This window comes from Urocitellus parryii, chromosome 6 (genome assembly GCF_045843805.1).
Source record: "Urocitellus parryii isolate mUroPar1 chromosome 6, mUroPar1.hap1, whole genome shotgun sequence".
NCBI classification, from domain to species: domain Eukaryota; kingdom Metazoa; phylum Chordata; class Mammalia; order Rodentia; family Sciuridae; genus Urocitellus; species Urocitellus parryii.
The window spans coordinates 175920557-176064159 of record NC_135536.1 but is presented as its reverse complement, the minus strand read 5'-3'; the positions used below and the strand labels follow the sequence as shown (position 1 = coordinate 176064159).

At 47.5% G+C, this 143603-nt stretch overlaps 2 protein-coding genes and 1 long non-coding RNA gene across 5 annotated transcripts; 1 reads left to right on the top strand and 2 right to left on the bottom strand.

The window, feature by feature from the left end:
* The first annotated feature begins 15865 nt into the window (after positions 1-15865).
* Positions 15866-20580, top strand: LOC144255329 (uncharacterized). Its single transcript, XR_013343721.1, has 3 exons — positions 15866-15896; positions 16396-16488; positions 20500-20580. It is a non-coding gene; the product is annotated as an uncharacterized LOC144255329 (long non-coding RNA).
* A 20579-nt stretch (positions 20581-41159) lies between these two features.
* Chmp4b (charged multivesicular body protein 4B) lies at positions 41160-82083 on the bottom strand. The gene is made up of 5 exons (XM_026383208.2): positions 81747-82083; positions 45835-46012; positions 43782-43896; positions 42660-42786; positions 41160-41417 (listed from the first exon to the last, which is right to left on the bottom strand). Exons 1-5 carry the CDS (start codon positions 81934-81936, stop codon positions 41353-41355), a joined length of 675 nt encoding a protein of 224 aa, XP_026238993.1. The 5' UTR covers positions 81937-82083; the 3' UTR covers positions 41160-41352.
* Positions 82084-98698: 16615 nt separating this feature from the next.
* On the bottom strand, positions 98699-142655 carry Znf341 (zinc finger protein 341). Of its 3 annotated transcripts, none has more exons than XM_026383222.2 (15): positions 142607-142655; positions 137738-137848; positions 135512-135708; positions 132172-132321; positions 131036-131287; positions 128121-128316; positions 126482-126572; positions 123362-123555; positions 121288-121481; positions 119536-119744; positions 107170-107266; positions 105703-105835; positions 101853-101964; positions 101514-101584; positions 98699-99877 (listed from the first exon to the last, which is right to left on the bottom strand). In XM_026383222.2, the coding sequence occupies exons 1-15, from the start codon at positions 142635-142637 to the stop codon at positions 99342-99344; spliced, it is 2574 nt and encodes an 857-aa protein (XP_026239007.2). In that variant the 5' UTR covers positions 142638-142655; the 3' UTR covers positions 98699-99341. The 3 variants fall into 3 exon arrangements, with proteins under 3 accessions (XP_026239007.2, XP_077655834.1, XP_026239008.2); XM_077799708.1 differs by having other exon boundaries at positions 128142-128316; XM_026383223.2 differs by lacking the exons at positions 137738-137848; positions 142607-142655 and having other exon boundaries at positions 131036-131282; positions 135512-135600.
* Positions 142656-143603: the final 948 nt, after the last annotated feature.

Genomic DNA, 143603 nt, shown 5'->3' with positions numbered 1-143603 from the left:
CACGCCAGACACCCTGCTCCTTGCTTCTCAAGCGTTCATTGATCCACCTCCTCTCAGGCACTATTATCATCTCCATTGTCAGGTGAGAATACCCCCGAAGGTGCCTGCAGGAGGTCCCGGTGACAACAGAGAGCTCAAATTCAAATTCAGGCTTCATCCACTACAGCCCTGGAGTCAGGAGCATTAAAATGTCAGACTCCTGGGCCACCCCAGACCTGCTGGCCCAGGGCCTCCAACGCAGTCCCCGGCATCCATGGCTAAGGTGTTCCCTGGTCTTAGAGAAGGTGGGTTGGAACTGAGGGTCCCATGGAGACGTTCAATGCTCAAGTCTGGCCTGAGAGAAGGAGAGAAGCCTGACTCTCCTGCCTGCCCTGAGCATGTTTCCTGTGGGTCTGGGGCTGAATGGCCCTGGAGGGGAAAACCCAAAGTGGGTGCCCAGATGGCTCCCACCCTCTCATACATGATCTCAAGGGAGCAGCCCCAACCTCCCAGCCCCCATCCCCAGCCCTCCAGAGAGGGTCCCTGCAGGATCCATGGGAAACAGGTGACAAATAATCCCAAGGAAAGATATTCAGTGTCTGGTAACCCAGGAAATGGGGGGTAAAGCAGCAAGAAGATGCCCTGGAAAGAGGAGAGAGAGGTGGTCAGACGCCCTCCCTGCTAATCAAACCCGGCCCTGCTGTGTTTGGTACTTGAATGTAGCTGAGAAATTTCAAGAGCTAAATTATTCCTTTATTTTTTTGTACATACTATAATGACAGTATTAGACCCATGAATATCTTAGCATTTTTTTTTTCCTTAAAGGGTGACATTATTGTCAAACTAGATACCAACAACCAGTTATCACTAATCACTTTTTTCTTTTCCTTTTCTTTCTTTCTTTTTCTTTTTCTTTTTTTAGTACCAGGGATTGAACCCAGGGACTCTTAACCACTGAGCCCTTTTTTGTATTTTATTTTGAGAGAGAGTCTCGCTAAGGTTGCTTAGGGCCTCACTAAGTTGCTGAGGCTGGCTTTGAACTTGCAGTCCTCCTGCCTCAGCCTCCCTAGTCCCTGAGACTACAGGCGTGCACCCCCATGCCCTGCCACTAATTACTTTTTAAAATCTTAGTCTAAAAAGGAATTCAAGAATGACTGCTGCATACAACAAGAGTAAATCTCATAGAGGTAGTGGATGAGGAAAAAAGCCAACACAAAAAACTAGATACCAGCGATTCCATCTTATGAGTTTCAAGAACAGACAAAACCAACGTGGGGTGGTAGAAGTCGGAATACCGGTGTCTTTGCGGGGTGTTGACTAGGAGGGAAACTCCCTGGGGGGACTGGGAATGTCCTCCTCCTGGGTGGGGACTTCATGGGTGTAGCCAATCAAGGTTTTCTGGGCTGTGCTTTTGGGATTCATGCACTTTACTGTGTACAACTCATAACCCCCAAACTGTTTGAAGGGTTGGAGTTTTAAAGCTGAACATGGGTGGCACACACTGTAGTCCCAGCTACTCTGGAGGCTGAGGCAAGAGGAAGGGTTGAGCCCAGGAGTTTGAGACCAATCTGGACAACATAGTGAGACACTATCTAAAATAATACTAATAATAATTAATAATAATAATAATAAATTTAAAAAAAATTAGATTATTAGTTCTGTGTGGCTATCCATGTCTCTCACTGAGATGCAGCACTGACCGAGTGCCTACAGCGAGTACAGTCACCTGCATGGGACAAGTGGCAGAAGCAATGGGCCACCAGGGCTTTGCTTTCTACCAGCCGGGAGCTAGAACAAGGCTTACAGTGGAGGCCAGCGGTGCTTGATCCCCTGATTACCCACTCCCAAACGCCTCCCAAACACCTCCCAAAAGACCAGGGCCAGACCCAGGAAGCCTGCTCCACTGGGCAACTGGACCAATCAGAAGGCAGCTGGGACCTGAATGCAGTCCGGATAAGCCTTAGTGAAGAGCTACCTTGGCCACAGGCACATGAGAATGGGTCAGGTCCACAGGGCAAGGTTAAGGCCAAGCCAGGAAGGAGAGTTAGGAAGGACATCAGCACAGAGATGAGAGGACCCAACTCCGTGCCAGGTGATGAGAGTTCACCCTGGGGTCAGGCCAACTGGATGGGAGATGACAGCCCAGAGAGAGACCAGAGACATCAACTCCTGCCCAAAGTTACACAGCAAGTCAGGGAATCGGTCAGACCGGGACCCCACGACATCATCTGGCTGCTCCAACCCCACCTGCCCTGATTCTTAGGAATACTGGCATCATTTTAAAAGTGGAGGAGAAAAACCATCCCACACTACCCCACAGATCTGTGCCATGTGGGGAAGCATAAACAAACAGAAAGAGTGATAATGACTTCTAAATCCAGGCGAGGTTTATGGAACGTGAACCGTTTGGGTAATCGGCTGGGGCGGTGCCATGAAGTGGTAATTAATTTGTGTTTTTCTCTTTTTTTTCCTTAAAATGCTTTACTTAATTAAGGGAGGTGCTGATTTATATCCACCCGTCCCCTGGGGATGGTTTATAAAACAGGAGAAAATCCTGACCATCCCCCTGCCACGTTTTTCATGGAATTATTTCATTACAGTCAGATACACTTTTGCAACACTGATTGTGACAGATTGCAGAGTTATGAGCTCATAAATACTGGTGGGGGGAGCCCAAGACGCACACTTAATAGGAAATGTTCTCATAATCAAAAGAATATTTCAGGCTGTGACAATGCAGGCCAAGAGAGGGAGAGGGAGCTGCTTTTTTTTTTTTTTCCAAAGAATAACGGATGCTGAAATCAACCAACACCTGGAATTTTGTCTCCTTGGAGTCAACGGGGCTCCCAGGTCTCAGCCGGCACAGGGCAGAAGTCAGGAGAATGTGGATCTTGCCCTGGCTTTGTCATAACTCCCTTTGAACTGATAATAGCTTAACTTGGTTCTTCCATTTATTCAATTACTATTTATTGAGCACCTTCTATGTGCCATCTACCGAGCCGTGAATGTAATGCTGAACCACAGAGGCTTGTTTCGTGCCTACATGGAACTTCTAGTCTAGTGAAGGAAAAATATTATAAACAAGTGAAAGAATAGCTGGTAAACATGTGCCCATTTTATGATCTAGCAATTTCCAGGCATATATTCAAAAGAAATCAATGCACATCTCTACCAAAAGATGTGCAAAAGAAAATGTTCATAACAGTATTATCCAACAGCTGAAATCAGGAATATCTCAAAGCTCCATCAACAGAAGACTGGATAGATGAATTGTGGTGTATTTCTATAATGAAATAGTACACAGCAAGAAAAAGGAACGAAGCTCCTGTAGCAGGTGACCACTTGCAAACATGGGCAAGTCTTACAGTGATAAAGAAAGAAGGTGGACAAAAGGAGCGTAGACCACATGATTCCACTAAACTAATCTATGATGGAAGGTAGAGGTAGAATAGTGACCACTCTGGGGGCAGGAAGCATGAGTGCATTGGAAACATTCCATGTCCTAATATTGGAAGTGGTTACATGTTTACAAATATGAAAGCTCATTGAACTGTATACTTAATATTATACCGAAATTACAACAAACCTTTGTTTTAAAAAAGAATACCTAAGTTAAAACAAATCCTTTTTGTATTATTTTTTTTAGTTATAGATGAACACAATAACTTTTATTTATTTGTTTGTTTGTTTGTTTTTATGTGGTCTGAGGATCAAACCTAGCACCTCACACAGGCTAGGCAAGTACTCTATCACTGAGCCACAACCCCAGCCCCAAACAAATCTTTTTATAAAAAAGTCTAAAGCCTGGCATGATGGTGTGTGTGTGTGATCCCAGCAATTCAGGAAGCTGAGGCAGGGGGATCACAAGTTCAAGGTCAGCCTCAGCAACTCAGCAAGGCCCTAAACAACTTAGGGAGACTGTCTCCAAATAAAAAATGAAAAGGGCTGAGGATGTGGCTCAGTGGTTTAGCACCCCTGGGTTCAACTCTAGTATTTATTATTTATTTATTTATTTATTTAGGTGTAGACACACAACACAGTGCCTTTATTTTTATGTGGTGCTGAGGATCAAACCTGGGTCCCGCCAGTGCTAGGTGAGCACTCTACCGCTGAGCCACAATCCCAGCTAGGATTTTTAAAATCCTATTATTTAAAAAAAAATTGTTATGGGCCAGGCTATACAGGCAATTACCAGCTTTTCCCGTGGGAAAGCCCCGCCTCTGTACCCATTAATAGTTACCTAGCATAACATACTTGGCAACGCAAAGTAGCAATTCTTTTTTTAAATATTTATTTTTTAGTTTTTTAGGTGGACACAATATCTTTATTTTACACTTATGTGGTGCTGAGGATCGAACCCAGTGCGTCCTGCATGCTAGGCGAGCGCTCTGTCACTGAGCCACAACCCCAGCCCCAAAATAGCAATTCTAATACAATGTAAAATTGTTCTTTTTGGTTTCCATTTTTCTTGGGCAATGTGCCTTGTCAGAGATTGATTGTCCAGACGTTAGTGACCATTCTCTAACTTGTACTGAACTAGGGTCATTTTGACCCCCTCCCTTCTGCTTGCTTGCTGCCATGCCAACCTGGAGAGCCCCGTGGGAAATACCAACGTACCCATTGCATTGTCTCGCTAACTGCCCAGTCCAGCTTCTGTGCCTGCTTGCTTGCAGCTGCCTCAATCCGGATGTGGGTTTTGCCTTTAAATATCAGGCTGTTCCTTGCAGAGACAGTTGTGGGTCCTGCGGGGAGCAGTCTCTAGCTGGCTAAATAAAGACTCTTCCATTTGGACAAAGCTGGGACTTGGCATGTTTTCCGAGTGACCTGCCCCACAACAGAACGAGAGAATTTTTATACTAATAAATACTAAATAAGTTCACACAGTGGGAAGAGGCAGACGTACAACCAGGCGTGGTGACGGAGAGGGACTGAGGGTGGGGGGGGAGGTGTGGCAGTCCCCCGGGAGAGGCCAGGACAGGGTCTCTGTCTGACCTGAAGGCCAGGAAGGAAGAGGCCCCTGGGAAAATCAGGATGATTGTCCCTGACAGAGGACCCAGAAAGGACAAAGCCCAAGTGGGAGCCCCTGGCGTGTGTGAGGAGCAGGGAGGAGTTCCAGGTGGGAGCGGAGGACGGGGAAGAGGCCACAGGGGGCTGGGCCAGAAAGACCCTGGAGGCTTGAAGGGTTTGTAATATGAGCCATCCGGGGGCCAATCCGAGCAGAGACCTGCCTCCATTAATGGATTTTAAACATTGAGGCTCTCTATTAGAGCAGGAAAGAAAGGAAAGAAAAAAAAAAACTAAGAATACCAAGTGCTGGTGAGGATATTGAGCAACAGGGACTTTTACACATTACTGGCGGGAATGCCAACTGGTACAGCCACTTTGGAAAGTGTTTTGGTGGTTTCTTCTGATGTTAAGCATACCCACACCAAACGACCCAGAAATCCTGCTCCGTGGTATTCACCCAAGTGAAGCCAAAGCCTGCATTAAATAAAAAACCCGGATGCAAATGCTCATATCAGCTTTACCCCCTCCATTGGGGAATAGATTGACAGTCACACAGTGGAGCACTAGTCAGCTATAAAAAAGGTTAAGCAATTGACATTTGCAACTACTTAGATGAATCTTTTTTTTTTTTTAATTTTATTTATTTTTTAGTTCTCGGCGGACACAACATCTTTGTTGGTATGTGGTGCTGAGGATCGAACCCGGGTGGCACGCATGCCAGGCGAGCACGCTACCGCTTGAGCCACATCCCCAGCCTCCTACTTAGATGAATCTTAAGTGAATTTTTTTTTTCTGGAAGAAGCCAAGGACAAAAGGTTACCTACTATGTGAGTTCATTGATGTGACTTGGGGAAAAGGCAGAACTAAGGATGTAAAAGTTCTGTGGATGCTGGAGGGTGAGGGAAGGAGAGGGGAGGGGTTGGTGACAAGGGGGTATTACAAAAGAACCTGTAGATTGACGCACTTCCTCCATGTAGACAGTTCTACATTTGAATGTGATGGTAATTTCAATTCTGCATTTCTCAAAACTCAGAACTATACACCAAAAAAGAGAACATCTTACTGCAAGTTTAAAAACAAGTTTTAAACTTAAAATAAATAAATTGGGTTGTACCTTTCTATTAAAAATAAAAACCATCTGGCCGGGTGCAGTGGCGCATGCCTGTAATCCTAGCAGCTTGGGAGGCTGAGGCAGGAGGACCACAAGTTCAAAGCCAGCCTCAGCAACTTAGCGAGGCTCTAAGCAACTCAGTGAGACCCTGTTTCTAAATAAAACACAAGAGAGTACTGGGGATGTGGCTAGTGGTTAAGCACCCTGGGTTCAATCCCCAGTAAAATAATATAAAATAAAAACATCTGAAAAGTTGAGGCCTGTGGGTTCAGGATGTCCCGGGAGCAGTCCAGGCCCTCTCAAGTAGGAACTGGGGAAAGCGTCCCCTACTCACACTCAGCCTTGTCTCTGGACACTAAATTTTGCGAGAGCCCATTGGTCCCCATCTCAGAGGGATCCATTTGGCTGTAGATCCAAAGACAAGGATCCCTGGTGGGCGGTTTATTAAGGTTGTTTCTACCAGGAACTAGTGACGGGGCCTGGGGAAGACGGGAAAAAGGAGTCACACAAGGTGCCGCTTCAGGGACAGCCCCAGCCTCAGCCTGGCAGCCAGCTGGGGAATGTCTGAGCTGTGACAGGGGACAAGGGGGGGGGAGGGGTATCCTACTCCTGGACCCCCTGGTCTGTGGCCACCTGAGGGAAATGAACCCAGACACTCTCAGGTCCCTGCAGGGCGTCAGGTGGCTCCAGGAGCCCAGGGCCATCCTCTGCTCTAGGATTCAACAGGTTCATCGACAAGCAAAAGCGTCACTTCACACATTCTGAACAGGTGAGGAGTGAGTTGCCAAGTCATGGAGAATGGAACTCAAGGTCTCAGGCGCGGTAGGCGCGTGCTCTGCCTGAGCTATACCCCTAGTCGCCAGGACAGCAGTTCAGGGCTCTGGGGGGCACGACTGGTGTTTGTCCCAAAGCCCAACTATGTCCACATCTTGGTTACTATGAAACTCACAGACACTTAGCAAACCCCTTTGTTTTCTTTCTCTCTCTCTCTCTTCCGGTATATTTTGAACCCAGGGGGTGCTTAACCACTGAGCTACATCCCCAGCCCTCATTTAATTTTTTTTTAAGTTGTTGATGGACCTTTATTTATTTATCTGTGGTGCTGAGAATCAAACCCAGTGCCTCACACATGCCAGGCAAGTGCTCTACCACTGAGCCATAGCCCCAGCTCCACTCATTTAATTTTTTAAAAAATTATTTGTCACCCTTCTTGTTCCCACACTTCCAGAGGGACAGAATATGACTGGAGTTTGTTTCATGAGTGATGAGACTGATGGGAATGTCCCAAACCATTTCATTTGTGACTGACTTATTATTTTGGGAAAAGGGGGGAAAAAAAAGACCCACTTAGATCCTCTCCTCAAAATGTCTTCAAAAGTCATTGCAGCTAAATGTAAGCAAACATTTAAATCTAGGAAAAAAAATAGCCAGGCATGGTGACTCACGCCTGTAATCCCAGCAACTCAGGAGACTGAGACAGGAGGATCGCAAATCTGAGGCCAGCCTTAGCAACTTAGCAAGACCTGTCTCAAAATATACAATAAAAAGCACTGGAAATTTAAAAAAATATTCATCAAATAGGATAAGATTCCTTAAAGTCAAAAGCACTGGAGAAAAAAAAAAGTCATGCTGAGAAAAAAAGATTGATAGATTTGACTCTCCGAAGTTCAACCACCTCTACAGAAACCACTCACAAACTGGGCATATAGGCAAGCAATGAATTGGGATGGTAGTTGGCCCCCCAAACATCCTTAATATAGATGTTTCTTGCAAATCAACAGGTAAAACGCTAAGATCACCAACAGATAGGGTATTGACAGTTTTATACAAGAAGAAATACCTATGGTTGATACATGTTGTGTTCAAATGTTCAGTATTACAAAAATTCAAGAAATCTGAAGAAATTGAGAAGTTCAGTTTTTATTTCTACACGTTAAATTAGTAAATATTTAAAAAGAAATAACAATCGATGTTGGAAGGGTATATTTAATGGTCACATATACAATTTAAGCATGATTAAAAATTTGTTTGGATTTTGGGATTTTTAAAAGTGAATTGCAGAGCTGGGGCTGGGGCTCAGCGGTAGAGCGCTTGTCTAGCACGGGCGAGGCGCTGGGTTCGACCTTCAGCACCACATAAAAATAAATAAATAAAATAAAGGTATTATGTCTAGCTACAACTAAAAAAAAAAATTTTTTTTTAAAGTGAATTGCAGGCTGCGGATGGGATGGGTTGTAGCCTGGAGGTAGAGCATCTTGCCTGGTGTGCATGAGGCTCTGAGTTCAACCCCCAGCACCGCAAAAAAAAAAAAAAAAGAAAGAAAGAAAGAAAGAAATTGCCCTAATAAGGCTTTTCTCTGCTCTCTGTCTTTGTCTCTGTCCTTCTGGAAGGCTCCTCAGTCCTGGTTGGTACCTAGGATCTCTACTGATGGTGTGTGAATGATATAAATGATCATTAGAGATTCTTCGTAAAAGATTGAAACAAGTGTTAAAACTTTATTAAAAGGACGTCACATGTGTTTTCATAGCCTGGCTATAAGCTTGACATCTTACAGTCAATGCATTTCTCAATTTGTATTTATTATCCCATAAAAGTCTTAATGACAAAAATATTGGGGAGAATGGCATCTCTAAAACGTTTACAATTCTTGGACCTTGTACACTTCAGGAATATGAGTCTAAGGAAATAATCTGAAACAGTGTGAGACTTTATAGACAAAGTTTTCTTTAGTCACTGTATTGTGATGCAATGATAAAATAACAACCTTAAAATAATCCAAATTTCATCTGGGCATGGTGGTGCATGCCTATAATCCCAAATACTCAGGAGGTTGAGGCAGGAGGATCATAAATTCAAGGCTAGCCTTAGCAATTTATCGAGGCTCTAAGCAACTTAGTGAGACCCTGTCTCAAAAGGGGGTGGGGGTGGGGTGTGGCTCAGTGGTTAAGTATGCCTGCGTTAAATCTTCAGTACTGAAACAAAAATTCCATACTCAGGAATGATCAGTAAATTGCCCAAACAATGGTGTTCAGTGTAATTATTAAAAGTAAAAATCATGCTGGGTGCAGTGGCACACACCTATGATCCCAGCAGCTCAGGAGGCTGAGGCAGGAGCATTACAAGTTCAAAGCCAGCCTTAGTAAAAGCAAGGCACTAAGCAAATAGGGAGACCTTGTCTCTGAATGAAATACAAATAATTCTGGGGATGTGACTTAGTGGGTAAGCACCTCTAGGTTAACTCTCCAGTACCAAAAATGAAAAATAAAAAAAAGGTAAAAATCATGTTTGCAAAGAGATTTTAGGGGTATGGACAAATATTCATATTCATGTAATAATGCTAAGTGAGGAAAAAAAGCAAGACATCAAATTGTGTATTTGCTATGTACTCAGTTATGGGGAAAAAAGAAAAAGAAAAACCAAATTAAAGTTAATAGTGGTTTTCCCAGGAGGTGGGGCAATGGGCAATTTTAATTTTTCTACTTTGCTATAAATTTCCCAAATTGTCCACAATGCCCACGGGTTGCTCTTCTACCTAAAAAAAAAAAGTATGTGTGTATATATATATATACACATATACATGCATATACACACACACACATACATACATATACATATATGTATGTATGTGTATATATATTATTTTTATATACTTTTTACTTTGTTCTAATTAGTTATATGTGACAATAGAATGCATTTTGACACATCATACATAAAAGGAATACAACTTTTCATCTGTCTGGTTGTACATGATGTAGAGTTACACAGGTCACATAATCATATATACCCACAGGGTAATAATGTCTAATTCATTCTACTATCATTCCTACCCCCCTACCCTCTCTCCTCCTTTTACTCCCCTCTATCTAGTCCAAAACACTTTTATTCTTCCCCTGCCCTTTATTGTGAATTAGCATCCACATATCAGAGAAAACATTCGGCCTTTGGTTCTTAAGATTGGCTTATTTTGCTAAGCATAATATTCTCCAGGTGCATCCATTTACTGGCAAATGCCATAATTTCACTCTTCTTTAAGGCTGAGTAATATTCCACTCTGTATATATACTACAGTTTCTTTATCCATTCCTCTGTCGAAAGGCACCTTCGTTTAGCTATTGTGAATTGAGCTACTATAAACTTAGATGTGGCTGCGTCACTGTAGTATGTTGATTTAAGTCCTTTGAGTATAAACCTCGGAGTGGGATAGCTGGGTCAAATGGTGGTTCCATTCCAAGTTTATATTTAAAAGGGGAGATTTTTTTTGGAGACAAGGGCGGAGCAGACACACTTGGATGACTCCAGGACAGAGGGAGGAGCCCCAGGGAGGCAGGTGAGGGCGGAACTTGAGGCAGAACTTCATCACAGACAGGCCCTGGGGAAGCTGGCCATGTCAGCAGGGAGAGAGGCCCCACCCCCAGGCACACTCGAGCAGGGACCCCGTGACCCCTTGGCACGGTGCCACCAAAGAGGAATTCAAGGCTGGAGGGAGTTAGGACGATGAGGAAGGCTCCAGTTTGCCCTGCTAGGAAAGGGTGACCCTCTGTCACCGAGCAAGCAGCAGAGAGTTTTGTTCAGAGAGGGGAACTGGATGGGGGATGGGTGTCCTTCCAGCCTGGGTGCAGAGTGACCCGTGGTGACCATTCTGGGTACCGGATGGTACTCTGGGCTTTCTCCCCGGTCTTGGCTGGTGACAGGGAGGCTCTGAGGGTGAGCCTTCCACTTCTCCTACCTTCCCTGTCCTGTGAGCGGCCCTGGGGTCCTGGGAGAGAGTCCTGCACATTCCCTTGCTCACTGGGTCCTCGGAGAACTCTGGGCGGGACTGTTGTTGACCTATTTGAAGGCAAGGAAGCTGGGAAGAGGGAAGGAAGGGTCGGCCCCTTTACAGGGTGTGCAGAGACTGCCTTTGAAGCTTCGGGGACTTTCAGAGGAGCTGAGGGGACAGGCTGGGCCACCCACACCAGCTAGACCCTGTGCTTCACCTGCTGGGTCTTTCCCACCCTCCTGTGAGACAGATTCCGTTCCTGTACTTCAACAAGTCTGCCATGGCATCGAGAGGCACCATGATTGTATTACCACCAAGGAAGAAAGGAAATGTTACTGATGAAAACTAGGACACACCAGCTCTACAAGACAGTCCATTTTCAGTGTGAAATCTATGATCCTCAAATCAGTAAACTATGGCATATTCCCATTTTGCAGATGAAATCACCAAGGCAACAAGAGTTAGTGTCCTGTTCAAAATTGCACAGTTAATAAGCAGCAGAACCAGGATTCAAATCTGCGTCTATCTGACCCCGAGCCTAGTTCTGAAGCTGCCATAGACTATTCTGCAGAATTTTGTCAGACAGGATGAGCCCTGGACGATGAATGGTGCCTCTGGGAGTTGTGCAGTGCCCAGCCTGAGCCTCTGTAGTTGGCAGTCCTGGATTTGTTCCTCTGAGCCCAGCTAAGTGGTAGGGTTAGGATGGTAAAGAGCATCGCAGGAGCAATGGGGATGTACACAGCCAAGGCGCTGGGGTAGGAACCATCATGGAGCCTGGGGCTGGAAATCAGCCTGACCTGCAGAGGATGCCAGACATCCGGCTCGTGTGCTGCTCACCCAGGTTCGCAGCTGAGCTGTTGATATTCCTGCCATGATCCAGCTGGCGTTTCCCTTCCCTTTTTTCCCAATAGCATTGCAAATTTCATCAAAAGGACACTTGTCCAACGTGTGGCCTGAGGATGCTTGGCGCCTGGAGAGGTTATTAGGAGGGCTCCTGGGGACCAGGCCTCGCTTCACACCTGAAGCAGATCCTGCAGTTGACAGAACTTGCTCCTGATCCTTTTGATCTTTCTCTCTTTTCCATCCTCAGGGCTGCCGGCCCAGCAGGCTTAAGCAGCAGGGCTTTCCGAAGGGAAGTGGTATCCCTCTGTCCCTCTGTCCCTCTGTCCCTGCCTTGACTTCCCACTGTGCAGAGGGCCTCTTTATCTGACTCCCAGGTGTTTCCAGGATGAGGTGAGTGCGGCCACATCTCTGGGCTCCACGAGCAGGGAAGAAGCCGGCAGCAGCCACACACAGGACGGCTTAGCCAGCGCTCCCACAGCGCCCGGTGAGCTAGTGAGGAGTGCTGTAAGGAACGCTGAAGACAGTGATGTATAAAAGAAAAGGTTGGTTTGGGCTCATGGTTTTGGAGGTTTAGTCCATGATCAGTTGGCCCAGTTGGTTTGGGGTCTGTGTCAAGACAGTATCATGGTGGGTACATGTGACAGCAAAACCACTGCCCTCGTGGCCAAGAAGCAAAGAGGAAGAGAGCCAGGCGCGGTGGGGCATGCCACTGGGGTGGCTCGGGTGGCTGAGGCAGGAGGATCGGGAGTTCAAAGCCAGCCTCAGCAAAAGCGAGGCACCAAGCAACTCAGGGAGACCCTGTCTCTAAATAAAATGCAAAATAGGGCTGGGGATGGGGCTCAGTGGTTGAGTGTCCCTGAGTTCAATCTCTTGAATCCCCCCCCAAAAAAAAGAGGAAGAGAAAGGGTCTCAGTCCTACTCTTCCCTTCAAGGTCACAGCCCCAGGGACCTGAAGACCTCCCAACAGGCCCCCCTCTCAAAGTTTCCACCACCTTCCAACATGGCCATGGGGTGGGACCAAGCCTTTAACACAAGGGCCTCTGGGGGACATTTTATTTTTGGAGGTGCTGGGGATGGAACCCAGGGCCTTGGGCATGCTAGGCAAGCACTCTACCAGCTGAGCTGTACCCCCAGACCCCATGTGGGACATTTCAGATCCAGACTGTAGCACTCCTTCCATGGGACGTTCACCCAGCCATGGATGGGGAGTCTGTCATCCAGGACAGGTGACAGAAACCCAGTCCACACCAGCTTCAGAAAAAATGGAAACTGACTCATGCAAACTGGAGATAAGCTGAACAACCACCACCACTCAGGCCAGGGAGGGACCCACCTGGACCTTGGTGACCATGGTCCCTTCCCTTACCTCTCGGCTGTCTCTCCGTACGCCAAACTCGTGCTCTCTCCTCTAAGATACAATCGAGGTCCCCATGTCCCCACTCCTGGCTCCGGAGAGCAGAGCTGACTCTCCATTACAGAGTCAGGGACTCCCCCTGGCCCCGCTGGATAGCTGCGGTCAGAAGTCTGGCCACTCGGCTGCGGTGGGGTGGGAAGGGGCCGATGTCCAAAACCTGAGGCTCCCGCCAGACCCAGGTTAGACCAGGAAGGACCAGGAAGGGAAGGCTGGTCCCGAACATCAGCACAGCCAGGGTGCCATACAGGTGGGCATCACCCCCGCGTTACAGTTAAAGAAACAGCAGTTGGCATCGAGCCGGATCAGGAAGGGAGGGAACAAGGCACCCTCCAATGTCTCCCTGAGCCAAGAGAAAATCTTAACAGAAGCCTCCAGTACGCTTGCCCTTCCTTACTGTGGACTGGAATTGACATAATAATTTGGATCACTCTTAATTCATCCCTGGCAGCTGATCACATGGCTGCTTGGACAATAAGGCATCTAATTCCTCATTTTCTAGGACTGTCACCTTCATCTATTGGCTGGGGTCCACGACTGGGCTCAAGTGGAGATGACTCCAGAGCGCCCCCTGGGGTTGGCTTAGGCTTCTGCTTGCACAACCGATGGATGTTTCCCAGCTCCCTGAGCGCACTCCCCAACAGCCTTCCCACCGTCTCCACTGTCTCCACCGTCTCCACCAATCACAGTCTTCTGTCCTGCTGAGCCTGAACAGAACCTCAGAATCCTTCTCAACACAGCCTCCCAGACCACCACTACCGTGGGGTCAGATTTATCACACAAGGTACAATCATTAATCTAATCCTTGGATCTAAAAGAAGAGCTCAGAGAGAGGAAAATTCCAGTTTGTTCCAATCTACTTTGAATCTATCAAAAGAAAAGACACTTTACAAAGGAACCCGTAGATAGACAGTCAAATAATTGTGACAAAGATTTCCGGATTTCCCCAAGTCCCTGAGGTTTTTCCTCCCAGCCCACAAAAATAGCTGCTACCCGTCAGATGTCCTCTGTTAAAAACTAGTTAATGATCGCCCAATAAACTTGATAGCTGCTGTCCCTAATGGGGCCAGTTGGGCCCTACAGAGCAATCTCAGTATATTCCTGTTTCCCCTGTTGGGAAGGCCATCCCTGGGGGCCCTGAGCACTGTTTGATATGCCAAGACAGTTAACAGACAGACCAGCGTTTTCATTCGCTCACACACCTGTCCTTGACTGGGCCCTGGTCGAGTGGGAAGAAACTCCCTTCAGCTTTCTAGAAAGACGGTATATTTCTCCGAATGTCTCTGTTATTATTATTGATCTCCCTGAGTTTCTTTATGGCCAGAAATAAGAAATCCAATTTGATTAGGGACAGATTTGGCCTCCAAGGCAAGACGCATCAATGCAAAGCTGAGACTCAAACAGGCATGGATCTGGTTAGAGTTGGGGGGGGCACAGGGTGGAGCAGAGCCGGCCCTCGCCCCTCAGCCACCCCTGACAGCTGTCAGCCGCCTCTGTCACTTCTCTGCTGATCCTCAGCTGAGATGGAGGGTAATAAAGAGACAGGCTCCAGGCACAGCCAAGGGTAGGGACATCCCACGTGTCCACCTCTGTCCTGTCACCTCTCTCTGGCGGTGCAGAGAGGAGACATGCTGGCTTTGGAGTTGGACCTACTTGAGTTCAAATCTTAACTCCCACGTGCTGGAGGGCTTCAGGTCAGTCATGGCCTCTGAGCCCCATTTCCTCATTTGTAAATGAGCATGATAATCCGGGTCTCTTTGGGTTCTAGTGGCAGAAACACTGCCTCAATCCCTTATCCTTCCCTCCTTCTTTTCTCTGATGGTCCTGGGGATGGAACCCAGGGTCTCTTTACCACTGAGCCACCTCCCCAGCCCCTTTTATTTTTTTATTTTGAAACAGGGTCTCCATAAGTTGCTGAGGTTGGCCTTGAACTTGCAGTCCTCTTGCCCCAGCCTCCAGAGTCGCTGGGATTCCGGGCGTGCGCCACGGCACTGGCTCAAACCCTTATCCTCTCCTCAGCCTTACCCAGGCTCTCCGGGTCCCTCCAAGGTGCCCCATCTCCTGCCCAGGGCCTTCCAGGTCTCAGCCTCCAGGACATTTCTCCTGGCTCCCTCTCCCTGGCCCTGGGTCAGGGGTCCTGGCTTTGGACCTCGTAGGGCTGTGTCCTCTTGTCACAGCCCTCATCTCTCTGCATGGCCAGGGCCTCCCTCATGAGTCTGTGAGCCCTGGGAAGGCAGAGACCTCATGTTTCTTTTGTCCCTTGTCCTCCGTGTCCACCACAGGACGAGGCCCAGCGCGGGCACTCAGTGAGTGGATCAACGCGGCCTGTGGTGATGAGCCACTGTTCTGGTGTCTGTCACTGCATGATGACCACCCCCCCATCGGCCTTCAACCACTGCTCTGCTGGGCTCACAGGTGAGAGGGTCAGCGTCCAGCAGGGCACCTCGGGACTGGCCTCTCCTGCTCCTGGAGGTCTGCAGTCTTGGCTGGGGACACTGGATGGTTTGGAACTGAGGTGTCACCTCTCCCTCCGGGTTGGCTGCTGGTTGAACCCTCAGGGTGGACTTTAAGCACTTGCAGGTGGCCCAGCTTCAGGTCGGGCCATGGCCGGGTAACTGGGAAAGGACAACAAATGCGGTCACCCTTAGTGACCAGCTGGGGCAGGGAATAAACACCCTAATACGGAGAGGGAAGGTGCAGGGTCACTGAGAAGGCCCCACCCCCAGGCCCAGGGACACTGTGTGGCTGAAGACACCACAGTCACCGTCTCAACAGCCGGAGCATCTGTAAGTGACAGGCCCAGGCCCTGTCCTGGGGTGGAGGACCCTCATGGGGCTCACCACGGGAGGACCCGGGGGAATCTGGAGACCAACTCCTGGGACAGAGCTGGTACAGAGGGACGTCAGCGGAGGAGTGCTTCCGGGGAGCCTGTCCCCTACTCTCAGACCTTCCCCTTCTCTGGGGCCTCAGAATCTCAGAAAGGGGGGTGCCACGCAGAGGGAGCAGCCCCCCATTCCCGGTGTCAGCTCCTCTCACGGGGAGAGCCAGGGCAGATGGCCAGGCAGAGGGGACGCCTGGGCCTCACCCTGGCGCCTGGGGAGTCAGAGAGTGGAGGTTCCTGGAAGCTGAAGGCCCGGGGGGACCTGCCGCTGCCCTGGGGAGGGCTGGCTGCTGGCCACCGAGGGCCCCAAGGAAAGCAGGGGGTGAGCTGTGGGAGAGAAGGAGGCGGCAGAACTGGCCTTGGGGGACAGGGGCCGCTGAAGGACACCCATCCATACCACACAGGAGGGCCACCGTTTGGGTACGGATGACACAGAAGTCTCCTGTGGCCACTCAGGGATGGACTGGGAAAGGACATTGGCCGCCAGGAAGTATGAGGTGAGAGGCCCTTTCCCTGCCCCCTCCCTCCTCTGGCCTGGCCCACCTTCCTGTCCCCACACTCCCCCTTGGGGACACACTGTTGACTCAGATGAGGTGGGGGCCGGCCTGGTCGGGACTTCCTCACACGCCAAACCCATCAGCCACCCGGGGGACAAGCTTGAGGTGTCCTGAAGGGACAGGGAAGCAGTCCAGGGAGCACAGCGATGGCAGTGGCAGGCGGAGAATCAAACCCAAAGCACTGAGCTCTGTGCCCGCAAGAGTCTCTCTCCAGCCAGCAGTGACGCGGGACCCAGCCCTGCCTTCTCTGGCTTTGACTTCTTGTCCCCATTACGGCTCTGGGTAAAGATCCAGTTTCCCCAGAGGCAAGAGCCAAGTGCCGTGAGGGTGTGATCCCCCCAAGAAAGGCCTGTTGACGTACTGACCTCCAGGAGCTCTGAGGGTCACTCAGAGGTGACTAGTTAAGATGAAGTCATAGGAGACCCGGGCGAGCCCCTGATCCAATGTGACTGTGTCCCTACGGGGAGAGACCACGTGGAAACAGGGGGAGGCCACCGATGACCAGGGCCAAGGCTGGCGTGACCTGGCTGAAGCTGAGCCACACCAAAGGGCTGAGCCACTCCAGGGCTCCCAGGGCCCCACCCACTTCACCTCGGATTTCAGGCTTTGGCCTCCGAGCTCTGTGAGAGAATAATGTCTGCTGTTTTAAGTGACCCAGTTTGTTACAGCAGCCCCAGGAAACTAATGTCGTTGAAAGCGTGTCACATTCTGCCTGAAAGAGGTGGCTGGCACATCCCCAGGTGGACAAATCGTGATCAGATTTAAATAATTAACGAGAACTGATATCTATTGCTCAGGAAGTGTGCCTACTATGTTTGGGGTCCCATCCCAAGCACAGTACGTGTATTAACCCAAGCAAGTAGGTACTGTCGCAAATCTGTCTCACAGATAAAGAAATGGAGGCACAGAGAGGTGAAGTTATTTACCCAAAGTCACACAGCTAGCAGTTATCAGGGCCAGAATTTCAACGTCGGCTGTCTGACTCCCAAGCTAAGTCTCTTAATCACACCATCTGCCTGAACATATCTGTAACCCTGTTCCCTGTGCCAGGCAGAGGCCCATTCGAGGGGCAGGGGATGTAGCTCAATGACGTAGCGCTTGCCTAGTGGACGTGAGGTCCTGGGTTCACTCCCCAGCACCACAAAAAATAAATTAATAAAGCATAAGAACTCTGATCTCCCCTCTGTCCCAACCCTCCTGGGAGGCCAACACCCAGGCAGCCTCCTGAGGCCGAGTGCGGACTCCTGGGGGGCAGCACAGACGCGGCCAGCTTGGAGCTCACCTGCGCTGAGCCTGCAAGTGTGAGCACCATCTCCCCGTGAAGCTGGCATGCTGTACTGTGGTCTGCAGGTTGAGTGACTGCCATCGGCCCCGTGTAAGACGTGGTCCCCGGTGGCCCCGTAAGGAGGGGATGTGATCTTTTAAGAAGCAGGGCCTGGGGGGAGGTCCTTAGGTCGCTGGCAAGGTGCCTTCAAAAGGGACCCTGGCTGGTTCTCTCTCTCTTTCCCTCTCCCTCTCCCTCTCCCTCTCCCTGCTCCCTGGTTTGAGGTGTCATCACTCATTCCCACACACACTCTCATCATGATAAGCCCACTCTCACCTGAAGCCCAAATCCACAGGGCTACCCCATATTTTTTTTTCTTGGTGGTACCAGGGATTGAACCCAGGGGCTCTTAACCACTGAGCCACATCCCCAGCCCGTTTTACTTTTCATTTTGAGACAGGATCTTGTTAACTTGCTTGGTTGCTGAGGCTGGCCTCAAACTTGCAATCCTCCTGCCTCAGCCTCTGGAGTCTCTGGGATTACAGGGTAGCCTGGCTGGGGCTACCCAATCTTGAACTCAAACCTCCCAAACCCTGAGCTAAATAAACCTTTTTTCTTTATAAGTTACTTGACTCAAGCATTTTACTGTAGTAATACAAAGTTAACACTAATATATGGTCAGAGGCAAAGATACAGAGCAGGGTGCATGTGAGTGTCCCCTGTCCATGTATACACACATCTGAGCATATATGGGTGCTTTCGCGCATGTACTAGTGAAAGTTCGGAGGGGTCTTCATATCAGACTCTGTTGCTGCATAGAATTAGAATTTGTCCTCTCCTTCTATTACCATTGATTATCTACTATGCACCAGGCCCTGTCCTAGGAGCTGGGGTCCACCAGTGAGCAAGACGATAGAATTACTTGCCCTAGGGCAGATGGTACACAGGAATTTCAGATGATGATAAACACAATGAGAAAATAGTTGATGTACAGTCAGCCCTGATGGCCGTAACAAAATACCTTAATTCGTCTCCTTGTAGTTCTGGAGGATGCAAGTCCAAGATCAAAGTTCTGGCAAAATTGGCCTCCACTATCCTTGGCCACCTCCTCGCGGAGCCTTTGTGCCTCCTCCCTGGTGTCCCTTCCTCTTCTTTGAGGCCCCCAATCGTGTTGGGTTAGGGCCCCACCCCTACAGGCTCATTTTCACGTCATCGCTTCTGCACAGACCTCACTTTCAAATACAGTGACGTTCTGAATAGGTTGTCAGGGACAGTGTTGGCAAGGCCTCGGAGGCCACAGGGTTTTGCTCTGTTCTCTTCCTGCTTCATCAGAGATCTCTGGGATGCTGTAAGAGGCACTGGCACATAGTGATAAACCCCCTCCCACTGCCAAGGGCTCCCAGGCCAGGCAGGCAGGTAAACAGAGGATGTAATCCATCCCCATCATTCCCGAGGCACAGGGGGTCAGGGAACCCCAGAGGCCCAAAGTGCCAGCTCTGCTGAACTTTGTTAGGTCAGGCATCTCCAGAGGGCTGCAGTATTCATGACCTGAGGATGCACTGCCCAAGATAAAGAAACAGAAGCACCTTCCAGGCAGATGGAACAGAATGGGCAAAAGCTTAGAGAAGTGAAAGGGCTGCAGGTGAGCTCAGGGAGTCTGAAGCATCCATCACCTGAGAGCTTGCTAAGGAAATTGGGTTCAAATCATGCCTTAATCCATCATCTTCTCTGTAACAAAATACTTGAGACTGGGTAATTTATAAAGAAAGGAAGTTTATTTGGCTCATTGTTTTGAAGTCTGGGAAGTACAAGGGCAGGGCATCAGTGGCTGCTCAGAATCTGTGGAAGGCTTTCATCATAACATGTGGAAGGCATCACAGGGCAAGACACAGCATGCAGGTGCTAGCTTGAGTCTCTCTTCTAAGATAAAGTAACTAATGCTATCATAGGACCCCACCCTTAGGACCAAATCTAATCTAATCTAATCTAATCTAATCTAATCAACCTCTCAAAGGCCCCACCTCCAAATGTCATTACCATATAAATTTGGGGATCGTGTTTCCAACACAAGAACTTCTGGGGACACAGGAAAACCATCATAAGCTGTACAGTGGACTATTATGCAGCCATACAAAAGAATGTTCCAAGCTAGGCATGGTGGCACACACTTGTAATCCCAGTGACTCAGGAGGCTGAGGCAGGAGGATCACAAGTTCAAAGCCAGTCTCAGCAACTTATTGAGGCACTAAACAACTTAGCAAGATATTGTCTCAAAATTTTAAAAATAAATAAATAGGGCTGGGGATGTGACTCAATGGTTAAGTGCCCCTGGCTTCAATCCCTGGTACTAAGAAAAAAAAAAAAAGTGCTAGCTCTCTACAGATCTCCAAGATACATTAAGTACAAAAAGCAACATAAAGAACCATAATAAGCTAACATACCAGTAAAACTATGAAGGGTTTGAGATTTTGCTCACATTTGCATGAACTCTGGAAGGATACGTGAGGAATGTGGGGGGACTGGGAACAGGGTAGATGAGGGCTGTGGGAATGAGACGTGTTCTCCTGTGTGCCTTTGAATTTGTATTTTGTTATGGTAGTGCTAGGGGTTGAACCTGGGCTTCTCCCATGCTAGTCGGGCACTCAACCCCAGCCCTTTTTATTTTTATATTTTTTATTTTGAGACAGGGTCTCACTAAGTTGCTGAGGCTGGCCTCAAACTTGTGATCCTCCTGCCTTAGCCTCCTGAGTCACTGGGATTAAAGGCACGCACCACCACACCCAGCTCAAGTTGAATTTTTGTAACTTCTGATTGTATAACCCATTAAAAAAATAAATAAATAAAACTAAACAGCAAGAATACAGAGGGTGAGTCCCTGGGGCAGAGTGCTGCAGAGACCAGAGTACTATGGCATACCTACTGTGGCTGTGAGATTAATGACAGCCATAAAGCCCCCTCAAGCATCTCACAGAGTGACACTGTGTCACTTAACAGCCTGCTGCAACCTGGCCTGGGGGTTCCCAGGAGACAAGGCCACCCTGCACAGATGCACCTTTGTGAACCTTCGAAGAGGCTCGCCCTGATGCGAGTGGCCAACGGCTGCCTTCTGAAAGGACCACCGAAAGGACCACCTGGCACCGCAGCGGCCGGGAGGCGGGGAGGCCGGAGGCTCCTCATCCCCCACTCTCCAGCCGCGCCATCCGCCTGCTCCTGCCGTCTTCCAAGACACCACCCAGGAAACGACCTGAGCGCCAGAGCCGTCCACAGCTCACCTTAATGGAGTCCAGACAAGGACAGCACCCCCCCCCAGGAAGCGGGTTATCGAGGACCTTCCGGACCCCAGCATGACAGCTGTCTGTCACCTGTCACGCACACAGGGAGGAGCCATGGGGAGGGAACCCAAGGTGGGGAAGAGATAGAGGTGCAGGACATGACAGCGGGGAGAATGGCTTACAGGGGACGAGACCAGAGCTGCGACGGCAGCACAGAGGCGGCAGGTGACCGTCCAGCAAGGGGCCTGGTCACAGACCCTCGAAGGCAGAGTAAATGAGGCCTCCGCTGTGGGGCGTGGGGACCGAGCTGCCAGCTGGTTCCTCCCCATCTGAAGGGACAGGGGTGTCATGCCCAGCCCCGCCCCCAGCAGTCCCCGCCCCTCGCCAGGGCCCGCGCCGGCCCCAGCTGAGCGCCCAGTGGAGGGAGGGAGGCTGCGGAGGCCGGTCGGAGCCAGAGCCGAGGAGCCGTCGGGGGCGGCCTCGCCGCTCCAGATCCCGGCCTCGCCGCTCCAGATCCCGGCCTCGCCGCCCCAGATCCCGGCCTCGCCGCCCCAGATCCCGGCCTCGCCGCCCCAGATCCCGGCCTCGCCGCTCCAGATCCCGGCCTCGCCGCTCCAGATCCCGGCCTCGCCGCCCCAGATCCCGGCCTCGCCGCCCCAGATCCCGGCCTCGCCGCCCCAGATCCCGGCCTCGCCGCTCCGCGGGCCTTGGGCAAACAGCCAGGCCCGGTCCTGAATGGGACCCCGGGTCATCCGTCACACAAGGCCACGGCACCGTGGCGAGGGCAGCCCGCTGAGGAGATCAGGCCGGTCTCCGAGGCGGAGCGGGTGAGGGCGCAGGCGGCACGTGCAGCGGCCCCGCTGGGCGGGTCACCAGGGCTGGAGCCCAGAGTCCCTCACTGCGGAGAAACGTCCCATCCAAACCCGCCTGCTCTACTCTCTTACCGAGGAAATGCAGTTTTTTTTCAGAGTGGGGGGAAAACAGCAAGTTCCTCCCGTTGCATCGGGGGTCGCCGTGGACCCTTCTGTCAAGGAGACAAGACCAAACGGTGGCGGGTATTAAAGATGGGGAGCTGCGAAGGTCCAAGACGGCAGCCTCTGGCAGCTTCATGGAGCCATTCACCGGCTGGTTGGCCACAGGGAACTTCCAGTTGGGAAGGGGTTTGTCTGTTTGTTTTTTGGTACCGGGGATTGAACCTTGCTGAGGCCAAACTTGAACTTGAACTTGAACTTATGATCCTCCTGCCTCAGCCTCCCGAGCATATATTTTTTGGTGGCGCTGGGGATTGAACCCAGGGCTGGTGGGTATGAGGCAAGCACTCTACCAACTGAGCTATGTCCCCAGTCCTGGGCTGTGGTTTTGATGACTCTCTTAAGATGGAGCTTGAAGTTCCAGGCCCCTTGACCGGCAGGAGCTGGGCCTCCTCGGCTCCCCACCTGGGGAAAAACTGGAAATGAGCTGCTTCCCCATTCTGGAATGGGGACTGGAAAACAGCCCGGGTTACCACGGCCTGCAGCCTTGAAGGAGGTCCCCTGCCCTGACCACAGAAGGAAAAAGCCATCCAAGAAAGACTGGGCAGGGGTGGGGCGGAAACTCAGCAGAGAATGTCACAAAGGTTCAGTGGATTCATTTGCCAGGGCTTCTAGTAAAAAACAAACAAACAAACAAAAAAAACCCATCTAGTGGCTTAAATAACAAAAAATATATTTTCTCACAGTCCTGGAGGTTGGAAGTCCAAGACTAAGGTGCTGGCAGTCTGGGTTCCTTCTCTGCTTGACGGGCAGATGGCGTCTTCCCTCTGTGTGTGCCCACTTCCATCCCCCACCCCTGTCCTTTTGTGCCTCTAAACCTCTTATTATTATGACACTGGTCATTCTGGGTTAGGGCCCTAACAGCTTTGTTTTAACCTAATCACTTTTTTAAGGGCCTTCCCTCCAAATGCAGGCACATTCCACAGGCCTGGGGTCAGGAATTTGGCAGGAGCACAGTTCAGCCCAAACCATCTAGACACCGCCGAAAAGAAACGCTGCCCAGAGGACCTGTCAACCCAGAGTTCAGCACACGGAGAGATACAGAAATGCAAACTGTGGAGACCATCAGGAGGCACGGGGAGGGTAACTCAGACAGTCCTCAACTTACCTACCATTTTTTGACTTTATGATGGCGTGAATACCCATTTGTCGAAACCGCATTTTGAGTTTTTAATCTCAGTCTTTCCCCTGGCTAGTGATATTTGGCCGACACTCCCAGGTGTTGATGAGCAGTGGCCACGGTCCACAGCCCCCATCAGTCATGTGATCACAGGGGACCAACCAACACTCTCGGGTGCTCTGTGCTGCTCAGCTCTGAGGTTCAGCAGGGCAGATGGATCCAATGGCTTAGGATGTTTTCAGTTTACAGTGGGTTCATTGGGATGTGACCCCAAGAAAAGTTAAGGGGCACAGGTCCCACCACGGTTAGACTGTCACATGGAGGGCCACCAGAAGATCCTGGACTGACCAACACCAAGCTCCCAGCCAATGCTCTATGACCCCTCTGGGAATACAGAGACCAGGGAGTGACGGCAGAGTCCCCTGGGAGACCCAGAGGCCCACCCTCCCCGCAGAGCACGTCTTAGGGAGATGTCTTCCGCCTGCCCTGTTCCGAAAAGAGCCAACTCAGATTCATCCCTCCGCACACCTTTGCCAGGGAAGAAGTCGGTGTGGGCCTGCTGCCTTCCTCTCTGGGCCCCAGGGGCCGTCCCACTGGACGACTTCCCTGATTGGTTCATCGGCACAGCTCCCAGCCCCTCTGTCCCCTGGGCTAGGGGTCCCCACTTGGGTCCCAAAACCCTGAGCTCAGCAATGGCTGGGGCTGTGGTGAGGGCTCCATCAGGAGGCAGTTCACGGGCTCATGGCCATTTCTGAGCCTCAGCAGAGCGGCAAGGAGTGGGGTTTGGTTCTTGCTGGGCCTGGGCCCTGCCCCTGCCCCTCCTGAACCTGGACAGGCGTTTTCAGCTGAGTAGGGCCAGCTGGCCCCCACCTGACCACGTCTCTGGGGAAGGTGCTGGCGAGGCAGGAAGGGCCTCCCTGGGGGACCCTGGAAGGAACCCTGTTAAGGGCAACTGCTCATAAAGCACTCTAAGTCTGGATTTAAATCAAGTTAGAGAGTCTTTTATTATCTGGCCAGAGACTGTTCCTCCCAGAGTCCAAGGGACCCTAGGGAAGAACAGCTGCCATCTGTGAATAGGCCAGAAGCCACATCTCATAAACCTGCCAGTTGAAAGCCAGCAGGACACAAGGGCCGAGAAGGCAGTTTGCAAAACAAAAATAACCATATCCTCTTTTATGGGGTCTACATCCTCATTCGTATGGGCATTTATACGAAAACAATTTCTTTTAAAAAACATCTTAAGAACAGTCTATATAACTAGTTTATAGAAGAGTCATAAAATGGAGTCACTATGGCTATGCTCATCTATATTTGTCTATGGCAATACTGACTTAATCTTATCGATAGCTAGTGAAGCGATGAGCCTACCCTTATCCATACCTACGGACCCAAACTTATCCCCTTACAGTGTAAATCCTGTGTCTTACAGTTAGAAGACTGTCCTACTTCTTGCTTATGCTTACTCATGGGAAACTTATGTTTCTTGCTCCCAACTTATAACTAGAGTAACTTAATGACTTATAATACTATTATCTTACTTATTAATATTTTATAATTTATAATCTAGAATCTGTAATACATACCTATACTGACTATATCTATATTGACTAAGCTTAGACCATAACAACCCAAGGCAAGCAAAGTCCCCTCTCAGTGGCATTGACCAAGGGCAAGTGGGCAGGACACTGGCCATGTCCACTGCAGGAAGGTCAAGTGTGGTGTGGCTTCAGAATAGAGGAGACAGGAGGTAGACTGCAAGGATTCCCTCTCTCCCCTCCTCCTCCTCCTCCATGTGTTAGTCGGGGTTCTTCAAAGAAACTGAATGCATCAGAGAGAGAATTTTTTAAAGGAACTGGCTCACACAATCATGGGAACTGAGCAGCCTGAAATATGGAGGGCAGGTCGTAGTCCAGGAACTCAGGCAGGATTTTATGCTGCAAACTTGAGGCAGAATTTCTTTTTCTTCTGGAAGCTTCCCTTTCTGTTTTTAAAGAGGCCCACCCACCTTACCTTTACTTAAAAGTCACCTGTCCACTTTAACCTCATCCACAGAATACCTTCGCAGCAACCTCTAGACGGGTGTTTGAGTCACCACAGCCTCCATGAGTTGACATGTAGGTCCGTCATCGCACCCTGCTCCTCTCCACTGTCCCCTCTCCTTCCATGGAAAGCCCCCACAGGTTTCCTCTCACAGGCAGGGAAGGCTGTGCCCAGTGCCCCCTGATGCCTGTCAGCCTGCTGGCTTGGGGACGCCCCCACCACCCTGTCAAGGAACCTGGAGATGGCACCCACCTCTTCAACACTAAGGTGCCCCAGCTTCACTGTTCTGGTATCTTCTCCAGCCATGCAGTACACCCGCGTCCTGGGAGGTGTACAGGGGCCCAGAGCAGACCTTGCTCCAAGTCCCTCAGCTGTTAGGTCGAGGGTCCAAGATTTCACCCAGGTCCTCATGAAGCCAAAGCCCAGGACGGGAACTTCTCAAAGCTCCATGCTACCTCTTACAAACAGCCTTTCTGGAAAAGCAAAGATCAGGAATCGATTCTGATTTGAAGCAAACCTTGGTGCCCCCAGTGTGCTCAGAAAGGTGAGGTCTGGCTGGGAGCAGGGAGGGAGCTGGTGTCTGGTCCCTGCTTCTCCTGGGTCCCCACCACTGGCCACAACTCTGACAGCACAGCTGCCCTCACGCTCTTGCCTAATTAAAAAATAAAATCAAAAAAAGAAAACGTTTTATTGTATTTCCCTAATGGTGGAAATAGTTTCAGACATAAAAAGGCATTCAGCTGGTGACTTCCCAGGCGTCAAAAATTAACAGCCACGACATTTTATTCTGAGGAATTAATGGAAAATTTTACATGGTGGTGTAAAATGCAGGGGACAAGTTGAAGGACAGGATTCTTCATCGAAGAGCTCAGCCCCTCATCTGCATCTGCTCTGAGCAGGGAGCCACAGGGCCTCAGGGCCTAGAGGGGAGGTGCGGGGGCCAGGCTCCAAAGCCTCACATTTGACCCTGCTCTGATGAGCTGGCATCCTTCCTGCAGGCCTCTCTTCCCTTGAAATAATAGCTGTGGTGAGAACTGCAGCCCAAGGGGCAGCGGGCCTAGGTTCTACTTCTGGTTCTGCCTCAGTCTCTCCATCTGTGAAATGGCCACAAGCGCTCTGGGAACCCTCTGGCCCCTGGGTTAGATACAAGGTGTCCCCCAAAAGCTCACCTGTGAGATAATGCAAGCCTCTGCAGAGGCGGAACCACTAGATTACGAGAGTCGTAACTTAATTAGGGGATTAATCCACTGATGCGGACTAACTGGGTGGTAACTCTAGGCAGGTGGGTGTGGCAGGAGGGAGTAGATCCCTGGAGGTGTGACTGTGGGGTTCATATTTTTCTCTGCTTGCTGATTGCCTGTCCTGAGCTGCTTTCCTCCACCACCTTCTGCCGTATATTCTGCCTCACTCGGGCCCAGAGCCATGGAGTCGGCAGACCATGGACTGAACCTCTGAAACCTCGAGCCAGAATAAGCTTTTCCTGCTCTAAGTTGTTTGTTTGTTTTTGGTACCAGGGGTTGAACCCAGGGGTGCTTAACCACAGAGCCCCATCCCCAGCCCTTTTTTATATTTTATTTAGAGACAGGGTCTTGCTGAGTTGCGGAGGCTGACTTTGAACGCACAATCCTCCTGCCTCAGCCTCCCAGGTTTCTGGGATTACAGGCGTGCGCTACTGTGCCTGGCTTCTAAGTTGTTCTTGTCAATCCTTTGGGTCACAGCCGAGAAAAGCCGACGGAAACACACGGTCATGGTTTTCACCTGTAAACCTGAACAAGAACCTGAGCTTCGGAGCTGAGCAGACCTGGGCTCAAATCCTAGTTCGGCCACTTATTGGACTTCTAGCCTCAGTCCAGTCCCCTTTTGGAGCCTCAGCTTCCACCTCTGTCAGGCTGACTGGAGCACCTGGACCCTGGTTCATCCCGTCTCCTAGTTTGGGGACCTCCCTGGTGAACTGAACTCCCAGGGACACAGGCTCTAGCTACTCCTAGTTCTCTCTTTCTTTTTTCTTTTCTTTTTTTCTTTTCTTTTTTTTTTCTTTGCTCTGTGTGTGTGTGTGTGTGTGTGTGTGTGTGTGGTGCTGGGGATTGAACCCTGGGCCTTGTGCATGTGAGGCAAGCATTCTGCCAACCAGGCTATCTCCCAGCCTCCTCCTGTTTCTACAAGCACTCACTGCCCGCAGGCTAGTGAGCCCTCAACTCTTACCCACCTCCACGCGTGGGTCGGGTGGATTATGTTACCCACAGCCCAGTGTGGAGGCCCCCTTTGGAACAAAGAGCAGAAGCAGCGCTCATATACTCTCTAGAGGGTAGGATGAAGGGGCAGGGAGGACAGACGACTTTTTGATTTTGTTTGGAGTGCCAGGGGTAGGACTCAGTTGTGCCCTGCCACTGAGCTACATCCCCAGCCTTTTATAATTTTTTATTTTGAGGCAGGGTCTCACTAAGTTGCTGAGGCTATCCTTGAACTTTCGATCCTCCAGTCTCAGCCTCCCGAGTCACTGGGATTAGAGGTGTGTGTGCACCACCACATCCAACTTCACAGACAGGTTTTTAAGAAATGTATAATTTGGGCTGGGGTTGAGGCTCAGTGGCAGAGCGCTTGCCTTGCACATGTGAGGCACTGGGCTCGATCCTCAGCACCACAAATAAATAAATACAAAAAAATTTTTTAAAGAAATGTATAATTTAAGTCTATTTGGGAAAGGCCATATCTAATTCAGAGATCGTGTCTCTGCTTTTTCCTTAAAATGTTTCTAAAATCCAAATTTTGAGTATATCAACATATTTATTTTAAGAGTAAATATTAATATTTGAGCTAATATTGATGATGAATTTCTCGGAGGGGCAGTAAGCCCTGCGTAACATCACACTTCTCTGGGGCTTTCTGTCCCCGCTAGAGCCCTACTGGTCCCCTGCCCAGCCTTTCTCCAGACCATAGGTGCTGTGCCTCTGGACTCTTCCTCAAAGTCCTTCCACTGAGCACCCAGCACCATCACAGGTGCTGTGTGGTCCCCACCCTGACCCCTCCCACTCATGTGAGGCAGAGTCCCAGGTGCCAACAGCCCCCCTGGGGATCCTCCCCGTGGAACCCGAGTCTGTCCCCTCCTCTTGAGGTCTGCTGCTCTCTCCCTAGCTCAGGCTGTCACTTGACACCTCCCTTCCTCAACACCCTGCCCTCACATCCCTCCCCTGGCCCCAACAATCACTGGCTCCCTAGGGCCCAGGCCAACACCCCCACTCCTCAGCACCAACGCAGTGCAGGGCCCGACCCCTGAGGGTCTCTCCAGCCTCATCACTGGAGCATTAGGTTCTAGTGACGGTCACACAGCTCCACAGCCCTTTTACAACATCCTAACACCAAGCTTTGGCTCACGCTGTGCCCTCTCTCTGACATACCTTCCTCCTCTTGCCTCCCCTACCTCATCTCCACATCCTTTGTACCTCACCTTCTAGCCGGGTTCAGCCAATTGGCAACACTGTTCAAAAGTGTGTCATGAAACTCCAGGGCAAGGGTGCAGCCCACAATCCCACTATTCAGGAGGCTGAGGCAGGAGGATCACAAGGTTGAGGCCAGCCTGAGAAACTTAGTGAGACCTTGTCTCAAAATTTAAAAAGGCTGAGAGTGGACTGAGGCTGGGGCTCAGTGGTAGAGCGCTCACCTAGCACGTGCGAGGCCCTGGGTTTGACCCTCAGCACCACATACAGATAAATAAATAAAGGTACAGTGTCCAAATGGAGGGGAAGAAGCCTCACACAGTAGAGGAACCCAGGTTGGCTCCCCGGGGAGAGGAGGTGAGCAGGCTGGCAGAGGAGGAGTGCGGAGTCTGCGAAGAAGGAAGGAACCGTTCCACAGCAGAGAGCCCAGCGTCCGCAAAGGCCTGGGGCTGCCAGGTCTAAGGAGGCTTGACTCCTCCCAGGGGCTCCTTTGCCATGAACTAGATCTGGAAGGTTCCCAACCCTCCACTGCGCTGCCTGGAGGAGGGCCTCTCTGAGGACCAGGACTTGTTTATGTGGTTGTAAAATGAAAGCCAGGCCAGGGCTGGGCAGGAAGAGCGGAAAAGGAAGCAGAGGGGGGCTGTCCTCCGGCCCCAGGGCCCTGAGCCCGCACCTCCCCTCTGCCCAGCTCCTCCAACACAGTTCCTCCCAACCACACACAGTGGGCACCTGCTGTTTGCCACCCCCTGAACCAGGTGCCAGGGATTCAGCTGCTAAAAAGAAAAAGGCCTCCTGTCGGCCAGAGATAGATAGGCCAGAGGGGCTGCCGCCAAGGTGGCAAGAACCCTGGGGCCATGAGAGCCAGAGGAGGCCCTGACCCGGCCTGGAGGTGGGGGGAGTGAGAGGGCTGGGTGGGGCGGCCTCCAGGGTAGAGGCCAGGCTGCTGCCTCAGCAGAACCCCCCCCCCAACCATGGCACAAGACCCCTCTGCCTTTCTAGGGGGCTCCATCTCTGCCAATGGTCCCTTTGAAGATTCCTTCTCTCCTGCAGGGATGGGACAATAACTGGGACAATAACAGCTTATGATCCAATAATTCTCCTTTCTCCTCCGTCCCCTGCTGGTTTCCTGCTTATGGAGAGAGGATAGGAGGAGGGGTTGGGAGGTGGCTGGGACCGCAGAACTTGCTGCTCTGCCTCGAGGGTGTGTCCAGCCTCACGCTGAATCTGCTCCTTAGAATGTGGGGTATCCCGTGCCTTTGCCTGACCCCAGTCACTATTTCTGGGGCCACAGAACACTTTAATCCGGGATCATCCTGCTACGCACACAAAGATGTTCACTGGCCCCTGATCTGCAAAAACTGGAATCAACCCTAGTGCCCAATAGTGGGAGAGGATGAGAACCCACAGGAGCAGGGACAGCATCTTTATTTCTCATGGTTACATCCCCAGTGCCTAAGGCACACAGTAGGTGCTCAGGAAACATCTGTGGAAGAAAAGAAGGGGAGAAGGAGAAAAGGAAGAGGAAAACTCTGAAGGGCTCTTCCAGAATCCCAGAGATGGCCCCTTCAGCGGAACTGAGAGGCCGAGCCTCCAGAGGCGGTTATTGTTCATTTTTAAAACTTCCATCAAATGACTCCAAAATTCAATTCCACCCTGAATGTTTTTCTTTTTCATTTTCGCCCTCCACCATCTTCTTAACACTCTCTGTTGAATTTCCTGTTTGGAGAGGCTGATTGAATTGTGGCTCTGGGGACTTGTGACAGTCACTTTAGACACTTAGAGTTCCCATCACGCTGCTGCCATCCCAGCCCCCCTGCCTTAGTGCCAGAGAAACCATCTCTTGTGAGAGCTGATTACATCTTTACAGCCCAGAACGTCACACTCTACAACAGGGGCTGTAAAATCAGAATCCTCTGGGACTTGCGTAGTCCAGTGAACATACTAAATGCTCGTTTAATGGGAAAAGCCTGATTAGGAAAAATTCCAGCGCTGGTGACGTCATTGGAGAATCACCAGGAAGAGTCTGGGAAGGCTATGGAGTCACCTGGCCAGGAGTCCAACGTCCCTCGGGCCCTGGGGTTTCCACAGTCCTCTCTCCAGAGAGAGCAGCAGCCAAGGAAGTCCTTGGGGGTGAACCAGCGTGGAGGGTTGAGAGGGATGTTCATTGTTTGAGCACCTACTGTGTGCTAGACACAATCTCACAGAATCCTAGGAAGAACCCTATCAGGGAGATTTATTTCCACCCTTTTACAGAGGGGGTTTCCTGCAGGGTCTCAAAGGCTGAAGCAGTGGGAGCAGGTGGTGGCATGCCGCAGTCCGGCTGCAGCAAAATAACCCGGGAGGTGAGGAGCAACTTGTGTACACTAATACAGCAGGAGTGGGAGCCGTTTATTGTGGGACAGGAGGGGTATATATACCTTACACACTCCTTACCTTAATTAACATAAACTAGATACAGCAGTCAACCAATAAGGAATCTCCACACTTAATGGCTCGCTGGCGCCATCTCACAAACCACTCCCTCTGGCAAAATGCCAGGCGCTATTCCGACTTGTTTACAGACCTTATCAGTGGCACAACTTGTAATCCCAGCAATTTGGGAGGCTGAGGCAGGAGGATCAAGAGTTCAAGGCCAATCTGGGCAATTTAGTGAGATCCTGTCTCAAAAAATAAAAAGGACTGGGGTGTGGCTCAGTGGTAGAGCACCCCTGGGACCAATCCCCAGTACCAGGGAGAAAAGGGGAAAAAAAAAAAAAAGCCTAGGTCAACTCACTTCTCTTATTCCCAGGACCCATTGGTGATCCCCGATCTAGAAAGAGATGAGAAAGGGACACACAGGAAAGAGAGAGATTGCAGAAGGAGGGGGCAACATGGGAGGCTACCAGGAAGTGAAATCAGGTAGGGCACGAAGGGCTTGTGCCATGCAAGTACACATTGGGCCACACATGCACGCACACACAAGAAGTATGCACACACGTGCTCACAGACACACGGGTGCACGTGCATGTACTAGAACAAGCACGCGGGCCCACATGCACCCCTTTCCATACACAGGGGTGACACGAGCGAGGAGGAAGGCGAACACGCACACGCAGACATGCGCACTCAGCCCCACGACGTGTGTCTGCACGCAGACGGGCACACGCGGGTGCACGAAGCCCGCGCCCTCCCAGGGTCCCTGCCCACACCTCACAAAGCCCTGCGGGTGCCAACCCAGCAACCAGCGACTCAATAAATATGACAAACAGCCCCTCCAGATGGCGCCGCACACGCCCCACTCCTCATGCTCGGAGGAACGGCACTTTCTATGCCAATAAATCCTCCTGTTTGGAAACATTTGCCTTCTTAATTGGCCCGTTTATGGGTAAAATATGTTCCTGGGCACAGCTCCGCCAGAACGGGCCGCGCCGCAGGAGGCGGGGTCTCACGCCCCGCCCACCGGCCCCGCCCACCCGCTCCCGGGACGCGGCCGTGGGAGGTCTGGGCCTCCCGGGGCCTCTCCGCCCCGCGCCTCGGTGTCTGATCTCTCCCGGAGGACTCACACTTGCTGAGGCGACTGCACCAGCGCCGAGGTCTTCGAGGAGAATCCTGGGGCCCTCACTGTCATTTCTCTGTGAGGTGTGGTCCACTGTGACATCCCCGGAGTGGGCTGAAGGGTGGCCCCCCCCAGAGGATATGTCCACACTAGACCCCGAGACCCTGAGAACGTGACCTTAGTGGAGAAAAAGTCTTTGCAGATACAATTGAAGGTTTCGAGGTACCATCTTGAATGGGGCTGGGGATGTGGCTCAGTGGTAGAGCACCTGCCAGGCATGCACCAGCCCTGGGTCCCTTCCCAGCGCCACCCAGGAAAAAAAAGAAAAAAGAAAGATCTTGAAACCCCCCAGTGGCCCCGAATCCAATGACAAGTGTCCTTACAAGAGAAGACAGAGAGAACAGGAAGTGATGAGAGATCAGAGGCTTCAACCCCAAGGGCTGCGGGCTGTCGCAGCAGGGCAGCCCCCCAGAAGAGGCAAGGAAGGACTGTGCCCTAGAGCCTCTGCTGACAGCTTGCCTGGAGACCTGGGCCTCCTGGGCCCGAGGGAGTAGCTACTGTGGTTTCAAGCCAGCCAATGGGAGGGGATTTGCTATGGCAGCCTCAGGGACGGGATCCACCCCCTCATTTACACGGAGGCGTCCACACCTCCTGTGGGTTCTGCGGGAGATCCACGCTGGAGGTGGGGAAACTGAGGCCCTCAGAGGCCAGGGCATCATCCAGTGCTGACCAGCCCCCGACCCTCCTGGTGCTGCATCTCCTGGCCGGTCCTCTCTGGGCGCAGAGCAGGCAGCTACACCTTGCCCAGAGCAACCTCCTCCTCACCTGGCCCCCACCCCAGGCAGGGGCACTGATGTCCATTCCCCCCTTGCTCAGCAAGCCTCTCTCTAGCTCCTGGGTCACATCCCACCGCAACTCCTGGGATTTCCAACCCACTTAGCCAGCCTGCCTTGGGGGAGGGGGGATGGCGGAGGCTGGGCGCAGTTACTTCCCAGGGCCAGGAGACACAACCAGGCCACAGAAGGCCCTGGTTCCTCTTCCTCTCTTGTCCTTAAGAGCTGGTGTATAGTTCAGTGGCCCCACTGTGCCTGGGGGCCACGGTGGGTGGGAAGTAGGAGTCCCCCACTGGGTGACTTTGACCAACTCATTCCCTCCTCTGAGCCTTCACATATTCAACTACACAACGAAGATCATAATAATAACCACTCCTGCTGGGCACAGTGGCACATGCCTGTAATCCCAGCAGCTCAGGAGGTTGAGGCAGGAGGATCTCGAGTTCAAAGCCACCCTCAGCAATTTAGCAAGGCTCTAACCCTGTCTCTAAATAAAAATGAAAGAGGGCTGTGGATGTGGCTCTGTGGTTAAGATGTGGCCTCTGGGTTCAATCCCTGGTACCAAAAATAAATGAATTAATAATTATAATGATAATAATTACAATAATAACAACCATTCCTAAAGGTCGCTGTGAGAAAATGGTGGAAAAACTCCAGGGAGCCCTTCTCAACATGCTGGGCACCCAATAAGTGCTTAATAAATGCTGGCAGGTAATAAAGAGAGCTTACAGGCCTGTAAGAAGGGGCGCTTAGCCTCTGGCTGAAGGAGGTCACCCGACCAAAGAAAGGCCAGGGTGACAGCAGAGCCAGGGACAGGCAGGCTGCACCAGTGGCCGATGGCCCCATGGGGCTGCAGCCCGCCCCCGTGCTCCACACAGGACACCAAATCCCTTGCTCGTGACTGTGACTCAGCTTAGATGCTGCTCTCAGAGCCTGGGGGTGGCCCAGGGTGATCCACGCACAGGGAGGAGGGGAGCTGGGGATATCATCTGGATTTACGACCAGTGTGACAGCCAAGGTTCAGAGTCTGGCTAATATGAACGTAAACCAGGTTATTAACATGCAGCCAAGAGGTGTTGACTAAGGTTAAATGTAGGGAGCACAAAGGAGACCTGTAATAGTGTTGTCACCAAACCTTTCACAGTTCTCTAGAAACACTGAGTGCACCATCCAGGCCAGGGCTGCGGTCTCCCACCCCCACTGCAGGCAAAGCCACACAATACCTGTAGATACAATGGCAGCTGCTCTTGTGGAACTTACGGTAGGCAGGCGGGGAGACTGAGGCCTGCAGAGGGTCAGGGCATCATCCAGGACCCAGGCCCTGACCCTTTTTGTGCTGCACCTCCATGTAGACAGTACCTTATAAGTAAACGTGAAATTTCAACAGCAATGAGAACTGAGCAGGGACACTCAAGTGACAAACTATGAGAATATATACCAAAGGAACCAAGGGTCAGGGAAACAGACCAGGCAGAAGGCTTCTCCCAGCTCATAAGGGCAGATGGAATTCAGGGAAGTGACAAGACCTGGCTTAGATATTCAAACACACCCCTGGCTGCTGGGTGAAGGATAGTTTATAGGGGGTCAGGGAGATACAGGAAGGACAGAGAAGAGGTCATGACTGGCAAGTGATGCTGGTGAGCTGGATCAGAGACAGCACACATGTCACCAGTGTGAGACTATGCAATTACACAGGGCCCTCAGTCAGAAGGGTAGAGTTTAAGACTCTATTATTTCTGTCTTGAAATTCTTAATAATTTTGGAGCCACAGGCAGTGTGTTTTCATTTTGCACTGGGCCCTGTGGGTTAGTGACCAGCCCTGACCCAAGTAGCCTCAAAGACACCTCAAAGCCTTAAAGACACCTTTCCCCACTGTGTGCTGCAGCTGCTGTCCCACCTCCCAGAGCCAATTGGTTCATTTTGATTTTTTTCTTTTTAAAAGAAATGGTTTGAAGGGGCTGGGGCTATAGCTCAGTTGGTAGAGTGCTTTCCTTGCATGCACAAGGCCCTGGGTTCGATCCTCAGCATCAAAAAAATGGTTTGCAACTCGCCATTTAGGGAATTTTTGCAGCAAACATTAGCCCCCAGACCCAAGGCTGTCTTTATCAGCTATTCCCAGAAAATATCTAAGGTCCACCTCAGCCCTGTGCTGAAAAGACAGTTTGGGGCACCCTCCCCAGAAGACTGGGTCACCACAGTCCCCTAAGTCTGGAGGGCCAGGGAAGGAGGCAAAGGCCCTCGTGGGAGAAAGAGGCAGAGGAAACCCGATTTGTGGGGTGGAAACACTTGGCCCGGGCTGCTGAGGTGGGCTGCTCATTAGGACAGAGAAGGCAGCAGTTTGGGGCCCCAGCTTCAGTGTCCACTGCAACCACTGAAGTCCCCAGCCTTGGACCCGCTTTCCCCGCTGGAAGTGGGCAGTTAGCTGCCCCCCAGCCAAACTAGGGAGAAGGTCTGACCACATGCTTCCCTCCTTGGCCAGACTCAGGGCCCCAGGAGGGACTTCCCACAGGGTGAGGAGCCCCCACAGCAGCCCTCGGCCCAGCAATGCAGGGCCTTGCAGAGCCGGACAAGGAAAATGACCACGATTGTCACCACTGCTGTGGATGCACTCGTCCCACCTTCAGGCTGGCGTGTCCCACTTTCTACTCCCTCTCCTACCCGCCAGGACCCTGCGGGGGCCAGGACACATTGCACCCCCTGCGGATTGGGCTGGCAGGGGTGAGGGGGGTGGGTGAGAGAGAGGAGGTAACAGGGGTGGCCGGGAGCACGGGGGTGCCAGGATCCTAAGCCGACACCCTTCCTCACGCTCCACCTGGCAAAGACCCCCCAGGAAGGACCCAGCCTCCCCCCCCACCCCACCCCCGTCAGGCCACGCGTGGGCCTCACTGCCTGGGAGATGGCGCCACCTGCAGGCCCCCTGGCGCGCTGCCGCGTTGGCCCCTCGTACCCTAAGCCCCAGGCCCTGCTCCCTCTCAGGACTGGGTCACTCTGTCCCTCAGCGTTTCCCAAATGGCGTCGCTCCTTGATCCAGTAGTTTGGGAAATGTCTTGGAGATTCTCAACGCACATTTGACTTGAGTTTACTCCTCGGTTCCCTGAATCTGAGGCTGTGGGAGAAATGACTCATTCTGGGCTTTGGTTTCCTCATCTGCAGAATGGGCTGAAGGTGTTGCACTAGAAGAGATGATCTCAAAGGCAAGGTGGGATTTTCAGATTTTAATGAGATTCATCTGAAAGCGCATTTAAATTCAAGTTTTTGGACTGGGGCTGAGGCTCAGTGATAGAGCACTTGTCTGGCATGTGTGAGGCCCTAGGTTTGATCCTCAGCACCACATAAAAATAAATAAGTAAAACTAAGGTATCGTGTCCATCTACAACTAAAAAGAAAAAAGAAATTAGTTCAAGTTCCTGCTAGATGTGGTGGCCCACGCCTGCAATTCCAGCAACTGGGAGGATAAGGCAGGAAGGTATCCAGATTGAGGCCAGCCTGGGTAACTTAGCAAAACACAGCCTTAAAATGTAAAAATTAGTTCTTAATAAGCAGGAGGGAAAAGTAGGGGGGTGACTGAACAGGAAAGCACCCTGGAGTTCAATTCCTGGTTTCATAAATAAATAAATAAGCAAGCTCCTGGGCGCCACACCCTTAGAAATTCTGACCCATGCAGGAGTCTGATGCAGAAGGTCTGCCCAGCCCAGGGTGAGATGTGGAAGGAACAGGACTTCAGTGGGCTACAAAAGCAGGCAAGGGCCAGGTCCTGCTGGGACCTGATGTTGTGACATCCAGAGGTCAGCAGAAGCCAGGGGAGGTTGTAGAGGGGGAGTGACAGCCCTTTAGAACATTCACTCTGCCCTAACAGGTAGGAGGGAGGCACTGGTGGGAGTTGGCCAGGTGAGTGGCAGAGACCAGGGAGGTAACTGCAGAAGTCACCCAGAGAGACAATAATGTCCTGGGCCCCGTGCTGGCAGTGGAGGGGGACAGAGGGATGAAGCAGATTTCAGAGGTAAATCCTTTCCCTTCTTTGGAAGACAGGAAGAAAGCTCTGGAATCTTTATTATGCTTATTCTTATACCGACCTTTAAAAACTTCAGTAAGTTGTATACATCTCATTACACACTATAGCAGTACAGTAGTACATATATAGAGTGGATAGATGAACATGATATATATTCAAAATATTCAAAAATATTCAAAAATACTTTCGAGGGCTGTGGCTGTGGCTCAGTGGTGGAGCACTTGCCTAGCATGTGTGGGGCCCTGGGTTCGATCCTCAGCACCGCATATAAGGACATAAAATAATGGTCCATCTACAACTTAAAAAATATTAAAAGAAAAAATTTATCTTAAATAAAATACTTTTGACATGAGTTGAGAGACCAGATGAGTTAGCGTAATACCTGGCACACACGAAACCCTGTCAATTATCACAGTAGACTGTGTTTCCCAAAGATGGTCCCAGTGACATCTCCTGCCCCCAGCCCATGCTCTGAGAACTAACCACGTCCCTATCAGAGGTGGACTCTTCTTCCCCTCCCCTTGAGTCTGGGTGGGTTTGCAACTCACTTATAATTAATGAAATCAGTAAAGTATCCTTGTGGCTTCTGAGGCTAGGTCACCAAGGTGACACACCTCCCGTCTTACTGGCTGGGACAATAGCTTTGAGAACCCTGAGCTCTGACCGTGTTGAGGCTGACATGATGTAAGAAAGCCCAGGTCACAAGGAGAGGCCACATGTTCTTGCTGACAGACCCAGGGCAAGTCCCATCCACTCACTACCACACATACAACATGACCCAAGAGGGCAGCGAATGGTTCCTGCCTGCAGCACTGGGTCACTCTAGCCTCCAAGCCTTCTCAGGTAGGCCTCAGTTATCACAGATCAGAGACAAGTCACTCCACCGAGGGAGGGGGGTTTGCAAATTTCTAATCCACAGAATCTGAGAGTTCATTAAAATAGTTCTTTTCCCAAATAAGTTTCAGAGTGGTTTCTTTTTTCTTTTTCTTTTTTTGGTACTGGGGATTGAACTCGGGGCACTCGACCACTGAGCCCCATCCCCAGCCCTATTCTTGTGTTTTATTTAGAGACAGGGTCTCACTGAGTCGCTTAGCGCCTCGCCATTGCTGAGGCTGCCTTTGAACTCGCCATCCTCTTGTCAGCCTCCAGAGCCACTGGGATTATGGGCATGCGCCACGGCACAGGGTTGCAATGTCCTTTTTAGTCATCCCATCAAACCGTGAGCTTCATGAGCACTGGCACAGAGGCGCCCAAATACATTTGCAAGGTTTCAAGTAGAACTCACCTGGCATGTCGGGGGCTCTGGGTTCCATCCCCAGCACCACAAAATAAATCAGTGAAAAATAAAATTTAAAAAAGGGACCAAGAAGGCTGCAAAGAGGAGAGGAAGCCAAGGGCCAGAACTCTGGGTAACAGGAGTTGGGGGGATATGGAGGAGGGGGCCCTGTCATAGAGGGGCCACGAAAGCCATTCTGAGAACTGTCCACCCGAATACTCCAGTGTGGGTCCCAGCCCATCTACATTACAATCACCCAAGGAGTGATTCTCCAGCCCCAGTTCTGGGGCTTTCAACCAGCTTCTTGGGTGATTCTGAGGCACCTTTAGTTTTCCAAACTCAGAAGAGAAGGTAGAGGCTGACTAAGGGGTTTGAAAGAAATGTCATGATCCGACCTGCTTTTTAAAAGAAACCGGTAGCACTAACCACATTCGGGTTTGTTTGTGGGGTCTGATGATTGTGGGTGTCAACTACCCAGCCACCACCCCCCCTTCTTCCCAGGTATCAAGTAGGCGGGCAGCAAGAATCTCAGGGAAGGGTGGCCCCACCCTCAGCCTTACGGGAGAATCCTGACTGAACCCCTTTGTCTGGCTCCCACTTTCCCAGACTTCCTTGGAGCAAGTAGTAGTCATGTGCCAGGCATGACCCATGAGACCTGAGGGCATTTGCGTGGGTCTTCAGGGAGTCTGCCTCCTGGTGACGTGGGCAGGGTGAAGGCAGAGTCAGCGGATACTGATCCTGCAGCCATCAGCTGATGACAGGCTCCTGGCCTCTGGGGTGTGAGGCAATGCCAGTTAATGACCCAGAGGTGGCAAGTCCAAGGAGGAAAAGCCTATGTGCTCAAGACAGCAGAACAGAAGGACCCCAAGAGCCTGGTTCCTGAGGACATGGTTGAGCACTGTCCCAACCCACCACTACTACCAAACTTATCCTGAGATTAGAAGATTGTAACCAACCTGAAGGTAGAGACCCCACCTGTGAGTCATGCACTCCCAGTGCCTTCAACAGTACCTGGCACAAAGGAGGGCTAAATACTTTTTAAAAATATTTATTTTGTTATTGGGGGGACGGTTACTGCAGATTGAACCCAGGAGTGCTTAACCACTGAACCACATCTCTGGTCCTTTTCTTTTCTTGAGACAGGATCTCACTAAGTTGCTTACGGCCTCACTAAATTACTGAGGCTGACCTTGAACTTGTGATCCTCCTGCCTAAGCCTTCCAAGCTACTGGGCTTACAGGCGTGCACCACAGCAACTTGGAGTGAATTTTGAACGAATAAGTGAATGTCACTTAGGTCTGTTGGTTGAGTCTTCTATTGCAGGTGAAGGGGGGATGCACGGCTAATACTCTTCATTTTTTTGGTATCAGGGATTGAATTCAGGGGCATTGACCACTGAGCCACATCCCCAGCCCTATTTTGTATTTTTTATTTAGAGGCAGGGTCTTACTAAATTGCTTGGTGCCTCGCCATTGCTGAAGCTGGCTTTGAACTTGTGATCCTCCTGTCTCAGCCTCCCGAGCTGCTGGAATTATAGGGGTGTGCCACCATGCCCGGCTTCCTGGTTGGTTTTAATCTTAAGAGGTTCAGGAAAAATGGGGTATCCTCTCACTACTGCCAATTTGCATGCATACTTTGCGATGAACGTGCATAATCTATTTTGCTGAGAGTCTAAAGTGTTCATCCAATTCTCAAGCAGGTCTAAGAGTTAAAAAAAAGTGGAGAGAATGGAATGGGCTGGACCACAGTCACATGGCAACCCGAAGCAGACTGGAAACAAGGGTTGGTGTTAATTCTGTCACTGCCCGCACTTCCTCCCCAGGGAAAGGCCAATTTCTTCAATCCCACTGGCCTTGCCCAGTGGGAGCACCAGGGTTTCCAAGAGGAAAGGCTCCTACCTGAGGACATGGACAGAAGAGGACAAAGACCCCGGAACTACGTGAGAGCCAACTCACCTGAACTGAGCCCAGGGGGTCCCCAAGCAAGGTGAGCCTCACAGATCCAGGGCCTCTAGAACCTGAGTAGATGTCTGATGAGACAGGCTCTGCTCTTTGGCTCAGACTGTTGATATATGTCATGTTCAAGTTTTCCATGTTTCCATAGATACCACTGGACCCCATGCTGGCCTGGGAAAGGTCAGCTCCCAAGGCAAATGACAGACTAATTGAACACAACGGCAAAGTATGAAAATTAATTGAGATATTTAATAGACAGTGCAAACCATAATTTCATCTGAATATAAATGTATGCACATGTTTCCAATGAGTTATCTATCAGTTATCACAAACAGCAACAAGGACCTTAGAGCCATGTTAGAAAACCGTAGAGCTGGAATTTAATTCTAACAATCTCTCTTGCTCTCAAGAGAACACATCCATTTCAAATCAGTGTCACAAACTCCAAAAGAGCAGGGAGGTGGGAGTGAGGAGGGCCAGGGTGGTAGACACAGGGGCCAGTACACAGGTGACAGACAGAAAAGAAACACAGCTCTCGAGGAAGCCAAAACCAATGCGTTATTACAGCTAAGGACAAGGAAAAGCCTATGGCTTTTAAAAAACGACTTTTCTGCCAGTACCATACAGTCTTACAAAGAGATGTGCGACAAGTCAACTGACTTAAAAGGACAGAGGCTACATTTTCAGATCATTTCAACTGCAAATGGTCCACCCTTTCCATTGAGGATTCAGCAGTGGAGTTAGCATAGTCCAGAAGCTCAATGTTGGATTTGCAAATACAGTTTATTTTACAGAAATTCAACATTATAAACAGCAGGCACCTCCCTCCCGCCCGCCCGTCCCTCCCCCCGCCCTCCCGCTGGGCGCAGACCATGCTCTGCGAGTGAGCAGCGATGCGGCCTGCTGCTGCTTTGGAGTGAGATTGAGAGCGATGGAGGCTGCCTGCACCACATCCTGCCTGCCCGCACACGCAGCGCCTGCCCGCAGCGCAGGCCAACAGAGTCTGTCTGGGCCCAGCCTGCACTGGACCAGTTATATGGATCCGGCCCAGTTCTCCAATTCCTTCATGTCGTCGTCCTCCTCTTCCTTCTTCTTGGCTGTTTAAGACAGAACAGGCTGTTTAGGGGCTGGCTGAGAGGATGCTGGTGCACTCTGGCTGGGGACCAGGGCTGCGCTCCACCCTGCAGCCCCCTGGCCTCCAGGCTGTTAACCAGAGGCTCCTCAGGGCCTAAAGCTGTCACACAAAACTCCAGGACCCCAGGCTCACCCTCCCCAGGGCCTCCCCTCGGTCCAGCAGGGGCAGACAGGTGAGGAGTCTCCACACTGAGTCACCAGCATTCCCACGAGGTCTCAGTCTCAGAGCACCACAGGCGGTGGAGAAGGGAAGCAGTTCACAGGAGCTTGATCCTCACCAGCCTCCCACCTCCACCCCAACTGCTTGAACCCCCAGGGCACGGCCTCAGGAGGCTTGCTGGGCACTGACTGCGTGAGAGGCCTCTCCTCTTACACGGAAGACTACGGCCTGGTATCACACCACTGCCTGGGTGCTCTCTCCACACCAGATCAACTGCTTTACCTTTTTCTTAAAAATATTTTTAGTTGTAGACGGACACGATACCTCTATTTTATTTACTGATTTTTATGTGGTGCTGAGGATCGAACCCAGTGCCTCACACATGCCAAGTGCTCTGCTACTGAGCACTTATCAAGAAGCTCTGGGTGGAATATTTTTATCAGAGGTAAAATATCATGATAGGGGAGGGGGAAAGTGACAGGGAGAAGGAAAATATGGAACAGCCAAAGCTGTGCCCCCACTCAGGGGCTGTCTCCGAGGGCCTGGGCTTTTGCAGGTGTGCATAGCATAGGATACTAGATGAAGCATGAGCTACTCGACTAACATTCTCACACCTTCCCACAGTGCCTGGAACTTTCTCTGGCAAAATATCAGTCTAGAATAGGGGCTCTCAAATGGGAATGAGAGAGGACATTTGGCAATGCCTGGACAAGCTTTTAGTTTCACAAAACAGAGGGTGTTGCTACTGGGGGAGGCCAGGGTGTTGTTATTACCCACAGTGCACAGGACAGCCTCCCAGGCTTACCCCTACTTTCAAAATTATCTGGCCAAGTCCACAGTGCTTAGGTTAAAACAAAACAAAACAAAAACAACAAAAAACCTGTTTTAGAAGCTAGAAAAACGCAGAAGACATTGTTACTGTGGCCACTGCAACACATTCTGGTTCTCAACCCTGCACAAGCCCAGGACCCAGACTGAAGTCAACCAACCATAAGACACCCCTCACCTGATGCCGGTAGATGCTGGCTGTATAAGAAATACTCACCGGGTTTGGAGGGTAGGGCTATAGAGGGAACATTTGGTAGAGGAACTGTTTCGGGTCCACTGATCTCCAGCAAATTCTTGTCTAGCTCCTCCTGTTCTAGTTCTTCTAATTCTGCCATGAGCTCATCCTGGTGAAAGAAAACAGAGTGAGGGAGAGTCCTCCTGGGAATCCCACCTGCAGCCGTGTCTCTGACAGCCCCTACTCAGGGGACAGACCCTTCTGAGAAGGTTGGGGGGAGTGAACACCAGGTTCCACAATCTCTGACTCATCTTAAACAAGCTTCTATCCATGATTGCTTCACAGCATGGATGTATCACACATCTGGGACCCTGCCATCGGCTGTGAGCATCTTGGGAGGAGGGACTGTATGTTTTCATTCCTACTTCTTTCTTTCAGAGCTGGATACCCTGAGTGAATGCTCAGGAATGTTTACTAAATTGAAGTTAACTTTATTAACCATCCAACTCCAGTCTGAAACCATGAAAATCCCAGTGTTGGGAGGTAAGGTAAGAGGCTAGGCTGGTTTCTCCTTATACGACGCAAATCAGAGAACACAAAGAATTTGAGAAGGGCTGACGTTCAAGGGACTCAAATCTAAGGCATAATGAAGTATCCTCACTAGGGGCTGCTACTGTGTTTTAAAAACCCAAGGGACTCCAAGTCCCAAACTGCTAGAGCAGCAATGGGTAGGTAGGTGGCCAATGTCCAGAAAGATGGTTCAGAGATCAGAGCTAAATGCTCTTTCCCTGGCTTTTCCTTTACATCAGAGATGTCCGAGGGGAAATCCCGTATACTTCTCCAGGACATGGTCACCTCTGCTCCCCCACCTCTGAGCCCAGTACCCACCACGGAAAGGTGCAGGGTAACTGCTTGTTGAAACCAATTACCGAGCTGACGCCCAATGAAGGTTCCTTTAGGTCAACTACCCAAAACCATGACAGCATCCCTCAAAATCTAGCATTTAGAAAGATTTAACACCAAGCCCGTCTCTATCCAAGTCTGCAGGGGTAAGAACTGGTGATTTCCAAACCACACGCCCCTGTTGAGAACCTTCAATAACACATCAAGGGACAGCCTGGGTGTCGCCTGTGAGGTTTCTGTGATCTGAATGAAACCACTTACCTCATCAAATTCTTCTCCAAATCCTACAGGTTTTGAAATAGCTGTTGAAATCTCTTCTGCAAGTTCTTGCTGGTCAGCAATGTCCTGCATTAACTCATCGACTTTATCGATGTCCCTTGAAATGAAATGAACAGATTGTCATACTGGCCGACGGGTCTGAGTGAGGAGCTGCAAAGCAGAGCAGAAACCCTCCGCACACAGCCTGCTTCCCAGCTCCGTCGCTACCATCAGTCAGGCCCCTCCAGGGATTACTTATCATTACTGCCTCCTACTCCCCTTTAAAATAAGGAACAGGTATGTCCTTAAGACATCACCTAGTCTAACACCCTAAGAAAATAAGGCTCAGCAAAGTTAAGTGGCATAGTCAAGGTCCCAAACGCAAACGAGCAAACATGTCAGATGAGCCCACAGGACTTTAACTCCTGAACCAACAGCTCCTTTTCAAGCTCAAAGGCAACTCTGTAGGGAGGGAGGTAAAATCACAAATCACAAAATACAGCATGTGACCTGAAAGCCTTTCACATCTGCCCAAATCCACTCTGGCTCCACTACTAGGAAAGGAGAAGTGTGTATGCCAAAAGAAAGGCAGTGTGTATGCAGCACTGACCATGAAACACACAACTATTCAATATGAGCCACGTGCATGTACTTCAAGGCATGCACAGTGTTCACGGAGATGGGGTAATAGCTCAGTGGTTGAGCACTTGTTGAGGCCCTGGGTTCGATCCTAAGCACCACATAAAAATAAATAAAATAAAGGTACTGTGTCCATCCAAAACTAAAATTTAAAAAAAAAAAAGCAGCCACAGATGATAACTAAATTAAAGGCATGACTATGTCTCAATAAAGCTTTATTTAGGGCTGGGGATATGGCTCAAGCGGTAGCGCGCTCGCCTGGCATTCATGCGGCCCGGGTTCGATCCTCAGCACCACATACCAACAAAGATGTTGTGTCCGCCGAAAACTAAAAAATAAATATTAAAAATTCTCTCTCTCTCTCTCACCTCTCTCTTTAAAAAATAAATTAAATAAATAAATAAATAAAGCTTTATTTACAAAAATAGGTGGTAGGCCCACAGGCTGCATTTTTAGGAGGAGGTGGGTACCAGAGATTGAACCCAGGGTTGCTCAACCACTGAGCCACATCCCCAGCCCTTTCTCTCTTTTACTTTGAGACAGGGTCTCGCTAAGTTGTTCAGGGCCTAAGTTGCTGAAGCTGACTTTGAACTTGTGATCCTCCTGTCTGCTGGGATTACCGGCATGTGCCACCACACCCGGCCCAGAGGCTGCATTTTGCCAACCCCTGTCCTAGAGCCCAGCTGGGTATTAAAAGGGAAGCAGGAAGGGTTCCAAGCACCCGCAATATAAGCTGCCAAGTCAAGAACTAAAAACAAATACAGAATTTTGTTCATGGAAAAGGCCCTCATTTGAAGCCTCCTACCTTTAGTTACAATTTTAATAACCTTGGTTATCTTGTTTCTTAGGTCATTCCCATGAGAAGCAGCCACCCAGAGAAGGAAGGACTGCTGAAGGCAAAAACATTGCCAACATGACAGCCATAGCACAAGAACAAGGGAAAAGGCAAGTTTCCACCACAAGCAGACAGAAGAGCAGGGAGATCCAAAGCTCCTGGAAGCACCACACACACCAGGGCCCTACAGTGACGGCAAAGTCACGACCACTGGTTCTAGCCCCAGTTCTGTCCATGCTCACACATAACCCAGGGTGTGTGGCCTTCCTCCTCTGGGATACAAGCTTCTCCCCTTGATGAGAAGACTTCCTAAGGACATTCCCAGCTTAAAAAGTACGCTCAGCACAACAGTAAAGAATCAGGCAAAAAAATATTTTTTTCACTCCACGAGCTTTGCTTCCAAAGACAACAGGATTCATAATTATAATTCATTTTAGAAGGCTCCCCAAAAGAAGGCAAATTAAATCAAATTCGGGTGCTTAAATAAGTCAAGGGGTCCACCCCAGGACACAGCCTGAGTGTGTGCGGCAAGCCAGGGCTTCCCTGCACTTGGATGTCCCCTGCACCAGCAGTGACACGTACATGTTGTCGTGGGCAGCCTTCATGGCCTTGGCGGCATAGCCCATGTTCTTGAGCACCTCGGTGTTGGTGTTGGCGTTCTCCAAGGCCTCCCGCTGGAACTCGATGGTGGACAGCGTGCCGTCAATCTGTGCCAGCTGCTTCTCGTACCTCTTCTTGCGCTTCAGCGCCTGTAAGGCCGCTGCATGGGGAGAGAACATGATTTCAGAGAGTCCAGACTTGGGAGATGTCCTAGAAGTCACTTGAGCCTTCCCCCAGTTGGGACCTCAGTTGTTGCCTCCACTACAACCAATGGTTAATAAAATATTCTCTTCTAAAGAAAGCACATCAATTTTCTAAGAAAACACAAAAAATTTGCATACCTCAAAATGCAGCCAGGGAGCAAGCACACAAGCAAAAGTTTACACCCCTGCCAACACACACCCAAACCAAAGCAGCCAGAAGAAGAACACTTTGAGGTCAAATTCCAGCTCCCAGATGTTGGTGAGTTGGTAAGCTTCCTGCTAGGTTCACTAGAGTAAATAAATAATGTATGTAAATACCTAGCACCTTAACATGTAGACACCCTCCTAAAGCCCAGCAGCGCTGATTATTATAAAGCAAAATCAAAGCACCATTTAATACCAACTAATTCTAAAAGTAATAAATGCCTATACCAAATACTAGGCGAATTCACATTAAAATGCTAAGCCAACAACTCCATGTTTGCATGTGCCACAGTGCCCAGCCTGGCTTCTTAAGACTGTAGGGGGCGCTGGGGATGTGGCTCAAGCAGTAGCGCGCTCGCCTGGCATACGTAGGGTGCTGGGTTCGATCCTCAACACCACAGAAAAATAAAAGATATTGTGTTCACCTAAAACTAAAAAATAAATATTAAAAAAAAGACCGTAGGGGTGATTTTGTTTTAAAGACCCAGTCAAAGCAAGCAATTTGACCCAAATGAATTTGTGAAAAAGCTGTGCCAAAACCACATTTCTCAAAACCCAGATTTCCTTCCCGTTACTGTCTCAGTTCCCCTCTTCAGCACCCATCTTAGATGGGCATCAAAGACAAAAAGGCACCTCAGCAGCCTGAGGCAGAAGGAATGGTTGAGCTGGGCCACACTGGGCTGTGCGGGCTGCCCAACCCCACCTCAAGCCCAGGAGCACCAGGCCCACAGACACACGCAAGCCTATGCACTCCCTGAAGTTCAAGAGCTACAAAACCAGAGCCACCTCCTGCAGGCTATAGGTTACAATCACCTCCCTGACAGGGCTGTGGTTTCTCTGTCACATCAACATGAATAGCTAACAAATTTCTTCTACTCTCATACACTGTTAGTCTAGGATTCCTTCCTGAGAACCACTCGCCAAGGGAAAATGGCTTGGCCTCTGCGTTAGTGTCCACAGGTCCTCCAAAAGCAACAGCTGAAACAACCAGGAAGAACTCCCCCAGCCAAAGGATAAAGCAGGCTAAAGAGAACTTGCAGCAAAAGTGAAGAACAATAAAATGTGCCTCATTAAATCTGAAAGGCCACTTAATTTGTTTCTCTCTTGATCCTGACATGAATCACTAAAATGGCTGACCCCAAAACCCTTGCTGAAAACCCTCACCTCCTGCCACCACTAAATCATATGCATGCTACAGAAGTTCCTCACAACAGCAACCCTGTAGGCAGAAGAGGAAGCTGAGGTTCAGAAAGGTTCCGTAACCCAGTCCAGGTCATCAAGGTAGTGGAGAGGGATTTAAGCCAGGTGTGGATCCCAGGTCCATGCATGTCCTGCCTTTCTGTTGTGCCTCCCACTTGATTGAGAGGGCAGGATCTTGCCCTGGAGGGGCTACCAATCCATCAGTGAGTGCCCAGGGGACTGTGGAACAGAAGAGGGAGTGAAAACCAACTACTCCTTTGCTTGAAAAATCTCAAACCCTCCATCTGCCCCCAGGACAAAATTTCCACATGGTTTCATGTGGCCTGAAAGGACCTGCAGAATCAAGGGACTGGGATTCTCTTCATAAACCCGGGTCTTGGGAGGCCTAGCACCAGGTCTTCAACAACCACGATAAGAGACACCCTTTCCCAGGTTCCTCACCCCAGCTGTCCCTTGTCTACCATTCTAGATTCACCAAGGCATTCTAAGAGCCTGCCACCAGCAGGACAGCAGTCCCGCCCACCTCATTTCATTGAATCTTCTGGCACTCAGTGATGACAGAGCCAGACCCCACTCTAACACGGATAGTGTGAGTCAAAAGGATGAAAAAACACCCAGGCCAGCTGTGTGATGTGAGGAGGGGAGGGCTCGGCCACTGTCTGTGTAACCCCCAGCCCTCTGCTGTTCCCTACCACAGGCTCAGAATGACAGCAAGCAATTCAGGGACAGTTCTCAAGAACAAACACAGAGACGATGGAGCAGTCTTGCTTTTTAGTGTCCCAAGTGTAACAGGAGCCTGATAAAATGTTTATGAAGCTGATTTTATACCATCAACATCCTGATCTGTAAAAATTAAAGTGTTTCCAAGGGGAGGGGGCCTGCGGGTAGGGATGATAGTAGAATGAATCGGACATTATTATCCTGAGTGCATGGACGATTACACGACTGGTATAACTACATCATGTACAACCAGCAGAATACACTCCATTTATGTATGATGTGTAAAAATGCATTCTACTGTCATGTATAACTAATTAAAACAAATAAAAATTTCAAACTAAAAAAAGATAAAGTTATTGTTTCCATATTAACATCACAAATTTAGAACCACTTTTTCTTTTTTGTGTGTATGTGGGGCGGGGGGGGGGCACTGAACAAAAGGATGCTCTTTCACTGAGCTATATCCTCAACCCTTTTTAATTTTAAGACAGAGTCTTGCTGGGTTGCCAATGGTAGCTTCAAACTTGTGATTCTCCTGCCTCAGCTTCCAGTAGCTGAGGCTTGTGCTCCCACACCCAGCTTGTTAAAACATGTCCACTGGCAGTGACTTCTTGATGCCAATCCTAAATTTCTCTAACCTCCACCTCGCCTTCTCAGCTTCCCCCATGATCTTCCAATAAATGATCTGGAAGCAAATACCACTACACAAGGAAGATAAGCAAGAGACACCCTGCAATGAAGAATCATGATAATACTATTTATCTTTGCAGACTAACATCTAGCACGAGGAGTGGGTACACAATATGTGCCTAGTATATATTAAACTGAATCTCTACTTTCATCTGTTTTATAGGATTTCTATACATAGTCTCCAATTTAGAATCTTTCACTTTACAACAGTGCAAATGCACACCCATATAACCACTTCGATTTTCATTTTCAGTATGGTATTCAATAAATTACACAGACATTCAACAACACTTCATTATAAGTAGGCTTTGTATTATATCATTTTGCACACTTGTAGGCTAATGTAAGTATCCTGAGCATATTTACAATAGGCTAGGCTAAAATATGATGTTCAATATTAAATGCATTTTTGAAGCACCTGTATTCTGGTGAGGGTTCCCCATGTGAGGTGCAATTCTGACTCAGAGGAAAAATGACAGCATCTTGTTGAAACTCAGACTAGAGCAATCATCTGGCATGATCCTCTCCCTGCATCTCTTCTGGTTCATCAAATAGGACCTTCTACAAGCTACTCACCATGAAGTGTACCCCTCTGAGACTGGGAATAGATTCCCAGCAAGGAGCCTGGTTCCAGCAGCCTCTTCCTACTACAAGGTTGACGGAGCTGCCTCCCCTCCAGGTGGGTTCAGGGACTGCTGATCTTTTTTACTCCATCTAACTTCCACATGTATTTCTCAACTTACTGAGAACACCAAAAAGAAAAGGTATATCTTGAGAAAAGCCTAAACATGATTCACAAATAAAGTAACCCTGTCTGCATGTGGGCTGCAAGAATATGTGTCAATAAATAGTCACAGCACTGGAACCATCCCATCCCATACAACCTGGAGCACCGCAATGGAGTGTAACTTGGGGTACACAGAAGGCTGAGAGGAGCCCATTGCTTCTAAAGGTAAGTGATACCCTTCCTGAACAATATCCTTCTTAAAACTTCCTCCAACACAACCATATTTCTGACCATAGAGATTTGCTTCTACATGTAGCCAAAGTCCAAAAGGCCAAGCCCAATGTTTACATAAAAACATCCAGGCTTTTAATGCTGTGCCTAAGGTTTATAAGTTCCTGATGGTTAGATTAAAAACAAGCATTTAAGGCCTGGGGATTCAGTGCAGTGGCAGAGTATCTGCTTAGTAGGCAGAGGACCCAGGTTGGATCCCTAGTACTACTTCTTATTTTTGACTAATGAGGGGCTGTTCATCTAAACCAAATATTCAAAGAGGTAGCCAAAGAAATTCCTTTTCTGCCAAAGAACTCCCAGTGTCGTTTGTAAACAAAATGGCTTTAATAACTGAAATCTAACCCAGACCAGGCTGATAGAAGTTTAAGAGGTTGCTTTTAGATGGAAAAAATAGTCCTTGGAATCTCCATATTTAATTATGCCTTTGCTGGTTCCAAGAGAGTAATTACAGCAGCAATTACAGAATCTAATAACCAGCTTTATTGGCTCTGAAAGCTGAAGCAAAAACAACTCCAACCATGTTGAAATAAACATTGGTCTCCAGACAGTTGCTTCATTAGACCCTCCAACAGCTATTTGGGAGAAAGATACAGAAAAGACACCCTAAGAAGCAAAGAGACCAGTGGGAAAGACATTCACTTAGGATCAGAAACCCTTTCTGCAAGGCATCTGTTGTGACCACAGAAATCATTTTCAGAGACTACATCAGCTCCACACAACTAGATAGGACACGGCTCTCTCCTAAGCAAAGGCCAACATCGCTTTGAAGTGGTGTGAGGAGGAAGGCAAGGCTGCCTGCTACAATGTGCCCGAAATTCAGCACAGGGCCAAATAGCCCAGAGTGTGTCCAAGACGCCACAAAGTCATGACCATGCAATCCCTACTAGCAGAGTCTCTGGCATATAGAGGAGGGCCCAGTGATCTGCTCTCACTAAACACAGTGGGGTCCACAGCTCTTTCAAAGACCAAGATCCTTCATTTGAAGGCATCTGACAGAAGGGATGGGAGGGAAGAAGTGCCCATTGTCAGCATGAAGAAGACAATAAACACAAGCACACTCCAAAGGACACTTACACACAAATGCAACACTGAACTCCAGCTAGGGGGAGAATTCTGAAGAACCCTCAGCAGCCTGGGGGCAAGCAACAGGGCACTGGCAGGCAGCCAGGCAAGTGAGGCGAGGGAGCCCCAGGGAGCCCGGTTCTCCCTGCCTCCCCCCATCGCTCAGACATTTCTGGCTCATTATGCTTGTGAATCGACTTCAGATGCTGAGGAAACCCTAAGCCAGGAAGGAGAACCACATCTGGCCTTCAAGCCACTAGTCACTTTACCAGAGGTGGGGTGGGTAGGGGTATCATCTGTCATCTGCCTCCTGTATCTGAACAAGATATTGAAAGTCAAAACCACAGGGCTGGGGATGTGGCTCAAGCGGTAGCGCGCTCGCCTGGCATGCGTGCGGCCCGGGTTCGATCCTCAGCACCGCATACCAACAAAGATGTTGTATCCACCGAGAACTAAGAAATAAATATTTAAAAAAAAAAAAAAGAAAGTCAAAACCACAAAGTTAACCAATGCCAAAGAAACTCATCCTGTAGAAACCTGATGGTTATTAGCAACCATCCCTGCACCACATGACAATGTGGTATGAACTTGACCAGTTAAGAGTTACAATTGTTTTTATTTTTAGAGAGAGAGAGAATTTTGATATTTATTTTTTAGTTTTCGGCGGACACAACATCTTTGTTGGTATGTGGTGCTGAGGATCGAACCCGGGCAGCACGCATGCCAGGCGAGCGCGCTACTGCTTGAGCCACATCCCCAGCCCCAAGAGTACAATCTTGGTATCAAAGACAGAGAGGTCTCAGAGGTACTGAATTCAGTCCAACTCTTCTCATTATATAACTGAGAAAAATGATGTGCAGAAGTGGGCACAGGCTGCCAGGACCTCACAGAAAGTCAGAAAAAGAATCAGGACTAGAACTAGTTCAGAACTACTTCTGCTACCTCAACTCTGTTATCTCCAAACTAACTTGCTAAAAATAAACCAGCAGCTCCCCTTGCCATAAGAAAATATCTGCCTAACTCTCTTTCACTCTATTTCAAAACTCTTCTCTTTGCAAACCCCATTTAAAAGCTTGTGTCACTAGGAGGCTGAAGCAGGAGGATAGCAAGTCCAAGGCCAGTCTTAGCAACTCAGCGAAGCCCTAAGCAACTTAGACCCTATCTCAAAATTAAAAAGCCAAAAAGGCTGGGGATGTAGCTTAGTGGTAAAATCTCCATTACCAAAAAAAAAAAAAAAAAAAGTTCCTGTCAAGTCAGGCTTGGTGGCACATGTAATCCCAGCTACTTGGGAGGCTGAGCCAGGAGGATCCCAAGTTCAAGGTCAGTCTCAACATAAAATTTTAAAAAGCTTGGAGATGTGGTTCAGTGCTTGCCTTATGAGTGTGAGGATCTGGGCTCAACCTCCAGTATCCCATAGGAAAAAAAAGTGCATGCTAAGAATCAGAAAGCTGTCTAATTTGCTCTTAGAAGTCCCCAGTTAGAAGAAAAAGAAAGAATGGAAAAGAGGTGTTAATTGGTCTGGGTCATGAGTATTTTCCCAAATGGGTGCTACTGATCTTACCTACAGTTTCAGAAGATGGAGACAGGGTGGGGCTCTCATTTCTCTACCCTGTATGGAGGTGGCAGGAATAGCATGGATCTATAAGGCTTACAGAAAATTCTCAGATTTTGGGCTGGAGATGTAGTTTAGTGGTATAGCACCTGCCTAACATGCAATTCAATCCCAGAACCACCAAAATAAAAGCTCAGAAACCAAAATGCACCTTTGAAGCCCTAACAGACCGTTTTCTGTCAACCACTGCTCAGTGTCCAGGCTCGTCTGCAGGCCTGAATGCCTCCTCCTATAACAGTCCTGGACTGCTGTCCCAACACTGCTGTATTTTTCTCCCAGGCACTTGTGGGCAGGGTGGTTGAGGCCAGAGGCACAGACACATTTTCCAGAGCAGCCTCCTTCTCTGTAATATATCTCCCTGTTCCCCTAATGTGCTCTCCGTGGCCGGGAGCTAATATGCTCCATTTAGAGATGGTAAAATAAGTATTTGTGTATGACCAGGAAATCAGAGTCTGAAGCCCTGCTGACTTCATCAGCAAACACACAGGGAGTACAGTACTCACTTCGAAGGAAAATTCTGGAGAAAAAGAAAGCCCCTTATTATCTTAACAGGGACAAAGAAGAAATAAGCTAGCACCACAATAAACAAACTAACAAAATAGCAAATGCTCCAAAATCATTTATTTATTTTTTGGGGGGGAGGGGGTACCAGGGACTGAGTTTACCAGGGATTGCTTAACCACTGAGCCATATCCCCAGCCCTTCTTATATTTGACTTTGAAACAGGGTCTCACTAAGTAAGTTGCTAAGACTGGCTTCAAACCTGTGATCCTCCTGCCTCAACCTCCCAAGTCACTGGGATTATGGGCTTGTGCCACCCAAAATCATTAAAATAGCATATACAACTGGTGTTCTTTACAAGGCTTGATGAGGCACCTGAGCAGTCAAGGAAGCTGGGCCACTTCAAATTACAATAGTGGTTTAAGGCTATCCAGTTTTCCAGCTTCAACTTTCAGTTCCACCATCAAGTCCCCCTAAGCAAATTACTTAACCTCAAAATCCCCGTGATAACAACAGCACCAGCACACAGGGCTATTGTCGGATTAGGATGAGGCAAGTATGTGATGTGCCAACACAGAGCCTGAAACACAGTGAAGCGCTAAGTGTCTGCCACTTGTATTTGTAACTGCAGGATTTCTCAGAACTTGTTTTAATGGGAAGAGAACATACCACCACCACAACCCCCGACCCCTCAGAAACCATTTGCAAACCACATTGGGAAAAGTAAATTTAAAACCACCTTGATCATTTTAGCCAATGAAGATTTTGTCACCCCTACCATGGCTGAAGCTTACCAGCACTGTAAGAAAACCAGGTCAGAAACCTGTCTCTAACTCTGAGTGTCATGTAGGTTACTTCAACTCTGAATGTGTTTCAACAGATACAAAATGGGTGTGATACCACTACGCCCAGGACGGATGAGCTCTATGAAGACACTTGATGAGTGTGGTGTTCTCTCCTGCCTGCTTCCTCCTCCTCTGCCTCTCGTGCCCTGCTGGTGTCCATTATGCTCTCTGGAATCTCTAGCTTCCAGTTCTTGTCCCATCTCCTGGCTTAGCATGTCCCTCTAAGAAAGAGTGTGGTAGAGAAAAATATAATCCTGTAAGTAGTCCCCCTTATCTGTGGGAGCTATGTTCCAAGAACTGGGTAGGTGACTGAAACTGTAGATAGTACCAAACTCTATAAATAATATTTTCTCCTATTATACACACATGTATGTACATAAAGTTCAGTTTATAAGTTAGGCTTAATAAAAGATTAACAATAATAAAGCAGAAAAATTAGAACCATATATACTAATAAAAATTTATGAATTGTTTATTTCTGGAGTTTCCCATTTAATATTTTCAGATCACAGATGACCTGTGAGTAATTGAAACTGCAAAAGGCAAAACTGCTGCTAAAGGAGCGCTACTGTATAAAACAGAGTTAACATTTATGAGGGGTGCTAACCACCATGAGTGGTATGTGCTCACTGGCTATGCAGGAGTTGTTATTGTTCCACTTGGCAGATCAGGATATTGAGGCTGGTCAAGGTCACTAAGTCATATGGTTATATAGTGGCAGTCTGGGATCAAAGCCAGGATATGCCTGTCTGCATAGGGCACATTCTTTCTCTGCAGAGGAACACCTATCCTGCCCAAGTAGGCAACTGGGCCTGTTTTTGCCCTGAGCCTGGCAATCTGAGAGCCTCTGCATCCCACAGATTCTGCAAGCTAGCAGTCTGATACCAAGGGCTTCCAGGGGCTTCTCGGTCTAGCCAGAAACTCCACTAACTGGTAATCCAGGTGGGAAGGCAGTAAAAGTCTCGGAACAAAATTTCTTTCTCATGGATTTTAAATTGTTTAAAAGCACATGTGATGAAATTCAATCACTTTATCATCTCCCTGCACTTATGCTGATGATTTGACACAGCTGGGAAGTTTACAGAATGCTTCTTTCTAGGTTTCAAGGGATAACTGTCTTCTCCTATGCCTGTCCTATGTCATCCCTAGACAAGCAGCCCCTCAAGGGCAGAAGCTACCTCTCTGGGTCCCTAACAACACTGAGAAAGGAAGAAAGGCAAGGCATACCAAAATGCTCAGCCAGGTCCTGTCACTTCTTTACCAGTCAATGCCCTTTGTCTCCTAATGGCCTTCCTTCTACATGCCAGAGGTCCAGGGACCTTCGTAAGACCTTAAGGTTTCCCACATTTCTTTCACTTGCTTGCTTTTTCCTTAAGTTAACCCCACTGAGATTCCAAAGGGTCCAAAGGGTTTGTTATCAGAGATAGTCAGCCTGGGACCTCCCTGGTGACTACCTGGTACCACCTCAAGGGAGGAGGCACAGACCCAGAGTGAGCAGTGGTCTGTTCCAGAACTAGGCAGCAGGAGTGGCCCAAGTATGAGAAAAAAAGGCCAAGGGAAATCAGGCCCACCAAAGGGACCAGCAGAAAGGTCTGTGTGGCTGGTTGTGGCTTCCAAAAGGGCAGCTGATAGCTTCCCATAGCTCTGTTGCAGTTAGATTCTTCAGACAGAAAGAGGAGATTGGTTTTTTTCTTTTTCTTTTGGCAGTGCTGGGGATGAACCCAGGGTCTCCTGCATGCTAGGCAAGCAATCTACCACTGAGCTACACCCCCAATCCCAAGAAGAGCTGTTTCACTTCCCAGACACAGCAGGCAGCAGAGAATATGTAGCTCTTAGTGATAACTCAGGGCCAGGATGGGATAACTTGGATCCTAGGAAAGAAAGTGACCTACCCCTAGTTATTGGGAGTCATAGTCAAAAAGTCTATGCTCTGAAATCCAAGGTCAAGGTCCTTTCTTATACACAAAACAGTTTACAGAATTTCATTAAAACAGCTTTCAGAAGCTAGCACTGAGCATCCACGAAGCCCACAGATTTTTTTTTAATAGTTGTAGATGGACACAATATCTTTATTTTTATTTATTTATTTATATGTGGTGCTGAGGATTGAACCCAGGGCCTCACATGTGAGGGGCAAGCGTTGTACCACTGAGCTACAACCCCAGATCCACACAGATGTTTTAATTGTCCCAAATCTTAATTAAAACATGTCTTAATATGTAAATTTGAGTGTTACATATTTCACACAAAAATTCATCTTTGGGGTTTCTTTTGTAAATTCAGAGTATCTGAAACCACACTGGCACCTAGCAACAATCCATTGGAACTGAGTAGCTGTCATCTTTTAGAAGGAGCACACTCCCATTCACCTCAGAACCTATCACTGCCCACCACCTGCTTCTGGACTGGCCCTCTAACACCTGACACTAATCTGGAGGAAACTGCTAGGAGTTATCTGGTACAACTGCTTGCCTTCAAGCAATTAAGGTTATGCCCAATTTAAAGCTAGTCAAATGAAGTCCCAAAGGTTTGCTTAAGGTCACAAAATCAGAGATAATAGACAAAGAATCCAAGCCAAGTGTCCTGAATAGATTAATGCTCCTTCAACAACTCCTGAAAAGACTTGTGTCCAAATACCACCTGCAGCATGGTCCTGTATGTGGCTTTCATTTCCAACTATGCCATAACCAAATTATGTCACTAAACAAGCCTTCTCACTTCTTAGGGCCTAGACTTCTCATCAAAGACAAGGGAAAGGTAGATATTCTAGTCTTCCTCCAAATGAAACATGATACAGGAAGCCATGTGGTTCTAACTAGATTAAAAAACACAACTTTTTCTGGTTGACCTTGTGTGATTCTGAAAATGTAATTAACATCTTTACAATCCATTTCCTGAAACATAATCAAGTTTGCCCTGTCCAATGAAATTAGCAGTTTCTCTCTCATTTTAACTGATTTCACAAACTGAGTTAGAAAGATCGGAGACTCCCTCTAGCCTCTGAACTCAGCTGCTCCAGCTGGGCAAAGGCAGCCAGTACTGAGATTCAATGCTCACCACAGATGTCACTCAGGAGGAAGAGGTAAATGCAGTCAGAATGTGAACCCAGATGCCTCATGCCCTTACAAATTCTAGCAGTGTTGCCCTCTTGCCTGAAAATCCTCTCCTGCCAACCCTGGGCGACACCCTAGCATGGTTCCCCTACCTGGCAGCCATTTCTTCCCTTTTTTTTTTTTTTTGACAGGGGAACAGGGTTGAAGATCAAACTCATGCATACTAAGCAAATGCTCTACCACTGAGCCACATCCTCAGCCCTAGCCATTTCTTCTTGTGCATTTTTCCTAAATCCTTTCCTTCTTCTTAATTCCTAATGGTTGGAGCTCAACCTTTGGTTCTGAGTTCTTCCTTTCTCACATACTAACCTAAGTTAACACCTATTCAGAAAGTTGGTCTTTCATTTAATCATCATAGTAAGAAATACATTTAATTAGCCTATTTTGCAAATGAGATTTGAGGCCTAGAAAGATTAAAAATGACTTACTAAACTCTAAAAACTTGTGAATAATGAATGGGCAGACAAGATTCAAATAAATGCAGCGCATGGTGGCTCCTGCCTGTAATCATAGCAACTTGGGAGGCTGAGGCAGGAGAATTATAAGTTTGAGGCCAGCTTCAGCAACTTGATGAGGCTCTAAGCAACTTAGCAAGACTCTGTCTCAAAATAAAAAAATAAAAATAAAAAGGGCTGTAGATGTAGCTCAGTGGTAAAGAGTGGTTCTGGGTTCAATCTATAGCACCAAAAACCAACCAAACAAATAAACATTTCTGCTTCAGCTAAGATAGAGTGGAAGGGACTAGATTTACCCTCCCACCCAAGATAACTGAAAAAATAGTTTTCAAGACACTGAATATCAGGCAAAAAAGGACAATGATCCCTGAAATATAGGATATAAACAAGGTGAACCCCATGACTGCCCCAGCCCTTACTGCTTTGAGAGTTTCTAGGCCGAGGTACAAGGTGGCAGACTAAGCATACAGTCAGGGTTGACAAGACAGAGCTGAGAGTCTGTAGAGACCAAAGTAGCTGTGGCAGAACACAGGGCACCAGAGCAGAGAGGTGCAGAGGGTAACCCTGAAACAGCAGAATAATGACCAGCACACACGAAGCAGCAGCAGCTACCTAAGGAACCACTGAAAAGGATGAGAGCGAACAGAAGTAGAGGCCAGCTGGAGTACAGTTCCTTAGCCAGACGGGAAAAGCCTCATAATTCAAAGTTTTTCAGCAGGGTCTTATCTCAAAGTAGGGAATAAGTGCCTTGTACTAGATTAACACTGCTCTGGCCCTGACTAACAAATCTTAAAAGCAAGACCCAGAAGGACAAAATGTTACTAAGAAAATTGTGCCCAAGACAAAGGTAAAAAACATGTAAAGGAATATAGAAATTTTACCAGGGTAAAATTGACATTTGACATCCAATCATGCAAAGCAGTGGGTAAATAATATCCATAATAGGAAGAAAAACAAATCAACAAACTATCAAGTAATTCACTAATGTGGATGTCAGAATTAGCAGACTTTTATTAAAACAGTTATAACTGCTATGTGTTCAAAAAGTTAAGGAAACACATGGAAGATTTTTTTAAAATCCAAATTGAGCTGTGAAAGATTAAAATTATTAAATGGGATTAACAGCAGATTAATACTACAGAAAACAAGACTGTTAAACTTGAATACATAACAACATAAACTATCCAAAAGAAACACCTGGTACTAAGTGAAAGAAATATTTCAAGAAATAATGGTTTAAATTTTTCCAATTTGATAAGAACTATAAACCTACAGATCCAACCTCAACAAACCCTGAACATAAGAAACATGAAGAAAACTACACCAGAGCATAGTATGGTAAAATTCATCAAGACCAGAGATAAAAAAAAAAAAAAAAAAACTCAAAAGCAGCCAAAAGAAAATACACTCATTATTTATGAGTGTATGTATGTATGTATGAGGAACAACGATAAAAATGACAAGTAGGGGCTGGGGTTGTGGCTCAGTGGCAGAGCACTTGCCTAGCCTATGTGAGGCACTGGGTTTGATCCTCAGCACCACATAAAAATAAATAAATAAAAAAGAGGTTTTGTGTCCATATACAATATATATATATATATATATATATATTTTTTTTTTTTTTTTTTTTTTTTTTTTTAAATAACACCGGGCACAGTGGCACACACCTTTAATCCCAGCGACTCAGGAGGCTAAGGCAGGAGGACAGTCAAAGCTAGCCTCAGCAAAAGCAAGGCACTAAATAAATCAGCAACATCCTGCCTCAAAATAAAAAACAAAATAGTGTGAGGATGTGGCTAAGGAGTCAAGTGTCTCTGTGTTCAATCTCCAGTACCAAAAAAAAAAAAAAAGAAAGAAAGACAAGTTACATGATTGTAATCCCAGCTACTTGGGAGTCTGAGGCAGAAGGATTCCAAGTTCAATGCCACCCTGGGCAACTTAACAAGACACTGTCCCAAAATAAAAAAGTAAAAAGGACTGGGGATCTAACTAAGTGGTAAAGCACCCCTGGGTTCAGTTTCCAGTACTCACCCAAAACATAAATCCCCAAATATTTGGAAACTAAGTCATATATATGGGGGGCTAGGATTGTGGTTAAGTGGTTGAACACTCGCCTAGTACATGTAAGGCAGTGGGTTCAATCCTCAGCACCACATAAAAACAAACAAATAAGACAGAGGTATTGTGTCCATCAACAACTAAAAAATAAATAAATTTTATACATATATATAATATATATATACATATATATATGTGTGTATATATACACACACACACACACACACACACACACATATATATATGTATATCTCATATTTTTTTCTTGCAGTACTGCAGATCAGGGGTGTAGACATGCTAGGCAATCACTCCATTTCCTGACTTAACAGTATACTTCTAAATAACCCATGTATCAAAGAAATAATAATACAGAAAATCAGAAAGATTGAACAAAATGAATATGAAAACATCACATATCAAAATTTGTGAGCTAGTACTTAGGAGAAATTTTATAGCACTAAATGCCTGTGGTAGAAAAGAAGAAGACAGATCTCAAATCAATGATCTCAGCTTCCACCTAGAAAAGACCAGTATGGTGTCACATGCCTGTAGACCCAGCTACTTGGGAGGCTGAGTGAGGCAGGAGGATCGATTTCACAATTTGAGACCAGCCTGAGGAACACAGCAAGACAGAGATTCAAAAAATAAAATAGGGCTGGGGATATAGCTTTGTTGGTAAGAGTGCTTACCTTGTATGCACAGGACCCTGGGTTCAATCCCCAGCTCCACAAAAAAATAAATAAATAAAGTGAAATAAAAAGTAGAAGAAAGGGAGTAAAGATCATAGGGAGCAGGGCACAGTTGCACAGTCTTGGTAATTCCAAGGCCAAGGTGGGAGTATTGCAAATGAGAGACCAGCCTGGGCAACACAGAAGACTCTGTTTTTAAAAAAGAAAGAAAGAGGGCTGGAGTTATGGCACAGTGGTAGAGCACTTGCTTAGCATGTGTGAGGCACTGGGTTCAATTCTCAGCACTGCATATAAATAAATGAATAAAATAAAGGCCCATCAACATCTAAAAAAAATTTAAAAAAATATAGAAAAAAGGTGAAAGATCAATAAAAGAGAAAACAGAAACAACAGAGAAGGTCAAGAAAAAGAGCAATAAAAATTGAATTTCTAGGGGGCTGGGGATGTGGCTCAAGCGGGAGTGTGCTCGCCTGGCATGCATGCAGCCCGGGTTCGATTCTCAGCACCACATACAAGCAAAGATGTTGAGTCCACCGAAAACTAAAAAATAAATATTAATAAAATTCTCTCTCTCTCTCTCTCTCTCTCTCTCTCTCTCTCTCTCTCTCTCTCTCTCTCAAAAAAAAAAAAAAAAAAATTGAACTTCTAGGGCCTGGGGCTGTAGCTCAGTGGTAGAGCGCCTGCCTTGCACATGTGAAGCACTGGTTTCGATCCTCAGCACCACATAAAAATAAATAAAGGGGGCTGGGGATGTGGCTCAAGCGGTAACATGCTCGCCTGGGATGCGCAGGGCACTGGGTTCGATCCTCAGCACCACATAAAAATAAATAAAGATGTTGTGTCCACCAAAAACTGAAAAATAAATATTAAAAAATTCTCTCTCTTAAAAAAAAGAAAGAAAAATTTAAAATAAATAAATGTGGTCCATCTATAACTAAAAAAATATTTTTAAAAATTGAACTTCTAGCCAGATTGATCAGGAAAAAAAGATTACAAATACCAGGAATGACAGATGTAGTATCACTACAGATTTCACAGATAAGAAAGGGATACGAGGGACTGGCTCAAGTAGTAGCGCACTCGCCTGGCATGCATGAGGCACTGGGCTCGATCCTCAGCACCACATAAAAACAAAAATATTGTGTCCACCTAAAACTAAAAAATAAATATTTTTTTAAAAGAAAGGGATAAGAAGGAAATATTATTAAAAACATCATGTCAATAAATTTGACTACTCATATGAAATGGAAAAATTCTTTGAACTATCCAAACCTATGCTCTTTTTTACTATATCAGAGATTACATTTTGCTCTTGATATTTTGCTAGGAACCTAAGGACAAAAATTATACCAGTCCCAAGGCTGAAAGAGCTCCCAGGCCAGTAGAGACAGGTAACGTGAGACGATGAAAGAGGTAAGCACCAGGCGCTGGAGAAGACGAAACCTGACTTTGAAGTTATATATATATATATTTTTGTACTAGAAATTGAACCCAGGAGCGCTTAACCACTGAGTCACATCCCCAGACCTTTGTATTTTGAAACAAGCTCTAAGTTGTTTAGGGCCTTGCTAAATTGCTGAAGCTAGCCTCGAACTTCAGAGTCAGAGTTATAGTTGCCACCGCACCCTGCTGAGTTATCACACATTTTAAAGGATGGCAAAGGGCCATCTCCCAGCGGGAGGAACGGAGAGGCACCAGAGTAATAAGCAAAGATAAAAGTCTAGGAGAGAAACTCAAGAATAGACTTGTATGTCTGGCTACGGAGCTGCTGGACTTTATCCTAGGGTTACTAGGAAGCTATTAAAACATTCAAAACAGGTCAGAAACGTGAGCAGATTTACATTTCAGCAAGATCCCCCTGGTTGCTAGGGGAAAAAATATTCAACCACTGCAATAATCAAGGTTTCAAGGGCCTGAACTGAGGCCACAGCAGAGGGCTGGCCAGAGGCCTTGCACTTGAGACACTCAGAGGAAGACTCCAGGGGCCTGTGCCACCTGTTTGAACATCCAAGAGAAGGAAATGGAAAGAGATTCAGGATCAACTTCCAGGTTCCTGGCAGGGGTAGCCAGGTTATGGAGATGCCATTAAAAAAAAAAAAAAAAAAAAAAAAAAATTACTCAGGGAAGACAGGGCCAGTACCAGAAATCACTCTTTAGTTCTTTCTGTGGAGCTGTGGCCTTCAAAATTCAAATTAGCACCTGAGATTTGAATTCTCATTCTCATCCATATGATGAAGATGAAATTCAGGAACTTCTGAATGGGTCAAATCGAAATAATTTCTCACAAAACTATAAAGAGCACAGGATTCAAAAGTATCCTAAGAAGCTGGGAATGGTGGTACACTCCTGTAATCCTAAGGGCTTGGAGGCTGAGGCAGGAATAAGTTTGAGGCCAGCCTCAGCAACTCAGCAAGACCCTTGTCTCAGCATTACAAAATAAAAATAACTGGGGCTGGGGATGTAGCTCAGTGGTACAGTATTTGCCTAGCATGTGTGAGGCACTGGATTTGATTCTTAGCACCACATATGAATAAATAAAATAAAGGTCCATCAACAACTGAAAATTTAAAAAAAAAAAAGACTAGGGATGTAACTCAGTGGTAGAGTTCCCCTGGGTTCAGTCCCCAGTACCCCCTGCCCCCTGCCACACACACACTCAAAAGGTAACCTAAGAGTTACTATTTATGCATGTGTGTGCATCAGGAGACTGTACAATCATGCATTTGTATTTGCAGGGACTATTTTGGGGCCTCATAGCCGGTCACCTTTGAGAGGCACAGAGTAGGTGGGGAAGGAAAGGTACTTTTAAAATTATGTACCATTTATAGGACAGCCTAAAAAAAGTATAAACAAAAAAGCAACAGCCAATTTCTTCCTCTCCTCAGACAGAAAGTCAGTTGTATTTAAAATAGCAAAGGTCAGCTAAGAACAGCCTAATTGCATGACACTGGAGCTACAGTCTGTCCCACCCATAAAAGTGAAGGCCCTCCCCGCACCCACCAGATCCCAGGCTGGATGCTCTTAGCCAGAATTGCTCGGGGTGAGCAGGTTCTTGGCTGAGACAGAAGGGGAAAAGGCCTCCCTTGGTTTCCGTTCCCAGGCTGGGAGCACTGTTTCTTTTCCAACTGGCTTTTCTTCCTCTGCTTCCAGCTGAATCCATGCCAACAAGAGCCCCCTTCTGCCTGAACAAGCACGAGAGTGGCAACTGAGAGGACAACAAAGGTCTAGGGACTGGGACATTTGTAGGGAGGTGGGGGGAGAGGGGAACGTCAGTAGAAAAGTATTTCCAACTTGTGCATGCTGCTCTTGTTAGAAGAGCAAAGCAACAGGGAAACTAAACCAGCTAGTTCTCCTTTAGCAATCAAAGAGAAATGCTGAGGGGGCGGGAAGGGGTGGGGGTTGGAGAGACAAATCATTCTCCTGTGGTGGCCAGGGATGAAAGGAAACGCAGGTTCTCCTCTGGGAAAAGGTAGCCTTCCCTTGGTCCACAAAAAATGGGGCACAGAGTCCTGGTATCCTACTGAGTATCTCCTTTTTAAACTTCATGCAATTTAACTAGAATGTTCACTCCTGGAGGACAGGCACAGAGCCATATTCACCTCTGAGTCCTTGGTACAAAGGAGGTACTCAGTGTTGACTGGTTCAACACTCGTACTGTCAGGGAAACTAAGGCTCAGGAAGTAGATGCTCAGCAAGGTCTCCTGCCTTTCCCATCAGCCCGGCTGGGGTTACGCACCAACAGGAGCTAGGGAAGAGGAGAAACAGGACCGGCAACTGTTTTCCTAAGGACCAACCTAAAGACCAAGCCTTTGCAAACAGACTGGCCTCCCAGGCCATAAAGTGTTAGGGCAAGCCTGGGATCCAAGCTAAGACAAAGAACCTGGTTCTCTGGATTATAGAGACTGGATAGCCATGAGCACATGATCCCTGGAACCAATCAGAAGCCCGCTCTGGGATTTTTCTAATAGAGCAGGGAGAGAACTGAGATAGATGGAGGGACTTTCCCTCCAGAAACCAAAACTATAAACCTTAGTGGCCTGCAGCCATAGTCTTGGACTCACAAGGAAGTCAGTACCTAATAAAGTCAACAGGCAGAAAGAGAGCAGTTCCACCCTGCCCTTTCCCCACAGTCATGAGAGTCAATAATTCCCTTTCTGCAAGGTAAAATGGTATGAGAAAGCATGCTGTCACCTGTAACTAAAAAGTACAGTTAGCAATGGTGGAGTCTAAATTCAAACTCAGTTCCCTGACTCCAGAGTTATTTTACTATTATATTCCCATTTTTACAGTCGAGGGCCCAAGCTCCTAGAGGTCAAATAGCTAATTTTAATGGCAAGAGCCAAATATAAGCACTATTTTACTAAGAGCAAAACAGATTGGTACAACAAGAAGTGGCACAGAACTGCACATTTATAAATGGTTAAAATGGTTAATTTTATGTTGTGTATATTCTACCACAATTAAAAACAACAAAAACTGGGGATGGGAGTGCAGCTCAGTGGTACAGTATTTGCCACTGCATGAAGTGATATATATGCATGAAGCCCTTGGTTCAATTCTCAGAACCAAAATAAAACCCCAAACACTCCTTGCCATAACCCTTGCCTAAACTGATTAGTGCCTTCATGCTCCATCCGACATAAGACCTGATTCTGGCTCCAGCTCTGCTGCCAACCAGCTCTGATCAAAAGTCTTATTTTCCTCATCTGTAAATGGGGTAGGCAAATGGACCTAAATTAATTTCTAAGCCTGTATTTCTGATGAGACACAGTAACTCATTAGAACCCCAACAAGAGTCAGTCAGGCTGAGCCATCGCCCTTCTTTCTTTCCTATCTGCTCTCTACACATGTACCAAGATGTGGCTCTGTTGTTGAGAGCCACAGCGGAAGGGGCCCCAGCAAACTTCCAGCTGCCAGCTGATGATTGGCTCACAGCGGCCCCAGCAAACTTCTAGCTGCCAACTGACTGGCTCCTCTGCGGTGATGCTCATTGGGCTGTTTCCCTGCCCTTTCAGACCACGAAGCTGCTCACTGGGGGACATTTTTTGGCTCCGCCCACGTGATCCAGCCAAACGGCCTCAAGAGCAGGAGAAGTGGGGGAGGTTGAAAGGCTTGTGGGAAGCCGGTGGTGGCAGTTGGGCTCTGAAGGTTTTCCTGAAGAGCTGTGTGGTTTGGCATGTGTTCTAAAAATAAAGTTCGTTTCTTTTGACAAGTGGCTCCTGAATTGTGCCCAGCCAGACTGCGGCACTCTATAATGTTCAGATATCCTAGGGTGCTGTCTCTTCACACTGCCCCTATCTTAGGAACTGGTCTTAATTACCCCAGCTGCCTTTCTTTAAAGAAGACAATCCCTGTGCATCTACGTTGGACATGGCCTTCTTGCCTCCTACCAACCACAGAGTCATATGCCTTTATTAGCAATTAAAATCAAAAACTAGATTCTCATGCAAAGGCTCAGAAAAGCCCTTCCTGGGTATGTTTTTCACTTAAGAAATAGAAAAGTCTATGTTTTAAAGTATACCACCAAACAGGGTAGAGAAAATCAGGCCAAAATTATCTCAAAAGACAAGAAAAGTCAGCTGGGCTGGGGTTGCAGCACCACATAAATAAATCAATAAAGGTATTGTGTTCATCTACAAAAGAGAGAGAGAGAGAGAGAGAGAGAGAGAGAGAGAGAGAGAGAGAGAGAGAGACAGTTCCTTAGAGCCTGAGGGCTAAAGAAGGGAAGGAAAGCTTGTTTTTGCTTCTGCTTTCAGCCAGGCTGTCCCAGTTGCCACTTGCTTCCCAGAGGAGAAGGCAAGGCTGAGCAAACTCCAGGGCTGCAGATCTTCAGAAGGCCTTGTACCACTCCAAGTATCAACTTGGCTGGAGAATGCAAAGAATTGGTAGAAGTGGCTATAGTTCATGTGGGTTTACAAACACTGCAGAGACTGGGAAACTTAACACGCACGTTACATAAACATGCACACCCTTTCCTCTCCCAGAGAGGCAGCCTCTCCCCCAAGTTTCTTCTCCAGCCCTTCTCACTTTTTCCCTTGGATTCTGGTCATAATCCCTTGTGGGCTATAAACCCAAGACAGAAGCCAATCATTCCTCATTTCTGTGCTCCCAGCAATACCTAGCACAGCATCCTGTACTATATGGTGTTTGAGAAACACAAGGAATGAATAGAAGGATAAATGGCCTCTGAGTTTCTTAAAGAAGTTGGGGGCTCATGCCTGTAATCCCAGCAGCTCAGGAGGCTGGCACAGGATTGCAAGTTCGAAGTTAGCCTCAGCAAAACCAAGGCACTAAGCAACTCAGCAAGACCCTGTCTCTAAATAAAATACAAAATAGGGCTGGGGATGTGGCTTCATAGTTGAGTGTCCCTGAATTCAATCCCCAATATCAAAAAAAAAGAAGAAGAAGAAGAAGAAGAAGAAGAAGAAGAGGAGGAGGAGGAGGAGGAGGAGGAGGAGGAGGAGGAGGAGGAGGAGGAGGAGGAGAAGTAGTAGGAGTAGGAGTAGGAGTAGGAGTAGTAGTTGGGGTAAACAAATTCTGCTTTCTTTTCAAGTCCTCATCTGTTAAAAAAAAATCATCAAGACTGCTGGGGTGCTACAAATGTGCTCTACACTGCCTGGATATACACACATATGTATACATTTGTAAAAACTTACTGAGTCTATAATAAGACTTGTCTGCCTTATTATAAATATGTTGCACCTCAATTTTTTAAAAAGACACCAAAAATTGCTACTTATGTATACCAACTTTTTCTTAGGTCTATCTACAGATTTCCTAATCCTCCCCAGTCTTGTAAAATGGGCTCAAAGAAGAACTGTTAGATGGGAGGAAGCTGGGCACAGGGAGAGACAGTTACTTATCAGCCTGCTTACACAGAGTCAGAAATGCACCAGCAACAAGACCCTGGGATTTGTGATTCTCCACCCAGGCTGTGCCAGCCCACCAAACCACTGACAACCAGTTACAACTCCAAAGAAAACAACCCCCTGAAATAGCAACTGTTTGCTCTGCCTCTCCTGTCAGCTGGCTTTCTGCATGACAACTTTATTTTCAAAACCTGGCAGGTTAGGAACTGGCTGCCACAGAGGCTGTTTGAGGAAGAGTGAGGCTGTAGAACTCACTGGATGAGGAGACCAGAACCACAGGTTCCCAGTACCAGCTCTGCCTCCAGTGAGTTGTCTCTATTAACAGGTCACCTACCCTCTGGGTGTGGAATTTCTCTAGGTATGGATAAGATGAGCTCTGAAGTTGTGTGATTTTCCAAAGCTGCTTAAGAGACAGGAATACACTGTGCACACTAATAAAAGGGCAAGAGCTGATTTAATGGGCACTAGTAGGGACTTGAGGTTTTAAAGGTCCTAATTTAGAACCAGGTGGGTGATGTTTTCCATATTCCTAAGAGGCTTAGCTGCTCCTGCTGGGGCCAGGACTTACACTAAGCACAAGAACACAGGCCTCTTTCCAACACTCTCCACATCACCACTGGAGATGGTGATCACCAGTCACCATCCTAAATTAGAGTAGATTTAACCACAACCACTCAAGTCCCGTCAGCCTTAGCAGCTGGTTTGGTTCTCCACTATTCTTACATAAGAGACAAATTCCTTAATACCCTATGGTCCCACAGGTGGGTCAGTGAGCAAGTACAGTCCTGTCACAAGGATGCACCCCTAGTGTGCTTAACTGGTCGCTGCTGGGTTTCTGTCCAGTAGGGCTTGAGCCTGCTCATCCCCAAAGAAATCTCTGATTTGTCAAAAGGCTGGCAATAAAGTCAGGGAGGCAGGCCATTGATTGAAAAGAGGCTCAAGCACCAGGAAAGTCTCCCTCTGGTATTTATGCTCCTTGCCTAGATGGAGGCTCAGGGGAGCAGCCAAAAGCCATTATTTAGCACTGGCCTCTGAACCAGGATATCAAAATGGAAAAATGTCCAGCACCTCTACAAAACAGCCTGTGGCCGCCCTCCACTTTTTCAATGAGCAGAGGCACACCCAAGCTGTTAACAGACAAATGAATGCTGAGCTACTCCATCATTTTATGCCACAAAACTGCTTGAAGCAACACCTGGCTTTCTGGAGGGTCACTGGAACATTGCACCTGTTGACTCGGAGGATGGTAGCCAGGAAAGAACCTCAGCACTCATTTAACACAGGCTTCTCTTTTTATTGTTGAGAAAACAAAGTCCCAGAGGTGGGAAGGCACTTGCCCAAACAAACACAGTAACAGAGGAGAACTAGAACCTGGGTGCACAGAGTCTTGAAGTCCCCTGGCTCTGTTTGACTGTCATGGGTGATGAAGAGAGCACCCAGGGGTGTGCTTCTCAAGATTTTTGTAAATGAATTAAGAGTCTTAGCTGAACCTAAGATGTACTGCCTCAGAAACAGGTCACTGTCAGCCAAGAGAGGCTCCCACAGACCCTTCTGCCTGCAATGATCCTACCCCTCCCTTCCTCTGTCCCAAATCCCATTCGTCTGTCAAGACCCCATGAGAACTCTCCCTTCCAGCTGGAATTCATTTCTCCCTCCTTCCTTCTCCTGCCATACTTTAAATACCAATGACAATGTGCCTCATTGTAGAGATGGCTGTCTTCCCCAGCGCTCACCAGACTGGAGCTCCTGGAGAGTGCTATACTGTCCTACACATGAAGTTTCACAGTGAATACTCAAAATGTTTGTCTAATTGGGTGGAACTTACTCTAACAACATGTTTTCCTTTTACTGTCATTGTCTGAAAGATGCCCAGGAGGAGGCTGGAATGGTTTCCTCTGTTTTAAGGGGACTTTTGTGTGGCCTGGCCTCTCTGCTTCTCACCTCTGAAATAAGAATAATAGTTCTTGTCTGAGAAGCTGAGTGCTTTGACATGAGAGTCTCTAGAAACACAGATTCTCAAGTTCAAGGCCATTATTTTAAACTCCCTTTAGACCCTTGCACCATTTACCAACTAATGCTAGAAACTTAAAGCTTGTTTCTAGCCAAATGCCTCTTCTTTGATCACAAATGCCCCAGTGTATAGCTGTTGAGAGAGCTGCCCTGAGGACTCTGGGTAGCCTGTTGACTTTTTATTTCCAGAGTGTGAAGATTTCCATCTCAAGTGTAGAGACAGTTCATGGTTTCAGGAAAAGGCCAGAGTTTCAGACCTGCTATTCTCTTGAATCTCCTGGTAAAATGCTTCTAATAGTCAGTTCTCAGCCTACAGGTTGTGAACCCGCTGGGTTCCCAGTTAGCACTCCAGCGCCCTGTCAATCTGCCTACAAGCATACCACACTCTAATATAGCATCTACCACTTGACCACCTGCTATCACTTATGACAGACAGCCCTAGGCTAGAGACACAGAAAAGTGCATGCTTAATGAAAACTGGTTTAAGGAAATTATGCGCTGTATTTTCTCATTAATGGATACTAAAAGTACAACTATTATCACATGACCATTCCTGATGTGTTTTGGAATTAGAAAAGGATTGTCCAACCTGAAAATACTGAGGATCTTTGAGATTGATTAAAAAAAAAACCTGGGTGGGAAGAATTCAGGTTTGGGTCCCAGACAAGCAAGACTCCCAGAAAGCAAAGCCAGGTGGCCCTGAGCTAAGACTCTAGTCTTCAGCTTCCTCAGAACAACAAAAGGGTATGACTAAAAGTATTCTATCAGGTCCTCTCAGCCTGCTCTTTATGACCCTTTCATCCTTAGATCTGACTCTGGCATTCTAGAGTGACATATGCCTCGGCTGACAAGCCCTAGAGCAGTGGCACTCAACTGAGGAGCTTCTGTCCTCCCAGAGGACATTTAGGAATATTGGGAGACATTTTAGTTGTCATAACTGGAGAAGGATGCTATGGACATCTAGTGGTTAGTCTAAAGATGCTGCTAAACACCCTACAATGCACAGGACAAGCCTCCCACAACAAAGAATTCTCTAATCCAATGTCAATAGTGCAAAGGCTGAGAAACACCATTCCAGAGACTACAAAGAAAATTAGCCTGTCATGGGAAAAGGTAGAAGCCAGGTGAGGAAATGCACAATGCTGACGTCATAGCAGACTGTGAGTAGATTAATACAAGTGAATAAAGGTTATCAAATCATTCCAGACATGTATAAACAGTCTCTCTTTCTGCCTTTTTGGCCCTAGTACCACTGTATGCAGTATGATCCAGCCACACTAAGAACTCCATTCCCAACCTGTCCTCTAACCTGACCCTCACCTACTACTGACACACAGCCTTGCTGAAGCTGGCAGAGGAAGCTGAGAATGAGAATAGGAAGGAGCCAGGAGGCAGCGTGACATGGGAGGAAAGCACTAAATATAGATCCTAAAGAGGGTTCTAGCCTTGACTCTGCCTTTGGAGAAACGACTTAATTATTCTGAGCCTTAGTTTCCTTTTCTACAAAATGGGGCTAAATATCACATCCATCCTCCCCTGCTTGCTTTAAGGCTTTGCCGAGTTTCAAAACCAGATTATGACAAATAAAAAATTTTTAAAAAAACAGTTTATGATGTAAAATTGATTTGGAAGCCATAAAATCCTGTATAAACATGAAGTACTCCTCTACAGGTGCTCACACTAGGGAGGAAATATTATAAAAATTCTCTCCCAATAAAAGCATTCTGTCCACTGACAATTTATGAGCACTCAAGGATGTGGAATTCTAGCCTATGTGAACATCAAAGACACCAGAATTCAATGGGACTCATTGCAATTCAGGATCCCCAAGTCTGACTTGGGACAGTCCAGTGATTCATGTAATCTGAACGCTTTCTCATCTTTGAAATGGGATAATACCACTGAACACATGAGGTTACTCTAATGATCAAAAGTGATCAAGTTTACAAAATATTTGACATTTCCAAAGGATGGGGGATGTTATTATTTTTTATGATTTTTTTCCCCTCCAGAAAAAAATTTAAAGTTTGAAATCAGGGCTGGTGATGTGACTCAGTGGTATGATGCTTGCCTAGCACACATGAGGTCGTGGTTCGATCATTTGCACCAGAAGGAAAGAAAGAAAGAAAGTTAGATAGATCGATCGGTCAATCAATCGATCATTCTTGGGAGAGGGGGGATGATGAAAATTACCTAAGTATTTCTATACTGTTATCTGTTCTTTACAACTCTAAAATCTAACCATTAGAAGGACTATGTGTAAGCCAGGTATGATGGCACATACCCACAATTCCAGCTACTTGGGAGGCTGAGGCAGGAGGATTTTGAATTCAAATCCAGCCTGGGAAACTCAGAGAGATCCTGTCTCAAAATAAAAAAGGGTTGGGGGGTATATCTAAGTGGTAGAATCCTTGCCTAAAATGTACAAATCCCTGGGTTCAATTCCTAGGGTTTTTTTGGGGTTTTTTTTTTTTTGGGGGGGGGGTGCGGAGCAAAGGACTGTGTGAAAGCTATGAGTCCTGCTGCCCTGTCAACTAGGAATCCTGAGCTGTATGGAAAGCAGGCTGACATCAGTTCCCTCCTTGCATTTGACCACAGAAGGCTACCTATGCATTTCCTATGCATTTACAACTTGACACTCAAATCTTCTAACTCCAGACTTGCCAAGAAATCAGTGACAATGAACTACCTGTGTGTAAGACTCTAAGGGGAGAAATGCTCTGGAGAGGTGAAAGCCACTGACCCACTAGAGAAGAATTAGCTTCTTTTTTTTTTTTTTTTCTTTTTTTGGTGGTAGTGCTGGGGATTGAACCCAGGGCGTTATGCATGCGAGGCAGGCACTCTACCAACTGAGCTATATCCCCAGCCCTGGAGGAAGAATTAAAAACTAGCAATCATTTGGGTTTTAAATGTCAGCTTTGCCAGTCAATGACTTCAAATTCTAAGAACACTGGGACACCAACACAATCTACTTCTTCACCCCAATGGGGAAGTCACAAAGTAAACACTTCATTCCAGGTGCCTAGTCTGGGCAGCAACTCCTCTCAAAGCCTCTGCAGGGAACAGCAGCCAAGTTACACACATGGACAAGACTTGCTTTTACTTTTATAACTATCAGATCTTATAGGAGTACAACAAGGAATTTACAGTCCTGCTTATGCAGACTGTAACAGAGAAAACATTCCTTAGATTTCTTAGATCCTACTTCTTTTTGTAGGAAGCAAGACAAATTAATTATCAGAATATACTATGTCTTAAATGTAGTATTCCAAGGCTACTTATTTTATGACTAACCTAAATTAAACACTGATCCGTTCTTATGCCCCCACCCCCACTCTAGGGGTTTCTGATTCAGATAAAGTGCTTTTAAAAACTACTACATATATTTCCTTGTTACTGTTTTTTTTCTTTCTCAAAACACTTTTCCTATCGATTCAAAGATATATGCACTTGCATATTTTGAGTTCCTTTCTAAATTAACATTTCACTACTCTCCAAAAAAACTATTCAATAAAATAGACTGGAGGCCCCTCCAATGTAGCTGAAACTGCTTCAGCTCCCTCTACTCTGGATTCTCAACATGCCTCCAGAACAGATCACACTGTACCCCCAATTATCTATTTACCTGCCTGTTAGACTACAAGCTCCTCAGAGACAATGACCTGACTTGTCTGCACTTACCTAGCAACTAGGACAGTATCTGGCACATAGCTCCACTTAAAATATGCTTATCTTATCAAATGGATTCAGGAATGAAGCAAAAGTTTCCAGCTACTAAAAAAAAAAAAAAAAAAAAAAAAAACACATGAAATTAAATGCAAATGTCCATCTATGCAGCATTAAGACTAAAAATATTAAATTTTAACACTGGAATCCCCAAACAGTATTTCAACACTGGAATCAGCTTCAAAATACTCTAAACTTTAATCAGTATACAAACCACCTAGGGAATCTCATGAAACAGCAAGTTCTGCTTCAGTAAGTTAAGATGTGGCCTTGGAGTATGCATTTGTGGCAAATTCCCAGAAATTTCCACAGACCACCATTTGCACCAAAGCCATGTAATACTGTGATCTGATTTTTGCAGTTTTAGAAGCTACTGCTCACCAGGCATGGTGGTACACACCTGTAATCCCAGAGACTTGGCAGAAGGATCATAAGTTCAAGGACAGCTTCAGTAATTTAGTGACATCCTGCCTCAAAATAAAAGATAAAAAGGACTGGGGATATAGCTCAGTGATGAAGTGACAACAGTGACAAATACTGCTTAGGGATACAAGGAAACTTGCCTGGAATAACAAAACTACCAAGTGGCAGAGATAAAATGTGAACTCACAGGTCTTCTGACCCCCAAACCCACCTTTCACTATGCCGTGTCACTAAACTTTTGAGCTAAATAGCCACAACCAAAGGGATGTATAGCTTCCCCCCCTCTCTCAAATAAATTCTCTAGGCAGCTTTGCCCTTTAAGAAAGAGAGGTTGAATTATGGGAGAATAAAGCCTGTCAGTTCTTCATGTTAACTTTGTGTTTATTTCTTTTTTTCTTTTAATAAGAATTTTTCATGTTATTATTATTTATTTGTGTGTGTGTGTGTGTGTGTGTGTGTGTGTGTGTTTTGCTAGGATTGAACCCAGTGCCTTGTGCATGTGACGCAAGCACTCTACCAACTGAGCTATATCCCCAGTCCCTGTTTGTTTTCTTGTTCTTTTTTTAAGGTATTGGGGTATTGGGTTTTGCACCCAGGGCATTCTTACTACTGAGTTATATCACCAGCCCTTATTTTTTCTTTTGAAATTGCCTAGGATGGTCTCAATTTTGCAATCCTCCTGTCTCAACCCTCCTAGGCGCTGGGACTAAAAGTGTGCACCACCGCGCCCAGAGCTCACGTACACCTCAATCTTTCAATTCTTCAGCTAAGACTTTTTTTTTTCTTTTTTTTTTTTTTTTTTTTGGTACTAGGCTTTGACTCAGAGGCACTTAACCACTGAGCCACATCCCCAGCCTCCTTTTATTTTTTATTTTAGGACAGGGCCTCATTAAGTTGCTGAGGCTCGCCTTGAACTTGCAATCCTGCCTCAACCTCCCAAGCTGCTGGGATTATAGGCATGTGCCACCATGCTGGGTTCTTGACTCTTTAAAAAGGGGTTGAAGCTGTAGCTAGCTCAGTGGCAGAGCACTTGCCTACCACTTGCGATGCACTGGTCCTTAGCACCACATTAAAAATTAACAAATAATAAAGGCATGCTGTCCATCTAAAACTACAAAAAAAAAAAAAAAAAAAGAAGAAGAAGAAGAAGAGGGCTGAATAAGGGGCTGAGGGTGTAGCTCAATGGTAGAGTACGTATTCAGCATGTGAGGCCCTAAGTCTAATCCCCAGCACACACACACACACACACACACACACACACACACACAAATGGAATGGCTATACAGAATCTAAACATTTCTTTTTTTTTTTAATATTTATTTTTTAGGTGTAGATGGACACAACACAATGCCTTTATTTTTATGTGGTGCTGAGGATTGAACCCGGGTTCCGCCCAAGCTAGGCGAGTGCTCTACCGCTGAGCCACAACCCCAACCCCTAAACATTTCTTTATTATCAAAAGGCCACAGGAAAGTAGGATTGCTTTTTGGTTGTGGTGGGGGATCTGTCTCAGTAATATGGAAATTATCAGGGCCAAAAAGCTACAGAATTAAATTAACTCCTAAACAAATGACTTGACCCTGTATGTTCTGGTCTGTGCCACTCAGACCCTGGCTGGAATATTCTGAGTATTCAGCTCTGCCCACTGCACACTACGAGAGCATACTACAAGAGCAACATGTGAACAGGAGTGTATCTAGAGGACGATCACAAGGAAGGAACAGAAACACCATGTAATGAATAATCAAGGGAACTGAGGTCTATCCCAGAGAAGTGCAGGCTTAAGAAATAAGCACCATCTTTCTCCATTGTCACCTCGAAGGGGGATCAGATCCAATCTCTGTGGCCCCAGAATGAAGAATTAACAGCCTGTTTTCCAGTTTACAGTTGTCTAATGTCTGAGCTAGGATTTGCCCCCAGACATTTCATCTCCAATATGACTCCACCAGCCCAGGTTGCTCCCCTACAAAGCTACCACCCCAATCTGTATCCAAGGTAAACACTATGGAAATCAGACCTGTTTCAAGTAAAAAGGTGATTTCACAGTCAGAGCTGTCCAAAGACAGAGTAGGCTGTGATATGTGAGGACAGAGCACCTAATACAGATGCTGTTAGCAGAGGGGTCAATTGGAGGTTAATCACTAGGCAGGAATACTTACAAAGGGAATCTGGGCTTGGATGGGTGCTCGGTAAAATCAACCCCACCAATCCCAGAAGAATTATCTCTTCCCGCTATGTTTTCTTCTAATGCTTCATTTGTATCTTACTATAGTTTGTCTTTCATCATGGTTACTTGTACCAGTGTGGGTTTTCCCTGCTGAACTATTGAGTCCTTGTGAGAAGGCAGGGTCTTACCCCCCTTTAAACCCTTATCTGCCTAAGACTATATGGAGGAAGCCAAGGAAACACCTCTCTCTTGTGTGCCAGCCCCTCTGCTAGACACTTTGTATACACACACCACTTATTCCAGACCCTCACAAGAAGCCTAGGAAGAAAGTAGTAGTATTTGCTTTAAACCCATGGGAAAACGAAACTCAGAAGAGGGTAGTAACTGCTGGTAAGTAGTAAAGTTGTATGTGAACTGGGAATCTTTTGCCTACACCACCACGCTGCCTTCCTTCCAGAAGGCAGGTGACTTGAGCTCAACACCTTAAGAGCAGGTAAGTACCATAACAGCCAGATCTGTTGTTTCCCCTTAGTGTGCTTAAATTTTCCTTGCAAATATACTCATCTTTCCTCAAAATGACCAATCTAAAGTTGTTTGGGAAAATCCTCTCTCAAAACCGGCACAGCGGGCTGGGGGTGTAGCTCAGTGGTAGAATGCTTGCCTGGCATGTGTGAAGCACTGGGTTCGATTCTCAGCACCACATATAACTAAGTAAAATAAAGGTCCATTGACAACTAAAAAAATATTAAAAAAAAAAAACCGGCACAGCACAAAACAATTCTGAGCAAGAGGACTGTTTTCAGATCTTTGTTCCTCCCAGTGGGCCCTGACTCCATGTCAGGGCTCTGACCACTGGAAATAAGTGAGATCCTGGCTTTCTGCCTCAGAGACTGGTGGCCTGTCTACATCACAGGCTGTTCTCTGGGACCTCACTCCCCACACTCAGTTACAACTCTGGACAACTCAAGATCTCCCCCAGCACAATGGGCCAGCTTAAAGGTCCTCATATTTGGTTAAATTTCCAAGTGAAATCTATCTTGAATTTCAAATCACATTATAAACCTACTCCAGCAGGCACTTGAAAATATTTAATCTCCCTGCCAAATGGGGCAAGAAAAGATTTTGTCATTTGAATCAAAGGCGCCGGCATGTTTGTACAGCCAAAACATAGGGCCACTCTGACACTCCATCTGTCTTAAGAAGTAAAGCAAACCCAATCTGGCCAACTATTTCTTCTAATGAGAAATTTCAATATCACTAAGGGAAATTCCCACTGCTCAGTTCCCTGGGTGGGTTTCAGGTTTTCCACCTCTGGGTTTCTGGGATAGGAGCTCCTGTTGGCACACATACCATTAAGATGCTGTGGTTTTCAACCTGATATCTTGAAATGCCAGAGAATTAAAAGGCCATGTTCACTATAAATTTAACTTATTAAGATGTCTTCCCATATGCTAATGTTTTAGAGTGACTTTATTAAATATGAGAATGCCACCCTTGTTCCAGCAATGAGCAAGAACTTAATGAGGATATATTTCCCACGAGCTCCTGGCCTCTTTGAATCCATCAACATTCTCAGCTGAACCTAAATTAACCTGCAAATGAACTGATTTGCATCCATAAATCCACAGAAATGTACCAATGTAGGGTGTTTGAGATACCCAGTCTCCATTTCCTAATCTCACACAATTCTCTTGTTGAAATAAGGTCCTTTCTACAAATCATTTTCCAATTTATTAATTAAAACAGGGGAAAAAAGGGAGGTGGGTAAAATCTGAACCACCTAGGGTAAATTTTTTCCTTAACTTGTTACCATGTCATAAAAAGAAACTGATCTGTAGCTGGGCACAACAGCACATACCTGTACTCCCTGCTGCTCAGGAGGCTGATGCCGCAGTATGGCAAGTTTGAGGTTAACTTCAGCAACTTAGTAAGACCCCATGTTAAAATGAAACATAAAGGATCAAAGATACAGATCAAATATATAGCTCAGTGATTTCCTAGTACAGCAAAAAAAGAAAGAAAAGAATCTTACGTTTCATTATCTTTTTTAGGTAGAAAACCAACAGAACTGTTTATAAAGGTTCCAAAAAAGACGTAAGTTTGGGTGATTCTTATTAGCTCACCCAGAACATGATCCTGTTTTACATTCAGCTCTCAGTGAAAAAACTTCACCATTTGACAATTAAACTACAAAAGTCTGATCAATAATAACTTTATCAGAAACTCAAAGAAAACACACTCACTCGTTATCCACAACATGCCACACCCTTTCCTACATTATCTTAGCTAATCCTCACTAGAGCCATGTGAGAATATTATCTCATAAGTGATATTTAAGTCTCTTGTTGGCAGGGACCGCATCCAGTTCGTCTCGGTATCCCAGCACTGAGTATGGGGCCTAAAACACAGTCTACTGAGCACAATGGCACACGCCTGTAATCCCAGTGGCTTGTGGAGGCTGAGGCAGGAGAATTGCAAGTTGAAAGGCAGTCTCAGCAACGTAGCAAGGCCCTAAGCAACTTCGTGAGACCTTGTCTCAAAATTAAAATAAAAAGGGTTTGGGGTGTAGCTCGGTGATAAAGCACCTCTGGGTATAAACCCTGGCACAATAGATAGATAGATAGATAGATAGATAGATAGATAGATAGATAGATAGATAGATGATAGATAGATAAATAAATGTCAGCCTGCCACATTCTTGGGAATAAATACATGGCTAAAGGAATGGAAAATAAATTTAGAACAAAACAGGTACACCAAATTTTGCTGTAGGCCTCTACCTGAAACAAATGCCTGGGATACACTGCAAAAGTTTGTTCAAAGAGCTGTTTGTTATCTTTCTAATGTGTACACCACCAAGATAGCTTCCACATTTGGCTACATATTCTGCAGGACAAGGCTTGGTCCCGTCTCACTTTTCTCTCATTTCTTTCTCACTTAGCACCAAACCTTGTATAGGTGGGGCATTTAATAAACTAAGCAATAACAAAGGCCATGATGATACCTCTGGAGATCATGGGAATAAATAGAATGCAAGAAGCCCGCAGCCACCAAATACATTAGCCTCTGAGTTAAGTTCCACCCCCTTAAGCCTCATTCTCCTCTCTGTACAATGGGAACACCAGAACACACCCACAACACTGAGCATTAACCAAATGCCAGGCACTGTGCTGGGAACACAGTGGTGAGCATGATCATAACTTCCTGCTGTGAGCCTCGAATGTAAGAGTTTCATAAACTTCTGTACTGTTATGACACTTCTCCCCATTTCCCGGCTTGCTTAATGGCATCACCATCTACAACAGCCCAAACTGTAAACTTTGGAGTTGTTCTCCTTTCTCCTTCATCCGACCCACTCCCACAATTCCATTAAATCACCAAGTCTTCCTTGATTCTCCTTCAGAAGTCCCTGACATGTGTTATTTCTCTTTCTGTTTTCCATGCTTCTACTCTGGGCCCTCTGTTCCCACCTGAACAACTGCAGGTCTCCCAGTGATAATGATAATGGAGGGCATTTATTGATCTCTCACCATATGGCAGGCACTATGCTAAGAGCTTTGCATACATAACATATTTCAATCCTATAAGGCAAAGACTAGAACCGTGGTTTATAGAGGAAGACTCAGAGGCTTGGAGTAACCTGCCCCTGACACACAGCTAGAAAGTAATGAAACTATAGCTCAAATCCAGGCCTTCGAGATTCTATCCATCCCTTACTGTATTCCTGCCTCTCAGTCCCTTCCTGGTCAGTCTACACTCCTTTATTTATGCTAATGAGTATAGGAGAGGAGGTAAACTGACGGCCCACCTCATTCTCCTTCCTCTGCAAAGCCCGTAACAGCCCTTCCACAGGAACTCACCTCTTCAGCCTCAGCCACCATACACACTCATGCTTTAGCACTGACATAATTACTCTCCACCCTCCCCCACCCCCACACTTCCAATCCTGACTTCCTGGAGGGCAGGCACAGTGTCTGCTCATCTCTGAAGCTCAAGGTCCCAGCACTGTAGCAGGTCAATGATTATGCTGAGTGATTGGTATGTAGGTGGTGGTGTTAACACCTCACAGAAGCATTCCATTACAGAGGACAGTAACAAAAAGACAGGCTAACTCAAGGACAGACTAGAACCCAGCCCAGTGGCGCACACCTGAAATCCCAGCTACATAAAAGTCTGAGGCAGGAGGATTCAAAAAAAAAAAAAAAAAGACTACTTTGAACAGTAATTGCAAAGTGAGACTGATGTTCCAGCATGCCAGCAGCCTTTCTCCAAACCTCCTGAAAGCCAATTCAATCACCTGTACAACTGCAGAAACTACAGAACAACTGCTCTCTCAGATGGGAGAGGAGGTAAACTGAAACCTCCTCCACTACCCTGCAACAGGACAAGCTTTCCACAGTGCAGACAGGCAGAAACCATGATTCTAATTACCGCTGGCAAATAACAGAATCCTAATCAAGGGAGAGTTCTCAGAGAAAAAAGCTAGTGACAGCAAAATACAGCCTGCTCTCTATTTCCATAGTTACAACTGGAGTCAAGGCCTCAGACGGACATCTACAACTGCCAGATGACCCACCTCCTTACTCCAGCCCTCATCCCCTCCCACTTTCCAAAGAGCAGTTAGACAATGTTTTAAAACTCTTATCACTGATTAGGGCACACTCCAACATAAAACCCTCCAAAATTCTTCTATCCACTTAGAATCCAATCCTTGAACTTACAACTGAAAAGTTTGGATTCTAAGTTGAAGGTCCAATTGGACCTTCTCCTTATTTCACATTACTCTCCCTTCAATCACTACACTTCTTTTGCTTTCTTCCTCTTTTGGCCAACTTCCTGGCCTTTTCCCTTGTACTCCTCCCAGCCTAGAAGGCTCCTCCTTCCTCTCAAGGCTCAGTTCAAACTTTACCTTTTCAAAGAGGCCTTCCCTGATCATTCTATCAAAAGTGAGACATCCCTCCTACCCATCACCTGTTTTTCTTGTTCAGTACTTAATTCCATCTCCAAAATGAATACTTTCTTCATTTATTGTTCTGTATCTGTCTCTCCCCCCCTGGGGTGGAGGTCATGTTTTGTTCACCCCTATGAGTACACCATTAGGCACTCAGGAAGAATTTCCAGGATGTTTGTTGATTATTGCAGAATAGTATTCTTGGGATACACAATTCTTTCTTTTTTAAAATGGCAAAAACATCTATTTAGCTCCTACTATGTGCTGAGCACTATGAATCCAAGATCTTCCTTTCAGAAGGGTAAATTAACTAGCTCAAGGTCACACTACAGACTTTGCTAGCTGACTTCTGAGTTAAATACTTGTTTGACTCTTAAACCCCTCTCATTTCTGCCCTCTTTGAGGGGAAGCACTGCCACTACTATGATTCTTTCTCACATTACAGTAACAAAAAATAACAAGCTTTACAGTTGTCAAAGCATTTTCACATTCATCTCACTCAAGAAAAATAAAAAGTACTTGCTCAGAATGCAATAAAACAACAAGAAGTAAAGTAAGAGTGCCTCAAAGATCAACAACCGGGAGTGTGGACTGGGGAGGAGTCTGGCCAACGAGGCTTGGAGTCCATATTTCTAGTTCAGAAGCGATGGGGAAGCAGTGAGTCACAGGATTGCAATACGAGGAAACTGATAAAGCCAAGCTGAGGCAACCAAAAGTGAATCACAGAGCTCGAGGACACCTTAGGCCTCATGGAGGCCAAACCCTAGCTGATGGATGAGGAAACTGAGGTCTCAGGGGAAAGCAACTTGTTCAAGTTCACTTAGAATGTAAACAGAACTGAAACCAGGGGGGCCTCCTGTCCCCCAATCTTCTTTTCTCTCCATCGAGGAGAGTTTTCAAGGAGAACCCTGAGTCAGGGGTAGGGAAGGGGCTAAGGGCAGTCAAAGACTCCACGTAGGGGTCGGGAGAGGGCAGGGGTGGGGCCAGGAAGCACTTAAATGTTAGGATGGGGGAGCAGACAGGAGCCAAGAAGGGTCAGAAGCAGTGGCCGGGAAGGTGGGTGAGAACAAACAGAGGAAAAGGAGAAACAGACAGGAACAGAAGGCAAGTGCTGCCAGATCAGGGTCTGAAGGGGCCTGGCAGGGTGAGGAGAGCCGGAGGGGAGAGGGGTGGCATGAGTCTGGTGTGGAAGAGCCCAGGGTCGGGAGATACTGAAGAGGTCAGAGGCGTCCCGACCCGGAAGGCCACAGAAGGGGATCTGACGGAAAAGAGTTCCAGGGTCGTAGAAGACCCCGAGGCGAATCAGACGAAGGTACAGTCCGGGCCCGGGGAGCCTGAGGGGAGCGAGTGGGGAGGTGGCGGGGCCTGGCTGCCTCACCGCGCTTGTTTTTGGTGCCGTGCTTCTTAGCGGCAGTCAGCTCCTGTTCGATCTTCTTCTCCAGGAACTCCTGTTTCTTGCTTAGCATCTCCTCCGTGTCCCGCAGCCGCTGGATGGCCTCTTGGGGGGTCGGGCCGCCCTTGCCGGCCTTACCCCCTCCAGCCCCGAACAGCTTCCCGAACACCGACATGGTTGCTGCTAGCCGAGGCGGCCTTCGCCGCCCGCTCCGGCTCGGCTCGGCTCCGGCGCCCGCTCCCGGCCCAGCCGCTCCCTGCCGCCGCAGGCCTCTCCTCCGCCTCCGCCCCGCAGCTGGGCCCGGCCGCGCCACCTCCCACAGGCCCCCACGCCCGGCCCGGCCGGCGTCAGGGCAACGCGCCGCCGACTACAACTCCCGGTGTGCAACGTGCTGGCGGCGCCTCGAATCTAATGGTGGGGGCCGCGCTGCATGCCGGGAGGCTATAGTCTTCCGGCTTGAGGCGCTCCACGGCGCACCTTTTTAGTATCGCTGGGGTCAAAGGGCGAGGTGGCATGCTGGGAAATGTAGTCCCCTAGGACTAAATTTCTGTAGGACTGGAAGAACAGGAAGGGAATTAACAGTATTAAAAAGTTAGGAGTTGGGGATGTTGTATTAAAAAGACAGGAGTTGTTGGATGATGTTAGAGCCCTGAGTGAGATCCTAGCGCCTAAAATAATAATTATTATAATTATATTTATAATATAATAATATAATATTATGTTATATATTATATGCTAATTATTAAATATTATATTTAATGATGTTATAATTATAATGTTATAAAATATTATAGTTGTTATGTTAAATGCTATATGTAATATATAGTGTGTACTATATATTATGTGATATTATTATTATATAATTAATGGGCACATTCTATGAACTACACATTGTGAAAAGTGTTTTACATATATTATCATATTTAAATCCCATAAGCAGCCCATGATAGATAATACATGTTCCTATTTTGTAGATGAGAAAACCAAGACTCAGAACTGAGCGACACAAACTAGCTTAATGTACTAGCCCTATTTTTACAAATGCTTTTCCCTCTACATGTAATGCCTTTCTACTCTTCACACACCTAACAGGTTTCTTGAAATCAGGGAGAGGCTAACTACCTTGGCACAGTACTTAAACTGCAAGTCTTCAAAATTTGCCTTGACGACTTGGGCAAGTTACTTCCCCTACCCTGTGTGCCTCCCTTTCTGCAACTGTAACTGAACATGATGATAACAGTGTTAGGTCGGTGGCAGAGACTTGGTGGCAACTTAGTGGCAACTTAGAACAAAGCAGCCCCCGCTGCTTTGAACATCAATTAGATGCGGGGGGGGGGGGGGGGACGCCTGTCAATCAGCCAGATCTCCTGACTAACGCCTGTCAATCAGCAGGACCCCCCTGGCCAATCCTGGAGTTCAGCCAACTCCCCTGACCAACTCCAAGGGGGCAAGGGACCCTAGAGACACCTTTTCCTGTCCCAAGCCCTTCCCTTCCTGCTGTAAGCCCCATAAAAGTCCAGTCCGGTTGAGCTTCCACTCGGTTTCTCCTCAGACCCTTCCCCTGTCCCCTCTGTGGGTCTGATCGAGTTCCGCCCGGGAGTGATATCTCAATAAAGCCTGTTCAGCGGCCCTTTTAAATCTGCCAACTTTGGTTGCTGCCTGCCTAGCCTGATCTGACAAACAGGACCTCCTAGAACTTTATGTGAGATAGGGAATGTAAACTGCTTACTTAACATAGACCTGGCACACAGCCGGCAGAAGCACTCAGAAATGTGTATTTGAGCCAGGTGTGGTGATGCTTACCTGTAATCCCAGAAACTCTGAAGGCTAAGGCAGGAGGATTGCAAGTTTGAGGCCAGTTTTAGCAATCAGTGAGACCCTGTCTCAAAATCAAAACCAAGAAGGACTGGGGATGTAGCTCAGTGGTAGAGGGCCCCTGGGTTCAATCCACAGTAGGGGGGGGCGGGGGGTAGTGTATTATTACTAAGCATTATGAATCATCATTATGGGCAATTATAATTAAAGCAGGGGGCAACCCAGCACTTTCAAAAGTAACAAAAGTGTTGAGGATTTTTCCCTGTGCAGTAAATATGCCCCACCAGTTATAGGGCTGCATTTCATTGTTATTCCTTATCTTTGCTGTCAAGAATCACTTCTCAGGGGCTGGGGATGTGGCTCAAGCGGTAGCACGCTCGCCAGGCATGCGTTCAGCACCACATACAAACAAAGATGTTGTGTCCGCCAATAACTAAAAAGAAATAAATATTAAAAAATAAAAAAATATATAAAAAATTTAAAAAAAAGAATCACTTCTCAGAACTGTAGATAAGGCTAGAGCTGAGTGGTAGAGTGTACAAAGGCCTGAGTTTCATCCCCAGCACTGAAAAAACAAACAAAAAGAATCACTTCTCCACCATTAATAGCCGATTCTTCTCCAAATATATCATTCTAATTTGCTGCTTTCAATCTTTGGCATTTGTTAGACTCACATGAAAACAGAGTAAATCAGATCTGAAGTGTTCTACAATAAAGAAAAATATGATTTCTCAAAGATCTTTTATTCCTCCCTGGACCTTTCTAAGTTACTTGGAAAAAAAAGAATTTTAAATAAATGAGAATTTAATGAACTTCTCCTCTATTACATGAGAAAATATAGATGAGTCTTGTCTCCTCCTTTGGCTACGATCCACATATAAATAATAACCACGCCTTGGATATTGTTGTTGTTGTTTCAATATGCCACAACCCCCACCTGCACATACAGACAGCCACTCCCAGAGGGGTAGAGTTCATGTCACCCAACTTTCCATGTTGGAAGAAATTTTCAAATGTGGAAGACATGCTAGAACTGTCAAGAACTCAAAGCAGCATGCACTATAAGTCACACTTGTATTTGCTCTGTAATTGAGACATTGCAATGTTTTCATCAAAGTAAACACACACAGAGAGAGAGAGAGAAAGAACCAAGGATGTTTCAACTAAGCCCCATAATGGGTACAACAACCACTTCAGATCTAAGCAGTCTGCACCCTTACCTCTTATCTAAGTCATGCTCGCAGGCACACAGGTAATAAAAGATTTGCTAGGTTTGAGCCATTTACCCCAAAAATATATGAAGAGGCAGGTGCTGCAGACCTCACCATCTCACAGTGCTGTGGGGCAAGCTGAGCCCCTCATGTCATAACTCTGTGAACCCAGAAAAATGTCTTAGGAATATTACAGCAGAAAACTCAAATTTAATCTCAAGTACCAGCCCCTAAGCAATTGGCATACCTGCGCTGCTTGGTTAAGAATAATTTTGAGCTGACCTCAGGACTCAGCTTGGTTAAGAATAATTTTTTTCCTACCTCAGGAAAAAAGTGCCAAGATCAATTCATGATGTTCGCCTAGGATGCGGGATGGGAAGTGGTGACACGTGAGCAAAGGAAGCTGCATCTTGGCTGAGGATTCAGCTGCCATGGTGAGGACTCACAGGGTGAACTGCTTATCAACGGGGAGCCTTGGGCTTTAGTTTTCTGGTCTTGTGCAAAATGCACAGCCTTTTCAAACCTTGACCAACTGGTATTAGTTCATTTAAAACTATGTGAAAAAGAATAAGCCACCAGTACATGTAAGCTTGGAAGACTAACAGGTATTATAGTGAGTGAAAGAAAGCAGATATAAAAGTCTATTAAGAATGTTCAAGCTGGGGATGTGGCTCAGTGGCCAAGTGCCCCAAGTTCAATCCCTGGCACACACACACACACAAAAAAAATGTTCAAGGGGCTGGGATTGTGGCTCAGCGGTAGCACAATTGCCTGGCATATGTGAGGCACTGGGTTCGATTCTCAGCACCGCATGTAAATAAAAAATTTAATTGTCTATCAACAACTAAAAACAAAAAACAAATTTTAAAAAAGAATGTTCAAAATAGGCAAGGGGCTGGGGTTGTGGCTCAGTGGTGGAGTGCTCGCCTAGGATGCATGAGGCACTGGGTTCGATCCTCAGCACCACATAAATGTAAAATAAAGATATTATGTCCACCTAAAACTAAAAAATAAATATTTTTTTAAATAGGCAAAACTAATCTATGATGATAGGAGTCAGAACAGTGGTTACCTCTGGTAATACAATTACGAGGTATTGGACAGGTTCAATAGCAGGATTCGATGGTGTTCACATGGTACATGAGAATTCACCAGTCTTTACACATAAGATCAATGCCTTTACACACTGTATATACTTTACTAACATGTTATACTGCAATGTAAAAGCCATCTCTAGTAAGAGCAGCAATAGAAGCATATGGTTTTACTTGAAAAATACCTATCTCGTCTCCATCATCCTTCAAAGCCCTGTAATATATAAGCATACTATATCACCTCCTATTGTACAGCCCAAAGATAATAGGAATTACCCAAGGTCACACAGTTTAGGATGCCCAGTCATCAATTTGTAGTCTTCTTAGAAAACTTGTCAAAAAATGAAAAATTAATAAAACCTTAATTATTATAAAACTTGGTCTCATATAATTATGTTAAATTAAATATGGAGATTTTGCTGATTTTTAGTTGCCAAGACAATCAAATGTAACCAACATATTCTCCTGATTTAAAAAAAAAAAAAATTTTAAAAGGCTGGGGTTGTGGCTCAGTTGTAGAATGCTTGCCTAGCATGTGTGAGGCCCTGGGTTCGGTTCTCAGTACCTCACATAAATAAAATAAAGGTGCATTGATAACTAAAAACATGTTTTAAAAATTAAATAAATAAATAAAAATTTAAAAAGATTTAATGAACTTTAGGAGAGATCTGCTCAAACTGGTTAAAGGATATATCTGAGAAATCCCAGATAATATCATACTTAGTAGTGAAAGACTAGAAGTTTCTCTCCTAATCAGGAATAAGATAAAGATACCTATTCTCACCACTTCTATAAAACACCATAGTAAAAGTTCTTGCCAGGGCAATTAGACAAGAAAAAAAAAAAAGATCCAGATTTAGAAAACAATTAAAACAATGTCACTTTGCAGATGACATGATCTGAGATATATATATATATATATATATATATATATGATATAAGAACTAAAACTATAAATCTCTTAGAAGGAAACGTGTAAACTCTGTGACCTTGAATTAGGTTAAGTTTCCTAAATATGACACCAGAAGCAGAAGCAAAAGCAATAAAAGAAAAAAATAGATGTTGAACTTCATCAAAACCAAAAATCTTTTGGGGGCCAGGGTTATTGCTCAGTGGTAGAGCATTTGCCTAGCGTGTGTGAGGCCCTGGGTTCCATCTCCAGCTCCGCAAAACAAAACAACCATAAGACCCTACAAACTCCTTTGCCCATCAAAAGAAGTTATCAAGGGGATGGGGATGTGGCTCAAGTGGTAGCGCGTTCATCTAGGATGTGCGAGGCATTGGGTTCGATTCTCAGCACCACATAAATGTAAAATACAGATATTGTGTCCACCTAAAAACTAAAAAATAAATATTAAAAAAAGAAATTATCAAGAAAGTGAAAAGATAACCCTCATAATGGAAGAAAATCTTTGCAAATCATATATCTGATTAGAGTTTAATATTCAGCATACTCATGTGTGTGTTTCTTTTTCTTTTTCTTTTTTTTTTTTTTTTGCAGTTCTGCAGTGCTGAGGATAAACCTCAGCGTATTCAAGCACTCTACTACTGAGCTGCACCCCCATCCCCCAGAATATACTTTTTAAAACTCAAGAACAAAAAGACAAATAATCCAATTAGAACATAAGCAAAAGATTTGAATAGAGCTCTTTTCAAAAAAGTTACACGGTCAATAAGCACAACCCGCCCCAAAGATTGTTAACATCATTAGTCGTTAGAGCAATCAAATGAAAATCCCAATATCACAGTGAGATGCTTCATTCCCACCAGGAGGGCAGAAACTAGCCAACAAAACAGAAAATATTGAATGTTGGCAGGAATGTGGAAAACGGAAATTCTCATATATTGCTGATAGATGTAAACTAATGCTGCTGCCGTGGAAAACAGTTTGGCAGCTCTTCAAAAAGCTAATCATAGAGTTACCATATGACTCAGCAATTCCACTCCTACTTTTATACCCAAGAAACATATGTTCACAAAAAAACTTGTACACCAGTGTTCATAGCAACATTATTCCTAATAGCCAAAAAGTGGAAACCACCATTGATATCTAGCAATGGGTAATGAATAAACAAAATGTTCTATATTCATACAATGGAATATTATTTGGCTGAAAAAAAGGAATGAAAAAAAGAAAAGAAAAAAGTTAAAAAACAAATAAAAAGGCATGAAGTTCTGACTCATGCTAGATTCATAAATTAACCTTTAAAATGTAGCACTAAGTGACAGAAACCAGACACAAAAGGCCTTATGCTATATTCCATTTATATAAAATGTCCAAAATAGGCAAATCTGTAGAGATAACATGTTAGTGGTTGTCAGGTGATTGGGAAGGGAAAATGAGGAGTGAATGCTTCCTGGGTACAGGGTTTCTTTTAGGAAGATGAAAATTTAATAGAACTAGAGAGTGGCAATTATCACACAAAATTGTGAATATGCTGAAGAGCACTGGATTATATGTGTTCAAATAGTTGAAATGATGAATTTTATGCCTTTTTTTTTGATATTGAGGATTAAACTCAGGGGGCACTCAACCACTGAGCCACATCCTCAGACCTATTCTGTATTTAATTTAGAGACAGGGTCTCACTGAGTTGCTTAGTGCCTTGCTTTTGCTGAGGCAGGCTTTGAACTTGCAATCCTCCTGCCTCAGCCTCCTGAGCCGCTGGGATCACAGGCATGTGCGCCACACCTGGCTTTATCTCAATTTTTAAAAATATGTTGAAGTGGGCTGGGGATGTGGCTCAAGCGGTAGCACACTCACCTGGCATGCGTGCGGCCGGGGTTCGATCCTCAGCACCACATACCAACAAAGATGTTGTGTCCACCGAAAACTAAAATAAATATTAAAAAAAAATTTCTCTCTCTCTCTCTCTGTCTCTTAAAAAAAAATGTTGAAGTAATGAAAAGAGAATATACTTTGGTGCCCACCATACACGTCTAGATTGGAACTGGGGTGCAGGGAGATTTGTGGGGCTACTATTGTAGCTCAGGAGCAGAGATAGGCTAAGCTTGCATGATATGAAGCCTTGGGTTTAACCCCAGCACCAAAAAAAAAAAAAAAAAAAAAAAAATCAAGGCTATGGCATTCTTTCATGTACTTTACTTGCCTCAGTTTCCTCATCTGTAAAACAAATGACATCATCTTCCTCACCCTGTCATTCTGAGAATTCAATGAGAACACAGAAAAAAGTACCTGACACTAAGTGTGCATCCAATAAGTATTTATAAAATAAACAGCCATCATAGGAATAAAAACCAACAGCTGTCGAGCCCCCACTCTGGGTTAGACAGCTCACACAGAATATCCTATTTAGGCTGGAACTGGGGGTCAGTGGGAGAGTGAACGCTGAGCATGCAGAAGGCCCTGGTTTCAATCTCCACCACTAAAAACACAACCCCAAAAAGATCTCATTTAGGGGCTAGGGCTGGGGCTCAGTGGTAGAGCACTTGCCTGGCACATGTGAGGCACTGGGTTCGATCCTCAGCACCACACTGAAAAATAAGTAAATTTTAAAAAAACTTAAAAAAAAATTATCATTTAATCACCCAATTACAGCTCTGTGAGGCAGATAGGTTACAGCTGAAAAAACAGAAGCTTAGAGGTTGAATAACTTGCCCAAGATCACACCATCATTAAGTGGTGAGGCTGCCACTTGGACCCTGAGAAAATAATAGAAAATCCTTATGGAGCACTTTTTAAGCCACACCAGACACTGAGCTGAGCTTGCTACGTGCATTATCTTGTTTCGCCCACACAAGTGCCTGAAGTGGTCCCCATTTTAGACATTAGGAGCTGGAGAAACAGGAAGAACAGCTTTCCAAGGTCACATGGTTTGTAGGCTGCAGAGCTGGGATTCATACTGTAAAGGGCAACAGCTCGGCCGCTGGCCTGTCCTGCCTGCATCCTAATGAATGAATGGACAGAGAGACGCAGGCACACAGAGGAAAGTAAATGAAGTGTGGTCGGTCTAGGAGCAGGTGTGACTTCCCTGGGGAGTGGGTCAAGTTAGCAGTAGGGTAGATCAGATCCGACCCAGCAGAACCTGGGAGGGATGAGCAGGAGGTAGGGGAGACCGCAGGTCGGAGAGGGGCCTACACTTGAGGTGAGGGGGGGTTGCAGGGCCTACTCCATGCCCATGCAGCTGAGCACATACTGACCAGTTGGCAAGTCCTATGTTCTCTCAAGGGCCACAGAGGCTCCAGGAAATGACTTGTGACCTCCTGACCTTACCCCAGAGAAACTTCCTCACCCAGGCCTAGGCCCAAGGCCAAGGTAAACTAGAAATTTCCTTCTGCAAGGAAAGAAAGGTCCACGTCCAAACCCGTAGATTATCTGGTTTGTTCAAAATACATCCAGAATCCCACTATTCGGTACCATCTTCACAACTGTCCCTTCGGTCCAGGTCACCATCTCTTTTGCCTGGACTATTGCAGGAGTCTCTTGTTGAGGGCAGAATAAGAGTCTTCCAAAGTTGTCCATGTCCTTTCCCCAGATTGTCCCCTTAAGTGGACTTTGCAGGGCCTGAGACAGGGAGAATATTCTAGGGTACCTGGCTGGATATGATGTAATCATAAGAAGGAAGCAGGAGGGTCAATGAAAGCAAAAATAACCCAAATGGGGACAGACCTCAACAGATGGACAATGCCTTTTATTAGCAAGCAGCAGGATTAAGCACCAGAGGGGCACATTTTCAGGAAAGATGACAACTGGTTACAAGAAGGGTCTGATTTTTATAGGATTTAAGTGAGACTTGAATCATAGCAGCATCTGTCATTGGGCAGCCTGTGTCCTTGGGCAGCCTGTGTCCTTGGGCAGTTGATCCTTTGTGAAAGTCCAAAGCCTACTGTTTTCCTTCCTCCCCAGGACCCGTCCCTGGGGGTTCTTGTTCCCCCTTTTCCCTGGGGGCTGCTGTTTTCCATATCCCTCAGTCAGGGTGAGAGAAAGACTGCCAGATGCTACCCTGCCTGCTCTGAAGCTAGATAACAGGGCCACAAAGCAAGGAATGTAGGTGATTTCTACCTGCTGGAAAAGGCAATGGAGCAGATTGTCCTCACCTCCCCCACAGCCTCTAGGAGGGAGGAACACAGCCCTGCCTGCCACCTGGTAAGTACAGACTTCTGATTCCCATTCCTGTAAGATCATGAATTTGTGTGGTTTTATGTGTTTGGTAACTTGTTACAGCAGCTATGGGAGCCTCATACACTTTACCACTGGCCTTCCTTGCCTCTTCCACCCTCTACGTGGCAACCAAAAAAGTCCTTTAAAAATTATGTCAGATGCAGGGTGGGAGGGAAAGGGAGGAGGCAGGGGAGTAGCAAGGATGGTGGAATGTGATGGACATCATTATACAAAGTACATGTATGAAGACTTGAATTGGGTGTCAACATACTTTATATACAGAGATACAAAAATTGTGGTATATATGTGTATTAAGAATTGCAATGCAAAAAAAAGAAAAAAAGAATAGCATTACCTTAGATTAGGTAGAGGGAAGTGAAAGGAGGGGGAGGCAGGGGATGTGGGGATAAGAAAGATAGTAGAGGGCTGGGGATGTGGCTCAAGTGGTAGCGCACTCGCCTGGCATGCACGGGGCGCTGGGTTCAATCCTCAGCACCATATAAAAATAAATATTAAAAAATTCTCTCTCTTTTTTTAAAAAAAGAAAGATAGTAGAATGAAACAGACATTATTGCTTTATGTGACTGTATGACCAATGTGATTCTACAATATGTATACTCAGAAAAATGAGAAATTGGGGGCTGGGGATGTGGCTCAAGCGGTAGCGCGCTCGCCTGGCATGCGTGCGGCCCGGGTTCGATCCTCAGCACCACATACAAACAAAGATGTTGTGTCCGCCGAGAACTAAAAAATAAATATTAAATAAAGAAAAAAAAAGAAAAATAAGAAATTATATCCCATCTATGTAAGATATATCAAAGTATAAGTGCATTCTACTGTCATGTATAACTAATTAATTAAACAAATTTTAAAAATTTAAAAAGTTAAAAAAAATAAAAAATAAAAAATTTTTTAAAATGTCAGATGCAATCAAATACACTGCCCACAACCCTCCAACAGCTCTCCATGTCCCATCAAGAGTAAGAGTCAAAGACCTTTCAATGTCCCTCTATGATGTGTCATGTTCCTCCTGACCCCTCCCCTGCTAGGGATTGAACCCAGGGGCACTTAACCACTGAGCCAAAACCCCTAGCCATTTTTTTTTTTTTAGGGTCTCACTGTGTTGCTTAGGCCATCCCTAAGTTGCTGAGCCTGGCTTTGAACTCACAATCCTCCTGCCTCAGTCTCCCAAGCTGCTGAGATTCTAGGCGAGCACCACCACACCTGGCTCCATCTTCCTTTTTCACACGTCATTCCAGACACATTGGCCACTCTGCTGCTCCTGGAACACGCCTGCCCCAGCCCCATGCTCCCCAAACTTCTCCTGTTTTTTTCTTTTCCGGTACTTAATGGCTGCCAACACATTACATGGTTCACTTTGCTGCTTGACTTCTGCTCTCTCCACAAGGGATCATCACAGATCATTGTTTATGATGTCCTTTAAATGCCTAGAACTATGCCTGGCACATAGTAGGTGCTCAACAAATACTTGTTAAATGAATTTATTAAAGGACCAAGGTAGCAGTGACCTAGGGGGCAACCTTGCCACAATGAGACTTTAGACAAGACCCTGCTCTCTCTGGGGCCCAATTTATTTTCTGTGACTCTACAAAGGACCCACAGCCTAAAGCTGGCCTTTGGCCACCAGCCCTGGGCTCTGCGTCTAAGTATACTCCGAGCACCCGGGGCAAGTATCAGACCCTTAACTCAGAGGTGGTGCTAGCCTCCCTGGTCACCCCTCTCAGGTCCTGGGAAGCCAGGCCCTCACTCACTGGCTGGCTTCTCTGGCTGCCATGGGGGCTGGGACAACCTGCAGCTGCCACCTCCACTCCTTCCTCCCCAGGCAGGCAAACTGGTATGACCTGTTTTCCTGGTCCACAGGGACACCTGCTCTGTCAACTGAAACCTCCCAGCCACTGTCTCATCAGATTCTTTCTCTGTCTTCAGTTTTATCAACATTATCTCCCAGGATTTGGGGCCAGGGGTGTCTCAGCCTACATGCAGGCTCTCACTGGGGAAAACGCACCTTGTTTCCCTTCCGTGGGAAAGAGGATGGGCCAGGTGTGCCTTGTTTTCTCAAGTGCTCTTGTTCTTCCGACAACAAATACTGGTTGAACAATTCCTGGGCACTCCTAGGCACTGTGAATGGACCTGTGCACACAAGAGGCCAAAGCCTTGCCTTTGTGGAACTTTTGTTTGTAATGACAATAGACTATAAAGAACTGTCTAATGTGATGTCAAGGGTGATGAATAAAGATAAAACAGGACAAGGAACTAGGAGAACTTTGGAGGCCAGGCTATTTTTTTTTTTTTAATTTTCAAATATTTATTTATTTATTTTTTAGTTTTTGGCGGACACAACATCCTTGTTTGTATGTGGTGCTGAGGATCAAACCCGGACCGCACGCATGCCAGGCGAGTGCTCTACCGCTTGAGACACATCCCCAGCCCTGAGCCACATCCCCAGCCCGCGGCCAGGCTGTTTTAAATAGATCCACTGAGAAATGCCACTCTGAGGAAATGACTCTGAACAACTGTGAACAAAGGGAGTGGGGCTTGCAAAATGAAAATCCATAGGAAGAAAATTCTAGACAAAGGGAATAACAAGTGCAAAGGACCTGAGGCAGGAATTAATTTATGTACTTGTAGAAGGGCAAGAAGATAGATGTGGTTAGAGTGGAGGGAGAGGAGAGCGTGGTGGGAGACAAGGTTGAAGAGTTAGTAGAGGCCATGTCAGGTAGAACCTTGCAATCTATGGGGGAAATGTTGGGAGAGATCAGAAGCCACTGAAGGAGCCAGGTGTGGTGGTGCAGCCTGTAATCCTGTGACTCAGGAGGCTGAGGCAGGAGGATTCCAAGCTCAAGGGTAACCTCAGCAATTAGTAAAGCCCTAAGCAACTTAAGCCTGTCTCAAAATGAAAAATGAAAAGGTCTGGGGATGTGACTCAGGGGTTGAAAGAAAGAAAAAAAAAAGAAGCTGAAATTGACACTAGAGCCACTCCAGCAAGTCAGCCATGATGGAAACGCCCACTTTGTGTGTGTGTGTGTGTGGTTCTGGGGATTGAACCCAGGGCCTTGGGCATGCGAGGCAAGCACTCTACCAGCTGAGCTGTATCCCCACTTTTGCTACTAGAGAAAATGAGGCCAGCAAGCTCAGAGGGTGATGGAGGACCACAGGGGAAGAAGGGAAGGAAGCAGGTCCCGGGGTCCAGTCCCGTACCCACAGAGTCCAGACAACAAGATGGATGAGTGAACCGGGCACGGAATGTCGAAGACCACGTGGCTCTTCCTGGCCACCTTGTTTTCCTACTTTTGCGAGACATGGAACTTATAAATACTTCTCTGTAGTATAGCAGATAGCGACTGACATTCAGTCGCAATGTCAGGAAGACGGCAGGGAAGAACAGGGACGATGGCCACCTGGAATGCAATTGTCCACCTAAAGGGACTGAGCTAGATTGGCTCCACCTACTACCACACCGTACCAGATTAACCAATTTTCTTTTTCATTTATTTATTGTGCACTGCTGGGGACTGAGCCCGGGATCTTGTACATGCTAGACAAGCACTCTACCACTGAGCTTCATCCCAATCCTTTTTGTTTTTTGAGACTAGTTCTCGCTAAGTTGCCCAGCTGACCTAAGTTACCATCCTCCTGCTTCAGGCTTCTGAAAAACTGGGATTACAGGTATGCACTTAGGTCCCTAGGCTAAAGTGACTCCATTTAGAAATTCAGCACCTGCCCCCCCAGGCATGACCTTCCCATTAGGCCCACCCCAAAGGAGTCCATAACTACCAAAACCACAGATAAGACATCAAGTAACAATCACAGCACAGACGGGTTATTTTTTAACTACTCCACTGTATTTGACTACAGAGTTAAGAAGTTTTTTCCTAGCAGGCTGCTGCACCTTACAGAAGGGCAGCCTGGCAGATATTCTGTCAATAAACCTTTGCTGAACTCAGAGCTGTCTCTCTTGTGGATATTTGTACCAGATACCCTAACATGCACCACTTGGTTTTTGTTTTTTTTTCTTTGTTTTGTTTTTTTGGTACTAGGAATTGAACCCAGGGGAGCTTAACTACTGAGCCATACCATGTCCCCAGCCCTCTTTATCTGTTTTATTTTAAGACAGGATCTCACCAACTTCTTAGGGCCTTACACGTTGCTAAGGCTGAACTTGTGATCCTTCTGCCTTATCCTCCTGAGTCACTGGGATTATAGGCTATGTGCCACTGCACCTGGCTAAAATGTCCTAATTTAATTACATTTTTAAATTTGCCTCTAGAGTAAAGGAGCACAGTAAATTTGTATATACTGATCAGCTATTTCAGCATCCTTGCTATTATCTTATCCTTTCTGATTCTTGTATCTTTTTCTTCTCTTATTGCTGTGGCCAGGCCTCCAATGCTATGTTGGGATAATGATAGAAGGCATCCTTGGAGGCTGGGACTGTGGCTCAGTGGTAGAGCGCTTGCCTAGCATGCATGAGGCACTGGGTTCGATCCTCAGCACCAAATAAACAAACTAAATAAACAAATAAAGGTATTGTGTCCATCTACAACTAGAAAGAAATTACAAAAACAAAAACAAACCCATGGGGGGGAAAAGGCATCCTTATCTTATTCCTGACACAGAAGAAATGTATCTTACATTTTGCCATTGCAGTATGTATTTTTTAAAAATATTTTGTCTTAGTTGTAGTTGGACAGAATACCTTTATTTTATTTCTATGTGGTGCTGGAGGATTGGACCCAGTGCCCTGTACATGCTAGGTGAGTGCTCTACCACTGAGCCACAATCCCAGCCCTGTAGTATATTTTTAACTTCATAATTTTTATTAATTTATTTTCATAGTGCTGGTGACTCAACACTGTGACTCAACACAGTATGCTAAGCAAGTGCTCTACCACTGACCTACACTCCCAATCCAAATTTCATTATTTTTAAGTGTAAGCTCACTTTTTTCCAAAGATCATAAATGCCAATTTGTCTGTTGGCTGGATTCAATCCACGAGTTGCCAATTTGTGGTCTCTGCTTTGTTTGGATTATTTCCCTGAGTTACATCTGAAGGATACGGAAAATCCCCAGAGGAAAAGGGGAATAACAACCTTCAGGGAGAAAAGAAGAACAGTGTGACATGGGAGGTGGGAGAGGGGGGAGGCAAACAGCAGGTCCTGGGCTCTGGAGTTCCACCCTTTCCCAGCCACAGTGGTTATGGAACTTTGGCAACTGTTTCCCTGACTTAGGCTTTGAACTTGTGCAACTGTTCCCCCTGACTGCCCAACCCACAAACTTTGCAAATGATTCAAATCTTATTTCTTATGAAATAAGAATTTAAACATTATAAAATAAATATATAAACATTATAAAAATCCCAGACATTTTTCTCACCTGAGAATGTGCCATTCTTCTGTTTAATAAAGAAAGCTTGCTGATTCATTGAGGTCTGTTCCCCATTTGGGTTATTTTTGCTTTCAGCATCAATCTCATTGGGGAGGTATGATTATTCTTTTTTTTGTTGTTGTAATATTTATTTTTCAGTTTTCGGCGGACACAACATCTTTGTTGGTATGTGGTGCTGAGGATCGAACCTGGGCCGCACACATGCCAGGCGAGCACGCTACCGCTTGAGCCACATCCCCAGCCCCTGATTATTCTTTTTAGGGACATGAGGAGACTGAGACTCAGAGGTGAAATGACCTGCCACAGCCAAAAAGCTTGGAAGCAGCAGAATCAGCTCAACCTGATGCCACAGTCTGTGCTCTTTCTGAAGTGAGAGAGGGACCCTGGACCCCTTAGGCCACCTTCTCTTCACACTCTGCCTGGCTCAACATCTTGGGGCCCTCCAAGGGGACTCTGGAGTCCCTGTCATCAATTCTCTGTGACCCTACCCAAAGGCCTCCTCATCTCTGGGTCTCAGCTTCCCCATCTGTTAACCTAGGAAGGACTCAAGGAGGGGAACCCCAATACTGTCCCAGCCCGGTCCCCCCATCCAATTCTTCATCTGTGAAACATCAGACCTGACCTTGTTATTTCCCTTATTCTGTGGCCTGCTTCTGCAGCTTACCTGCTGTGATACTTGGACTGCTTAACCTTGACGCACCTGTTACCTCATCTCGGCTGCAAAATGGGGCTAAAAGCAGTACCTACCTTGGTGTTATGGCTCAGTGGCAGAGCGCTTGCCAGCATGTAGAGGCCCTGGGTTCCAGCCCCAGGACTAAGAAAAAAAAAAGTAATACACGCCTCGAAGTTCTTGGAATAATACCAGCCCTGCGATAAGTGTCTAGTAAGTGTTATTAGTTTTCATGATCACTAGTAAGTGTGTGTATGTGTATGCTGACAGGAAGAAGTTGTACTAGAATAGAGAAATGGTTCTATTAATGTCATTGCTCCAAATTAAAACCCTGTTTGCTGCATCCCATGACTCCTGCATTATAGAGAGTGAAGTCCAAATTTCTTAACCCAACATCCAAGGCTCTCCTTCGCCATCCACTCATGTTTCAAAAGAGCGAAGCGGCCAGGAGCCCGGTGTGGAGGCAGGTCTCCTGGTTCCAACCCCAGCTCTGCAGCTCACTATCTACATGAGCTTGGGTGAAGAATTTTGTCTCTCAGGGCCTCCTTTCTCAACTGTAAAATGTGGAAAGTAATAGCACTCACCTGATAGGCTGAGGCAATGTGAAGTAAAAATAGCTTAGCCAGCATCCATCACAGGGAGACAGTTTAAAGAACCGGCAATTAGGGGCTGGGGATATAGCTCAGTTGGTAGAGAGCTTGCCTTGCATGCACAGGGCCCGAGGTTCAATCCCCAGCACCACCAAATAAATAAATAAATAAAATAATATTAATTAAAAATATATATATATATATGATTATGCCTACCCCCGTCCAACTCTGGTCAGCCCCAGCCCTCAAGGTCTTGGCTCGCGCCTTGCTCTTCCCCATCTGTCAATCCAGCAGAACATCCTCTGCAAAGGGCCCAGCTCAGATGTCACCTCCTCTGAAACTTCCTGTCCCCACTGGTCCCTCATCTGGCCTCTTGCAGGCTGAAATGCTCACAGCCATCACCATCAGCTTTGTCCCCGCTGACACACTGCGCCCTTCCTGCCTAAGGATGCCAAAAATGGGGCCTGGCTCTGAGCTGCAGCCCTGGGTGCCAACACTGGGGCCTGAGGGACGCGCTGGCCTCCGAGGAAACTCAGTGTCTGCCCTGGCCGCCCTCCAAGCTCAGCTTCCTCGCCTGTAACAAAGGCAAAGTGGCCCAGGGGCCCTGAAGATACATGGGAAACCTGGTCAAGGCCCCTTCCCTCCTTCCTGTCTCGCACCTGTACTAGCTGGGGAGGGAAGAAGAGGGGACAGGAGAGGCTGGCGTTGCTGGCCATGCAGGGGTCTGCTCAGGATGGGCTCCCGGCTCTGGGCAGAATTCCTGGTTCTGAAAGGCTGGGGCGAGGCCCGGGATCCTGAATTTTTCTCAAGCAAGTATAAGCCTCCCCCAGGATGTGTGCCCAGACCAGGCTCTGTAACAACCATCCCGGGAGCACACACATTCCTCCCTCATAACCTCACAGTGGCTGCAATGTGCCAGCTTCCCAGACCCAAGGCTTTGGAGGAGAAGACTGTCACCTAGAGGCTAAGAAAGGAACTGCCAGGCTCGGGTCTGAGCCATTGGACACATATGACAGAAACATTTATTGAGTACTTTCCCAGCGAGGACACCATACCAGACGATCTGCACATTTCACCATACTGAACCCCCAAACCAACCCCAGGAGGTAGGACCATCACAAGCCCACTGTATGGATGAGGAACAGGGGGCTCAGAGAAGTGAAGTGACTTTACTGAGGTCACAAAGTGAGTGCTTGGCAGCTCTTGGATTTGAAGCCAGATCTGGCTCACAGCTGCCATCTACCTGCCATACTGAAGTGCCTCCTAAATGCCTACCTCACACAGTTTTCTGGGGACCCTGTGAGGAACCCTAAGGGAAAAGGTCCACTAGGTAAGGACTCTGACCATGTCCAGTCTCCTGAAGAGAAGCTTGATGAGAGGCCATCCCAGGCGGCTGGAGAAGGGTGGCTGGGGCCACCCTGTCTGCCTTGGAGGTGGTCTCACCACCCGCCTAGCTTAGCCAGGCCCGGGCTTCTCAGGCTCCGCCTTCTCTCTTGCCATAGCTCTGTCCTGGGGACGAATCCCAGGATGCTGCAGGGCCCTCCAGCAGACTGGGGGCACAGAAGGGCAGCCAGGGGCCCGGGCTTACATTCCAAAAGGGCTTCTGCCACGCTCACTTCCCCTGGAAGGATCTCTGGTCCGCCTGGGCCGCGGGGCCCACAGGCATCCACCTCACTCCGAGGCCTGGATGTAGACAGGTACCGCGAGCATGGCACACGGGCCCTCGGCCCCCGCCTGCAGCTCTGCCAGTGCCAGGTTGGAGCCCAGCCCCTCAGCGTGGCCTGGCACTACCAGCTCAGGGTCCCCGCCCACAGCGCCACCCACTACAATGGACAGCACGGCATCCTGCTCCGAGAAGGGTGGCTTGCCGGGGGCAGCCTCGGGCACTGGCCCAGCCCCTGCATCCTTCAGTTCCTCTAGCCCCAACGGGTCCTGCAAGGGGGCCACCACCTTGTGCCCACCACTGCTGCTGCCGCTGCCACGGGGAGCTGCCCTCCTCCGGGGTGGCCGCCGGGTTTGCAGGTCCTTGTCTTTTGGGGGGCCAAGGCGGCAGCGGTGATCCTTGAGGTACTTGTGGCGGGAAAAGCCCTTGGCACAGCCGGTGCAGCGGAACTTGTAGTTGCCCGTGTGGGAGCGCTGGTGCTCGGCGAGGTGGGCACGGCGGCTGAAGGACTTGCTGCACAGGGCGCATTTGTGCAGCTTCATGCCTGAGGGGGCAGAGGCAAGTCAGTTTGAGGAAGCAGACCCTCACCCTGCATGGGTACTTTGCCCAAGGAATGACACTCAGTGTCCTGCCTACCAGTACCTGCGGGATCTGGCCCTGGCTTCCTCCACTCTCCCCCACCACCTCCTCCCAGCTAGTCACTCTGTGCCAGTCACATACTTCCTTAATGCAATAAGCTGGCTGCTGCCCCTGGGCCTTTGCACTTGCCATTTCCTCTGCATGGACCAGTCCACTTAATCCTTAAATCTTGGTAAACTTTGCAGGTCACCATGATCTCTCACCTGGATGACAGAGGCAGCTACCTCCTCTGGTCTGTCTACCTCACTACAGGGAGCTAGAAATGTCTTTGCAAAACAAACGAGCAAGGTGTTCCCTGTTCCAAACCTCCCACTGATTCCCTATGTTCCCTAAAAAGCACGCTGCTGTCTGGCAGCCCCCTCACCTCTCGGCCCCATCTCCTGTCTCCAATCAGGCCCTGCGCACAGCTTCCCACCCCCTTCTCCCCCACCGTGAGGTCAGCTCTGTTGACCCCTCTCCCAAAGAGCCATTTCCTGGCTCTTCTCATCCTTCGGGACTCAGCTCCCAGGGACCTCCCTCATCCCCACACCCTTCACTCTCCGCCCTATTTCCCTCCTCCCTGCACCCAGTGTGCTTTGCTGCTTTGTATTTATTTGCTCACTGTTTACTTTTGGTCTCCCCACTAACTGGGAAGTCTCCCAAGAGGGCTGGGTGGGTTCTGCCTGTCTGATGCCCCATGCCACCCACACCTGAGCCAGGGTCAGGCCTCGAGGCACTCCTGAATGAATCCCTGGTGCTTCCACATCACCCTCCAGTCAACCCAGCTCCCGCTCACCCTGGTCCATGCACACGCCCTTGGTCGCCGCAGCCTCCTTGGGATGGAGGCTCAGAGAGGCAGTGACTTGCCTGAGGCCACCCACCAGCAAAGTGACAGCCCTGATTCAAACCCAGATCTTTCAACTCCTCTCAGTTTTCAGGGTTTCTTTAGCCACTGGGTCCTGTCTGTGACCAGTGGTTCTCACCCAGGGGTGACTTCATCCCATCCCCAGGAGACTCTGGGCCATGCCTGGAGACACGGCTGATAGTCACACTACTGGGGGGAAAGCCATTGACACCAAGTGGACAGACACCTATCAGGGTACAAGACAACCCCACGACAAAGAATTACCCAGCCCACGGTGTCAAGGCTGCCAAGGTGAAACCCCCTCTTCAAGACTAAGCAGTGGGTGGAACCCAGAGAGCTGCTCTAGGGAGCCCCGGGAAACGAGGAGTGGTTTGAAGACCCTGCCCAGCCCAGGAGCCTCCCCGCCACAGCTTGGATCACACCTGATCCGCACTCCTCACACCGGGCACCACTCCAATTCAAATGTCCCTTCTCAGGCTGGCCTCCTCCCCCTCAGACTGGGGGGGCTGTGAGATTCGTCTGTACCCCTCAGGTTCCGAGCACAGACTGGCTTCCAGCCCACGAGGGCAAGTCGGTTGGCTGGACTCCACCAGGCAGGGACAGTTGGCCTCGAGGGTGTGTCTGCTTTTCCTCCTCCTGCCGTGGTCACCCAGGGCTTGGGCTGAACCGCCCGCCTGGCAGGCCGTGGGTCCCTTACCTGAGTGGGACAGGATGTGAGCCTTCAGCTTGTCTGGCCGGTTGAACTCTTTGCTGCAGCCCGTGTGTGTCCTGGAACCCACAGCCATGAGTCAGGGGAGCGCAGCAAGCTTGGAGCCCCCTTGCTGGCCCCCCAGTGGCCCTGGACAGGACAGAGGGAGAGAGGCCTTCTACCCTTTCGCCCTAAGGGCTGGGAAAGGAAGCAGAGTGGGGAGTGAGCAGGACAGGCCCGAGGAGAGAGGCCTTCTGCCCGCGGGCCTGGGGTCTTTAGGTCCAGTCCTCCCTGTGGGGACTCTGCACTCCGCCACCACCTGCCGCCACCTGCCGCAGCTCTACTCACGAGAAGGGACATTTGTATTTCTTGAAGGGCTCGTGGATCAGCATGTGCCTCTTCAGCTTGTCCTTGCGGTTGAAGGCGGACTCGCACACAGGGCATTTGTAGGGCTTCTCACCTGCAGGAGACACCCCGCCAGAATGAGGGTCCCAGGGCTCCCCACTGAGCCTCTAAGGGCAGCAGCTCCGCCACGGAGGTGGGCTGGGAAACACAACTTCTCATTTCTTCATTTTGTTTTGCCAGGGAGAAGAGGGGCCTCTTTTTTTTTTTTTTTAAAGATGGGGTCTCGCTGCATTGCCCAGACGCCTCTGATCTCCTGGACTCAAGGGCTCCTCCGAGGGACTATTTTAGACAGGCCGGTGGGAGAGGCGCCTCTGATACAGCAACTCAGGAAGAGAGACCCCGGGACAGGGAGCTGCCAAGGAAACGCAGGCAAGGATCCAGGCAAGATGGAAAGCAGAAGCATGCTGGGGTTCCTGAGGAGCCCCCGGAGGCCCGCATGGGGAGGAAGGGGCATGGGTGAGGTCACCAGGCAGCTGGCCTCATGGGAGGACCTGGGCGGCTGAGGTAGGACCGTGGCTTGCATTCTGAGCCGGATGAGAAGCCAGCAGAGGGTCGGAGCAGAGGAGGGACAGGGCCCTCTGGCTATGTGTGGAGAGCAGACTCGGGGGAGTCGGGGTGCGGGCTGGGTGGAGGCTGGGCAATAGGGAAGCGGCAGAGGACAGGCCAGGTCGGGGAAGTGGGGTCAGCAGCCATGACCAGGTGATTGGCCATGTACGAGAGGAAGAGAATGTCCAGCATGAATCTAAGGTGTGCCTGAGTCACGGTGGATGGTCACAGCGTCAAGGCCATCGGGTCCATAATGGAGAGGGAGACTCATACTTTATCCAATCAAATCCCTGAGGTAAGGACTACTATTGTCCCCGTGTAACAGCTGGGAAAGAGAAGGCCAGGGTGACCAGCCCGCAGTCCACACTCTGGCTGGGCAGCTAGGATTCCAGCCAGCAGTGCAATCCAGAGCCCACCTGAGCTGCCCCAGGTCTTCCTGCTGCTAAGCTGAGCCTATCTGACAGTGGAGGGGTGTGTCTCACCTGATGGCTGCAGAGCCCTCAGGACACCAAGGGAGATGCCTACAAAGCTCATGTGCGGTCACAAGCTGCTCTTTGGAAAGGGCTATTCCGGGGCTGATTTGATTTCCTGCCCTTGTGTCCTCTCTGTCCTCCCGCAGAAGGAACAGTGCTTTGGAAAAACTTCAATGCAAGTGCTTACGGGAATTCTAGTGCTTACTATGGAATGGTCTGCAGCCGGCAGGGTGTGCAGTGGTGCATGCATGCCTGTAATCCCAGCGGCTCAGGAGGCTGAGGCAGGGGCATTGTGAGTTCAAAGCCAGCCCAGGAAAAGCGAGGCCCTAAGCAACTCAGTGAGACCCTGTCTCTAAATAAAATACAAAATAGGGCTGGGGAGGTGGCTCAGTGGTTAAGTGCCCCTGAGCTCAATCCCCAGTACCAAAAAATAAAAAATAAAAAAAGACTAAGGTCAATCTGTGTTCCGTTTCTTATCTGGAAAGATCCCTTAGCCAAAGTGGCAGAGGAAAACCATAAGGTAGTTTAACAAAGTCACTTTCTTGTTAGGAAAAAGTATAATCCTTATGCCTCATAAAACCCCAGGGGAAGCTGGGTACAGTGGTACACACCTGTAACCCAGCTAACATGGAGGCTGAGGCCAGCTTGGGCAATCTAGTGAAATTCTGCTGCGACAGGTGACTAAATCAGTCAGGGTCACTGCAGGTGAACTGGGTTGGCACTGAATAATCACACAGAGACAGAGAAAATACCTTTTTCTTGGGGTTCAGTGAGGGCTCCTTGGCCCCAGCTCCCACAAGGGAAGCAAGAGAGGCAGACAGAAGAGCGCCTGCCCGCAGCCCTATTTACTGGGGGGGAAGAAAGCTCCACCCACATGAGGCCAGGGATTGGGTTTCAGTCTCACTGGGTGACGCCCACTCCCAGAGCTTCATTCCTCTGCCAATTTTGAGATCCACCTCAATGCAAGTGCTTACGGGACTTGTGTGTGTGTGCAGGGCAAACCAGTGGATGTGAGTGCTCAAGGCTAAGGGTGCTCAGCTCCTAAAGTGGCAGCTCCTGACAAAAATCTTGTCTCAAAAATAAAAAATAAAAAAGGCTGGGAATGTGGCTCAGTGTTAAGTACCCCTGGGTACAATCCTGAGGATGAAAAAACAACAACAAAAATTACAATACTTAAGACTTTCCTTTTTTATTAAAGGTAATATATAACATAAAACTTACCATCTTAGCCATCTTTCAGTATTCATGTCGTTCAATGGCATTAAGCACATGTGCATTGTCATGTAGCCATCAAGACCATCCATCTCCAGAACTTTTTCCATCATCCCAAGAAGAAACTCAGTACTGTACTTACATTTTATTTTTATTTTTATTTTTCATTGCTACTGGGGATTGAACCCAGGGCATTTTACCATGGAGCTACATCCCCAGCCCTTTTTTTACTTTTACTTTTTTTTTTATCTTTGAGACAGGATCTTGCTAAGTTGTTGAGGTTGGCCTCCAACATATGATCCTCCTGCCTAAGTGGGGAGTCCCTGGGATTACAGGAATGTGTGACCACACCCAGCCTGCACATATGTTTTAATCTAGCACTTTCTTTTTTTTTAATATTTATTTTTTAGCTGTAGTTGGACACAATACCTTTATTTTATTTATTTATATGTGGTGCTGAGGATCGAACCCAGGGTCTCACATGTGCTAGGTGAGCACTCTACCGCTGAGCCACGACCCCAGCCCTTAATCTAGCACTTTCACTGCTGGGAATATATGCTACTGATCTATACCTGAAGTTTTCAAAAGGACCCACATAGCATCGTGTGTACCTTACAAACTAACATGAAAAATAACTGAAGGGCCTGCCCATTGTTCTGCTCGACAAAGGAATACTATACAACTATGAAGACAGAGTTGCTATTCAGGAACATCTGCCAGCTATATTAACAAGGAATTCTGACACAGAGTTCCAAATTATATTCTATGTTCACCTACATAAAAGTAAGCAAGTATGTTGTACAGATATAAAATAAAACCAGGGCTGCCCCTACTAGGTCTTCTCTCACCCTGTGGGAACTCTGGCTCTTTTCTTCTCACTTAAATAAACCCTACTATTTTATAATGGAATGAATGAGTGAATGAATGAATGAATAAATAAATAAATAAATAAAACTAGATTGACCCAAACTAGACAGTAATAGCAGTTACTTTTAGGGAGGGGATTAGGAGTATCTTACAAACTCCCAAGTAGCTGGGACTACAGATACATGCTGCCATGCCCAGTTAGTAGTTATTTTAAAAATTGAACACAATTGAAAATATTGCTTTGTGAAACTTTGGTTTCAATATATCCTATGTGCATGTATGTATTTCCTGGGTTGTGATATAAAATATGTTTTACTAAAAAGAATTCGAAAACTGATTGTCCGTGTAATAGAGCACTAGCCTAGCAAGCGCAAGGCCCTGGGGACCGTGGGGGGAAAATAACATTTAAAGATTAAAAAAAAAAAAAAAAAAATCAATGTCTCAACTGAGGAGAGAGGGTTTCGCCCAGATTTGGGTGGGAATTCTGGGAATTTTGCTCTAGAGTCCCGGAGCAGTCTACGGGAGCCGACTCTCGGGGCAGAGCCAAGGTCCCCACCAGCCTCTAGGAGCTTCTCCCTGCTCTAGTGCTGGTGGGGACCCAGGGTTCACGAGGGAGAGCTGGTGGCCTGGAGGCCGGGCGCAGGGCGGGAGGAGGGGCGGGGCCTGGACAGGAGTGGGCGGGGCGAGGTACCCACCTGAGTGGATGTGAGCGTGCAGCTTGAGGTAGTGCTCCCTCCGGAAGAACTTCTTGCACACCTGGCACTTGAACCTGCCTCCGCTGCCATGCGTGGGCAGGTGACGCCGCAGATAGCGTTCACAGGGGAACACCTGGAGGCAGAGGGCGCGGCTTCAGTGCTGCCTCCCAAGGCCCCTTCCCGCGCACCTTCAGATCTCACGAGCCCCTCGTGTCCACCCCCAATGGAGACCCAGCCCTCAGCTCCTTGTGGGCTTCCCTACTCACCCAGGAGACAAGCCCCAAATGCACCTTCTCTGGGTTTCTGCCCAGGCTGTTCTTCCTACCCGAGGGCCTTTCTCTCTTAGTCTCACACACTCCTACTCATCCTTCAAGACCCAACTCAGATGTCAGTGCCGCTGTCAAGCCTTCCCTGAATTCCTGGTGCCAAGCAGGATCCTGCCTCCCGGTGATCACTCATGTTTTAAAATCAGCATTTAACCCACTGGACTAGGATCCCTGGCTTACATGGGGACTCTAGGAGGGCAGAGAGGGACTTTCATTCCTCAGCAAAGAGCCCGGGTCAAACGACTGTCGGATAAGGAATGAATGGGAAGGTAATAAAGACCCAGAAAACACAGGAACCCAGACCTTTCCCTGTAGACAGAGGAAAGGCTTCACTCACTCACTCACTGGGTTAGGAGAAACGGTCAAGGGCACAGACACAGCGCCCCACCCTCATGAGCCCCATCACTTCCTAGCTAGGTGGCCTCTCCGGGTCTTGTTTCCCCACCTATAAAATGGGTACAGAAAGAGTATATCTGCCCTCCAGGGCTAAGTAGGTCAATTCAGATAGAATAATGGCACCCGGCAGGTGCTTTTTTCTCAATTCATGATACTTTTTGCTTAGACCACAAATTCTGAAGTTAAGTATGTAATTAGAAACATCTAGAACAAGGCTAAAGTGGAGGGAAAAAAGGCTGTCCTGGAAAATCTGCATGTAAGGTTGTCTCTCATGAGTAGAACCTGGTGACGTCAACCCAGGGGGACGATCAGCAAACCCAGATGGCAGGAAGCCCCACAGGGACAACGGCCCAGGTCCTCAACAGATAAATTAAAAGGGGGAATAAAAAAGGGGGCGGTGGGGCAGGGGCGCGGGTTAACAGAGGCTTCTGCTGGGTGGATAACTGCAATATAGGGACTGATTCAAATCAACCATGACACTTGAGCCGGGGACAATGGAAACACTTCCTGGATGTCTGATGGCATAGAAGCAGGTTTTAGGAAGGACTTCCAGAGTCACCAACAAGAAGGTCCAATGATGACGACAGGATGGTACATCGGGAAGCTGGAGGCCACGCTCAGATGCCTGTCGGCCCCCTGCACCCCCTGGCACTTCCCCAGGTGGAGGAGAGACAGAAAGGTTCACCCGCCACCTCCCTTGTCACCACCCCTAAGGCCAGCACTGGGGGGGAGGGACAGTACCCACCTTCTGGCAGTGTGGGCAGGGGAAGTTGTGAGTGGCGGTCTGCAGGTGGTGCTCCAGGGCCTCGGGAGTGGAGTACTTGTTGACACATTTGACACACCTGAGTGGGGAGGAGCCACAGAGGTGAGAGCAGCCGGCAGGCGCAGGTCCATCCCTGCTGCCCCAGGCCATCGTTAGGAGGCAAGGGCCTGAGTTTCCCTCATTCACAATCCACTCCTCTCTCCTGCCACTGCCTCCATCCTCCACCCAGCTGCTGCCACCACCTGCTGGGACATGCACAGTAGCCTCTGGTTCAAGTTCCTGTCCCCATCCTGTCCCTGAGCATCCATTCAGAGGGCAGCAAGAGGGAGCCTTTAAAAATAAAAATCAAGGGCTGGGGTTGTGGCAGAGTGCTTGCCTGGCATATGTGAGGCACTGGGCTCGAGCCTCAGCACCACATACAAATAAATAAATAAAATAAAGGGTATTACGTCAATCTACAACTAAAAAAATGTTAAAAATAAAAAACAAAAACAACAAAAATCAAGCCAACATGGTGATAAACACTTATAATCCTAGCTACTTGGGAAACTGAGGCAAGTTTGAGGCCAGCCTCAACAACTTAGTGAGAACCTGTCTTAAAATAAAAAAAAAAAAAGGGTTGGGGTATAGTTCAGTGGTAGAGCACACTTGCATTCGGTCCCTAGCATGACAATCAATCAATCAATCAATCAGGGCTCTGTGTAGCTCGGTGGTGGAGCGCTTGCCTAGCATGCACTAGGCCCTGGGTTCCATCCCCAGCTCTGCACACACACACACACAAATCAACAAATAACTAAAAAATGAAAGTGAGAGTGTCCCCCAGTTGCTTGCACTTTGTTGCACACCATGGCCTATGAGGCCCTACGGTCTGACCCACTCCTACCCCTCAGACCTCTTCCCCTACTCCCCACCCAAACCGCTCTGCCCCAGCACCCTGGCCTCCTTGATGAACCTTGCACACAGCAAGATCCTTCCTGCCTCAGGACCTTTATACTTGCTGTTCCAGTTCAAATGTCACCTCCTTGGAGAAGCACTCCTTGACCATTCTGTCTCAAGTTGCCCCCCACAGTCTACCCCCTGTTATGTCACCCAGCTTATTTTCTCCTTAGCACTAATTACTAGGAATTATTTTATTTGCTTGCTTGGTTATGAACGGTCTCCTCCACTACACGTGGTCCCTAACAATGGAACTACACCTTTCCTATTCACAGCTTGCTCAGGGCACCAGTGAGAATCTGTCATATGCAAGAATCACACAAAGGGACGCAGGTCCAGCTCCTTCCTGCCTGATGCTCTAGGTTTCCTCACTTGTGACATGGCTCTGCCTGATGGTCATTCTAAGATTGCCACAGAGTCGAAGGACACAACTGTGCAGAGTGGCTCATAAACTGCAGAGTGTGGTAAGCGCAGCTCCTGTGGCTAATATGCCCTTGGAACAGCACATTCAGGGACTGGGTGTTCAGTGGTAGAACCTGTGTTTAGCATGTGCTTAGCATGTGCAAGGCCTGGGTTCAATCCTCAGCACTACAAGGAGAAAAACAGAACAGCACTTGTAGGTCCTGAGCCACTCTGAAGGAATAAGACGACCATCTCCCCACCACGAAGACATTCACCAGCCAATGGACCCTTATATAATGAGATACCTGTGGGGCATGTCACAGGTGAGCAGGCAAATCATGCCAAAACACAAACACATGAGCCCTGTCGTCCTTACACTAGTGCCACCCACGGAAAGCCCCAGGAAGGCGGTACCCATGGTGGATCTAGGGACCCCTCAGACCACACTCTGAAACCACACACAAAGTTCTCCAGACAGCAAGAGAGGGAGAGGGGGTGGACTGGAGGGAGATACCAGGGGAGCAGAGACCCAACAAGCTGGTGAGGGGAGAGGACAAAACCTCAAGTCTGGGGTCAGGGGAGATCAGCAAAAGCCATGAAAATCAAAACTCCATGCCAGAAATACCTCCTTCACTAAGTCATCCAAGGCAGCACAACAGGTTACAGGACACATGACCATTGCATGCCTCCTGAGATGGTAACCGCAGAGGGACAGTGTCACTAGTGATGTTCCTGCCAAAAGTACACATCCTGGATATAATAGCAAGGTAAAATCAGGCAGACCCAAACAAAGGCGTTCTACAAAACAACTCGACGACACTCTAAAAATATCAAGGTCAGGCTGGGCACGGTGGTGTACGCCTGTAATCCCAGTGGCTCTGGAGGCTGAGGCAGGAGGATCACGAGTTCAAAGCCAACCTCAGCAAAAGTGAGGAGCTAATCAACTCAGTGAGACTCTGCCTCTAAATAAATACAAAATAGGTCTGTGGATGTGGCTCAATGGTCGAGTGTCCTTGAGTTCAATCCTTGGTACCCACCCCCCCAAAACAAAACCTAGGTCAGAGACACACACCTGTAATCCCCAAAACTTGGAAGGCTAAGGAATGAGGATCACAAGTTCAAGACCAGACTGGGCAACTTATTGAGGTCTCATCTCTAGATCAACAACAGGAAGGGCTGGGGATGTGGCTCAGTGGTTAAGCACTCCTTGGCTCAATCCCTGTTTTCTCTCTCTCTCTCTCTCTCTCTCTCTCTCTCTCTCTCTCTCACACACACACACACACACACACACATACACACACACACACAAGGTCAGGCTGGAAATGTCGCTTAGCACAAGAGCACTTACCCACGTGCCCAAGGCCCTGGGTTCACTGTCTAGTTCTTCAAGGTCATGAAAAGCAAAGAGAGGATGAAACTGTTCCAGCTTCAAGGAGGTGAAAGAGGCATGACAATGAAGGTGAGGTGTGATCCCAGGCTGGACCCTGGGCCAGAAAAAATGTGTTTTTCTTTTTTATAAAGGATATTAATAGAACAATTTGGAAGTTTTGAATAAGGCCTGAAGATGAGCTAATAGAATTATACTGATTTTTTTTTTTTTTGGTACCAGGGATTGAACTCAGGCGCACTTGACCACTGAGCCACACCCCCAGCCATATTCTGTATTTTATTTAAAGACAGGGTCTCACTGAGTTGCTTTGTGCCTCGCCATTGCTAAGACTGGCTTTGAACTCTCGGCCCTCCTGTCTCAGCCTCATGAGCTGCAGGGATCACAGGCGTTTGCCCTATACTTCCCTTGTTTGGGGCAAATGCACACAGAAGATAAAAGGGGGAAGAACATCACATCTTCAAATGACTCTGAAATGCTTCCAAATGTGATAAAACAAATGAGATATGATGTGTGCAATTGGGAAATTGGGTGAAGGGTAGACATGGGAATCTCTGTACTAGTCTTATAACTCTTTGGGAAGTTGGAAATTATGCCAATATAAAAAGTTTTAAAAGAACTTATTTTTTCACAGTAGGGCCTCATGCATACAAAGCTAAAATTTTTTTTTAATTTTACTACCTGTGATATTGTTACTGGAGTCCTATATATATTCTTAGTGTTTACTTTGTGTGTGTGTGGTACTAGGGCTTGAAGCCAGGTGCCACATCCCCAGTCCTTTTTTCTTTATTTATTTGGAGACAGGGTCTCAATAAGTGGTTGAGTCTGGACTTGAACTTGCCATTCTCCTGCCTCAGGCTCCCAAGTCACTGAGATTACAGGCAGGTACTACTATACCTGGCAGTTTTTACTTTTGAAGTTAAATTTGGAACCTGTGGATCAATGGGATAACTATAATCAAGTGGTTCTGTTTTCAACAAGGACTACATAGGTTAAAGCATTGGCAAAAATCAAAGGATAGTTCTACACCTCTCCTACGTGGAGGCGACGGTGCCCGTGACTCGGTATCCAAGTGTATCTATACAACAGTAATTAAACACTTATTCAGTCGAAGCTAACAGACGCAAACCAGATTTTAAATGGCTGGCATTTTTCTCATCTATATGGTACTGAAAACAAAATTCTAAAAGTTTCATTGACCATTATATATGTTTAAAGTTCAATTTATGTTTAAGGTCCAGATACATGCACATGGTTTAAAAGAGTATTTATTGGTTATCTTGCGTGTATTAAACCTATAAATCTTTATCTCTACAAAGTTTTTTGTTGTTGTTGTTGTTTTCTCTTGTGGTGCTGGGGATTGAACCCAGGGCTTCATGCATGCTACGCAAGTATTCTACACTAAGCTGTACCCACAGCCCCCACTCCACAAACTTCTGCATGACATTTTTACAAAGCTCAAACACGTCATATTTAATCCTGAGATAAATATGCATCTTCAGTCACAGATACACAGGGTGCCAAATACACCTCAGAAACCCAAAATAATATTCGTTATTTAACTAGATTTATAAAGTGGTCATTTAAAAAAACAAAGAGATAGGGACTCAGTAGAGCACTTGCCTCACACGTGTAAGGCACTGGGTTCAATTCTCAGCACCACATATAAATAAGTAAATAAAATAAAGGTCCATCAACAACTAAAAAATATTTTAAAAAATAAAATAAAAGAGACACTTATGCCAGTTACAGAAGCACACACCTATAACCTCAGCTACTCGGGAATCTGATGCAGGGGAATGCAAGGACAAGTTTAGGGCCAGGCTGGGAAGCTTAGCAAAACCCTGTCATGAAATAAAAAATAAAAAGGGCTGGGGGCACAGCTCAGTGATAGGACACTCCTGGGTTCAATTGCTAGTATCTCAAAAAAAAAAAAAAATCTTTTAAATTGTAGCCAACTTAATCACACATAAATGTTCTAATATTTGTCCTCCACAGCCTTCTGCAACCTGCTTAGACATTCTACAACTTGTTTTCATCCTTAGTTTTCTGTCCCATTTTTCTTTTTCCCATCCTGGAACAATCCAGTTACTTTATTTTATTTTAGGACAAAAATCTTACTTTACCATTCGAAATCTTTTCTCAACCAAAAGCATTCTCCAAAATATGTTCTCATACTTATAACCTTCTTAGGTCTTTCTCCTACTTGCTAATTCTTTTCTGCCCTTTTTTTCTAAGTTTGCATTTTTAAACAATCTTACAGGGGCTGGGGTCATAGCTCAGTGGTAGAGTGCCTGTCTCGCACTTGTGAGGTACTGGGTTCTATCCTCAGCCCCACGTAAAAAATAAATAAATAAATAAAATAAAGATATTGTGTCCATCTTTAAAAACAAAACAATCTTACAAAATTTCCGAATGTAAAAAAATCACTCCTTTTTCTCAATAAGATGAAATACTAGCTGGGCGTGGTGGTGCACGCCTTAATCCCAGCAACCTGGGAAGCTGGTGCAGGAGGATAGCAAGTTTGAGGCCAGCCTGGGCAACTTAGCGAGGCCCTAAGCAACTTAGCAAGACCCTATCTCCAAATAATAAATAAATAAGTAGGGCTGAGAATGTAACTCAATGGTAGAGCGACATGGCTCAATCTCCAGTACTGGAGGGAAAAAGATAAAATACATGCTTTTCATAATTTCTCATTAAAACACAGCTCAAAGTGTTAGAATTATATTTTTTAGTAATCTTTAATGAAGACCCAGGAAGAAAGCAATCTTGAATGCTTTTTGATACATCAAATTATGTTAACACATTTTTTAAAAATATGTATTTTTTTTACTTGTAGGTGGACACAATATCTTTATTTTATTTTTATAAGGTGCTGAGGATCAAATCTAGTGCCTCATGCATATCAGGCAAGTGCTCTACCACTGAGCCACAGCCCCAGAGCATGAAAACACATTTAATGACCAAAATATATTATATTTTTATAGACTTTAAGATTCTTATTTGCAAGTTTTATGTAAACCTTGAACTAAGCAGTTTTCCATAACAGCAGCTGGGTTTTAGAAAGCTTTCTTTCATCCAGTTGTTTTCCCTCAGTCCTGAGTGGGTTTGAGAGTTAACCCTTGTATACCAGCTCTAAAGTTGAAGGTTAACCCTTGAATAACCAGATTTTGAGAAAAGAAGGGGGAGGACAGTAGTCAGAGAGCCCCAAATTTCCATTTAGACAAAACAAAAAGTTCAAATTCCTATGAACACCCCAGCCCAAGGCAGGATGAGCTGATGATCTCACTCTGACTTTCAGATATGGCCATATTGATTAAAGTTCCATTCCTACAGTCCCCAAAACTGAATCCATCAGAAAAACCATGAGCTCAAAAAGGCAGAAGAAATTATTTTTCTTAATCATAGGTTTATAGCTATAAACAAACAAAACAGTAAAAATTCTCTCTAGTGGGCACTGAGACAAAATCGGTACTTTCTATTATTATGCAAAGCACAACAGAGATATCCTCAGACTAGCCTGGTTTCTCTGTGTACCTCATGTCCCTTCCCTGCTAAGTGGTACCACAAAGTTACAGAATCCAAACTTCCCTATTAGACAAAGGGCAGAGGCCCAAATTGGTTAAAAGAACCCACACTGGTTCAAAGGAACCCCAAACAATAAGGAAAAGGAGGGGCGAGGGCTGACGTGCACCATCAGGGAGAACTTACCAGGGCTCAGAGTTCAGGGCCTGTAGGTCTAAAAGTTTATTTCTCTACTTCACCAAATCATGGTAAATGCAGCCAATGCTGGCCCAGAGTGGAAGGAAAAAAAGAAATCCCTGAAACAAAGATAGTTTCAGTAACTGCAAAAAACTGCCCTTTCCTTCCCCTTGGCCAGACTGTCCAGGGGCAAGTAGCTGATGCCCAAATGTCTCCTGGCTGGCTCACCAAAATGTTTGTCAAGAGTCCTAGGCCGGGAGGCCTAACTCCAGGGGTTCCACCAAACCAAATCTAGCTATTCACCCAAAAAAATGAAACTAAGAAGTTAATGGTAAAAAGCAGACAAGGACTAATCAATATGGCCAGACTGGGAAGTCAAAGTGAGACCATGCACTCAGTCCTTTGGGGTGTTCACATGAGTGCTAGATTTAAACAGAGGAAGAATCAGGGGAGGGGAATGAGAGATATGCAGAATTAAACAGCTTTGGTCAAACTGTGGTCTGGATGATCATGAATCTCACTCTGGTTCTATAAGGTGGTGGCTCAGGAGAAATCCTTATTACTCAAGGGGTCAATCTCCATTTTCTTCATAGTATGCAGAAGGTTTAGTAATCAGACCTGTGATCTAGAAAGCGGGTAACTCGGTTCCTATGAGACAAGTGCTTCTGCTTAGCGGGCAGTCTCATCATGGGTGATTTGTCTGCAAGATTCCACTCTTTCTGGAAGGTGTGGGGGGAGACTGGAGATTTCTTTTTCTTTTTCTTCTTCTTTTTTTTTTTTTTTTTTTTTTTGTGTGTGTGTGAGTATGGTGCTGGGGATTGAATCCAGGGCCTTGTGCATGAAAAGCAAGCACTCTATCAACAGCTATATCCCTAGCCCAAGGCTGGAGACTTCTAGGCACCACTCTAAGGTTCTGAAACAGGATGAAATTCAAATGTCCCTACAGATCTTTCCTCAGACTTGAAGGGAGACAAGACGGTTTAGGTAATTTAGGGCTAATAAACCTTATATTGCCAGCTTTTAAATGAACACTCCTTAAAGAATCAACATGCCTAATGCAGAGCTCAGCAGGTCACAAAGTTTAAGGTGATAAAGGAGACAGATACAAATGAAGGCAGAGAAGCCAGGTTTTATCATGCTTTTAGTTCCCCATTGGGCACCTGAAGGCCTAAATGAAGAATCACTGCTGTTAGCAAAAGCAGCTTCTCTAAGTTCCTGTTACAATGTGGAGAAGTGGGTCAGGGTAGATGAGGAATTCCTACTCACTCTGTGCCCATTTATGGTTTTTAAATATTGTACTATTTGCACATAACAATTATTTTTTGAAGGGGGCAATTAATCTTTTTTTAGAACCCCCATGGGTCTCTGACTTGCAATATTGTTTCTAGGAACTTACAAATGAGTAAAGATGTGTGTCCAAAGTTATTCCCTGTAGTACTGTTTATAATAATGACAACTGGAGATAACCAATTATCTAGGAATGAGGGATGGTTTAAATAAGTTATAGCACATCCATGTGCAATGGAATACTCAGTAGCTGTCTAAAAGAATGAGGCAGATCTGCTTATGCTGAAAAGTAGAGATGTCTGTTTATATTACAGTTTTAAGTTTTATAGTTTAAAGGTTGAAGTGATAACACAAGAGAAGAGTGGATAAGGGAGGCTGGAATTGATTAGTGAACACTACATGCATGTGTTAAAATATCACACTAAACACCATTTATGTGTACAATATGTTAATCAAAAATAAAATATATACTACATATATAAGCGTGTGCACGTGTGTTTGTGTTTCTGTGTGTGTGTAAGATACAGAGTCTTTCTGTGCTGCCCAGCTGGACTTGAACTTGTGATTTTCCTGCCTCAGCCTCCTGAGTAGCTGGGACTACAGGTATTTACCACCATACCTTGTTAAAATACATATTTTTAAAAATAACAACACTATAGGTACAGAGGAACAGAGGAATCCCTCTAAGTTTCAGTCCATTTGTCATAAGCTGCACAATAGAAAGATGGTGTGATGAACTTTCACCAAATCCTATGACCATGTTTAGGATTACCAGACTCAATGTATATATATGATATTTATATCTGTATCTATATCTATAATCGTATACATTACAGATATATACCAAAATACATACACCAAGAGATTAACAGTGGTTATCTTTGGATGATAGGGCATTGTGAGTTTTCTCCTGTGTAAGGTTTTTAAAAATCCTTTCTCAGGCAGGCATGATGGCACTCGCTTGTAATCCCAGCAACTCAAGAGAATGAGGCAGAGGATCACAAGTTCAAGGTCAGCCTGGGCAACTTGGTGAGACCCTATTTCAAAATAAAATTTTAAAAAAGGGCTGGGAGGGCTGGGGACATAACTCAGTTGGTAGAGTGCTTGCCTCACATGCACAAGGCCCTGGGTTCAATCTCCAGGGGGAGGTGGGGTAGGGCTGGGAATGAAGCTTAAAGGTACAATACCCTTGAGTTAAATCCCCAGTTCTGCCCTCACCCAAATCCTTTTTCTCGGTATTAAACATGGATGACTTCTGCAATCAGGAAGGAAAAAATCAATTACATATATATGTAACTTACATATGCGTATAAATTTCATATAATGTAACATGCATGTGTGTATGTGTGTGTCTACATATATAGACATATACATATACATATACATATATATATATATATATTTTTTTTTTTTTTTAAATCAGTCACACTTTACCACTGAGCTACATCCCCAGATCTTCTTATTTTATTTCTCATTTGAGGCAGGGTCTTACTAAGTTGCTGAGGCTGGCCTTGAACTTATGATCTGCCTGCCTCAGCCTCTCTCATTGGGATTATAAGCATGCACCATCACACCTGGTGATACTCTTTATATTTAAAATAAAAATATAAGGCTGGGAAAGCAGCTCATAGGTAGAGCATCCACCTAGCATGCACAAGGCCCTAGGTTCTATTCCCAGTGCATCCCCCCCAAAAAAATAAAAAATATAATCTTCAGCAATAAAAGTGAGGCAGGGGGCATTACAACATCAGAGCTTAAATTATACTACAGAGCTGTAGTAACAAACACAGCATGGTATCAGCACCAAAACAGACATGAAAACCAATGGTACAAAATAGAAGACACAGAGATAAACCCACATAAATACAGTTATCTCATACTAGACAAAGGTGCCATAAACATACATTGGAGAAAAAACAGCATCTTCAACAAATGGTGTTGGGAAAACTGGAAATCCATACATAGCAAACTGAAATCAGACCCCTATCTCTCACTCTGCACAAAACTCAACTCAAGTGGATCAAGGACCTAGGCATTAGACCAGAGACCCTGCACCGACTAGAAGAAAAAGTAGGCCCAAATCTCCATGTCAGCTTAGGAACCGAATTCCTCATCAAGACTCCTAAAATGCAAGAAGTAAAATAAAAAATAAATGGGGAAAAGGTACACTCATACATTGCTGGTGGGACTGGAAATTGGTACAACCACTATGGAAAGCAATATGGACTCAGCTATCCCACTCCTTGGTTTATATCCAAAGGACTTAAAACCAGCAGCCACATCAATGTTTATAGCAGCTCAATTCACAATAGTTAGACTATGGAACCAACCTAGGTGTCCCTCAATAGATGAGTAGATAAAGAAAATGTGGTATATATACTCAATGGAATACTACTCAGCTTAAAAGAGGAGTGAAAGTCTGGCGTTTGCTAGTAAATGGTTGGAGCTGGAGAATATCATGCTAAGTGAAATAAGCCAATCCCCAAAAAACTGAATCTCACTGAATGTTTTCTGTAATATGCGGATGCTACTTCACAATTTGGGAAGAGTAGAGTCACCTTAGATTAGGCAGAGGGAAGTAATGGGGGAAGGGATGTGGGGATAGGAAAAACAGTAGAATGAATCAGACATAACTTTCCTATGTTCTTATATGAATACATGACCAGCGTAACTCCACATCATGTACAATCACAAGAATGGGAAGTTATATCCACGTCTGATATGTCAAAACACATTCTACTCTCATGTATAACTAAAAAGAATTTTTAAAAAATTAAAAATGCAAAATACATATAGCATAAATACAGCAGCAGATATAAGATTCACTTCAGAGCTCTGGGGAGGTACTCACAGGCAGGCCAAGGCTACATGACTCCCAAGGAACAGAGCAACCACAGGCTCTGACAGGCCTGGACCTCTGAAAATGTGAAGCCGCCACCCCTGCTCCAATATTAGAGAAATTCTCACCTGTTTCAGTTACCATTACTCTGGGTCTCTATTGTATACAGCCAAACCTACACTGAAGTAATCCAATAACTGTAGCAACTAACTTCACTGAGACCCACGATGCTCCAGGCACCATGTCCACATGCCTCATGCCTGTCTTTCTAGATCACAAAGGGTCCAACACGGTAGGCACTATCATGATCCCCATCTAAAAGATGAGGAAACTGAGGCCCTCGGTAGCTGAGTGCTTTGCACTCGTCCATAAGGCTTGCAGTTAATGGGATCCTAACACAGGTAGTGGCTCCAGAGCCCTACATTACCCATGACACCATTCCACCCTTGGGTTTTGCCGATGGCCATCTGCTCCTTGACCAAACTTTGGGACTAACAGGTCAGCCTTTTATCACAGTGAAAGTGTTTCTCCCTGAGCAATGCGTGCTTTCTAACCTCAAGGCCTGTGTTTATTTATTTTTAAATCTCAGAAGCCTCACCCAGGAGTTCCAGGGCCAATGGAAGTCACCAACCAAGTCTCTAGAGGTACAAGTTTGTACAAAGAAATGTACAAATGGCCTCCAGACAGACATCCCTCTAGATTCCCGGGTTCAGGTTTACAGGTAAATGTACAGAGGAACACCTGCAGGGCCAAAGCCCAGGATGGGGAAAGGTGGGAAGTGGGTGTCTGCAGAAAACGCCCGCTAGAGGGGAGCGCCTGACAGAGGGCCTGGACAGCAGCCGGGGAGCCCTCCAAAAGACCACCACAGGGCCAACACCCCAAGGAGAACTACCTGAGGATCTAAGGATGAGCATGAGGCCCCCGGGGGGCCTGCATCACTCCTGCCCCAGGGACCTTCTTAATGACTCAAAGGAAGACTCAAGTGATGGGAAGGGGATCTGAAAAGTCACCCATGTCCACCTACATGAGGTTCACTCCTTATCCATCCCAAGAATCAGCACCCAGCTCCAACTTTAACCCACATTTAACAGATCATTAAACCAATAAATCTTATATTTAGGATTTTTGCTTTCCAACATGTGCTTGTTCGAATTTTTTAGTTTAGAAAAAACAATCAAGGGGCTAGGGATGTGGCTCAAGCAGTAGCGCGCTCGCCTGGCATGCGTGCGGCCCAGGTTCGATCCTCAGCACCACATACAAAGACACAAATTGGTGTGTGTGTACTATGCATAAAAAACCAGAGATATGAAAAATTGTGCTCTATATGTGTAAGAAGAATTGTAATGCATTCCACTGTGATACATAAATTTAAAAAAAAGAAAAAAGAAAAAACAATCAAACCTTTTTCCTATTACAAAAGAGGAGATATTAGTTTCCTTTTTTTAAATATATTTTTTCTAGCTGTCAGCGGACTTCATTTTATTTCTTTACATGTGGTGCTGAGGATGGAACCCAGTGTCTCGCACACGCTGGCCAGCGCTCTGCCACTGAGCCCCGCCCCGCGAGGCTCCCTTTTTCAAGGTGTCTTTTTCAAGGTGTCTTTGTCTCTAGCGAATGTCCACCAAGTCGGAAGCCATGTGAGCAGGGCAGCACCGGCTTCCAGCTGTGCCAACATGCAAACCCGCCCGGCCAGGCTGGACAGAGGCTGAGCCTCACTTCCCCCTGAGGTGTTTCACAAGGGCCACAGGCCCCCCTCCCCGCCCTGTGCACTGGGAGGGCAGGTGGAGGCACCTACTTGTAGACGGCACTGTCCTTCTTGGGGCTGTGCTGCGGCAGGAGGCTGTGGGAGTACTGGTGCACGCCCAGGTCGTACAGCGAGGGGAAGTCCTTGCCACAGAGGTGGCAGCGGTAGCTGAGCTCCTCCTGGTGGCTCTTGATGTGTTCCAGAAACGCGTCAAGCTTGGGGAACGTCTGGGCGCAGCTTTTGACCACACACTTGTACACCTTGAGGGGAGACTCGGGAATGAGGGGAGGCGGCTGGGGGTGGGGGCGGTAGGAATGTGTGACACCAGCCTGGGGCACTGCTGGTGGGCACCTGACCTCGTTGCCCCGCTCCCTACTGCCGGAGCCCTGGTTTGCTTTGCTTGGTTTTACTTGATTTGATTTGATTGATTTTGCAGCATTGAGGGCTGAACCCAGCTGCTCTACCACCGAGTTACACCTGTGGCCCTTTTTATTTTTTGAGACAGGGTCTTGCTAAGTTGCCCAGGCTGGCCTTGAACTATGATCCTCTCGTCTCAGCGTCCGGGGAACTGAGATCACAGCGTGGGCCACCGTGCCCAGCTTGTATATGGATGTTCTTTTGAACCGACTTTAATAAGTAAAATTCTGACTTATGTCCAGGGTTTCATCTGTAGAAGAGGTAGGTTTCTAGCATTTTGAAAACTATACTTTGATAAGTAGTACATATATCCTGGGGTGCCCACACAATATCACACACTCTTTCTTCCCAACAAAATGAACCCCGATTTACTCAGGGTAACAACATACCTACTTCAAACACTGGATTCCCCTGGCTTCCTTGAATCTAGTGTTAGCCTTGTGACTCCTTTTTGACAATAATATGTAGGCAGCAGTCTTTTAGGATGGCACCCCTCCCAGAATGAAAAGGCAAAAGTTTCCTAAGAGAAATCCCCTCTACCTTTTGCATTTGTCCTGACTGGACTATAGATGTGATGAACAGAGATATAGTAGCTATTCTGTCACCTTGAGAATGCATGCTTCCAGCTAAGGTAGAAGAGAAGAAAGCTAGGAGCTGGAAGAATCCTGGTCCATGATGCCATGTCTGAACTACTATGTAAGCCCAGCGCTACCTATGCATGGGCTTCTGATGTGAGGGAAATTAAACTCTTAATATTAATCCAATTTCCTCTTATTTGCGGCATAGTAACACATTTCTCAATGACAGAGCACAGGCACTGGCTCTGGACAATCAGAGATCTACAGAATGCCTCTAGGAAAGGTTTCCTTGCTGCTCTCAAGGTTTCCATGGTTGGGGACATAGCTCAGTGGCAGACTGCTTGCCTAGCAAGCCCGAGGCCCTGAGTTCAATCCCCAGCACAGCAAAAAATAAGTAAAATTCAATGAAAGAAAAAAAAAGGTTTTCATTGTTCCCAAATAATATGATTGAACTGCTGCCTAGGAAGAGTGGCCACCACCCAGCAAGGCAAGGAGAGCCACGGCAGAGGACAATGGTGGCCACCAGAGGAGGAAATTGAGTCACCTGTCATCCTATCTCAGGCCTCTTGTGCCACAGATGACAGACTTCTCAACTGTTTAAGGTCTCTGTGATTTGCCCTAGGGTGACCGGACTTACTCCACCAACACCCAGCTAAGAATCTCCCCTAAGGAAAGAGGGGGGATGGGACCAAGCTGCAGAAAACATTGTGACTGCATCCTGTCTCTTCAGGGCAGCATTCAAGAGACCCCAGCACTGGCCAAGGCTCCTGATGACGGCCGTGGCCACTGCCGCCCGCCACAGGCCTACCTGCTGGTTCTTGTGCTGCGTCATGTGGGACTTGAGCTGGAAATAGGTGCTGAACGTGCTGGGGCAGAACTGGCACAGGTAGGAGCTGTCGATGAGGACTACCTGCCCGGGCCCCAGCTTGTCCCCCTCCGCCTCACCAGCAGCGGGCAAGGCCTGGGGCTGCGGGGGTGCGCTCGACAGGCTCTGGCCCAGCCCTGTGGAGGAAACCAGGGGAGGAAGTCACGACCAGGAGCCACACATTCAGGTGGGACTCAGAACACCTACTGCACACTCCTCCGGGTTTCCCCTGCCAACTGCCATGCGCCTGGTGTGGCACATGTCCTCAGGTCCACAGTCACAGCCAGCGGGTGTGCACCAGCACAGCCAGGCCAGGGGCACACAAGCAAGGCCTCAGGTGACCCTCCTGGCCTTGGCCTCCCCTCCTGGCCTTCACCTGGGATACCGCCCACGTCTCTGTGCTCTCTGAACACCCTGCACACGCTCCTCGCTCACTCCTGCCTCTCCAGGCCCTTGTTCCCATTACAATCATTGCTTCATTGACTTTCTTCACTAGACTGCTCCTCACTCCCCCGCACCTCTGACCTCATCTCTGTGTGACCTGATGCACAGTAGGCTCCATAAAAATTTGCTCAGTGGTGGAACCTTTGGTGCTAGGCACTGTCGGGGTTGCAAAAGCACTGGGGGAAGGGTTCCTTCTCTACGGAGCTCATAGAACTCAGGGCATGTTCCAACAGGAAGCCCCGATGGCCAATCAGGCAAAAGTGGCCACACACTGTCACCCAGCAAAAGTCCCCGTTCAGCAGCTGTCATGTGGTTGGCATTGCTCACCCTCGGTGCTATGTGGAAAGGACTTTGGCTCTACTCTCCACTATCCAACACAGTGACTGTGAGTCACACATGACAACTGAGAACTTGAAGTGTGGCCAGTCCAAATCCACATGTGCTGTCTATGTAAATACACACGGCTATGGAGACTGAGCAAATTTTATTATGTGTATTTATAAACATGGCATAATGAATCCCACTATCATGTATGATTATAAAGTACCAATTTTTTTTTTTTTTTTGCAGCAGGGATTGAACCCAGGGTTGTTTAACCACTGAGCCCCATCCCCAGGCCTTTTTATACTTTATTTAGAGACAGGGTCTCACTGAATTGCTTAGGACCTTTCTAAGTTGCTGAGGCTGACTTTGAACTTGTGATCCTCCTGCTTCAGCCTCCGAGCCACTGGGATAACAGACATGCACCACCACGCCCAGCAGTAAAATTTTTTTTAAAAAGTAAATACATATTGGATTTCAAAAATTTAGTATAAGAAGCATATAAAGCATTTCAATATGGCTGAGAGCACAGCTAGGTGGTAGAGCACTTGCCCAGAGAGCATAAGGCTCCGAGTTCAATTCTCAGCCCCTCAAAAAGAAAACAAAACAAAATTTAAAAAAAATCACACCTCAATAATTTCTTTGTTACATATTAAAATAATAATATATTGGACTAAATAAAGTATATGATTAAAATTAATTTTGTGTTTTCTAAAGTGATTTTAATGTAGCTACTAGAGAAGCTTTAACCCTATGTGGTGCTCACGTTATACTTCTGTTAGACAGCATCACTCCAACCCTAGTGAGTCCCCAGTCCCTCTGCACAAAAGAAATAAATCAACACTAGGGACAGAAGCATTAGCTCTGGAACAAGTGACAGCTTCAATGAATGAGAACCCAATAACATACACAGAGCTCTGGAGACCAACTGTCCCCAGGTTTCAACTCCTAATCAACTGGAGTCACTGCCTGGAACAATACACTCAAAATGAATTGTGAGGTGGGATTCAGGCTCAATGAAAAAATAGACAGGTAGTTAATTAGGGATGTCTGCCTGGGGTACAGTGCTAAGGTGATGCCTCACATATGTGCATCTGTCATCTTTCCTTTCATCCTATGCCCTCTTTTATAAAGCAGACTGAAGCCCAGAGAGGTCAGGAAGTTTGCTCAAGGTCACACAGTTGGCAACAGAAACCTAAAAAAGCTGCAGGAGGGATGAACTGGGAGAGTGGCTTTCCTCACATCCACCCACCTGCATTCTCCTCTTCCTCTTGCCTGCTGGGGTCTAAGGCCATGACTTGGACAGTCACAGAGTTGCGAGAAACAGTGCCACCACTGCGCCCTGGAGGCCACACCTTATGGGTCTGCATGTGTTTCTTGACGTTGGACTTCTGAGCGAAGGCACGGCCACATGCAATGCACTGGAAGGGCTTCTCACCGGTGTGGCTGGGGAAAGAAGGCCGGTTAGCTCCTGTGTGTAGGAATGGGGACCCGGCCTCCGCCCAGGAGCTCCCAGCCACAGGAAGGCCCACGGAGCAGGCCCAGATGATGTGGCCACTCTGACCCCCTGTGGGTACATCCTCTGGCTGAGGAAGGCAGACGAGGGGTGGAAAGACCCTGAGCTCTGTATCCTGTTACTGAGCTGCTGAATCAACAACGCTAGAGCTGACCTGCTCCAAGGCTATCTAATATCTAATACCATGAGAGCAAACGTTTCTTATTGCTCCAGCCCATTCATTGGGAACTTCTGTTATTTGAAGAAAACATCATAGCTGCCAAAGCACAACACCTCTTCCTCTTTTTTATCAAGTTGGGCGTGGTGGCACATGCCTGAAACCCAGCGGCTCCAGAGGCTGAGGCAGGAGGATCACGAGTTCAAAGCCAACCTCAGCAACTTAGCAAGGTTCTAACTCAGTGAGACCCTGTCTCTGAATAAAGTACAAAAAAGGGCTTGGGACCTGGTTCAGTGGTTAGCACCACTGAGTTCAATTGCCAGCACCAAAAAAAAAAAAAAAAAAAAAAAAAAAGAAAGAAAGAAAAAGACACTTTTTATCAAGTCAATTCATTTTTTTTTTTTTTAGTTTTCAATGGACCTTCATTTATTTATATGTGGTGCTGAGAATTGAACCCAGTGTCTCACACATGCTAGGCAAGCGCTCTGCCACTGAGCTAGGACCCCAGCCCCAAATCAACTCACTTTTTAAAAAATTACAGCAATTCTGAAATGAAGAGTCCTATTGTTATTGGATATGAAAAACTACTCGTCATAAATACCAAGTAATCAAAATTGCAATAATTCTAAAATAATGTCAATATCCAGAGGTGCACTGTTCAATAAGATGGATACCAGTCACATAAAGCTATTTACATTTAAATTCGTTAAAATAAAATTTTTTCAGTTCAGTTTCTCAGCTGTGCTAGACACACTGCAAGAATCCAACAGCCACATATGGCCAGGAGCTACCCACAGTGGACAGCACTAGTTGGCATTTACATCACCACAGAAAAATCTACTGGAGAACAGCAGCAGAGACCGGTCGTACTCAACAGAGGTCGACCTTGCCCTCCAGAAGAGACCTGGCAATGTATGGAGATATTTTTGGCTGTCAGAGCTGTGGGGTGGGCAGTCACTGGCATCTAATGGTTAGAAATCAAGCTTGCTGGGCTGAGGATGTGGCTCAAGCGGTAGCGCGCTCGCCTGGCATGCGTGCAGCCCGGGTTCATCCTCAGCACCACATACAAACAAAGATGTTGTGTCCGCCGAGAACTAAAAAATAAATATTAAAAAATTTCTCTCTCTCTCTCTCTCTTTAAAAAAAAAAAAAAGAAAAGAAATCAAGCCTGCTGCCAGGCATGCTGGTACCTGCAAGCCAGTGAGCCCAGCAGCTCAGGAGGCTGAGGCAGGAGGATCACAAGAACAAGGCTAGCCTCAGCAACTTAGTGAGGCCCTAAGCAACTTAATGAGACCCTGTATCAAAAAAATAAATAAAAAATAAAAAGGGCTGGGGATGAGGTCAGTGGTTAAGTGCCCCTGGTTTAAATCCCTGGTACCAAAAAAAAAAAAAAAAGACAACAACGAAGTCAAAGATGCTGCTAAACGGTCCACAAAGCACAGCTCGGCCACCAGGAAAGAATGAGTGACTCCAAATCCCTAAAGGCAGCAGGAACATGGTCTGGAAAGAAGTCGTCCCTGCCACGGTTGGAATCTGAAGCAGCCTCTCCTCCCCAGCCTGAGAAGAGCAGGTATGTGTGAGTATCAGACAGTCTAGCACCAAAGAGAGGGTTGCTGTAATTCTCCAAGAGCTGAAACTGCAAGGGGAATAATCTCATCACATCTTCAGATTTTTTTTTTTTTTTTTTTTTTTTTGGTACCGGGGACTGAACTCCAGGGGAGTTTTGCCCCTAAGCTACAGTGGCCAAAATTTTTTAAAATTTTTTTACTTTGAGACAGGATCTTGCTCAGTTGCTAAGGCTGGCCTTGAACTTGCCATTCTTCTGCCTCGGCCTCCTGAAGTGCTGGGATCGCAGGCACATGCTACTGTGCCTGGCTAGAACTTTTCAACACTGTGTCTATAAAACACCTAAATCACCTCACAGATCAACATACGTCACTGTTACTAGTTTGGAGATGTGGTGTCCCCAAAAGCTCATGTGTGAGGCAATGCAAGAAAGTGCAGAGGTGAAATAACTGGGTCAGGAGAGCCTTCACCCAGTCAATGCATTAATCCACTTGAGTGATCAGCTGGGCGCTGACTGAAGGCAGGCAGGGTGTGGCTGGGGGACAGAGGTCACCGGGGCCTGCCTTTGGGGTCTCCATGCTGCTCCTGGTGACCAGTGCTCTCTCTGCTTCCTGGTGCTATGTCCTGAGCTGCCTTCTTCCTCCACGCCCTTCTGCCAGGACGTCCTGCACCTCAGGGCTCAGAGCAGGGGTGTCAGCTACCTATGGGCTGAGACATCTGGAACCCCGGTCCCCAGTGAGGTCCCTCGTCTACAGTAGGTCCCATGAGGCCTTGTGGTCACAGTGGCAAAGAAGCTGCCGACGACCCCCAGGTCTGCGGACTCTCAATACCCCTCCACTCACACGAGGAAGGTGGGCCTAGACAGGCGGGCACGCTCTTAGGAGGAGAGGCCCAGTTCAGCCGAGTGGCCCCAGCAGCGCGGGTGGCCCGGCAGCTCCCTCCGGCAGCGCAGGACTGAGGTGCCTCAAGCAGGCGCAGAGCCCCTCTCGCTCAAGCACATCGCCCACACCCTCTACCCGCCCAGACGGTCCTCCTGCACTGCGCCCCGGCCTGGGCTGCGCCCTGCACACCATGACAGTGCGGAGGGCCGAGGTGACCCCAGCCTCGGAGGGAGGAGGGGCGCGCCCACCTACCTCCGGATGTGCTGCTGCAGGTCGAAGTTTTTGGTGAAGGACTTGTCGCAGTAGGAGCACTTGAGCTGCTGAGCCTTGGGCTTCCCTGCAGCTGAAAGACAGTGCCAGGAGGGGCTGGTGAGGCTGGGGCACCGCTGAGGGGACCACCCCATCCCCTGGACCTGCGGCCACACAGCCCACACCCAGGAAGGCCACGTCCATGCACAGGCAGGGCGAGAGGCATGGGGGGCTCCTCCCAGTGCCCCGGGAAACCAGCGCGTGCTCTGGCTGGAAAGCAGGACGGCACCCTCAAAGGCTCCCCTTGCCCCGGGGAAAAATCCCACCTTCCCTATGGCCTCCAGCACCCGCACCCTCTGAGTCTCCTCAACCTCTCAGCCCTCCGCCCAGCTGCAGTGGACTCCTTACTAACCTTGAAAGACCTCAAGCAAGGTCCCATCTCTGGACCTATGCACCCGCAGGTCCCCTTGCACAGATACCCACAAGGCTGCTTCCTTCGCCTCCCCAGATGAACAGGTGGCATCATTTGGGCCGGGGCACTGGGGATTGAACTCAGGGGCGCTTGACCACTGAGCGACATTCCCAGCCTTTTTTCATTGTTTATGTGGAGACAGGGTCTGGCTGAGCTGCTTAGAGCCCCACTGAATTGCTGAGGCTAGCCTTGCCCTTGAGATCCTCCTGCTCAGCCTCCCCAGACTCTTGGGATTATAGGTGTGCGCCACTGCGCCCAGCCAGACCGCATCACTTCCCAGCCTCTCCCCAGCACCTGAATCACAGAACCCTGCTAATCTCCTTCCTAGAGTGACTCCCTGATATTTATTTCCTGGCTCGCTCTCCCAGTAAGCTCTGAGTAACTGAGGGCAAAAGGCATCATGGACCAAGATATGAGACCCCCGGTGCCCGACGTGGAGCCTGGTGCTCGCAGGTCAACACATATTTGTGGAAGGAAAGAAAAGGAGAAATGGTTCACTGGAAAGCCTCCGGGAAATTCTCAATATCTTTCCCTCCTTCTACCTCCTGCTTCTGACACTGTCACCCGCCCCATACTCAGCACCTCCAAAAGGGTAACAGACACTACTACTTGTCTAACAGCCATTCTCTCCTTCTTCCCTCAAAAATTCCCTTACATAATGGGAACATCAGTGCTCCTAGCTAAAGCAGACATTTCCCAGCTTCCTTTCCAGCTAGGTATGGCCATGTGACTAAGTTCTCACCAATTAGATGTAAGCAAAAGTCTCATACAGAACTTCTGGAAGCTGGGAGGTACCCCTTTTACCCTTCCTTTCTTCCTCCTTCTTACTGCCTGGAATATGAAATTGATGACTGGAGCTCCAGCAGCCATTTTAGATGATGAGGCACCCTGATAAATGAAGCCATGCTCTGGGGATAGAGGAACAGAAAGACAGAAGATACATGGGTGCCTGGTGACCACGTCACATGATCCCCAGATTGCCTGCTTCTGGTCTTGTTCTACCCAGGACAGAAAAGAAATTCTATCACTTTTTAAGTCACTTATTTTAGGTTTTTCTATTACATGCAACCAAAATTAATCCTAACCATTACAAAAGGGAAGACCAGAACCAAACAGCCTGCGGATAGGCTAATGCCAAGGGAAGATGCTCATGGCAGGCTGGGGGCCCACCTTCCGGGAGTCCACTGGCACCTTTAGCCCGTCTGGTCTTCAGTGTTGGTGGGGAGTCAAAGGTGGCCACTGTGCCCCCAGTGGCGCTGGTCATAGGGACAGCGGGGTTTGGTCCTTTCGGTTTGAATCCCTGTTTGCCAGGGCTGTACACCGGAGGTGTGGGGTACACTGGAGCCTCCACACACTGATTTGGCACCTAGAAAGACAGCACGTCAGGGAAAGAGCCTGAGACAGGAGAAGAGCCGCCAGCCTCACCACCAGCCTCAATGGGGTTCAGGCACCTGTCACTCCAAGACCCCCGGGAACCTCAAAAGCCCTGCCTGGGATAAATCCGGGCTCTGCCACTTACTATTGAAGTGGCCCCTGGGTTTTAATCTCTCTGCCTCAGTTTCCTCCTCCGTAAAATGGGGCTCATCACAGCTCCCTCTCATGGGGTTGTTATGAGAATTTAAAAAGGAACAATTAAGAGCTTAGAGCAGAAGTTGGCATACATTAGGCACTGATAAACATGAGCTGTTATTAATGCTATTATAGCTCCTTTTTTTTCCCTTTTCAGGGCTGGGGATTGAACCCAGTGGGGGCACTTTACCACTGAGCCACATCTCCAGTTATTTCTTATTTTTTCAATTTTTATGTTCTATTTTGAGAGAGGGCCTTGCTAAGTTGCTAAGGCTAGCTTGGAACTTGCAATCCTCCTGCCTCAGCATCCTGAGCCACCAGGATTATAGAAGTGTGCCACCACACCCAGCTATTATTGCTCTTGGTGATAGTTTTAGCACAAGAGAACAGGAAGCCCAAAGGGCCTGTGTCCTCACAGCTAACACACACCGCCAGATGCTGCAGTAACAGCTTCCTGTCAACTGGGAGCCGATGCTGATGCCACAGAAAGCTGCTGAATGAATTCTGAGTCATTCATAAAACTGAGTTAACTAAGCCGGGATCATGACTGGCACATTGTGAAGAACTTGTTTGCATATCATTCATGGGTCTTTCTGGAATATTCTACCCAAAATGTCACTTCCTATCCCTCTCTGCTTTATTTTTCTCCTTACACTTACTGTTATCTGAAATTCTGAGCCAGGAATGGTGGCACATGCCTGGAGTCCCAGCAACTTGGGAAGTTGAGGCAGGAAGATTGCAAGGTTGAGGCCAGCTTCAGCCACTTAGCAAGGCCCTAAGCCATTTAGCAAGACGTTGTCTCAAAAATAAAAAATTTTTGAGACAGTGGACTTCCAGAAGGCGGGCTGGGGTTGTGGCTCAGTGGCAGAACACTTGCCTAGTGTGTGTGAGGCACTGGGTTTGATCCCCAGCACCACATAAAAAAACTAAATAAACAAAATAAAGGTAATTTTTAATTGTGGCCATCTACAATTAAAAATATTTTACAAAAAAAATTTAAAAATAAAAAAGGCTGGGGATGAGGCTCAGTGGTAAAGTGCCCTGGGTTCAATCAATTAAAATCAGACATTTTTCCTGTTTGTCCGGCTTCATTCCACAGGGCAGGGAGTTCTGCTCCCTACTCGAGGCCCAGGCTCAGAGCCACGCTTGGCTCGAGCAGGTGTTTGACTACGGTCTGCTGAACGAGCGCCCTCCCTAAAGCGCTCAGTGGGCACCCGACAGGACCCAGGCTCAGCCCGGAAATGCACCTCCCTCGACAGCGTGGCTTTGAACTTAAGACTAGGTTCTGCCCAGCAGCAGCTGCTGCATGAGATCTGGATGCACAGTGGGGCAGAGAGCGCCCTGTCCAGCAGCCACGTGGGAGAGGGCGGGCTGTGCAAGTCACAAGCAAAGGAGCCGCTGGCCCCGCTCTACGTGCCTCTCCTGCTCCCCAGGCCCCGTGCCCCAGGCCTCGGGCAGCAGTAGACTCCACGACCCACGGGCCCCTGGCATCAGGGCGCAGCGGCCACACCCTGGCTCCCTGGGCCGAGCTCTGACAGCAGGCCTGAAAACCTGTGGCGCTTCTGCAGCCCTTCCTCCAGCGCTGAAGACACCTACCTTCTGTATTAAATCCCGCTGCCAGAAACGCACGGTGTGGTGTGCACCTCCCTGACCGACCCTGACCAGGACTGCACACGATCAATATCTGTCCCAGGCATGAATTCACCTATCACTCAAGGCCTTCCTGGGCAATCAGGTGACCACCACTGGGTCACGACACACTGACTGTACCATGGCCCCGACTCTCCCTTCCTGGACCCATGCCTGTGCTGCACCTTTGCAGGGTGACTCTATGGCTCTTCCCACCAAGAAGCGGCATCAGGTCGGTCCCCTGAAATCTAGGCTGGCCTCATAGCCTACTGTGACTGGGAGAAATGACGCGTGTCCTTACAGGTCTAAGCTTAGAATGGCCTCAAGCATTTCTGTGTATTCGCCTCCACCACGGCCAGGAGAACCCGCAGGGGGATGAGGGCCACAAAGAGCAGAGCTGAGTCTCATCCTTGTCGCAGTCCAGGCCATCCCAGGGCAGCTGACACCCAGCCAAGGTCAGCAGAGGTGGCTGGCTGGCTGGTGTGAGCACTTGGACATAAACACTGAGGTCCTGGGGGTGCTTACACAGCAACAGATAATTGATTCATCTCGCTTGTAAAAGAATGAGACAGTTATGCTGATAATTTGGGGGATCTTCTCCCCAAAGGCCAGTATCCTGACCGCTCTGACTGCCCCTGAGCAGGGCTGGTGTTTCGGCTTCAAGCTCTACTTCATCCCACCTCCCAGGTCGCATTTCCCATCGGTGGCTGGGATGCTTCTATCCAGGTCCCGCTTTCTCCCACGATGCATCTCCCATGAGGGCCGGGGTGGGTCTGGTTCAGTCCCCCATGGTACCACACCCTAGCACAGAGCCTGGCACACAGCCGGTGCTCAGGAAAGGCCCTGGCCATGCCCAGGTCCCCGCACCCCTCCCTGCCCTGGCTCACCTCCAGTGGCGGGTAGGGCTGCATCCCCAAGGCCTGGATCTCCACCGTCCCACTCCCAGCCATGGGCGCAGCAGCACTGTACACCTCCACCACGCCACTGCCACCAGGGTTGGGACGCCCGGGGGGGCCCAGGCTCTGGGGTGGGGGCGGTGGGGGTTGTGGGGGTGGAGGTGGCGGCAGAGGTGGTGGGGGTGGAGGAGGTGGCGGAGGCTGAGTGAGGTAGCTGGGCACAGAATGCATGTTCAGGCTGCTCTGAAATCAAAGCAAAGCAAAGCATTAGAGCTGCTGGCTGCCACCAGCATCGATGAGGAAGACTGTGTACCTGCGCCTCCTCCGGGGACGGGAACGACTCACGGGACCTCAGAGAGGACAGGGAAACAAAGTCCCAGAGGAATTCTGAGGGGGCATCAGCCTGGAGCCGCTATTCTTTTTTCTAAGAACATCAGCAAAACCGACCAGCATGTTGCCATCTTCAGGAGGCCTGTTTACAGGGCTGGCTCTGACGGGCACCTAAGAACGCAGCTTTGGGACACTCCTGGCTGATACGGCTGCTCTGCCCGCCAGCGGCACAGACCACACTGTGCCAGTACCAGCTCATCTAGACGCTTTGTACCAACAGTGTGGTTTACTGGGAGCATCTCCGTCCCTCCGGGGAGTCTGGAATTGGTGTCACGGTGGCCGGTCGCCTATGGGTATTAGAAAATCCCAAGGAGCCCCGGTGTATCTTCTAATATTTGGGGGTGGGAAGATTTAACTCAGGGACACTTTATGACTAAGCTACATCTGCAGAGACTTGAACTTGTGATCTCCTGCCTCATCCTCCCAAATCACTAGGATTATAGCATACCCAGCTGACAAGGGACACTTTTAAAAAACAAAAGCAGGAGTCAAAATAGCCAAACTGTGGCGGTTCCCTCAAGGCTGGCCGCGGGAGGCTGACAGCCCCCTCAGCAAGGGGAAGGCCGGCCCAAGCCCCCTTTTTTTCTACAAGGTACTGAACACAGGCCTGGAGACAAGACCCAGTGAGACTTGCTTGCGTGTGTAAGGTCTCCAGTTTGATCCTCAATACTACAAATAAACACAAAGAACAAAGCAAGAAAAAGAAAGACCCTGTGAGAAGCCGGTGGCCTCCTTACCTGCACAGGCGGGGGCCCCTGGGGCATGGGCTGGTCCAGGGACGTGAAGGCTGACATGGCGGACATGAGCACGTCATCGCTCACCAAGATGTTGCCCTGCACCAAGGTCTGGATCAGTGGGGACGGGGGCACTGTGATGTACGTGGAGATCTGAGCGGCAAGAGAGACAGACAGACAGGAAGGGATGTGTGAACATTTCTGAGGCTCTGCAGGGAAGCTGAGGGAAAGATCCAGGTTCCCGAGTCCCACAGACCCGACCGTGTGACCCTGGCCCTCCACCTCTCTGCTCAGTCCTCCCCAAAACAGAATAACAGACACCATTCTGCAAAGTACAAGCCTCTGATCCAGCAATAACACTTCCGGTTTCTAGACCAGGGAACCGCTCACACACTGCACAGAGAGCCCAGATGAGAGGCTCCCACGAGCCTTGATTCTTTACCACTGAGCCACACCCCTGGCCCTTTTTCTTTTTTGAGACAGGGTCTTGCCAAGTTGCTGAGGCTGGCTTTGAACTTGCTATCCTCCTGCCTCAGCCTCCCCAGCCACTGGGATGACAGTGTATGCCACTGGGCCGGCCACACAGCCTTGTTTCCAACAGTGGAAAACTAAATAATGTCCACCAATGGGGGAATGACCACAGGGCTGGGGATGGAGCACTTGCCTAGCATGCGTGAGGCACTGGGTTCGATCCTCAGCACTACATAAAAAGAAATAAATAAGATAAAGGTATAAAAATTTTTTAAAAAATAACATCATATTCCTGGAGTAGAATACTATATGGCATAAAAAATAAAATTGCATATTATACAAAGATTATGTGTTTCTTATTTTAAAAAAAAATCTAAAACAATAGCATATGATTCCTTAGTTACTTAAATAAAATATTTGAATGTACCTTAGATCATGAAGGATATCTGCCAACAGCTACCTGGGGGCAGGGAAGAGGAGCAGCACCAAACGAGTCTTGATTTGTAACCTTCTAACTTTCAAAAGGTACAAGGGGGCTGGGGCTGTAGCTCAGTGGCAGATCGCGTGCCTCACTCATGTGAGGCACTGGGTTTGATCCTCAGCACCACACAAAAATAAATTAATAGACAAAGATATTGTGTCCATCTACAGCTAAAAAATACTTAAAAATAGAAAGTAGGAGGCAGGCTGGGGATGTGGCTCAAGCGGTAGCGCGCTCGCCAGGCATGCGTGCGGCCCGGGTTCGATCCTCAGCACCACATACCAACAAAGATGTTGTGTCCGCCAAGAACTGAAAAATAAATATTAAAAAATTTTCTCTCTCTTTAAAAAAAAAAAAAAGAGGGGCTGGGGATGTGGCTCAAGCGGTAGCGCGCTCAACTGGCATGCGTGCGGCCTGGGTTCGATCCTCAGCACCACATACCAACAAAGATGTTGTGTCGGCCGAGAACTAAAAAATAAAAGTAAATATTAAAAAAAAAAAAAAAAAAAAAAAAGAAAGTAGGAGGCAAGGCCTGAATTACCAGCAAAGGTACAAATTAATAAAAAATTAAAATATCATGCTTAGAATAGTTAGGGGGACAGGCAGATCTTACAAGAAAGCGTCAAACTGGCTGGGTGCAGTGGCGCATGCCTGTAATTCCAGCAGCTTGGGAGGCTGAAGCAGGAGGATCGCAAGTTCAAAGGCAGCTTCAGCAACTTAGTGAGGCCCTAAGCAGCTTAGTGAGACCCTGTCTCTAAATAAAATTCAAAAAAGGGTTGGGGATATGGCTCAGTGGTTAAGTACTAGGTTCAATTCCTGGTACCAAAATAATAATAATAATAAATTTTTAAAATAAAATAAAATAAAAAATGTTGTTGATAGAGCACTTGCCAAGCATGTGTGAGGCACTGGGTTCGATCCTCAGCACCATATATAAATAAATGAATAAAATAAAAGATTTATCAACATGTAAAAATATAGGGGATGTAGCTCAATGGTAAAAACCCCTGAGTTCAATCTCCAATACTAAAAACAAACAACAAAAACAGAAAGAAAGAATTTTTCTTCTCTTCTTTTGTTGAAAAAAAAAAGTAGGGGAGGGGAATATCTTCTTCTAGTAAAACTCATAATTGAGGAGTTAGAGAAATGACTGTGTCCTATGCTAGGAGATCCTGTGGCAATTTGAAAAGTTTCAGTCTGCATGTCCCAGTGGGCTGGGGGTGAATGCTCTTTCTGATGGCAGAACTGTGTCCATATAAGATTCTAAAAGAGTAAGGAGAGAGGAGGAAGCCACAGGGAAATTCAGCTCCTTGACTCTTCCTGAGAAGGCCCAGCCTCCTTCATAAGGGATCCTTTAACCTGGGGCCCCCACCAGGATGTCCTTGCTCTAGAACCATGTTCCAGCCTGCCCTCCTTCTGACCTCGGCCTTGGGGTCTGCACAGTCTACACTGCCTCCCTCTCCGGCTCCCAGAGCTCGTCCAGGTGAACTCCTAATACCCTGCTAAAACGTTCTCCTGGTAGCTTTCCCACTTTGGACGATGCAACTCCAACTCAAGTCACCCTTGACTCCTCTTTATGTCTCTTTATGTCACACTCCTCACTAAACTGGCCTACACACCCTTTTGTTAACACCTTCAAAATATTTCCCAAGTCTCCTTCTCACCCCGTCCTCAGGCACCACCCTGGTCCAGCCGCGCCGCCCACTGCCTGGAGCTGCCATCACAGCTGCCTCCTGGCTTTGCTCTCCTACCTGTCAGAATCTACTCTCTTGACAGCAGCTGAGAAACCTGGTTAGAGCGTAAGTCAGACTACACCCCTCTGCTGCTCAAAGCTTTCCGGCACTTCCCATCTCACTCCAGGTGAAGCCCACAAGGCCGACCCACCTGCCAGGTCCCTCTTGCGGGCCCTGTCACCCTCCATCTTCCTCACCCTCCCAGCCGCAGTCCCCTCCTTGTACCTGGAATGACCTGGCACACTTCTGCCTCGGGTTTTTGTACCTGCTGATCCCTCCACCTGGAACACTCTTCCCCTCACCTCCTTGGGTCTCTGCTCACATATCGCCTTTCCACAGAGCCCTTCCCCAGGTACCACTCTGCCTTGGCGTCCCCTAGCTCCGCACTCAACACGCTGAAGGAAGTACAGCTTTATGTGTTTGTTTGCATACTACCCGTGTCACTCAGCTCCACAAGGGCAGGGACCTGATCTGTTTTATCCACTGGTATACCTCCTGGGCCCAGCAGTGCCCGACACACTTGGAAAGATCTGCTGGAACAGATGTGGTGGCGCACACCTGTCATCCCAGCTCAACTCAGGCAGCTGAAGCAGGAGGACAGCAAGCTCAGACCTAGCTTAAAAAAAAAAGCTGGGAGGATAAATGAGTGAATAAATACCTGGCGATTGGCAGGAGGCGGGGCCTGCTGGACTGTGGCAGGTGCTGCTGGAGGCGTGTAGATGCTGTTTGTGGCCAGCGAGACGGTGGCCAGGGCAGGGGCATTCCCCTGGCACTGTTCTCGCTTGTGGGTCATAAAGGCTGGCAGCGAGTTGAACTGCTTCTTGCACTTTCCGCAGAGAAAGACATCCTCGTCATCTAAAGGTCATACCCAGATGCAGGAAGGGACCGTAGAGGGATTGAGTAATGGGGAAAAAAAAAAGCAAGATTAAGTCAGGGGCATCATGGTGAACAGCGGGAGATTGCAGAACAGAGAGAACCAGCAACTCTGGACAGCGTTCGCGATTTGTTGAGTGTGTCGAACATCAACCGGGAGCTTCCTGGGAGCCACACAGGCTCCTGTGGGAAGAGCCAGCCATGTGCAGCTAGGTAGCAAACCATTAGACACCAGGAAATAATAGAGTGGGTTCCGTTCAAAGTTGATAATTTCAGATTTTTTTTTTTGTTTTTTGGTACCAGGAATTGAATATAGGAGTGCTTAAGCACCGAGCCACATCCCCAGCCCTTTTTTGAATTTTATTTAGAGACAGGGTCTCACTGAGTTGCTTAGGGCCTCACTGTTGCTGAGGCTGGCTTTGAACTCACGATTCTCCTGCCTCAGCTTCCCAAACCCCTGAGATTACAGGCTTGTGCCACTGCACCCAGCTAGGAATCTTTATCCTGCCTGAATTTATTCCTCTGTCTCCAAATGGACCAGGTGAGCACACTGCCCGCTGCTGAGCTGCTTCTCTTAGAACAACTCGTTCTGCAAGGCTCACCTCCTCCAGGAAGGCTTAGCCAGAGTTCCTTCCTTTGGGTTCACCTGTCATATATTAGCTTTCTCATCAGCACCAAACTATGAGTCCCCTAAGGGAAAGAAATGTGTCTTCTTTATCACCACAGCTGGGATATCTTCTGCACACTTAGGAGGTCCTCAATGGATGTTTACTGAATAAATGAAAAGTTAATTGAACCAGGCATGGTGACACATAATAATCCCAGCAGCTCGGATCACAGGTTCGAAGCCAGCCTCAGTAACTTAGCAAGGCTATAAGGAACTCTGTGGGACCCTGCTCCAAATAAAAAAATAAAACAGGCTGGGATGTGGCTTAGTGGTTGAGTGCCCCTGGGTTCAATCTCCACTACAAAAAAAGAAAGGAAGGAAGGAAAGAAGGAAGGAAGGAAGGAAGGAAGGAAGGAAGGAAGGAAGGAAGGAAAAAATTAGTGGGAAACATGGCTTCCTAGTTAAAGATGAGTGAGTGACAGACATGCTTCCCAGCCTGCCTTGTAGCAGCATGTCATGTGACTGAATTCTGACCAACAGAATGACAGCAGAATGTACTGTATGTGCAACTTCCCCTTGAAAGGAAAGGCATGATTTCCACTTCTTTCTTTCTTCCCTTTGTGTTGGCCGGGAGGTGGCGACCACAGTAGGAGCTGGGTGGGGCGGCCACCCTGGACTGCACGTGAGGACAGCAGACCCACAGAAAGAAATCACCAGACTCACCTCAAATGCCCACCAGGGCTTCACCCAACAGAGAGATAAATTTAATCTTTTAAAAACCATAAGAAACTTTCCTTTCTCATCTACAACAGTTGAAACCAAGTCCCGAGTACTCTCATAAGGTTCCTATGAAATAGGACAATTATCCCTGTTTAACAGACATGGAAACCAACGCCTAGGGAGGTTGATTCACTTGGCCAGGGCCACAGAGCCAGGGACTATGGACACAAAAGTCAAAACAGGTTTTTATCCTTTTGTCCCGAGAGTGCTTCCTAAGTGCTTAAGAATGTTTGTGGAAGAAATAAATGAACACTCAGTCTCATATAAGGACTTGCAACAGAGTTTTGCCCTATGTCTTAGGGACTTGGTCTTTAAATTGAAGACATTCGTGTTCAGCCTATTCTTTCTGGAGAGTTGAGAAACAACTTTCAGAGAAAATGAAATGCATTGCCCAGCATCGGGGCTCCCACAGCCACTAAGTAAGTGAGCGAGCGTCCTCCGAGCTAAGCAGAGAAGGCCTGAATAAACCTGAAGGTACAGGCTGGAGGGTGGGAGACAGGGTTCAGATTCGCAGGGACATCCTAAGGACCCAGTGACAGTTTACTCCTAGACCCTCTCAGGAGCTCTACGTGCTCTTCCTAAGGAGCCACTGACTCTCCACTGGTGGGCACAGCAGATACTCACCCAATGGCTGGATGGCAGGGGGCGCACTGACACTCTGGCCTGTTGGATCAGGGACTGCTCCTTGGCCATCCAACAGTGACTGGACGGCCAGAACAGTCTGATTGTCCATTCCTGAAAAAGACAACATGGGCTCTGAGGAAAGTGGGCCCAGATCTTGCTGTCTTCATCCTCCCGAGCCAGACCCACTGCAACACCAGGGTAGAGACAGCTGGCAGCGCCCAGCAGATGTTCTCTCCTACTGCCCTGTAACAGATCCCAAGATTTGCTGGGCACAGTTGCACACATCTGTAATGCCAGCAGCTCGGGAGGCTGAGACAAGAGGATTGAGAGTTCAAAGCCAGCCTTAGCAAAAGTGAGAAGCCAAGCAACTCAGTGAGCCTCTGTCTCTAAAGAAAATACAAAATAGGGCTGGGGAGGTGGCTCAGCGGTTAAGCACCCCTGGGTTTAATCCCTGGAGAGAGAGAGAGAGAGAGAGAGAGAGAGAGATATCTGGAAAGATTCTGGGCCTTTGAGGAGCCTGTACCTGCCATCCTCACACTGCAAACTGACTTCCGCTGGATTCTCCCATGAAACAAACAATGTTCCAGCCTCTTTCGGTCACTGCTAGTTTGGGTTCCTCTCTTACTGATGGCTCCCTCTAATCCTAAACCGTGGAGCCCTTCTGGAAATCTTTCTCACCCATGCCCCAGATCTCACAAGTCTGTCTGCATCCAGGCACCCTTGCCTTCTTTGTTCCCATCTATCTTCCTTTCACTATCAAGCATCTGCTGAAGGCTGTCCTGCTCTTAATCTACCTACCTTCCAATCCTCCTGCTCCAAGGGGACTTAAGCTCCCACCTACCACCAAAGACCACCTGGCAGCATCCAGACACGCCATGGAACACTTCCTTCTTGGCTCCAGGTACCACCCTTCCAAGGTCTCCTCCTCCTTTCTGGGGACTTGCTGTAGTTTGGATATGGAATATCCCCCAAAGCCTCCTATGTTGAAGGCGTGGACCCCAGTGTAGCAATAGTCAGAGATGGGGCTTCAGGAAGTGATCGGATCATGAAGGTCTCATGTCATTAACAGACTAACCTCTGATGGGTTCATGCTTGAATGGACTACTGGAAAGGGGTGGAAATTAGAAGGTGGGGCCTGGTGGGAGGAAGTGCGTCCTTGGGGACATGCTCTGCAAAGAATACATTCTTGTCCTTGGCCCTCCCTGCCAAGATGTGGTGAGGCAATGTTCTGCCTTATCACAGGCCCACAGCAATGGGGCCAGCTGACTAGGAACTGAAACCTCTGGAATCATGAGCCAAATTAATCTTTTACCCTTTAAGCTGTTTATCTCAGGCACTTCATCATAGTTATAAAAAGCCGTCTAGCACACACCTCCTTTCCTCTCCTGACTGCTCCCTAAACATTGCTATTTCCAGAGGTTCCTTCTGCCTCTGGACTCTTTCCTATCCTGTCCCTGAGCAGGATGCAAAACTGTGTTTTAGAATCTGGGTACAAATCTATACATGAATGTCCACAGAACTTTTACTCATGATTTTAAAAATCTGGAAACATTTCAGAAGACCCTCCAGTGGACAGATGGTTAAACTGGATCATCCATACCATGAAATATTCAGCAACAGGAAAAAACTAGCTGCGCACAAGGGCACACACCTATTATCCCAGTGGCCCGGGAGGCTGAGGCAGGAGGATTGCAAGTTCAAAGCCAGCCTCAGCAAAAGTGAGGTGAGGCAACTCAGTGAGATCCTGTCTCTAAATAAAATACAAGGGCTGGGGATGTGGCTCAAGTGGTAGCGCGCTCGCCTGGCATGCGTGCTGCCCAGGTTCGATCCTCAGCACCACATACCAACAAAGATGTTGTGTCCGCCGAGAACTGAAAAATAAATAAATAAATAAAATCTCTCTCTCTCTCTTTCTCTCTCTCTCTCTCACTCAAAAAAAAAAAACTCTCTCTAAAAAATAAATAAATAAATAAATAAATAAATAAAATACAAAATAGGGCTGAGGGTGTGGCTCAGTGGTCAAGTGCCCTGAGTTCAACCCTTAGTTACCCCTCCCCAAAAAAGAAAAGGAACAAGCTATTGATAGCCACAACAACTTGATTCAACCTTCAACTGAGATGTGTGGGAAAAAAAGCAAGTCTCAAAGGTTATATATTCTACAATTCCATTTATAGGATGTTCTTTGGTGAGTGTATGGGTGCTGGGGACTGAACACAGGGCCTTGCACATACTAGACAAGTGCTCTGCCAGCGAGCTACACCCCAGCCCTATAATATTCTTTAAATGACAAAACTTTAGAAACAGAACAGATTAGCAGTTGCCAGGGGTCAAGGATGATGTGAATGGAGGAAGGATTTGTGGTGTGGCTAGAAAAGGACAACACCTGGTAGTGACAGAACTGTTTTGTGTTGACTGACAGTGATATTCTCTAGTGTTACAAGATGTTACCATTGGGGGAGACTGGGTATAGGATACAAGGGATCATTCTATTATTTTTTAATTGGTGCATTATAATTATAAATAATAGTGGGATTCAACTGGGTGTGGGGACATATACCAATAATCTCAGAGACTGTGGAGGCTGAAAGAAGATAGAAAGTTTCAGTCCAGCCTAAACAACTTAGCAAGACCCTATCTCAAAATAAAAAAATACAGAAGGTCTGAGGATACAGCTCAGTGGTAGAGTGTCCCTGGGTTCAATCCCCAGTACCACACACAGACAGAACAGAGCACCACTCCCAAAATGCCTCTTGGGCACCCCTTCATTCTTTCCTTACTTACTGCTCCCTCCTCCACTTTCTAGACTTTTGGCAAACCTAGCTACCAAATTTGTCTCAGATCCACTCTTTCTTTTTTTTTTAATATTTATTTTTTAGTTTTTTTCAGCGGACACAACATTTTTTTTGTTTTGTATGTGGTGCTGAGGATCGAACCCGGGCCGCACGCAAGCCAGGCGAGCGCGCTAACACTTGAGCCACATCCCCAGCCCTCAGATCCACTCTTTCAATACCCTCAGCTGTCCCCTGGCCAGGGCCACCATCAGTTCTCAGCTGACAACCTGGGCAGAGTCCTCACTCACCTCCCAAGAGCCACTCTGGCCCCCTCCAGTCTGTTCCCGCAGAGGCCATGGTGAACTTTATAAAACATACATTAGCTTGTGCGGCTCCCCTGCTGAAAATCTTTTCTTAGCTCCACACTGATCCCAAGATAAAGTTCAGAAGCTTCATCAAACCAATGGAAGCCTCTTCTCTAGCTGCTCCCCTGCATGAGAAACCAGGGGAGAGCTTTGCAAATGCAGTTCCCACTGCCTGGGTCATCCAGATGACCCTCTCCCCTGGATCTTCAGGCCTGCTGCCCTTCCCTCGCACAGCAGGCATGGTGATGTCCTAGGGGCTGATTTCTCTTTTACTTATTCATTTATATTTTGGTGTTGGGAACTGAACCCAGAGCTTGTGCATGACCCTCCTCTACCACAAGCTCTAGTCCCACCTGATTTCTCTTTTAATTTCTTCTTTATTCAATACGCAAATTAATTCTTGTAATTATCATTCAAATAGTGCAGATGAAAGAGAAAGGCCTCACTCCATCTTCTTATCCTCCCACACAGAACCCCCACTGACCCTCCCCTTTCACATCCATCACCCCTATTTTCTTCATTTTGCACAAATGGCCAGCTGAGATCTTCTTTCACCATCTACCTTTCCTAGAATTCTATCATTTCTACAATTGCTTGTTCTATGTCTCTCTCCACCACAACCACTAGACTGGGGGATGCGGATGGGGAGTGTGTCCGGCTCAATGACTATTCTTGAAATTGAATCCCCCTCCACGGTGAGAACTCTTAACCCTCCAAGAAGTAAAGCAAGTGGCCCAGTGTTCCAAGGGAGGTGCAGGACTCAAAGTCTCCTCCCGCCACCCACCCCACCTCACCCCACCCAGCCCCGCCAGCCCAATCCTCTACCGTTTGCATTCTAACCAATTACTCATCTTTCTAGGGTCTGTATTTCCCCCAGGGTCTACTGTGTGCCCTGGTCCGGGGTAGCTAAGGCTACCCTTGCCCCCTGATGCCAGCAGGTGCACACGGAGGCACTCCAAGTTTGCTGTATCTGAAGCCTCCAATTCTCTGGTCCTAAGAACCATTCTCCATCCCGGGATCCTGCAGATCACGAGGCAGTCAGTGGGCACCCGGTATTTACAGCTTGGATCTGAGAGCACCGCGTCCCGCCAGGCACACGCCGGCGGGCATCGTGTGTTGGTCTGAGTGTGCAGGGCACACGCGGTAGAAGCCCAGGTGTGCGGGCTTGGGTCTGTGAACTGCTAGTCTCGAGCTTGCACACCGATGGCGCCTCTCCCTTGCCAGTCTGCATTGAAGGGACTACGTGCCAGCACGAGGCACAGTTCGCACAGGGAAGCTCTTGGTGGGCAGGGCGCTGGCCCAGCTGCCCAAGCCCTGGCGCGGGTCAGCGGCTCCTGCACCGCGTCCCTCCGCGCCTGGGTCCTGCGGAGCAGGGGCGCGGCCCGGCTGTTCCCGCCGGGACACCCCTCCCGCGCCGGCCCGAGGCCCTGAGGCTGGAGCTGTTCCGGGCCCGCGGCCCCCTCCCCGCTGGACCAGCTCTCGACGGCTGTTCCGGGACCGGTGCCCCCGCCAGGCCTCGGCTCCCGCGGCTGTTCCGGTCCCGCGGCGCCCTCCCCGCCGGACCGTGGCTCCCGCGGCTCTTCTCGCCTGCGCCCCTCCCGCCCCGCGGCTGTTCCGGGCCCCGCGCCCTCCGCCCCGAGGCCGCCGCGCGCCCTGGGCCCGGCGCTGCGAGGGCGCGGCGGGAGGGGGCGCAGCGCGGAACAGCCGTCTCCGCGGGCCCCGTAGCTGCTCACCCTCCAGGGCCTCGAAGATCGCCTGCGCCATCTTGGAGCCGCCGCCGCCGCCGCGGGAGCCCAAGCGGGGCTACGCGAGCATTGTGGGAGCGGCGGCCGCGGCGGGGTTGGGGCCGCCAGGGGGCGCCCGAGAGCCGCCGCCGAGCCCCCCGGCCCCCGCACGCGGCCACTGCTGGCGGGACCCCAGCGTCCCTGGGCTCCCGCATCTCGCCCCGGTGGCCCAGTGTCCGGCGCCTCCGAGCCCCATCTCCACCTCCCTGGAGGACCTCAGTGGGTCGCGCCCACGGGACCCTCCCGCCCTGTTATCTGAACCACTCACCAGACCAGACCCCCCACCGACACCCCGACCCTGCTCCCATCCCAGCTTTGCAACACCAGCTCACGCGGACCACTCGACTCTGTCACAAGGCTCCCGCAAACCCCAACTGAGCGACCCAGGTTCCACCCCGTGTCACAGACTTCCCTCCCGCCGAAGCCCCCATCTTTCCCCAGCACCGGTCTCTCCTGGTGTAACTTCCCATCACTGCCTGGGCTTAATCAGGGCAGCAAAATAGAATAGACATCATGATTGATGTATGTATATAGGTGACTCTACGACCAGTGTGATTCTGCAATCTGTACAGTCAGAAAAATGAGAAATTATACCCCAATGATACAAATGTTTGAATTGCCAAGATCATTGTAATGTCATGTGTAGATAATAAATAAATAAATAAATAAATAAATAAAAAGCTTGTGAAACTGAAAAAAAAAAATCCCCTATCACCTCAGATTCCTCCATGGCTGAAGACCCTCCCCATTTCCACTTTCGGGGGCCTCCTATTTTCCTTTCCTATCGATCCATTCCTGCTTCCCCAGGGACTCTCATTTTCTTTTTTCTTTTTTGAAACAGCTGGATTGCTGAGGGTCTCCCTAAATTTCCTAGGCTGGCCTCAAACTTGAGATCCTCCTGCCTCAGCCTCCTGAGTAGCTGGGATTACAGGCACGCGCTAAGCCC

Excerpts from the sequence above, each read along its gene's own strand:
- Chmp4b (XM_026383208.2), bottom strand. The coding sequence starts at position 81,936 with ATGTCGGTGTTCGGGAAGCTGTTCGGGGCTGGAGGGGGTAAGGCCGGC. Across the intron at positions 42,787-43,781 it reads TTGGAGAAGAATTTGATGAG|GATGAGCTCATGGCAGAATT; the intron begins GTAAGTGGTTTC and ends TTCTTTCACCAG. Across the intron at positions 41,418-42,659 it reads AGCCCTACCCTCCAAACCCG|CCAAGAAGAAGGAAGAGGAG; the intron begins GTGAGTATTTCT and ends TGTCTTAAACAG.
- Znf341 (XM_026383222.2), bottom strand. The coding sequence starts at position 142,637 with ATGGCGCAGGCGATCTTCGAGGCCCTGGAGG. Across the intron at positions 126,573-128,120 it reads TGCCAGTGGACTCCCGGAAG|CTGCAGGGAAGCCCAAGGCT; the intron begins GTGGGCCCCCAG and ends ACTGTCTTTCAG. Across the intron at positions 107,267-119,535 it reads AAGGACAGTGCCGTCTACAA|GTGTGTCAAATGTGTCAACA; the intron begins GTAGGTGCCTCC and ends CTCCCCACTCAG.